This window comes from Lipotes vexillifer, unplaced genomic scaffold (genome assembly GCF_000442215.2).
Source record: "Lipotes vexillifer unplaced genomic scaffold, Lipotes_vexillifer_v1.1 scaffold105, whole genome shotgun sequence".
In the NCBI taxonomy this organism is placed as follows: Eukaryota; Metazoa; Chordata; class Mammalia; order Artiodactyla; family Lipotidae; genus Lipotes; species Lipotes vexillifer.
The window spans coordinates 551,409-676,604 of record NW_006778881.1 but is presented as its reverse complement, the minus strand read 5'-3'; the positions used below and the strand labels follow the sequence as shown (position 1 = coordinate 676,604).

At 38.4% G+C, this 125,196-nt stretch overlaps 1 protein-coding gene and 1 non-coding gene across 3 annotated transcripts; both read right to left on the bottom strand.

Annotated features, from left to right (window-relative positions):
* Positions 1 to 253: 253 nt before the first annotated feature.
* TRNAG-UCC (transfer RNA glycine (anticodon UCC)) lies at positions 254 to 326 on the bottom strand. Its single transcript has one exon. It is a non-coding gene; the product is annotated as a tRNA-Gly (tRNA).
* Positions 327 to 16,565: 16,239 nt separating this feature from the next.
* On the bottom strand, positions 16,566 to 82,001 carry DARS1 (aspartyl-tRNA synthetase 1). Of its 2 annotated transcripts, XM_007452020.1 has the most exons (16): positions 81,868 to 82,001; positions 79,802 to 79,859; positions 75,918 to 76,010; positions 63,630 to 63,732; positions 46,735 to 46,837; positions 43,016 to 43,096; positions 41,955 to 42,014; positions 40,324 to 40,435; positions 39,069 to 39,203; positions 36,797 to 36,944; positions 23,461 to 23,607; positions 22,095 to 22,137; positions 20,629 to 20,709; positions 19,120 to 19,231; positions 18,860 to 18,931; positions 16,566 to 16,928 (listed from the first exon to the last, which is right to left on the bottom strand). In XM_007452020.1, the coding sequence occupies exons 1-16, from the start codon at positions 81,931 to 81,933 to the stop codon at positions 16,837 to 16,839; spliced, it is 1,506 nt and encodes a 501-aa protein (XP_007452082.1). In that variant the 5' UTR covers positions 81,934 to 82,001; the 3' UTR covers positions 16,566 to 16,836. The 2 variants fall into 2 exon arrangements, with proteins under 2 accessions (XP_007452082.1, XP_007452083.1); XM_007452021.1 differs by lacking the exon at positions 79,802 to 79,859 and having other exon boundaries at positions 16,837 to 16,928; positions 81,868 to 81,934.
* Positions 82,002 to 125,196: the final 43,195 nt, after the last annotated feature.

The window sequence follows — 125,196 nt, the reverse complement described above, 5'->3', positions numbered from 1 at the left end:
AGGAATGAAGAGTAATAGGAATTTTAGAGGAAAATTAAGTGCAAATCCATGTGGTCTTGATAGTAAGAAAATATAGTTTTCTTTGGGTTGAATACCCTGCAGTATAGTCAGTTGGCTAGATCAATATTTATTTATTTATTTTTTATCTACCTACCTACCTATTTATTTATTTATTTATTGGCCAAAACATCTATCTATCTATCTATCTATCTATCTATCTATTGGCTGAACCACAGAGCATGCTGGATCTTAGTTCCCTGACCAGGGATTGAACCCGTGACCCCTGCAGTGGAAGAGTAGAGTCCTAACCACTGGACCACCAGGGAATTCCTGATAGATCAATGTTTATTATTATTATTTTATTGGAGTATAGTTGCTTTACAATGTTGTATTAGTTTCTGCTGTACAATGTAGTGAATCAGCTACATGTATACATATATCCCTTCTTTTTTGGATTTCCTTCCTATTTAGGTCACCACAGAGCATTGAGTAGAGTTCTCTGTGCTATACAGCAGATTCTCATTAGTTATCTATTTTACACATAGTAGTATATATATGTCAATCCCAATCTCCCAATTCATCCCACCCCCCTTTTCCCCCTTGGTGTCCATATGTTTGTTCTCTATGTCTGTCTCTATTTCTGCTTTGCAAATAGGTTCATCTGTACCATTTTTGTGCATTCCACATATGTGTGTTAATATATGATATTTGTTTTTCTCTTTCTGACTTACTTCACTTTGTATGACAGTCTCTAGGTCCATCCACATCTCTACAAATGACCCAATTTCGTTCCTTTCTACAGCTGAGTAATATTCCATTGTGTATATGTACCACACCTTCTTTATCCATTCATCTGTTGATGGACATTTAGGTTGTTGCTATTTCCTGGCTATGGCAAATACTGCTGCAGTGAAAATTGGGGTACATGTCTTTTTGAATTATGGTTTTCTCAGGGTATATGCCCAGTAGTGGGATTGCAGGGTCATATGGTAGTTCTATTTTTAGTTTTTTAAGGAACCTCCATACTGTTCTCCATAGTGGCTGTACCAATTCACATTCCCACCAGCAGTGCAAGAGTGTTCCCTTTTCTCCACACCCTCTCCAGCATTTATTGTTTCTAGATTTTTTGGTGATGGTCACTCTGACCGGTGTGAGGTGATACCTCATTGTAGTTTTGATTTGCATTTGCTAATAATTAGTGATGTTGAGCATCTTTTCATGTGCCTCTTGGCCATCTGTATGTCTTCTTTGGAAAAATGTCTACTTAGGTCTTCTGCCCATTTTTTGGTTGGGTGGTTAGCTTTTTGATATTGAGCTACATGAGATATTTGTATATTTTGGAGATTAATCCTTTGTCAGTTGCTTCATTTGCAAATATTTTCTCCCATTCTGAGGGTTGTCTTTTCCTCTTGTTTATGGTTTCCTTTGCTGTGCAGAAGCTTTTAAGTTTAATTAGGTCCCATTCGTTTATTTTTGTTTTTATTTTCATTACTCTAGGAGGTGGATCAAAAAAGAACTTGCTGTGATTTATGTCAAAGAGTGTTCTGCCTATGTTTTCCTCTAAGAGTTCTATAGTGTCTGGTCTTACATTTAGGTCTTTCATCCATTTTGAGTTTATTTCTGTGTGTGAGGTTAGGGAGTGTTCTAATTTCATTCTTTTACATGTTGCTGTCCAGTTTTTCCAGTACCATTTATCGAAGAGGCTGTCTTTTCTCCATTGTATACTCTTGCCTCCTTGGTCATAGATTAGATGACCATAGGTGCATGGGTTTATCTCTGGGCTTTCTGTCCTGTACCATTGATCTATATTTCTGTCTTTGTGCCAGTACCATACTGTCTTGATTACTGTAGCTTTGTAGTATAGTCTGAAGTCAGGGAGCCTGATTCCTCCAGCTCCATTTTTCTTTCTCAAGATTGCTTTGGCTATTCGGGGTCTTTTGTGTTTCCATACAAATTGTGAAATTTTTTGTTCTAATTCTGTGAAAAATGTCATTGGTAATTTGACAGGGATTGCATTGAATCTGTAGATTGCTTTGGGTAGTATAGTCATTTTCACAATATTGATTCTTCCAAGCCAAAAACATGGTATATCTCTCCATCTGTTTGTGTCATCTTTGATTTCTTTCATCAGTATCTTATAGTTTTCTGAGTACAGGTCTTTTGCCTCCTTAGGTAGGTTTATTCCTAGGTATTTTATTCATTTTGTTGGAATGGTAATTGGGATTGTTTCCTTAATTTCTCTTTCTGATCTTTCGTTGTTAGTGTATAGAAATGCAAGAGATTTCTGTGCATTAATTTTGTATCCTGCTACTTTACCAAATTCATTGATTAGCTCCAGTAATTTTCTGGTGGCATCTTTAGGATTTTCTATGTATAGTATCATGTCATCTGCAAACAGTGACAGTTTTACTTCTTCTTTTCCAATTTGTATTATTTTATTTCTTTTTCTTCTCTGATTGCCATGGCTAGGACTTCCAAAACTATGTTGAATAAGAGTGGTGAAAGTGGACATCCTTGTCTTGTTCCTGATCTTCGAGGAAATGCTTTCAGTTTTTCAGTACTGAGAATGATGTTTGCTGTGGGTCCATTGTATATGGCCTTTATTATGTTAGGTAGTTTCCCTCTATGCCCACTTTCTGGAGAGTTTTTTAATCATAAATTAATTAATCATAAATTAATCATAAATTAATCATAAATTTTTTCAAAAGCTTTTTCTGACTCTATTGAGGTGATCATGTGGCTTATTCTTCATCTTGTTAATATAGTGTATCACATTGATTGATTTGCATATATTGAAGAATCCTTGCATCCCTGGGGTAAATCCCACTTGATCATGGTGTGTGATCCTTTTAATGTGCTATTGGGTACTGTTTGCTAGTATTTTATTGAGGATTTTTGCATCTATGTTCATCAGTGATATTGGGCTGTAATTTTCTTTTTTGTGTGATATCTTTGCCAGGTTTTGGTACCAGGGTGATGGTGGTCTTGTAGAGAGAGTTTGGGAGTGTTCCACCATCTGCCATTTTTTGGAAGAGTTTGAGAAGGATAGGTGTTAGCTCTTTGCTAAATGTTTGATAGAATTCACCTGTGAAGCCATCTGGTCCTGGACATTTGTTGGAAGGTTTTTAATTACAGTTTCAATTTCATTACTTGTGATTGATTTGTTTACATTTTGTATTTCCTTCCTGGTTCAGTCTTGGAAGTTTGTACCTTTCCAAGAATTTGTTCTTCCAGGTTGTCCATTTTATTGGCATATAGTTGCTTGTAGTAGTCTCTTATCATCCTCTGTAATTCTGTGGTGTCAGTTGTAATTTCTCCTTTTTCATTTCTTTTTTGTTGTTGTTGTTGTTGTTTTTTGCGGTACGCAGGCCTCTCACTGTTGTGGCCTCTTCCGTTGTGGAGCACAGGCTCCAGACGTGCAGGCTCAGCAGCCATGGCTCACGGGCCCAGCCGCTCCGTGGCATGTGGGATCTTCCTGGACTGGGGCACGAACCCGTGTCCCCTGCATCGGCAGGCAGACTCTCAACCACTGCGCCACCAGGGAAGCCCCTTTTTCATTTCTAATTGTATTGATTTGAGTTCTTTCCCTTTTTTTCTTGATGAGTCTGGCTAATGGTTTATCAATTTTGTTTATGTTCTCAACCAACTTTTAGTTTTATTGATCTTTGCTATTGTTTCTTTCATTTCTTTTTCATTTATTTCTGCTCTGATATTTATGATTTCTTTCCTTCTACTAAATTTGGGTTTTCTTTGTTCTTCTTTATCTAGTTGCTTTAGATGTAAGGTTAGATTGTTTATTTGAGATTTTTCTTGTTTCTTGAGGTGAGACTGAATTGCTATAAACTTCCTTCTTAGAACTGCTGTTGCTGTGTCCCATAGGTTTTGGGTCGTCATGATTTCATTGTCACTTGTTTCTATGTATTTTTTTAATTTCCTCTTTGATTTCTTCAGTGATCTCTTGGTTATTTAGCAGTGCACTGTTTAGCCTCCATGTATTTGTGTTTTTTACAGTTTTTTTCCTGTAACTGATTTCTAATCTCATAGCATTGTGGTCGGAAAAGATGCTTGATGAGATTTCAATTTTCTTAAATTTACTGAGGCTTGATTTGTGACACAAGATGTGATCTATCCTGGAGAATGTTCCATGTGCACTTGAGAAGAAAGTGTATTCTTCTGCTTTCGGATGGAATGTCCTATAAGTATTAGTTAAGTCTATCTGGTCTAGTGTGTCATTTAAAGCTTGTGTTTCCTTATTAATTTTCTGTCTGGATGATCTGTCCTTTGGTGTAAGTGAGTGGGGTGTTAAAAGTCCCCTACTATTATTGTGTTACTGTTGGTTTCCCCTTTTATGGCTGTTAGCATTTGCCTTATATATTGAGGTGTTCCTATGTTGGGTGCATAAATATTTATAATTGTTATATCTTCTTGGATTGATCCCTTGATCATTATGTAGTGTCCTTCCTTGTCTATTATAACAGTCTTTATTTTAAAGTCTATTTCATTTGATAATGAGTATTGCTACTCAAGCTTTCTTTTGATTTCCCTTTGCATGGAATATCTTTTTCCATCCCCTCACTTTCAGTCTGTATGTGTCCCTAGGTCTGAAGTGGGTCTCTTATAGACAGCATATATATGGGTCTTGTTTTTGTATCCATTCAGCCAGTCTGTGTCTTTTTGGTTGGAGCATTTAATCCATTCACATTTAAGGTAATTATTGATATGCATGTTCCTCTTACCATTTTCTTAATTGTTTTGGGCTTGTTGTTGTAGGTCTTTTTCTTCTCTTGTATTTCCTGCCTAGAGAAGTTCCTTAGCATTTATTGTAAAGCTGGTTTGGTGATGCTGAATTCTCTTAACTTTTGCTTGTCAGTAAAGCTTTTGATTTCTCCATCAAATGTGAATGAGATCCTTGCTGGGTAGATTAATCTTGGTTATAGGTTTTTCCCTTTCAACACTTTAAATATATCCTTCCACTCCCTTCTGGCCTGCAGAGTTTCTGCTGAAAAATCAGCTGATAATCTCATGTGGATTCCCTTGTATGTTGGTTTTTTTGCTTTTCCCTTGCTGCTTTTAATATTTTTTCTTTGAATTTAATTTTTGTTACTTTGATTAATGTCTTGGCGTGTTCCTCCTTGGTTTTATCCTGTATGGGACTCTGTGCTTCCTGGACTTGGGTGGCTATTTCCTTTCCCATGTTAGGGAAGTTTCGACTATAATCTCTTCAAATATTTTCTCAGACCCTTTCTCTTTCTCTTTTTCTTCTGGGATCCCTATCATTCGAGTGTTGGTGTGTTTAATGTTGTCCCAGAAGTCTCTGAGACTGTTGTTTCTTTTTTTCCTTCTTTATTCTGCTCCTTGGCAGTTATTTCTACCATTCTATCTTCCAGCTCACTTATTCTTTCTTGTCTCAGTTATTCTGCTATTGATTCCTTCTAGTGTATTTTTCATTTCAGATATTGTGTTGGTCATCACTATTCGTTTGTTCTTTAGTTCTTCTAGGTCCTTGTTAAACATTTCTTATATTTTCTTGATCCATGCCTCCATTCTATTTCTGAGATGTTGGATAATCTTTACTCTCATTACTCTGAATTCTTTTTCAGGTAGGTTGCCTATTTCCTCTTCATTTATTTGGTCTTGTAGGTTTTTACCTTGCTCTGTCATAACATATTTTTTTGTCGTCTCATTTTCTTTTGATGGGTGGGGCTGGGCTCCTGTCTTGCTGGTTGTTTGGCCTGAGACGTCCAGCACTGGAATTAGCAGGAAGTTGGGTGGAGCCAGGTCTTGGTGCTGAATGGAGGACCTCTGGGAGAACTCACTCCTATTATTATTCCCTGGGGCCTGAAGTTCTCTGAGTCCAGTGGCTTGGACTCCGCACTCCCACCATAGGAGCCCAGGCACGACTCCTGGCCTGGGAGTGAATATCCTGCAAGCCATGTGGCATGGAAAGAAAAGGAGGGGGTGGTGTGCAGAACAATAACTAAGAATAAAAAATAAAATAAAATTAGAGAAATTTTAAAGATTTAGTAGAAAAAATAAAAAATATGAATGAAACAACAACATGGTAAAACAGGACTACAACAGCAAAAAAAAAAAAAAAACTTTTGACAAAATCCAACATCCATTTATGATAAAAACACTTAATGAAGTGGGTAGAGGGAATATACCTCAACATAATGCTATGTATGACAAACTTACAGCCAACATCATATTCAGTGGTGAAAAAAGCATTTCCTCTAAGATCAGGAACAAGCCAAGGTTGCCCACTTTCACCAATTTTATTCAACATAGTACTGGAAGCCCTAGCCATAGCAATCAGATAAGAAAAAGAAATAAAAGGAATTCAAATTAGAAAGACAGAAGTAAAACGGTCACTGTGTGCAGATGACACGATATTATATACAGAAAATCCTAAAGACACCACCAAAAAAACTATTAGAATTGAATTCAGTAAAGCTGCGGAATACAAAATTAATATACCGATATCTGTTGTATTTTTACACACTAACAATTAAGTATCAGAAAGAGAAATTAAGAAAACAATTCTACCTATAATTGCATAAAAAAAGAATACCCAGGAATAAATCTAACCAAGGAGGTAAAAGACCTGTACTTAGAACACTAAAAGAAACTGATGAAAGAAACTGAACAAAGGGAAAAGTATACTGTGCTCATGGACTGGAAGAATTAATATTGTTAAAATGACTAAACTTCTCAAGGAAATCCACAGAATCAATGCGAGCCCTAGCAAAAGACCAATGGTATTTTTCACAGAACTAGAACAAATAATTCTAAAATGTGTATGGAAACAGAAAATACCTGAATAGCCAAAAGAATCTTAAGAGGTGGAGTTATCATGCATCCTGATTTCAAACTATACTACAAAGCTACATCATCAAAACAGTATGGCATTGGCACAAAAACAGATACGTAGATCAATGGAATGAACAGAGAAGTCAGAAATAAATCCACACTTACATGGTCAATTAATTTATAACAAAGGAGGCCAGAACATACAATGGGGAAAAGACAGCCTCTTCAATAAATCGTGGTCGGAAAACTAGACAGCTACATCCAAAAGAATCAAACTGGACTACTTTCTCACACCATATGCAAAAATAAACTCAAAATGGATTAAAGACTTAAATGCAAGACCTGAATCCATAACTCCTAGAAGAAAACATAGGCAGTCTGCTCTTTTACAGTGACCTTAGCAATATTTTTTTGATATGTCTCCTCAGGCAAGGGAAAGAAAAATAAACAGATGGGACGACATCAAACTAAAAAGTGTTGCACAGAATAGGAAACTATTGACAAAATGGAAATGCCATCTACTGAATGGGAGAAGATGTTTGCAAATAATTTATCTGATAAGGGGTTAATATCTAAAATATACCAAGAACTCATACAACTCAATATCAAAAAAACAAACCCAATTAAAAAATAGGCAGAGGATCTGAATAGACATTTTTCTAAGAAAGATATACAGATGGCCAACAGACACATGGAAAGATGCTCAACATTGCTAATCATCAGGGAAATACAAATCAAAACCACAATGAGATATCACCTCATACCTGTCAGATGACTACTATTAAAAAGACAACAAATAACAAGTGTTGGTGAGGATGTGGAGGAAAGGGAACCCTTGTGTACTGTTAGTAGGAATGTAAACTAATATACCCACTATGGAAAGTATGGAGGATCCTCAAAAAATTAAAAATAGAACTACCACATGATCCAGCAATTCTACTCCTGAGTATTTTTCCAAAGAAAATAAAAACACCAATTTGAAGAGATATATGTACCTCTTTGTTCACTGCAGCATTATTTGTAATAAGGAAGATATGGAGGCAACCTGCATCCATCAATAGATGAATGGCTAAAGAGGATTTGGTATATATACAAAATGGAATACTACTCAGCCAGAAAAAGGAATAAAATCTTGCCCTTCGTGATGAGTACCTAGAAGATATTATGCTAAGTGAAATAAGTGAGAGAAAGACAAATGCCATATGATTTGCCACTTATATGTGGCATCTAAAAAGCAAAACAAATGAACAAACAAAACAGAAACAGACTCATAGAACAAACTGGTGGTTGCCAGAGGGAAGAGGGTGGGGAGATGAGTGAAACAGGTGAGGGAGATTAAGAGGTACAAACTTCCCGTTGTAAAGTAAGTCATGGGGATGAAATGTACAGCATCGGGATATAGTCAATAATATTATAATAACTTTTTATGGTGACAGATGGTAACTAGACATATCTTGGTGATCATTTTGTAATGTATAAAAATATCAAGTCAGGGCTTCCCTGGTGGCACAGTGGTTGAGAGTCCGCCTGCCGATGCAGGGGAAACGGGTTCGTGCCCCGGTCTGGGAAGATCCCACATGCCGCGGAGCGGCTGCGCCCGTGAGCCATGGCCGCTGAGCCTGCGCGTCCGGAGCCTGTGCTCCGCAATGGGAGAGGCCACAAGAGTGAGAGGCCCGCGGACTACAAAAAAAAAAAAAAAAAAAAAAAATATCAAGTCAGTACATTGTACATCTGAATCTAGTATTATAAGTCAATTATTAATTAAAAAGTTAAAAATTAAAATTTTAATTAAAAAAGAAGGCTGACCCATGGGCAAGAAAACTGTAATGGTCTAAATACTTCCAGATATGTCAATTATATCTCAATAAAGCTGGTAGACAATGAAAACAAACAAAAAACCCCAAACCTTCCAGAGCTTACAGGAGCTTCTGTGCTGAAAAATATTCCTATCTTATCCATCTATACAGTAATGTACTGTATATAACAGTCACTTAAAGGAAAAATATTTTTTAAAAGTCTTAAATATGTTTCAGCTTGAGTTAACAAATTTTGACTTCAGAGAGTACTGTTACCATAAATAAGTTAAAGAGAAAAAGAAAAAAATCTGAAATGCAGGAAGTCATGCAATACAAGAGATGGGTCTATGACAAAAGCCTCATTACAAATTTGACTCTACTCTAGCAGAACCCTTTGTGCTCCATGCAACAGCTAGACAGAACTTCCTGTGGAGCCTGCTACACTCAGCCACTGCAAATGTCAACTGGTAACAACTTAGTACAAAAACTACTGTGCTAGGAGATAGCATCTACTCATTGTTTAAGCATTATTTTCTTCTTTCATATTATAGTTAACCTTCCTCAAGATGGTCCAATGAGTTTACATGTGATAACTCCTTCTATGTGAACACGTGTCAAGAAGAGACAAAAACAAAATTAGACATAGGCAAAAATATTCTGTAGTGCAATGTAATAAAAAACTGAAAGACACAAATGATGGCATAATTGTCACGAAAGAATGTATGAACAAAAATAGACATAAATGAGATAAAAACTAATTAGAAACTCTAGACGTGAAAAATATAGTCATTGAAATAAAAAAATACAACAAATGAGGTTAATTTTAGACAAGGCATATTTGAAGAATAATTAAATACATCAGAAGACAGGACCAAGGAATTCATCCATACACAGAATAGAGACAAAGATGAAAAATATGAGACAATAGAATGGTTAGAGACCCAAATTTAGCTGTTTCAAAAAAAAAAAAAAATTGGAGAAAATGGTGAAGAAGCAGTATTTGAAGAGAGACTTGCTGAGAATTTTCTGTAATTGAAAACAGATATGGGTCCTAGACAAAAGGCACACTGAATACTGAACAAGATGAATAACTGTCAAACAGATCATAAGGAATTAGTAGAATATCAAAGATAAAGAGGCAACTTAGATGCTACCAAGGAAAGAGGCCAGATTATCTACAAAGGAAAAACAACTATATGGTACTGACAGCAAACTGTTTGTAGGCAACAAGAGGATTTAATGGTGTGAAAAAAAACCAAAAAACTTAAAGCAGAAAGAAGAAAAATGATACAAGAGCAGAAATTAACTAAAATACAAAAAATAGAGAGGATCAATAGAATCATGTTAAAAATGTCAGCTGAAGAGATTCTAACAATAGATAAATGTCTAATAAGACAATAATTTTAAAAAGAGAGAAAAGGCACAAAAAGATGAGATTAATTTTTTAAAAAACCATGAGAATACTATGAACATTTTCCATTAAATATAAAACTCTCTCTTGGGAATTCCCTGGAGGTCAAGTGGTTAGGGCTCCGTGCTTCCACTGCAGGGGGCCTGGGTTCCATTCCTGGTTGGGAGAACTAAGATCCTGCAAGCCGTGTGGCCTGGCCAAAAAACAAAACAAAACAAAAACAACTCTCTTAAACTATTTCAAAAATCAGAGACTGATATGCCATAGATATCCAAACTGAAAGAGAACAACATGAAAATGAACACAGATATAAACATAGATATAAAATCTTTAAATATAAAATTAGCAACTATTAAGTGGACTGTAAATGTTAAGAATGTATATTATAATTATTAGAGCAGTCACTGAAAAAAAAATGGAAATAAATTTACTTAAAATGCCAACAGGAAAACTAAAGTGAAATTCTAAAAACTATTGAAATAGTCATTTTAAAAAAGACAGGAAAGGAAAAATAGATTAAAAAAAAAAACAAGAGGCAAGGAGGAAACAAAAAATGGTAGATACAAATCTAACGATATAAATACATTAAACCTTTTGGGATAAACTCTCCAATTAAAATGTAGATTGTTAGAATGGATAAACAAGATCCAACTATATGCTGTCTATAAGAAACCCATTAAATATAAAGACAGAGGTGGGCTGAAGGTAAATTATGGAAAAAGATGTACCATGTAAACAATAACCACAGGAAGATGGGAATGGCTATATTAATATCAGATAACACAGATTTCAGGAGAGAGCATTACTGGAGTTATAAAGTGGCATTTCATTAGATAAAAGGGCCAATTAATCAGGAAGACATAACAATCATATAAGTGTATATTCCTAATAACAAAGCTTCAAAATACATGAATCAAACATTTAGAGTTACAGGGAGAAATAAGACAATTCCAAAATCATGTCTGATTTCAGCAATTGAAAGAATGAGACAAAAAACCCAGTAATACTTTTTATAAACACTCTATCACTACACTCAACAAGGACAGAATACACATTCTTTCCAAAAGCACATGGTTAGATTTACAAAGAGGTATGATGAACTAGTACACAGAACTAGTACACTGAAAACTAAAAAAAAATATTACAAAAGGAAATTAAAGAAGACCTAAAAAAAATGCAATGTTTTATATTCATGGACTCAATACTGTTAAGATGGCAATTTTCCCCAAACTGATCTATAGAGTCAGTGCCATCCAAATCAAAACCTCAGCAGGCTTCTCTGAAGAAATTGATGATACAAAAATTTAAATGGAAAGGCACAGGACTTAGAATAGTTAAAATAATCCTGAAAAAGAAACAAGGCTGGTGGACTTAAACTCTCTGATTTCAAGATTTATTTAAAACTGCAAAAATCAAGACACTGTGGTTTTGGTGCAAGAAGACACATAGATCAATGAAATAGAACAGAGTTTAGAAATAGACCCATATTTATATGGTTAACTCTTTTCCACAAAGCTGCCAAGTTAATTCAACAGGGAAAGGATAGTCTTTTCAACAAATGGTCTGGTTCAACTAAATATCTACATGAAGGGGTAGGGGGGAAGAACCTTAACCCTTACAAATACTGTAGACAAAAATTAACTGGAAATGGAAAGCAGATGTAAACGTTAGAGCTCAAATTACTAAAATTATAGAAGAAAACATAACAAAAAATACATGTGACATTGGGTTAGTTAGAGATTTCTTAAATAGACCACAGGAGCACAACTATAAAATCAAAAACTTCTGCTCTTTGAAAGGAAACTAAGGAAAAAAAGAAAAGGCAAGCTTCAGACTGGGAGAAGCTAGTTGCCAAACATATCTGACAAAGCACTTATATTCAGAATATATAAAGAGCCCTTATCAAGTAGAAGACAATCAACCCAGTAAAAGAAACGAGCAAAAGATATGAAGACACTTCATCAAAGAAGATATACAAATGGCCAATAAGGACATGAAAAGATGCTCAACATCATTAATCACAAGGGAAATGAAAATTAAAGCCACAATGAAATACTGCTATACAACCACTAGAATAGCTTAAGTTAAAAAGACTGACATTTCTGGGACTTCCCTGGTGGCACAGTGGTTAAGAATCCACCTGCCAATGCAGGGACATGGGTTTGATCCCTGGTCCAGGAAGATCCCACATGCCACAGAGCAACTAAGCCTGTGTGCCACAACTACTGAGCCTGTGAGCCACAACTACTGAGCCTGCACGCTGCTACTGAAGCTCACGCAATCTAGCGCCCGCATGCTGCAACTACTGAAGCCTGTGTGCCTAGAGCCCATGCTGCACAACAAGAAAAGCCACCACAATGAGAAGCCTGTACACCACAACAAAGAGTAGCCCCTGCTCGCCACAACTAGAGAGAGCCCGCTCACAGCAGTGAAGACCCAATGCAGCCAAAAAAAAAAAAAGACTGACATTTCTAAGTGTTGGTGATGATGTGGAGCAGCTTAAACTCTCATTCACTACTGGCAGAAATGTAAGATGCTACAGCTACTGTGGAAAATGTATGGCAGTATCTTATATAGCTAAGTATACCTTCTTATAGTTCGCAGAAATTTCACTCCTAGGTATCTACTTAATAGAAGTGAAAACAGGCCTGCACAAAGACTTGCAAGCAAATGTTCATACCACCATTATTCACTACAGAATAAAAACTGGATGCTACTTATATGTATATCAACTGGTAAACAGATAAGCAAATTATGGCATATCCATCCTATGGAATACTACTGATCAATAAAAAGAAGTACACTATTAATATATGCAACAACATGGATGAATCTCAAAAACATCATGCTTAAAGAAAGAAGTCAAACACAAAAGACTATATATTGTTCCATTTATATGTAACTCTAGAAAAGATCTTTGTTGCCAGAGGTGGGAACTATAAAGATGCACTGTGGAGCTTTCTAGGGCAATGGAAATGTTCTGTAGTTTGATTAAGGTGGAGGTTACCTGACTATATAAAATTACCAAAATACATCAAACTACACACTTAAGATGAATGAATTTTATTCTATATATTAGCAAGTCGAATTCAGTAGTACATACACAAAATAAGACATCATAATCAAGTAGTATTTATTCCAGAAAAATATCAGGAATTTGTATTACTATCATCTGTCATATTCAAAACTAAAGAAAAAAAATTGCAGCAAATACAGAAAAAGTATTTGACAAACTCAAGACTCATTTTTTTTTTTTTTTTTGTGGTACGCAGGCCTCTCACTGCTGTGGCCTCTCCCATTGCGAAGCACAGGCCCCGGACGTGCAGGCCCAGCAGCCACGGCTCATGGGCCCAGCCGCTCCGCGGCATGCGGGATCCTCCCGGACTGGGGCACGAACCCACGTCCCCTGCATCGGCAGGTGGACTCTCAACCACTGCGCCACCAGGGAAGCCCTCAAGACTCATTCTTAACAGAAACTCATTAACCTGATAAAGGGCACCATACACTGCAATGAAGAGTAGCCCTCGCTTGCTGCAACTAGAGAAAGCCCATGTGCAGCAACAAGACCCAACACAGCCAAAGAAAAAAAATAAATTAATAAAAGAACATGGATCCCAGCTTCAATTTAAAAAAAAAAATTAATTCAGAAACAAGAAAAGCACACCCACATCACTGCTTTTATTCAACATTCTACTGAAGGGCTTAACTAATACAATAAGTAAATACGACACAAGAATTAGACAGGAAGAGGTAAAACTGTCTTTATTTGCCAGACACTATTCTATGTGCCAGGTGTTGTTCTAAGAGTTTCATGCTTTTTAATTCCCACAGTAGTTCCATGAGATAGGATTATGAAAATAAGGAAAGTTGAGGATAAGCAAGTAACCCAAGGTTACATAGCTAGTAAACAGCAAAATCAGGATCTTAACCCTAACCCTAATCCAAGTAGTATAGCCACAGAATCCATATTTTACTACTATGCTATCTTTCCTCGCATCTGGTTGTCTACTTTGAAAATACAAGACACTCAATAGAAACTATAGAACTAATAAGAGTTCAGGAATGTTGCTGCATAAAAAAAGTAACAAATAAAAACTGATAACCGATAGTGTTCTTATGCCTAACAATTTAAAAAAGAGAAAAAGAAGGTCCCATTTCCAATAGAAAAAAAAGGTAAGGTCTTCTAGCATAAACGAAAAATTAAAAAGTAATTTATTTAATTTAATTAAGTAATTTATTTTTGGCTGTGCAGCGCAGCTTGTGGGATTTTAGTTCCCTGACCAGGGATCAAATCCGGGCCCTGGGCAGTGAGAGCATGGAGTCCTAACCACTGGACTGCCAGGGAATTCCCAATTAAAAAGTAATTTTTAAAGATATTAAAGAACATCACAATTAAAGAAAAAATACCAAAAAAGGAAGGAATATACCATGTTCACTCATTAGTAGACTGAACAGATGAAAATTCCAAGTCTTTTCAAATTATTTATAAATTCAAGGTAACTCCATCAAAATCCCAGAATACACATATCAAATAAATCTGCAAAATAATACTAGACAATGTTTATAGAAACAAATATTTAATTAAAATATAAAAACATGGAAAAGAGTTTTAAAAAACCCACTGAATTGATATAGTAGTTACCACTAGGTAGGAAGGAATAGGATCAGGGTGGGTAAATAGGAAACCTTAACTGTATCCACTACTTTTTCTCTAAAAAAGAAAATAAATTATCTGTAGCAAATATGACAATATTAAGATTTGATAAAGCCTGGTGGCAAGTATAGGGGTGTTCTTTTTATCATGCTCTAATCTGGTTGACATGTTTGAAATACTTTATAAAAAAAACAATTACATACAAAGATTACATCATTCTAAGATGTTATAAACCATTTATTTTGAAAGAAGCTATAATTCTATGAACTTGAGAAGAATAGCTCTAGGGCTGTTATTATTATACTATTTTGGGGCTTGGGGATTATGCAATACAGAAAAAAATAGGTATAGTTCATTTTATTCTTGGTGTAGCTTAAATGTATTTAACACTTCTGGGGTGCCTACCAAACTCAAAATACTTTGGTAGGTTATGAAAGAAAGATATAAAAATTAAGTCTCTACTCTCAAAGAGCTCATAATCTAGATGGTGAAATAAATTAACTTTAAAAAATAATGGGCAGGGCTGCTCTGGTGGCACAGTGGTTGACACTCTGCCTGCCAATGCAGGGGACACGGGTTCGAGCCCTGGTCTGGGAACATCCCACATGCCGCAGAGCAACTAGGCCCGTGAGCCACAATTACTGAGCCTGCGCGTCTGGAGCCTGTGCTCTGCAACAAGAGAGGCCGCGATAGTGAGCGGCCCGCGCACCGCGATGAAGAGTGGCCTCCGCTTGCCGCAACTAGAGAAAGCCCTCGCACAGAAACGAAGACCCAACACAGCCATAAATAAATAAATTTTAAAAATAAAAAAAAAATGGGCAGATATTTATGATCCAAGGGTAATGTTCTACCTTTCTTACTTTTCTACCCTCTTACTTTTTTCTGTATTATTTTTCCTTTTTCTGTAGGAAATATCTGCATTACATTATTTTGTTCCTCACCATTATGTGTGGTTCACCATAAAATTAACATCAGCATCAACATATTTAAAAATCTAGAGGAAAAGTGTTTCTAACTGTAATTCTTAAACAGAAATTTCATTTTGGGAGGGAAGTGGGAGTGCATTTTAGTGACATTCACGAAATGCCAGTACCAGTTAAAAACAAAAACAGAAAATTCTGCAATATATATATTTTTTAATTTGTTTTTGTGGTACGCGGGCCTCTCACTGTTGTGGCCTCTCCCGTTGCGGAGCACAGGCTCCGGACGCGCAGGCTCAGCGGCCATGGCTCACAGGCCTAGCTGCTCTGTGGCATGTGGGATCCTCCCGGACCGGGGCACAAACCTGTGTCCTCTGCATTGGCAGGCGGACTCTCAACCACTGCACCACCAGGGAAGCCCCTCTGCAATATTTTTTAATCTATGTGAAATAAACTATTAAAGCAACCCAAGCTTTCAGCTTTAAGAACTGTATCCTTACACCCATCTGAATTTACCTCTTGATTAATACATGTTATGCATATATCAGTTTTCATTTGCTTTTAAGCATTTACATAAACGGGATGTCTATTTTTTTTCTTTTCCCAAATTATAAATGCCAAGAACCAGTTATAAAATCACATTGCCATGAAGTTACACAGAAACAACTATAATTAGCTTTAAAATTTTATTGAAATTCAGGTTTAGATTATTTAACAATATATTATACTGTATATTTTCTAACCAGTATTCTCACCTGCTTTACATGATTTCTAAGCACAATTTTTAAGAATTGATATTTTCTGCCTAATTCCATGATATGCCAATTATACATTCATTAAAATCTCAGATACTCCCCTAAAATTGTTCTTACCTCAACGTCAGAATTTAAAAAAATAAGACCAAATACTGAAAATGTAAGACATTAATATTGTAGCTACTGAAATATAGAAAAGAAAATTTACACAATATTAACTTTAAAATTGCTGTTAACATTTATTGTAGTAATGTAATATATGAACGTTTAACATAACAATATGAATTTTTCATTAAAATGTTCAACCATTTCCTACTGAAGCATGTCCAAAGTTATAAAAATCTTCTCTTTTAAAGTAACCTATACTGAATTAGTCCAAAGGTAATTGTGGCACTTTGGATAAGACATTTATTTTATTGCATATTTTAAGTACCTAAGGTACAGCCTGATTAATAGCAGGTACTGGAAAGAATAAAAAGCAACAGTTTCCTTAAGGAGTAAGTCGTTTGGGATCACGGGGAAACATTGAGGTCTGACGAACATTGTGCAAGCCCAAAAACAGCATAGTCACTCGTTCCAACCCTGGAAAAAACAAAATAATCATTAATTCATTTTCTGAAAATCTCCCAGGGTCTTACCTATTGAAAACTACCAAAATAATATCACTGATCAACAAAATGCTTTTCCTTGTTAGGAAGAAAAATGACTTCTATTATTTTGAGTTTAAAATGGAATATTTTGGGTTTGATTCAGAAACAGATGATGCTGTATGTGGGAAGAACTAAATGAGATATTCTTAAGCTGTATGGAGTCTGTGAAATGTGAACTACAAAAATCTATGTAAATATCCAAAATTTATCATCTAAACAAACAAAGAATATATATATATTTTAAACAAACAAAAAATATTTTATAAGCCTATTATTATGTTTTCAAATGAGGCCAGATTTTAATTATGTAGTCCAGGCCATCAGTGTAAGACGAAAGTCATAAACTGGTTCACAGAAATTTGATTTAATGGAAGTTACCAGAAATTTATTATAATTCAATACACATGAAACATGATGGTTCCTAGCATAAAAGACTCTATAATACATTATTGTACTAAATGTTTTGAATGTAGAAGAGTCTGATTTTGACATGTGACTTAAATACTATATTACTGACAAGAATTAAGAACAAGTATCACCTAAGAAACACAGCAAAACTAGCAAATGAAACTTTTTGTGTGCAATATGATATATCTAGTTCACTGAATTGTAGCAAACTAATACATCCCACAAAGAAGGCAAGGTCAAAGAATACTTTTTATATATCAACAACTTTTAAGTTTAATACATTAAACATCTAAAAGTAATATAAATAAAAGAATTAATATTTTTATTTCTATTCCTTACTCAAAAACATCTGCAGACGTAAATTTGAACCTTGTATTATAGTAACCTAACACTAATGAAAAAAAAAGAAATCACCATATCCCATTTTCCACTCAAATATTAATTAACAAAAATAGGTAGTATTTTGATAACCATTCAAGTGTCTTTCTTCACAAGCACGATGAAAATTTACATAGTCAGTTACAAAAGTTTGTAAAATATCATGCAAAATGCACATCACTCAATATTCTAAGAGAAAATAGCCATAAATTTCCCATTGAAATTTAAACTATGTATATATTCAATGTAGCATTGTTTGTAATAACAAAAGGCTGGTAATACCCTACTTGTCTATCAATAGGAAGCTGGTTAACAAGATTACCATGCACCCTTTCAATGGATTCTATGTAGTGATTAAAAATGAATGAAGAAGCTCAAGTATTGATAAGGAACAACTTACAAAATATAGTAAGTGAAAAATGCAAGGTATTGAATGGTTTATATAGTATACTACAATTTGTATAAAAAATGTATTTTAAAAAGTGCATGTAGCTTTGCATATTGAAGATTATCTTTGCAAAGGCAAAGAGGAAACTAGAAACAATAGTTTTCTGTAGGGAGGTGAATGTACACTCTTCTATATGCTTTGAATTTGAAATTTTTGTAAGTATATTACCTGTTTACCAAAAACCCCAAAACAAACAACAGAAAACTTAAGAGTTTTTGATACGGACATCCAAAAGTTAAGTAAGTTAAATATTTACTCATTTTCAATCACAAAGCAGCATCTTACATATACTCTAGAAGTGGTTCTAAAAGCCAATGAAACGTTACATTTCAACAAAAACATTTAGCAGCAGTCTGATCTAACCTGAGGGAGAGCTTTAATCTGGGCTAACCTGAATGAACTCATGGGTACAGAAAGAAAACAGGATACTCAAAATCAAATTTTCATTTAGTCGTAACTCACTTAAAAAAATTCTTATAATTCAAATTTGTATTACACTTAGCACTTATGAACTTATTTGTAAGTAATAACAATATACAGAATTTACTTTTTGGAGTCTAATGCTGAAGAAACACTTTGACAAATGAAATCTGGGTTGGAAATATTGTCATAATACAAAGAAATATTACCAATGCCTCCACCAGCATGAGGAGGGGCTCCAAAGCGGAAGGAATCAATGTATGCCTTAATTTTCTCCAAATCTACAAAACAAACATAAAAAAAACCCCACATAATTTATCATCTTATTTAGCTTAAAAAAATTGCAAAAGCAATTACTGTACAATAAAGATTAAAACAAATGACTGTTTCTGAAAAGTCTTTAAAGGATTTTAAAATTTATTGTTTTCAGAATATACATGGTCCTCCTCAATATATTTAAGTTGTTTACCAATTCCATGATGTAAGGCTCTCTCTGTTAGCAGCTGAGGATCATGTATTCTTTGAGCTCCTGACAGTATTTCTTCTCCTCTCATGAACATATCATAAGAGTTGGACAGTTTCTGCAGGAAAAACAAACAAAAAAATACCACTCAAGTGGCTATCACCCTATCACACATATGTGGGAAAACACCCTTTGTTGCATGAAGAGCAAGTCCATTTTTTCCTACAATTAATGATGGAACCTGCTCCAATAAACATGATTTGTTTCTCTAAAACAGGATTAAACTAGTGAGGGTTGAATAATAAGTTCTTCCTTGCCTCTCTCAGATTTTATGTTCCCCTTCTCCCACACCTTCCAACAGCAAATCAGAACATTATATCTTCTTTTAAGAAGTAGTGCTGATTCTTATTTCACTTTATCATCTGAAATTTAAGTGTGATATGATTTTAAGATCACTTTTGGAACTTCAAATTATCAACAGGTGTCAGTCTTTTTAACTTTTAAAATGCCATTATTTTAAGGAAAGTAAATTGAACATCAATTTACCATAGCTCAAACTATTCCTTATCAGGTTTTATCTTCTTTCCTTGTCTTTCAATAAACCAATGGTTCTCAAAGTGTGATTCCTGGACTGGTAGCTTCAGTATTACCTTATCAGAAATACCAATTATCAAGCCCCACCCCAGACCAACTAATCAGAAAGTCTGGTGATGGGGCCCACCAATCTGTGGTTTAAAAGCCCTCCAAGTGATTCTGATGCCCACTAAAGTTGGGGAACCAGTGCAGAGGAAAAACAATGAAAAGCCACAAGATATTATTTAGATTAACTACCAGGATAGAATATGAATTCTTAGTTCAAGGTAAATAATAAAATGATTTGGTAAAGTCTTCAAATCTATTAATACTATTTGTTGTTTATATAGTGTTACTTCCTCATATATCTTTAAAAATGACATGAGGAACTTCCCTGGTGGCGCCGTGGTTAAGAATCCGCTTGCCAATGCAGGGGACATGGGTTCGAGCCCTGGTCCGGGAATATCCCACATGCCGCGGAGCAACTAAGCCTGTGTGCCACAACTACTGAGCACCTGTGCCACAACTACTGAAGCCCGTGCTCCTAGAGCCCGTGTTCCGCAACAAGAGAAGCCACCACAATGAGAAGCCCACGCGGCGCCACAAAGAGTAACCCCTGCTCGCTACAACTAGAGAAAAGCCCGCACACAGCAAAGAACACCCAACACAGCCCCCCACACACACAAAAAAAAAAATTAAAAAAAGAAACACATGAAAATTATTTTTAACACAGGTTCTGGGGACTAATTTGCTAGAATATTCAAATTTCACAGTATCATTTTGACCTGACTGACAGAAACTAGTAGCAATACGTATAAAAACGTGTCCATCAAAACTGCAAGTTACTAATGAAAACCATTATTCCCATTGTACAACTTGACACAGTGACAATAAAGTTTTCCCTCTTCCCCCAAACAAGTTATTTAAAATCAAATTACTTACAGGATTTCTTGGGTCAGGCATGGTATAGAAAGGTCTCACAGCCAATGGATATTTATCAAGAATATAAAAATCTGTATCATACTATAAAAATAATAAATATGATTAAAACAGATTTTTAAGAAGTTTAATGAAAGTAAAAAGAAGGCTACCATTTCAAACTGTCTTTTTTTATACATAAGTTTTGTTCTTCAAAATTACTGTAATTACACTCTATATACAATAATTATTCTGCTTCTTTCAAGTAACACCTGTATCCTACAGTATTTTGCCATGATGTTATAAATTCTTCCAATATACAAGTATTTTTAGGAGTTGTTGACTATTCGATCATAGTTCAAATATGCATTTTTCGTTTTCTTTTTTTGGACATGTAATATCCTTACAATTTCTCCTCCACTGAAAATTATGCTGTGATAAACTTCTTTGATTTTCATTTTTTTGCATTGCAATTCTAGCTCATTTAGTTTTTCAGATGCATTTTATAACTATTTTTGTTAAATTATCCCAAATCTCATTGGATTTTACAAAAACTACATTAAATCTATAAATTATTTTAGGAAAAACTGATGTCTTTTACTATATTCATCTTAAAAAAAACTTGATTATTCCCCTCAATAATTTAAATTTTCATTTAGATATATAATTATTTTAGATACTAATCTGGTAGTTTTCTTAGATGAAAACTACAATTGAAATAAATAACATTAACATGAAATTATGATACTTTTGTTAGAAAGAATATGTGACCTACATTTAGTTAAAAAGAAACCAGTCACGTTTCAACTGTTTTGATGTTAAACATTTTTCCTAAAACTGGAGCACAGAGGGAATGTCAACAGAACTGACAAATTAGAAATGGCCCTACTGAAACATCATTTTAAAGGTATAAACTCAGTACTATGCAGTTTCACTAACAGGCTAGTTCCCCAGTCAGTTGAACAGTTTTGAGTGCAACCAGCAGGAGGAGCTCAAGGACTGTTTTTATTCAATTACACAATTTTCTTAATTTCTTTAAAGATCACACGAAGTTTAGCTTTTCTCTTCTTTGGAATTTTAGAAAATGAGATAGGAAAGTAGCTTTCATGTAAGAGGCATAAAGGAAATTCATTCACCCTCTAGTCCCATGAATTAGCAAGGGTAGTCAGGGAAGACCATTTCTAAATAATTTAAAATCATCTTGAGGTCCTCTTTAATCTGACAATCAGACCTAGACATCACTTTTAGTGGTACCTCAGTACAACTTATACAAAAATCAAATACTGAGCTAATCATACCATTTGGGCAAAGCCTGTCTGAGTACTTTTTATTTTTCTAAGAATTAAAAAAAATATATTATCCCCCTTGGTTTTTATTTATTCTGGAATATTACCATTCTAAGAAGATTAGCCCCCCTTGCAACCATTCTCTAGTTCCAGGGTATGTTTCAAATTTATAAAAAGAAATCCAGCATGTACAAGAGTTGTTACCTTTTCCTTTACCAAACGACCCAACAGTTTTTCATTTGGTGTACTGAAAAAGAAACAGGAAATCAGATGTTTGAAGATCAAACAGCAACTTAAAAGAGTTTTAAGTTAATAAGGAACCTCTTCTATTTGAAGTTCTCAAAGGATAAAAAATTTAGCCAAAATACATAGTTGTCTATTCTGCTCCTTTTTAAAAAGGCAACTACTACTGGAAACCAGTTATGAGTGCACCTGGTACAGTTAGTAGGTGCTGCTCAATAATATTTAAATAAATAGAATTTAGCAATTCACTGATTCACAAATAGCATGGATGAAGTCGTTTCCTTCAATTACAGATAATGAAAGTTTACTATACCAACATGGGCTTCTCTTGCCATTAAATGGTTCTACCTCAAAATGGTCTCTCCTTTCTTACTCTTTATCAAAGATTTATAAAACAAAAATCAGTATTCCCAAGTAAAATGTAACAGTGTATATATATAAACCAATTACATTTCTATAGCCAGGACTTTGCTACTTTAAGTTCTATCCTATTTAAGAAAAATTTCCAAAATATTTACAAAAATATTATACAACTTAAAGTAATTATAGAATTCATGGTTTTCCTTAAAATGTCATCTAGCAATGTACAGGATGATTAAAACAATATATATACATATGTGTATACACAAACACATATATATTTGTTAAACAAATAAAGGTAAATGAAGGGTTTTGGGTGAAATATGTTTTTAAAAAAACCATAAAACAAATAATAACCCTCTCTTCCTTCCTATATTGATATGAATTATTGTGTTGGCTTAAATATTTTAACTTAAGAACCCTTGAATAAAACATAAGTAGACAGAAATCTCTAATCTTTATTAAACTATATAATTAATTTCAAAATTATAAATTGTTTCATCTGAATTTAGATAATATAATACAGTTATATCAAAGATCAGTGACTTGTATAACTTTTAGAGATCTTTAAAAGTTTCATACCCTAATCCTGTATGGGGACAGATTTAGGCTGTTGTCTATACCCTCTAACACCACTGATTTAGAAAGAGAGTTCACATATTAGATGATAAAATCACAGGCAAAAGGCCCTATATTTTCTTTAAAGCATTACAAATATGAAGCAGGGGGAAAAATGCACAAAAATGGTGTTTATAAACAAAAATACTGAAGCTTAGGCAAATCACATTAAACATAACATTTTATTTCAGATCACACATTGAACAAAACAAGCATCATACTATATACCAAAATTAATAAAATTGAAGTTTATCAACTGGGTGAAAAAACCATCATTCATCAATATATTTATTCTTTTGTATCTTAAATCTAATTACTAAAGTTTTAAAAATCACAAAGACAAACAAACCTTAGATCTTCTTCATCTCCCATTTCAATTCCGGCTTCCCTAAGCATAGCTAATGCTTCACAATACTCTAGTCTTAAAGTTGGCTCCAAAAATTTGAATGGCTCACATGGGAACTGTTTATTCACCGTCTGAATTTCAGTTTGAAACCTATTTGTACAATGATTAAGAGTTAATAAAAATGTGTGAAATAAATGTTTTTCCCACATGAGGTCACTGTGGCAATACATAAATATAAAAAAAATTTTTAACCAATACTGGTGAAATAAGGAACATACAGCTTTTTTTCTTCCACACACTTGATACACATTTTTTTCTTAAACAAAGGAGCAACATTTTTAACATTTCATTGGAGTTATTATATGTGCAGTGATAAGGAAAGGACAACTTGAACAGGCTCTGGGGTAGAAACATGCCCTTTCCAGATGAACCTGCTCATTGCCACAGATCTCCTAGCTGTCCCGGGAGCCTGTACTGAAGCAGGCAGTTGACATGGACCCAAGAGCCTACATACTATTAGTTCCATGGTTCCACTGATAACAATTTTGAATTCAGAGACAACTCAAAAGGAAATGCTTTTAGAGCAAAGCTCTTTCATATAAAATCAGCCTCAGTATAGAAATTGCCTCAGGGACTTTTAGGCTCTTCAGTAGTAGAAACGGCAGCTAAGAAAAAATATCTGGTAGGTATTGAATATCTGTTTATGTCACATAAAATCATTCTTTGAAACAGTGTATGCACCAGAAAAAAACTGTTATCAAGAAATTAAGTTAAATAAGGAAATTTAAATACTTAAAAAATATTTAACACCATTTCTCAATCTCATTTGTCATCACAGTGGCATTAAAGGATAAAAAACTTTTATAATTCATATCAGCTCACATTGTTAGAAACATAAAATGCCCATTTTATGAGGCATTAAAAAATCTGACTTTTTAATACTTTAATAACACTTGTTATCATCAAGGAAGACCAAATTAATGAACACTTATCTTCCCCCATTCCCATTATACCATAAGTTTGTTTAGGAGAGTGCCTATTTCTTTCTCATTTTAATAATCACTATATGTTTTATTGTCTACCTTCTAAACAGGAGGCACAAGACAAATGTTTACTGTACTAAACTGCTGCTGTGGAAGATGCTAAGATTAAAAAGGTATATTTTTACTAAAGTATTTATGGATGAAATGATAACTGAGGTTTGCTTCATAATAAGAGGGCAGGGGGGAAATGGGTAAAACAAAATTGGCCATGGATTGACAATGGTTGAATTGGGTGATGAGTATATGGGGTTTCATTAGGCTAGTCTATCTACTTTTGTAAGAGATTTAGAATTTTCCATGATTAACAGAATTGAAAAAAGTACGTTTATATTCTATGAAAAGAGTAGAAATAAAAACACTACTACTTCCTGATTAGTCTTAAAGTTTTAATGGAAGTAATAAACTTTAGCCATTGAGTTATTCAAATCTTGATATAAGTAGGGTTAAGATGACCCCAATAATTAATTTTTAAATTGCTTTGCTTTGGATATTAACCCCTATTCATGTTAATCAATGGTAATACAAAAATATGAATATCAATATTTTAACACATTATTGACCGGAGATGTATTAATACGTCTTCTGTTACCCGAATGTCATTAATACGTCTTTTGTTACCTGAATGTCAACCTATCAATACATTTTTAGAGAGTGATACAATTAACATCACTGTGCGAAGTTGTTAGAGCTTAAAATTGATCAAGGACAGCTTATGATTGTCATTATCATTCACATTTTGCTCCATTAGGTTTTTGTTCCAACCTTGTGTATATTATAAATGCAAGTTTATTACCATAAAATTTTCAAAAATGATACAACACGAAATTTTGAGTGAAGAAGAATTTTTCAGTGAATTTTATGCGGATACTTTTTCTGACTGTCCGAGCGACATATATACTAGTGTCTCAGAAGACGACAGTTCTTCAGAATGTAGTTCTGATTTAGACAATGTGAATATCAGACCAAAAAAAAGACAAAAAACCTTAGTGATTGATTCTGATAAGGAAAGTGAAAATGAAACTCAAGGTGCTAGAGAATGTTCCTTTGCTTCTACAGAAGAGTGGATTGAAGACAACATTTCACGAAAATTATAACATCTTACAGATGTGTTAGATGTAACTATTAATGTAACAACCCACAAAGTGTTAGTGAAATAACAGAATTAATTTTTGGTAACAACTTTTCCAAGCTGGTTGCTTCTCAAACAAACTTGTATTGTACACAGAATGAAAAATATAAAAAGTATGATAAGGCTTTAAAATGGACAGATGTAACCAATAGTGACAAGATGAAGTTTCTTGGATTAATAATTTTGATGGGACAAATAAGAAAGTCACACTGGAAAGAATATTGGTTGACTGATCCCTTACTTGAAACACCTATCTTTTCAAAGATTATGACAAGAAGAAGGTTCGAACAAATAATGACATTTCTTCACTTTAACAATAACTCGGAAACTCTACTTCCTGAAGACAGAATTTCAAAAGTTAAAACTTTTTTGGATTATTTTCTACCAAAATTTCAATTGATCTATATACCCAAACAAAAGCTATCACTTGAGGAGGCAATGATAAAGTGGATAGGATGACTCAGATTCAAAACCTATAATCACGGAAAACTTACAAAATATGGAACTTTGGTCAGGATGGTTAGCAAAAGTGAAACTGGATATATATGCAACCTTGCAATTTACATGGGTGAAGGAAAGAAACTGCAAGAAACTATTATCAGTCCTACAATCACCTTGGTTCATGGCACCATATTTATTTTACCAAGACAATTATTAAAACAGTGTGTCCACATCTGAAATATTGTTGAAATATAAAACCAGAGTTTGTGGGATAATAAGAGAGAATCATGGTCTACCAAACCAATTAAAGGAGAAATCTAAAAATCTACAGGGGGAGAAATGACATTCTTACAGACGGGAGAAGTGATTCTTCTTACGGAAAGACAAGAGGCTAGTCCACACAGTGACAACTATTCATGATGCCTCCAGAGCATCTACAGGAAAGGAAGACAGGAGGACTGGCCACCACATAACTAAGCCCATCTGAATATTAGAGTATAATAAATATATTAAAGGAGTTGATCGGGCTTCCCTGGATGGCGCAGTGGTTGAGAGTCTGCCTGCTGATGCAGGGGACACGGGTTCGTGCCCTGGTCTGGGAGGATCCTACATGCCGCGAAGCGGCTGGGCCCGTGAGCCATGGCCTCTGAGCCTGCGCTTCCGGAGCCTGTGCTCCGCAGCGGGAGAGGCCACAACAGTGAGAGGCCCGCGTACCGCAAAAAAAAAAAAAAAAAAAGGAGTTGATCAATCCGGTCAGTATCTGGCAAACTTCAATATCCTCTGGAAAACTCAAAAATGGTATAAGAAAGTGGGTTTCTATTTGAGTAATTGTGGTTTACTCAATGCATTTAAAATTAACTGTAGCATTAATGCACAGAATAAAATGACTTACAAGCAATTTTTGTTAGCAGTAGCTAGAGAATGGGTAAGTGACCATTCTAGTGAATGTAGTGGTAGTCCTGCACCTGGTCTTTCTTGTGGCATTTCTAAAAGAGCCCCCCACAAAGATCCACCTTGTTGACTATCAGGTAAAAGCACATATTCTAGAGGAAATAATACCCACAGGACTAAAAAAAAACATGCTGCCAGAAAGTGTAGAGCCTGCTCTTCCAGGGGAAAGTGCAGTGAAACACAGTATATTTGTAATAGATGTTCTGTTCCCCTGCATAGAGTTGACTGCTATACTGCCTATCACACTCTAATGAAATATTAGAATGCTTTAGTAAGACATGTACAAATAAATAAATAAATACAGTTTCCAATAAATACATTAAGTTTCAAATAAATACATTAAGTTTCCAATAAATACATTAAGTGCAGGGCTTCCCTGGTGGCAGAGTGGTTAAGAATCTGCCTACCAATGCAGGGGACACAGGTTTGAGCCTTGGTCTGGGAAGATCCCACATGCTGTGGAGCAACTAAGCCCATGTGCCACAACTACTGAGCCTGCAAGCCACAGCTACTGAAGCCCGCACGCCTAGAGCCCATGCTCCGCAACAAGAGAAGCCACCGCAGTGAGAAGCCTGTGCACCGCAACGAAGAGTGGCCCCCGCTTGCTGCAACTAGAGGAAGCCCGCACACAGCAACAAAGACCCAACTCAGCCAAAAATAAACAAATAAATAAATTTATTAAAAAAATACATTAAGTGCAAAAAAAGTTGATATTTACTCAAATGTGGGTGTTTCAATATTCACTTAAATAACAAATTGCTGGCCACAGGCGTTCGTTTCTGCAAAAATCCCCGAGTCAATGATATGTTAAAATACATTTGTATATTCTCCTGTGAGAGATAAGTACTAATGATAAACAGGAGAGGGATAGGACAAAAGCCAGAAAACCCAGTTTACAACTGACATAGAAACTTAAAATTCCTAAATGCTATATAGAAGACAGAAAGAAGACTTTTATTTCCAAGTTGCCATGTTAAGTCTACTGAGAAAGCCCAGTGATAATGGTGTCTGAATCTCTAATTTGTAAGCAGAGATTTGATTTTAATCCCAAGGGCCCAATTCATGCTTGGTCTGCTGTTACAAAAACCAAAGTGGAAATTTCATATTCCAATATTAAGTAGCGAAGATGTCAATACCTAAAATAAATGAGTTTCACAAACCTCCTTGAATTATAAATGTAAAAAGAAAATGAGAAAAGCTCTATTCCTTCATTATAGTTTCAAAAGATATTTTGTTTTATAGGGAAACATCTGTCGTTCTGTTGACTATCTGAATGAAAAGTTGCTTAAAATAAACTCTACTGAAATGTTTCAGAGAACAAAGGTTAAAAGAAAAGGCTGGGAGGACTGGCGAAGATCGTAGAGTAGGAAGACCTTGAATTCACCTCCTCCCATGGGCACACCAAAATAACTATTTACAGAACAACTATCGATGAGAACAACCAGAAGACTAGCAGAAGAGATCTTCTACAACCAAAGATATAAAGAAGGAACCACAAAGAGACGGGTAGGAAGGGCAGAGATGTGGCATAGTCAACAACCATACCCCCAACGTAGGCAACCAACAAATGGGAGGATAATCACAACTGCAGAAAATCCCCCCAAGGAGTGAGAGGTCTGAGTCCTATATCAGGTTCCCCAGGCTGGGGATCCTGCACCAGGAAGACAAGCCCGCTAGAATGTCTGGCTTTGAAGGCCAGTGGGGCTTGCATTTGGGAGAACTGAAGTCCCACAGGAAACAGAAAATCCACTTAAAGGGTGCATGTAAAATCTCACATGCTCTGAGACCTGGGGCAAAAGTGGTAATCTGAAAGAAGACAGGGTCAGACCCACTTGCTGATCTTGGAGAGCCTCCTAAACAAGCAGAAGGCAAACTGGGACTCACCCTGGGGACACAGATGTTAGCAGCAGCCTTTTTTGGGAGCTCATTCTATGGTGAGGACACTGGTGCTGGCAAGAGCCATTTTGGAATCCTCCCTCTAGCCTGTTAGCGCATGGACCAGGCCCGGCCACCAGCCAGTCAGCACTAGTCCTGTGAAGCCCCAGGCCAAGCAGCCAATCACACAAGGATAAAGCCCCATCTACCAGCAGGCCAGTAGTAGCTGTAGACACCTTTCCTCCCAAGCCCCCAGCCACCCTAGGATCTGGCCCTGCCCACAAGAGGGCCCAGGATTGGACCCTGCCAAATAGTGGGCCAGCACCAGTCCTGGGACCTGTGCTGCCCACCAGTAACCAGCAGGCTCTGCACTAGGCAGCGCTTGGCAACCAACTGGGCCTACCAGCATGCCCACAGAAGTCAGCCCTGCCATAACAGAAGGGCCTACACAGCTCATACCACAGGCACCCCCTAGAGCATATTGCTCTGGTGAACAGAGGTGAGTGTGTTGCTGGGCTCTATACGATGTCTCCTACATAGGGCCACTTCTCCAAGATCAGGAAACATAATCGACCTACCTAATACACAGAAATAAAAACAGAGAATCAGGCAAAATAAGGTGACACTGGAATATTTTCAAAACAAAGGAACAAGATAAAACCCCAGAAGAAGAGCTAAGTGAAGTGGAGATAAGCAATTTACCCAATAAAGAGTTCAAGGTAGGGAATTCCCTGGTGGTGGTCCAATGGTTAGGACTTGGTGCTTTGACTGCAGGGGCCTGGGTTCAATCCCTGGTTGGGGAGCTAAGATCTCAAAAGCCATGCAGTGTGACCAAAAAAAAAAAAAAAAAATCAAGGTAATGGTCATAAAGATGCTCAATTCACTTGAGAGAAGAATGGATAATAAACACAATGAGAAGTTTAACAGAGTTATTAAATATAAAGAAGAACCAAACAGAGATGAAGAATATAGTAACAAATAAATACACTAGAAGGAATCAACAGTAGATTAGATGATACAGAGGAACAATTTAGTGAACTGGAAGACAAAGTAGTCTAAACCACTCAAGTTGAACAGAAAAAAAGAAAGAATTTAAAAAAATGAGGACAGTTTAAGTGACCTCTGGGACAACATCAAGCAGACTAACATTCACATTATAGGGGTCTCAGGAGAAAAAGTGGCAGAGAATGCATTTGAAGACAGAATAGCAGAAAACTTCCCTAACCTTGGAAAGAAAACAGATATCCAGGTCCATGAAGTACAGAGAGTCCCAAATAAGATCAAACCAAAGAGGTCCACACCAAGTCACAGTGTAATTAGGCAAAAATTAAAGATAGAGAATATTAAAAGCAGCAAGGGAAAAGTAACTAGATACATACAAAGCAACTCCTATAAAACTGTCAGCTGACTTTTCAGCAGAAACTTTGCAGGCCAGAAGGGAATGAAACCATATATTTAAAGTAATTGAAGTTAATAAACCTACAATCAAGAATACTCTATCTGGCAAGGGAGGCAATTATTCAAATTTAAAGGAAAGATAAAGTGTTTTACAGACAAGCAAAAACTAAAGAGTTCAGCACTACGAAACTGGCTTTGTAAGAAATGTTAAAGGGACTTCTCAAATGTGGAAAGAAAGGCCACAACTAGGAATTCTCTGGCGGTCCAGTGGTTAAGACTCCACACTTCCACTGTGGGGGCCCGGGTTCAATCCCTGGTCAGGGAAGTAAGGTACCGCAAGCTGCACAGAGCAGCCAAAAACAATCAAAAGGCCACAACTAGAAATAGGAAAATTATAAAGAAAAATTCTCATTGGTAAAGGCAAATATATGGTAAAGGTAGTAGATCAACCACATATAAGGCTAGGAGGAAGGTTAAAAGACAAAAGTAGTAGAATCATCTATATCCACAATAAGTAGTTAAGAAATACACAAAATAAAAAGACATAAAATATGATGTCAAAAACATTAAATGTGGGGGAGGAGAGTAAAAACACAGGGTTGTTGAAATGCATTTGAACTTGAGAGATCATCAACTTAAAATAATAATGTATGTACATAGGTTGCTATATATAAACCTCATGGTAACCATAAGCCAAAAATCTATAACAGATAACACACACACAAAAGAGGAAGGAATTCATATTAACACTAAAGATAGTCATCAAATCACAGGGAAGAAGAAAGCAAAAAGAAGAAAGAACAAAATAGAAATACAAAAACAACCTGAAAGCAAGTCACAAAAAGGCAGTAAGAACGTACCTATCAATAATTACTTTGAATGTAAATGGACTAAATGCTCCAATCAAAAGACAGAGTGGCTGAATGGATAAAAAAAACAAAACCCACCAATATGCTGCTTCCAAGACTCACTTCACATCTAAAGATACACTCAGACTGAAAGTGGGGGGATGGAAAAAAGTACTCCATGCAAATGGAAATGAGAAGGACACTACATAATGATAAAGGGATAAATCCAACAAGAAGATCTAACAATTATAAATATATATGCATCCAACACAGGAGCACCTAAATACATAAAGTATTAACAAACATAAGGGAGAAATTGACAATAACACAAAACAGTAGGGGACTTTAACACCCCACTTACATGACTAGACAGATCACCCAGACAGAAAATCAGTAAGGAAACACTGGCCTTAAATGACACATTAGACCAAATGGACTTAATAATAGATGTATATATATATGTATGTATATATATATATATATATATATATAGAACATTCCATCCAAAAGTAGCAGAATGCACATTATTTTCAAGTACACATGGAACATTCTCCAGGATAGATCACATGGTAGGCCACAAAACAAGTCTCAGTAAATTTAAGATTAAATTCCTATCAAGCATTTTTTCCAACCACATGCAATGAGACTAGAAATCAACTACAAGAAAAAAACCTGCAAAACCCACTAATACAAAGAGGCTAAACAATATGGTTCTCAAAAACCAATGGGTTACAGAAGATATGAAAGAGGAAATAAAAAAATACCTGGCGACAAATGAAAATGAAAACACATCAATCCAAAATCTACAGAATGCAGCCAAAGTAGTTCTAAGAGGGAAGTTTATAGCAATACAAACCTACCTCAGGAAATAAGAAAAATCTCAAACAAGCTAAACTTACACATGAAGAAATTAGAAACAAGCAAAACCCAAGGTTACTATATGGAAAAAAGTAATAATGATCAGAGTGAAAAATAAATGAATTAGAGACTTAAAAAAAAAAGGAAAGATCAATGAAATTAAGATATGGTTCTTTGAAAAGACAAAATTGATAAAACTTTAGCCAGACTCATCAAGAAAAAAAGGGAACCCAAATCAATATCATCAGAAATGAAAAAGAAGTTACAATCGACACCACAGAAATACAAAGGATCATAAGAGATTACTATGAATAGCTATATGCCAATAAAATGAACAACCTAGAAGAAATGAACAAACTCCTAGAGATCCTATAAAATCTCCTATAAAATCTCCCAAGACTGAATCAGGAAGAAACAGAAAACATGAATGGACCAACTGACTATGATGATATTGAATCAGTAATAAAGAAAAACTCCCAACAAACAAAAGTCCAAGACCAGATGGCTTCACAGGTGAATTCTATCAAACATTTAAAGAAGAATTAACACATATATTTCTCAACCTATTCAAAAAAAAATTCCAGAGGAAGAAACACTTCCGAACTCATTATATAAGGCCAGCATCACACTGACACCAAAACCAGACAAAAAAAGAAAAACATACGCCCATATCCCTGATAAACATAGATGAAAAAATCCTTAAAAACTAGCTAACTGAAGCCAACAATACCTGAAAAGGATCATACATCACGATCAAGTGGGATTTATCCCAGGAATGCAAAGACAGTTCAACACCCACAAATCAATCAATGTCATACACCACTCCAACAAACTGAGGAATAAAAATCATATTATCATCTCAACAGATACAGAAAACCTTGTGACAAAATTCAATATCCATTTATGATAAAAACTTTCAACAAAGTGCATAGAGAGGGAATATACCTCAACATAAGGCCATAATGACAAGCCCAAAGCTAATATCATATTCAGTGGTGAAAAGCTAAAAGTATTTTCTCCAAGATCAGGAACAAGATAAAGGTGCCCACTCTTGCCACTTTAATTCAACACAGAATTGGAAGTCCTAGCCACAGCAATCAGACAAGAAAAAGATATAAAAGGAATCCAAATTGGAAAGACAGAAGTAAAACTCACTGGTTCAGATGACATGATACTATACATAGGAAATCCTAAAGATGCCTCCAGAAAACTATTAGAACTCACCAACGAATTCAGTAAAGTTGCAGGGTACAAAATTAATACACAGAAGTCTGTTGTGTTTCTATACAATAATATTTAACTATCAGAAAGAGGAATTAAGAAAACAATCCCATTTACAATTGCATTACAAAGATTAAAACATCTAGGAATAAATCTAACCAAGGAGGTAAAAGACCTTTACTCAGAACACTATAAGACACTGATGAGAGAAAGTGAAGATGATACAAACAAATGGAAAGATATACCATGTTCATGGATTGGAGGAATTAATACTGTTAAAATGACCATACTACTCTAGGCAATCTACAGATTCAATGTGATCCCTAGCAAAATAAAAGTGGCATTTTTTCCACAGAACTAGAACAAATAACTCTAAAAGTTGCATGGAAACAGAAAAGACCTGAATAGCCAAAACAACCTTGAATGAAGAACAAAGCTGGAGGTATCATGCTTCCTGACTCAAACTATACTACAAAGCTACCATCATCAAAACAGTATGGTACTGGTACAAAAACAGACACACAGATCAATGGAAGACAACAGAGAGCTCAGAAATTAACCCACACTTATATGGTCAATTAATCTACAACAAAGGAGGCAAGCATATACAATGGTGAAAAGACAGCCTCTTCAATAAATGGTGGTGGGAAAACTGGATAGCTACTTGTCAAAAGAATCAAACTGGAGTTTTTCATACCATATACAAAAATAAACTCAAAATGCACTGAAGACCTAAATGTAAGACCTGAAGCCATAAAAGTCCTAGAAGAGGGCTTCCCTGGTGGCGCAGTGGTTTAGAGTCCACCTGCTGATGCAGGGGACACGGGTTCGTGCCCCAGTCTGGGAAGATCCCACATGCCGCAGAGTGGCTGGGCCTGTGAGCCATGGCCGCTGAGCTTGTGCGTCTGGAGCCTGTGCTCTGCAGCGTGAGAGGCCACAGCGGTGAGAGGCCCACGTACCACAAAAAAAAAAAAAAGTCCTAGAAGGAAACATAGGCAGTACGTTCAATGACATTGGCCTTAGCAATATTTTTTTGGATCTGTCTCCTCAGGCAAGGTAAACAAAAGCAAAAATAAACAAATGGGACTACATTAAACTAAAAAGCTTTTGCACAGTGAAGGAAACTATTAACAAAATGGAAATGCTGCCTACTGAATGGGAGAAGATATTTGCAAATGATATATCTGATAAGGGGTTGATATCCAAAATATACAAATTACTCATACAACTCAACATCAAAAAACCAAAAAACCCAATTTAAACATGGGCAGAGCATCTGAGTAGACATTTTTTCAAAGAAGACACACAGATGGGCAACAGACACATGGAAAGATGCTCAATGTTGCTAATCATCAGGGAAATACAAATTGAAACCGCAATGAGATATCACCTCACACCTGTCAGAATGACTATTATCAAAAAGACAACAATAATAAGTTTTGGTGAGAATGTGGAGGAAAGGGAACCCTTGTGTACTGTTGGTAGGAATGTAAATTGATACAACCATTATAGAGAACAGTATAGAGGTTACTCAAAAAATTAGAAATAGGTACAATCCAGCAGTTCCAATTCTGGATATTTTTCTGAAGAAATAGAAACACCAATTCAAAAATATATATACACCCCTATGTTTATTCCAGCATTATGATTACAATAGCCAAGATATGGAAGCAACCTAAGTGTCCATTGACAGATGAATAAAGAAGACGTAGTGTATATATACACAGTGGAATATTACTTAGCCATAAAAGGAATGAAATCTTGTCATCTGCAACAACATGGATGAACCTAGAGGGTATTATGCTAAACGAAGTAAGTCAGACAGAGAAAGAAAAATACCATATGATTTCATTTATATGGGGAGTCTAAAAAACAAAAGAAATTAAGAAACATAACAAAACAGAAACAGACACCACAGAGAACTAGCAGACCACAGTGGAAGAAGGGGGTTTGGGGGATGACTGGAATAGGTAAGGGGAATTAAGAAGAATAAATTTCCAGTTCCAAAAAAAAAGTCATGGGGATAAAATCTACAGCATGAGGAATATAGTCAATTATATTGTAAAAGCTTTGTATGGTGACAGATGGTAACTAGACATATCATGGCGATCATTTTGTAATGTACAGAAATATGCGTTGTGCACTGGAACTAACGTAGTGATGTAGGTCAATTACACCTCAATTTTAAAAAATGCATCAAAATGTTAATGATGGTTATCTCTGGGGGGTGGGATTATGGGTGACTGTTAATCTTTACTTTATGCTTTTATTTCTAGCTGTCTGCAATAAATATGTATTGCTTGTATTAATAAAATCAGAAAGAAAACAATAAATGTCATTAGGGAAAAAAAAGGCTGTCTACAATTAACTATTCATCAAAGGTACAACGCAATGAATAGAATGCCTGGAAAATACTGGTGCTATGCTATAGTATTTTTATAAGATCAATGATTAATTTCTATGTTCTTGAAATTACTCATTAGACTTGCAATGGCATAAAAAAGTTTCAAAATATTTTTGAACTCTTTAAGTATTAATGAAGCATATCCAAAAATATCAACTAATAGTTAAATCAGTGGTCTTCAAATAGAAATTTCAAATACAGTCCTTTGTCAGCTATCAAAGTGCTAGATAAATCTGTTATATCCAACTTAATACTTGCAGTACTGTCACAAGTATGGCAAAAAGAAAAGAAAAGACTCTCTTGATCCTAGTTAACTTGCTTTCCATCTTTTTTTCTTATTTTCTCTGTTGTAAACATTATCACAAGTAAACAACTTTCAATGTCCTTTTGAGCAAGAAACTATCTGCCAGTTTAGAGGGTGTACCTGAAGTGAACATTTTACACAATTCAATTTTCTGAACACCCAGAACATGCCTAATAATTTTCTATAAATGTGTCAATTCACCAGGCCCAAATAAGCTGAAAGTCCCTTCAGTATACTAGTTTCTAATCTCTACTGAGCACTCATTGTAAATATTAATTGATCTAAGAATTAACATTCCTGACACAGGCTTAATTTACACAGGTTCAGTAAAGATTAGAAACTGAAAGACTAAAGGGACTCTTGACCTCTGAGTTAAGTAGTAATATTATCATCACTTAAAACAGCAGAGGAAACTGAGGCACAGAGTTAACTTGCACAACGCCCACACAGATAATAGCAGAGTTGGGATTTGATCCCACAACCTGGATCTAGCTGAATCCAAGCTCTGAACCCCACACTACCTCCCAAATAATAAACTGCTATAAAAGTAACATATGTTCTATTTCTGAGAAATTCAGGATGTCAATATAGAGGAAAAAACAAATATAGTTAGACAATTCACGATCTGGTAAACTTCTCCACGAAGATTAGGTTAACTAGCAGTAGTCCCAATTGACTAGGATTCAGAAGTTACTATTTCGAGGGTGGATTTTTCCACTAATTAACTGATCAACCAACTGGCAAGTCTTTTTTTTCCTCTTCCCAATAAAAACTTAGTTTACATATTTCAGAAATGCTTTATTTTGAAGAACTTAAACTGATTTGAAAATTATACCCATCTAAGGTTATAAAATATATATTTTTTACCTTTCTTGAAGTCCTCTGAATATTTGTACTAAAGTGTCAGCAATTTCTTCCACAACTTCATGGTAATGGTAATTAAAAGCCATTTCAATATCCAAACCAACAAATTCAGTTAGATGTCTATGGGTATTAGAGTCTTCAGCTCTGAATACTGTAACATTAATAAAAGAAATGCATAGTACATGTTGTTTTAAATTTTGGAGAAATTGGGATTCAAATATCAAATCCTATTTACTAGTACTCCAATGGCACTATTTTCATTATCATTATAGGGTTGGAAAAATCTTTGATAAGACATCTGTTTCAGCATTCTCATGGACGGCAAGATCATTACAAATTCCTACAGTCAAGTAAAAGCTGTAACAAATGTAAATTAATAAATGAGCCTCGTGAAAATCCCAAGGGAATGCAAGATCCTGAAGTGCCTTCTCAATAATTAAAATAGATTCAATATAGTGAGTTCTCAATTTTATTAAAACTGGACTCAAGCTAAATGAAATCTGTGCAAATGAAGTAACATTATACACACTCCAGCCATTACCTCAGTCCAGTTCTTATTATCCTCACTGCACTTTCTTCCTTTCCAGTCTTCCTAACTCTAGCTCTGCTCCATTTTTCATACCACTGCAAGACTGATATCCCTATAACACATCCTTGCTCAGTAACTTACAACGGTTCCCAAATGACTATTGTAGTAAGACATAAAATGACAAAATGTCTAAAACCTTTATGCTTTCATAATTTAGTCCTACCCTGTATTTCCCATTTCTTAATATTAACTAGTCTTATTTTTATTTTCTCCCATGCACTTTACTCATCCTGCTTCCTCTGACTAGAATGTCATCTCCATTGTCTATATCTCCCACTCTGTCCTTAGAACCTACTTCAGTATGAATTCTCTTTTATGGTGACTCTAGCAAATTCCATCTTCTCCCTTTTTTTTACACTATCTACACTATATAATTAACGCCAATCTGCTGATTGTACAGCACAATCTGATTTTTTGCTGTGAAAATCACTTGATTACTCCCTGTGAGTGCTCTATGTATGCATGTCTCATTCTGTCTTGGAAGCAGGGACAATGTTTATTCCCTTGTCACTCAAAGCATGGTCTGTCTGCAAATCAGCAGCATCAGCAGTACCTGGAAGCTTGTGAGAAATGCAGAATCTCAAGCCTCACCACAGACCTATGGGTCAGAATCTGCATTTTAACAAGGTCCCCAGGTGATTCATGTGCACATTAACATTTGAGAAGTGCTGGTTGATTCTTCTTTTATGTACATGGAACCTAGAGCAAGGCTGTATATGCAGCAGGTGTTCAACATATAATTGTTTAATGAATTCAGAAAATTAAGAAACTTAATGATCTCAGCTTCTCTATCAGCAGGCATTTACTTTTTAAGCTATCAAAAAACTTACATATATAAAGTAATTTGGTAAGTTTTAAAGAATGAAGTAAAGCTAGTTTTTGCTTATAATTAGCTTCATAAAAGAGTTTGCCGGACTTCCTTGGTGGCGCAGTGGTTGAGAATCCGCCTGCCAATACAGGGGACATGGGTTCAAGTCCTAGTCTGGGAAAGTCCCACATGCCACGGAGCAACTAAGCCCGTGTGCCACAACTACTGAGCCTGCACTCTAGAGCCCGCGAGCCACAACTACTGAAGCCCACGCACCTACAGCCTGTGCTCTACAACAAAAGAAGCCACCGCAATGAGAAGCCCATGCACTGCAATGAAGAGTAGCCCCCTTTTGCCCCAACTAGAGAAAGCCCTCAGGTAGCAACAAAGACCCAATGCAGCCAGTAAATAAATAAATAAATAAATAAATAAATAAATTTAAAAAAAGAATTTGCCACATGATTATGTGTCCATGCTTAACTTGTAACAACTATATCTTAAAAAACATGTTAATATAATCTATTAAATATCAGACATTTGTAGTAATTTCTAATGGACTTTAGCATATTATCAATACTAAGAACAGTATAAACAGTAACAGTAGAACAGCTTTGCAATAAAATTGGTAATGAAATAAACAGTGGCACATTTATAAACTTACAACAGTAGTAAAGGAGCTATCAAGGACAAAAAAATATATTATTTAGAATGTCTACCTAAGCACCTTGTCATTTTTACCTCAAAGTCTAGTGTTTATGTAGTCAGCATATAAAAGGATTTAAGCTTTCAAAATGTTTTTATGTAAAATGTGTTTCTAAAACCATTACTATGGTACAATTAATGAATTTTGAGAAAACCGAAACTGCCAAAAACCTTACCTGGTCCAATACAGAAAACCTTCTCAAAATCAGCACAAATACACATTTGCTTGTACAGCTGTGGAGACTGAGCCAGGTATGCATTATTTTTAAAATATGACACAGTAAATACATTGGCTCCTCCTTCACTGGCAGCTGAAATGCAAACACGTTGTAATTAACTGTAAGCTTATAAACGCAAACTTCCAGTAAAAAGTTTATACTTCTGATTCAAGTACTTCACTAAAACAAAACAAAACAAAACAAAACTGGAAAATCAAGAATTGCAGGGGCTTCCCTGGTGGCGCGGTGGTTAAGAGTCCGCCTGCCGATGTGGGGTACATGGGTTCGTGCCCCGGTCCGGGAAGATCCCACGTGCCGCAGAGCGGCTGGGCCCGTGAGCCATGGCCACTGAGCCTGCGCATCCAGAGCCTGTGCTCCTCAATGGGAGAGGCCAAAGCAGTGAGAGGCCCGCGTACCACAAAAAAAACACAAAAAAAACCCCAAAAAAAACAACAATAAAAAAAAAGAATTGCAGAGAAACCATAATCTATATATGTCTTATACCTGATTCTAAACAGTTTATATTTAGGACAGACTTACTTCTTTGGCTATATCTCCAGTTTACTTCTTTGGATATATATGCTCTCTTTCTGCATCAATTTCAAATCTATTAAAGCTACTCCGGAGTTGTAAATAAATTTTTTTAAAGGAAAAAAGATATGATATTCTTAATAATTTTCTAATTATCAATAATGCAATGTTCAATTTTTAATTTATAATTAAATTATAACATAATTTTTCTTGTTATTTAAGTAACTCTAAAAAGGTTAAATGGTTAAGAATGATTAATATAAGTTTCTCATGTAAGAATGAGAATTAATGAGATTTTCCCATCTGTAGTATTTAGTAATTTTACAATGTAGTTTATACAAAAAACAACTACAATACCAATTAGAAAGAAACCTACATAACGAAAGCAGTTTCTGGTGTACCTTACATTAATAAAAATACTGCTTTGTGTGTTATTGCCTCATTTTATAATCATTATCACATAATGACTCCTGAAATAAGGGGATTTAGTATTATTGGTGTTAGTGATGTGTGATTGCTGCTATATAGCATAGTCTTCAAAATAGTCTCATGGCAATAAACCTCAAGGGACACTTGGGAGTCTCAAATTAAAAAACCAAAACCAAAACGAAAACCTAATATGAATCAACTTGGGGGAAAGCAATTTATTTTAAAAAACTAAGAGAAATATCTTAAAGCATACCTGAGATGATTTTAGGAGTCTGGATCTCCACAAAACCCTTGTTAATTAAAGTTTCTCGGAAAAGGTGGCAGATGCCAGACTGGAAACGGAAGACTGCCTGACTAGTTGATGTCTATAAGACAATTAAAAACCCTAATTAAATCAATTTGACACATTAACTGAGATGGAGTATTTTCTAATCAGGCCACCTGCCTGGAAAGTTCATAGAGAAAACAATTCACTATATGAGAGAAAAGTTAGGTTACATGACAATCAATATAAGGATATATATATCTTGGAATTTTTCATATTATAGAAGGAGAATGCAAATTTTGCCCTTTATTTCCAACCTCTCCAACTCTTGACTTTGCTAAACTGAGAGTCTATTAAAAAAACTGGTTTGGGGTTAAATTAGATAGTAGTTTAGACATAATCTAAGGTGTGTAAAAGATTTCAAGTTACTTATGTATAGAATGCTTCCCAAAATGTAAAGTCACAGTAGGGGTTAAAAAGGTGAATGGTTACAAGGGCCAGACAAATAACAAATGGAATGAATGAATGGTACTTCCTGGGTGGTGCAGGGCACGGTAGAGAACAGAATGCTCAGTATAGAGTACTAGCTAATTTTGCTACATGGGCCCAGTATTGATGGGTTCACCTCCAACTTTTTAAGAAAAGCCATCTAGATTTAATGCGAAAACCCTCTGTTTTTCAATGATGGCAATGAATTTAAATTAAAAAAAAATGTGGGTCAAAGAAAAATACTCTTCAGGCCAAATTCTAGAGGCACAACCAATAACTTGTGTGAACAAATAGCAAATACAGTAGGATGTCTAAGTACTGTGGCCAAAATTATGAAAAACCTGAGGTTTTTAGGCAGTACCAAAAGGACTTGATTACTGCTAGCCTTTTCTATATACTATAAATTAAAATGGAAAAGGTAAAAGCAGACAAAAAGCAAATAAGCAGGTGAAACATGAGCGTACAATAAGGGCAGAAAGGTTGGAAAAAACTCTTAATGGGACAAAGCATTTAAGTTTTAGGTAGATTATTTAAGTAAAGGAGGATGATATGGTCAAACATTAAGAAAGAGAGATGACATTGGTTTTACTACAATGATGAAACCACTGAACTCTTTCACTTGTTACCAACCAGAAAGGGAAACAGAAGACCTATGAGATTACCATATAAACCACCAGGGCCAACTACTTCTTTGTTATTATTATTAACTCTGTGCTCAGATCAAATTCAAAGAGTTGAGGCATTAACTACTAATATCCACCTGGTCGTTCTAAAATGTACACATAACTTCTTTCACAATTTTGCAGTGATATTAATGGTTATGTTTTCACTTGCTGACTACCTTGTTTGAAACAGGTACTACCTGGAAGCAAGACCATTTATTAGCTTCATGTTCCTTTGTCATTTTCACATGAAGCAAGTCAGTATCTTGTGAACTATTACTCAAATGTCCTTGTTGCCTACTATTCTTTTTAGGGGAAGGGTCAGTCAGAAAGGTTAATTACTTCTTGTATTATCATATTACATACAGACAAATGCCGATTTTTTCTATAAACCTGAGTCAGGTATGGTATCCTTGCTCACCTTGATGTCAGCACAATCATGTCACTAAATAAACAAATGAGGCATACCCTAAGATCAATGACTCTGTTGTCTAATCTTGTATCTTGGTTAACAGTAGCTCTTCCTTCCTAAAAAAAAGATGAAAAAACATTTTACTAATTTTTTTAAGGACACAAACAACACTTGCAGAAGCCATGTTAATTTTTAAGTAAGAATAGGTGTGTTCATGTTATACCCCCAAATCAAAGATCCAAGATACAAAAAGTGGAGCCAGAGAGAAGTTATTGTTAAAAGGAAGAGCTGGAAAGAAGAGAAATGAGAATGAATTGAGGTTAATGCTTTTTTTCCACCTCCTGCCCCCAAACCCCTTGACTCATTATTGGGATATCAGAATAATTAACAACCGTCACCTTCATTGATCCCTGGATTTTACCTGCTAGTTGAAGAGTGAAGGAACAGATAAAAGCTGACATAGAACAGTGGTTCTCAAAGTATGTTCAGGGCACCAGTGAAGGTATCCGATACACTTTCAGGGAGTCTGTTAAGTCAAACTTATTTTTCATAATAATACCTTTTCACTCTCATTTTTTCCTGACTATACTGAGAAATTTTCCAAAGGCTTCATGATGTGTGCTATCACAACAGAATGAATGTAGAGGGAGATGAAAATCTAATTGTTGTGTACTGAGCCAGTTATTACCAACAATGTAGACATGTGACACAATGTCACCCTTGACATTAAATTATTTTTTGTTTTTGAAAATACTTTTCATAAAATGTTACTGCTGTTTTTATTATTTATATAGGAATACACAGACACATAATCTAATTATATTATTTTTAATAATGTCATAAATATTAAAAATTTTGTTTTAACTTCTAATACTGTAAATATTGATAGGTATACCTACAAAAACAAAAGATTGTGGGGTCAATTATTTTTAAGAATGTAAAGGAATCCTGAGACCAAAAAGTTTGAGAATTGTTAATGTAAGAGTACGTTTAAATAAAAATGAAGCTCAAATCAATTCATAGGTACCCTTCCTACAAAAGTAGCACATCAAGTTTTCAATGTTTTGCAAACTAAACATACAGAGGAAACACATTATTTCAAAAGTGTAATTTTCACCTCTTCTCCTTCCACCTCAGGACGAACGGCATCGTCCAGCTGCAGGGGCAGGCGGGGTTCAGCTGAACTGATCACATAAATCTGAAAGTGAGAGATTACCAAAAATATCAAGAAACACACAAAACCTGTTATCTTTTGTTTAAAAAAAATCTACAGTTGACTTAACATGAGAAACAATGTTTGCATACATCTTTAACTGAAACTGCTTGCTAAAATCAAAGATGGTACTTTTTTTTCACCTATAAAATGGGGATAATAATATTTCTTGTGGGTTGCTGGAATAGTCAAATGAGATAACATAGGTACAAATACTTTGTAAACTCTAAGGTGCATACCAATGTCTTTTTTTTTTTTTTTTTTTTTTTTTTTTTTTTTTTTTTTTTTTTTTTTTTTTTTTTTTGAGGTACGCAGGCCTCTCACTGTTGTGGCCTCTCCCGTTGCGGAGCACAGGCTCCGGACGCACAGGCTCAGCGGCCATGGCTCACGGGCCCAGCCGCTCCGCGGCACGTGGGATCTTCCCGGACCGGGTCACGAACCCGTGTCCCCTGCATCGGCAGGCGGACTCTCAACCACTGCGCCACCAGGGAAGCCCACCAATGTCTTAAATAAGAAATAACTGGAGTCGAGGGGTCTGGCTTAAGGCCTCTCTTTGTCACATAAAAGCTGTTGTTAGGCAAATCACTTTACCTAGCTCTTCAATAGTCTTCTGTAAAATAAGGTCTGCGGTAAGAATCAAATGGAATAATGAATAAGAAAACACTTTGCTCGTTTGAGAGAGCCATTAACAAATAAGTTATTATAATTGTTAACAGCATCTGCCATTTCTACCACTAGGACCAAAGTCAGCTCAATTCTGCTGTACCTCTCTTTCCTTTCCTCATTCGTTTTCTAAATATCCCTCACTGCTTTCTTTCATCAAGTATGTTATAGCTCATTTCCTGCAGCTCTCCTGGTTGGGAGCTGCTGTAGAAAGTGTTCCTTTATGGTGTTAAAATCCCTAACTCACACTAACTGCACATTTTAGTGCTAAAAAGCGAAAGAGACCTTATTTAGTTAATTCCGGAAAGGAAATTATTCTTCCAGTTGGTAAATCACATTTAGCATTCAGCTCAGACACTTGAAGAAAAGGTATCAGAAGGATACTCCAGTCCTCTTCGTAGCATTAAAATAGAATTATTTGTCACCACCCCCTATACCCAAGTTGTCATGCTTCCCTTGGGTGAGTTAACAGAAACTTGATCTCCAATGCAAAGTTGAAGAACTGGACAGCTACCTCTTTCATTTTTCTAACTACTGGAAATTCATCATCTCCTTCATTAGGTCGTGAGCGCTTTCATCCCCAGAACTTCACATAGTGCTTGGCACAAAGTATACACTCAGTGACTGCTGGCTGAATAAATAAATGATAAAAGAGAGTCACTTCTTATTATAAAATTCTATTTAGTATACAATATTTTATGCTTTGTGAGATACTTTATAATTATTTTTATTCAGGCAAAATTTGTGGGTAAGCTCTTTAGGCTTTATATTTAACATTTATTAAGGTTGAACCAAACACTAGATAATTAGAATATTTTAAAAATACATTTACTTGGGCTTCCCTGGTGGCGCAGTGGTTGAGAATCTGCCTGCTAATGCAGGGGACATGGGTTCGAGCCCGGGTCTGGGAGGATCCCACATGCCACGGAGCAACTAGGCCCATGAGCCACAACTACTGAGCCTGTGTGTCTGGAGCCTGTGCTCTGCAACAAGAGAGGCTGCGATAGTGAGAGGCCCACGCACCGTGATGAAGAGTGGCCCCCGCTTGCCACAACTAGAGAAAGCCCTCGCACAGAAACGAAGACCCAACACAGCAAAAATAAATAAATTAATTAATAAAGTCCTACCTCCAACATCTAAAAAAAAAAACAATACATTTACTTGCTTTACTCACTAAAATCTTATTTATTCAAGTGCTGAAAAACATGTTATTCGAAGATAGGGTTTTTTGTTTTTTTTTTTTTTTTTTTTTTTTTTTGGTCAGCACACGTTTAGGTCAGTTTGCCTTTACTAGGTTGCAGACTTCATGGTGGGGTTAGTTTGAAATAAGACTTACACAAAGAACAAAGTAATTTGGCAAGTTAGGTCGGTAAAAAATACAAGATTTTCTAAGTCTTGAAGAGTTCCAAGACAGTCAATTTCAATTAAATACAACCTTACTCCCAAATTACTGTGTATGGATGAATCTGTTTTTCTGCATCTGTCTGTCTGTTCTATCCCATATACGTGTGCGTGCTCACGTGCGTTCCTACACACACACACATACACACACACACAGGGGTAAAGGTGGGAAAGGACTACTCTGTTAAGAGAAATTCAATGATGAATATTGTAGATATAAACTAGACCTGGATCTGAGACTGCAGGTTCAAAATTGCAGGATTATTTCAATAGTATTAAATACATGTGAGTTCACTTATAAGATTTTTTTTTTCTTTTCTTTTTTTTTTTTTCCTTGCGTTATGCGGGCCTCTCACTGTCGTGGCCTCTCCCATTTGCGGAGCACAGGCTCCGGACGCGCAGGCTCAGCGGCCATGGCTCACGGGCCCAGCCGCTCCGCGGCATGTGGGATCTTCCCGAAACGGGGCACGAACCCGCGTCTCCTGCATCGGCAGGCGGACTCTCAAGCACTGCGCCACCAGGGAAGCCCCACTTATAAGATTTTAAAGGTCAATGATGGTGAGCATTTTTAGTTTTTATGTCTAAGAAAATGATGTGGGATAAATCTTGTATGAAAAATTTATTGCTGGAATGTAAGTCCAATATAGTATTGTCTCTTGACTTCTTTATACTGTAAAATATTAGAAATACAATGATTATAAGGAAATATAATGATTAAGAGTATACCTAATCAACCTTCAGAAGTACATCATTAAAAGAAAGTTCACAGCAAAATAGGTTCATAATAGTGAATAAAGCTTTTTAGATGTGTTTTATACTTTTCTGTATGTGACTATGGTAGATGTACCATGTCAACAAGCCTGGGCAAGCCTGCTGGATGAGGAGAGGCCACGGGGAAATGTCCCAGAAATATCAGTGATCCCAGGCAAAGTCATGTGGTGCAGATGAGCCATCCCAGATAGGCTGACCCTCATTCCCAAATTGCACAGAATCATGAGCAAATAAATGTTTTTGTTGTTTTAAGTCGCTAAGTATTGAGGTGGTTTGTTATATAACAAAAGCTGAGTCAGTAATCAATTTATAAATCTCAATATTTTACATCAACTCTAATTATTAAGAACATATAGGGATTTCCCTGGTGGTACAGTGATTAAGAATCCTCCTGCCAATGCAGGGGACACGGGTTCGAGCCGTGGTCCCGGAAGATCCCACATGCCGCGGAGCATCTAAGCCCGTGTGCCACAACTACTGAGCCTGCGCTCTAGAGCCCGCAAATCACAACTACTGAGCCCACGTGCCACAACTACTGAAGCCTGCACTCCTAGACTAGAGCCTGTGCTCCACAACAAGAGAAGCCCCCGCAATGAGAAGCCCGTGTACCACAACGAAGAACAGCCCCTGCTCACCGCAACTAGAGAAAGCCTGCACACAGCAACGAAGACCCAATGCAGCCAAAAATTAATTAATTAAAAAAAAAGAACATATAGAGTTGATGTGACTAGTGATAAGAACTAGTTCATCTATTTCTGTATACAATTTTATATTTTGAAAAAAATTACCTTTTGAACATGTAACTCTACATCTTGCTGTGTACAGCTTCCAATTTTCTGATTCACTTTTCTCACAACACCTTCCACATCTATGATGCTCTCTTTGTTAATGCTGTCGAAAGAAAAAAATGTCCAACTTTAATCATCTCATCAGAGGTGTCAGAATTCATTTGGTGTTGCAACAGTAAAGCTGAATATATTAAACTCTTCTTTAACATAGTAAGCCACTTGAGATAAAGCCAGTCTCTTTAACCTATTTACAATAAGCTACTATGTAGCACACCTTGTGAGATTTCTTGAGGAGATGATTTTCCAGATTCCATAATTTAGTTCCCATATATAAAATACTCTAGACATCAGAGGTAACAGGACCAGCACTGAACTGTGAAAAAGTCTTTCAATTATTTTTTTATTTTATTTTATTTTTATTTTAATATTTATTTGTTTTATTTGGCTGCGCCGGGTCTTAGTTGCAGCAGCAGGACCTTCGTTGCCATGTGTGGGATCTTAGTTGTGGCATGTAGACTCTTAGTTGCATCATGCATGAGGGATCTAGTTCCCTGACCAGGGAATGAGCCCAGGCCCCCTGCATTGGGAGCTTGGAGTCTTAACTGCTGGACCACCAGGGAAGTCCTCAACTATTTATTAAAGAACATTTCCCTGCCTATAGTTGAAATTTACTAAGATCAGCATTTCCTATAAGGAGAAACACTGGCTTCAGTAAATGCAATTACTGGTATGTAATGGAATTAAATAATAGAAGGTCAACTGAAAAGATTTCAAGGTAATAAGAGGACATTAGGGTGCTGCAATTAAATCCTCATTGCCTATAGTTTCTGAGTACACACTGTCATTGGATTTGTGACAGATAGCCTATTGGATTGTGTAATTCTAGTTAAGAATATCTATATGAAGCTTAATATATACTAAGAATAAAATAAATGCATTTCCTGACCAGTCTAATTCTATAACAAACTTGAATTTTGAACACCAGACCCTCAAATTCTGAGATAATTCATTAGTTGTGTCATAGTACATTTGTGGAAAAGGATAAGATTTAACTTTCAGATCTTGGAGAGTGATGTCGGTACGATGGCAGCTCAATTGGCCAAAGGCAATTCCCCATGTAAAACTATTAATTAAAACTTGCAGGGGCTTCCCTGGTGGCACAGTGGTTAAGAATCCACCTGCCAATGCAGGGGACACAGGTTGGAGCCCTGGTCCAGGAAGTCCCACATGCCGCGGAGCAACTAAGCCCGTGTGCCACAAATACTGAGCCTGCGTGCCACGACTAATGAAGCTCATGCGCCTAGAGCCTGGGCTCTGCAACAAGAGAAGCCACCGCAATGAGAAGCCCGCGCACCTCAACGAAGACCCAACGCAGCCATAAATAAACAAACAAACAAATAAATAAATTTATTAAAAAAAAAACTCTCAGGTGGTAACTGGAGCTGTAGAAGTTGAGTTGAAAAGAGAAGGAAGGAAGAAAAATGCCAGAGTGACAACTGGGAGAGAGTGGATTTCCTGCGGCAGCTGGCATAACAGAAAGGGCAAAAATGGATTAGGAAAATCTGTCCTGGACTCTCTGTTTACCTGCTGTCATAAGCCCCAGTTAACTTTTGTGTTATGGTCTCATGGCTCAAGTCCCTACTTAAAATCCTGCAAGATGGATGACCAGAATCTAAACAAAGCAAAGCAACAACAAGATATAACTTTCCTAAGAAAAAGTCTATTCATTCTGATAAAGAACTGGGTCCTTAGTAGTTGTGGTGCGATTTGACAGGATTCCAGAAATCTAACAATACTTATTTTACACAGGAGAACACTACAATCCATTTCAAGAAACATTCGGGTTGGAAAAGAATCATAATGAAGATAATAGGTGAAAAATGGTGAACTAAGACCTATTGTTTACTATCTTCAGAAATGCTGAAGATCATGACAGAACTCTAGGTGGGAGAGAAGAGACTTAAAAAAAACAAACAAACTAAATGAATGGCATTAGAGGTCCAAGGAAGTAACATGTTTCAAAAAGGAGAGAATACTTAAATATATAAACTATAGGGTTAATAGACAGACATTAACTTCATATATAGGCTTAATAATGATAGCTATAGATAGTTAATATATCAACTATAGGGTTGAGCAGCTTAGCTATAGATAGTTAATATATCAACTACAGGGTTGAGCAGCTATCTACAAACTTTTTTTTTTTTTTGCGGTATGCGGGCCTCTCACTGTTGTGGCCTCTCCCATTGCGGAGCACAGGCTCCGGACACGCAGGCTCAGCGGCCATGGCTCACGAGCCCAGCCGCTCCGCGGCATGTGGGATCTTCCTGGACTGGGGCACGAACCCGTGCCCCCTGCATCGGCAGGCGGACTCTCAACAACTGCGCCACCAGGGAAGCCCTACAAACATTTTTGATCATTTGATTTACTTTACCAGTAAAAAAAAAATGGGGAGTATGTACCTCAATATGTATATATTTTATTTATTTTAAAATTATATACATGTAATACTAAATGTAAATATTAGCTTTAGGCAAATATAAACTTGGGGAGAGATTCATAATTAGCAATAATGATCCATAATTAGCAATAGCAAATCCATACTTCACACAGTTTTCCTGATAATTTCTATCTAGCTAGGGGAGTACTGAAATCTTGTCAGATCTGATTGGATTATCATTAAAACACCACCACCACCACCACCACCACTACCACCACTTCACAATATGGCTGATACAAAGATCCCACACTGTGTCAGTGTTAACATTTTCTTGTTGCGCGTATGTTTTAAGTTTTATCTTCATTCTATAGTCTCTTGATAGAAATCCTTTGTCCATTTTCTGAGGATCAGTCTGTTATTTTAATAAATATAAATAAATGTAATCCCCCCAAACCAGTTAGCCAGGCACAGTAAACTTCAATTGGCTACAATATGCTGAAAGTGAACCAGAGGGTTGGGATACCAGTGTTAGCTCCTTTGTGTTACTGGAATCCTGCAGTCTTCCTTCAGAGGCCTCACATGCTACAGGTGACACGTGACCTTCTGAGATGCAATCCAAGTGATAGGCCCAGTGTTTATCTATAAATTAACTATTAGAAAAACTCAATTTTTTTCTTACACTTTTAGATCAGAAAGAAAGGAAGGAAAGGAAAGAAACAAGTTTAATTATTTTCTTTCCTTCAGTGGGTAATCTTGAGCAAACCACACTTTGGAGAACACTGGGATAGGGCATAAGAATCACAATGACTGAGAAAAGGCTGTTGGTGTGGGTAGCTGATTTATAGGTGAAAAGGAATTTAACAGTATGGGACTCTAGTCAAAGAGGTCACCATCTTGCATACAAATGGTGGAGAAACAGATCTGGGAAAGAAGTACTTCATCTATTTTTTTGTCACTGGGTCCCAGTGGGAGGTTCTGACTCTGACAAGTCCTCTTGGAGAACAAAGAATAATCACCCCCAATTCACACTACCCCTCACCAGTGAGGGATGGAAAATGGCAAGGCTTGCTCTTATATATTTAAGTTATTTTTTAAACAGCGTTTTCTAAACATTATTTCAAAAACTTATTTTTTATTGTAAAAGAATATACTTTTTTATTGTTAACAATTCCAATGTTAAATAACGTGTAAATTTAAAATTTTAAGTTCCCCATCATATACCCAACCCCTTCTTCCTATAATCACTGTTTACTATACTCCTCCACATTTTTTCTCATTTGCAAAAAATATGGAATGCATCATAAATTTTGTGTCATTCTTCATTAGTTTTGTTCATGTTCTCCGTATTTAAGGTTGAAGAAGCAGCTTTATTTTTACAGCTCAAATGAAATTGATCTTAACAGATACAAATACCTAAAGTATTATTATTCCCATGTCACTCTGGCAATTTCCTTTTATGTTCCAGTTCCTGTGTGAAGGTAGGTGCTACTAACAATTTATAGTTGAAAAAACTGAGATTCTGAAAGGTCAGGTAATTAGCCCAAGATCACACAGCTAGTAAGATCATGTACTGACTACTGCACTAGACAGTTCTGTTACAGACTCACAAATTAGCACCAAATTTTAAATACTCCAGAATGCAACATCAGCTCACTTTGAAATAATGCATTCTCATTTTTAGAAGCTCATGAGCTGCCAGATTCCTTTATAGCTTATGTAAAAGAAACTGAAAATAACAGGCCCTTCACAAATAGTTTTCAAAATGCCCAAGAATCATACTGCCTTCTCCAGTAACGCTGATGTATCTTGATGTTCTGTTGTTGCCAGCCTCAACATATATACATCAGAATCTTTGTATAAAAGAGAATAAAGTTATTACTTAAAGTTATATTTAGCTTAGAAGAATAATCCCATAAACTAGGAACTTTTTTTTTTTTTTTAAACTAGGAATTTTTGACACCAGATTTTAGACCTACTTAGGCCTCTCACTGTTGTGGCCTCTCACGTTGCGGAGCACAGGCTCCAGACGCGCAGGCTCAGCGGCCATGGCTCACGGGCCTGGCCGCTCCGCAGCATGTGGGATCTTCCCGGATCGGGACACGAACCCATGTCCCCTGCATCGGCAGGCGGACTCTCAACCACTGCGCCACCAGGGAAGCCCTAGACCTACTTTTTCTTTTCTTTCTTTTTTTTTTTTTGCGGTACACGGGCCTCTCACTGTTGTGGCCTCTCCCGTTGCGGAGCACAGGCTCCGCGGCCATGGCTCACGGGCCCAGCTGCTCCGTGGCACGTGGGATCTTCCCGGACCGGGGCATGAACCCGTGTCCCCTGCATCGGCAGGCGGACTCTCAACCACTGCACCACCAGGGAAGCCCCCTAGACCTACTTTTAAAGCACATATTTATCAAAGTTTTCAATACAAATGTTGAACTGGACAGGGCCAATATAGTTCTGTTTCTGATCCAACAGATAAGTACCTCATTCCAACGAAGAGGTATAAACTATCTAGGTACAGTTGTTCAAAGAGCCGCAATCCAGAACACTATATTAACCTCGCCTATGTTCACCAACTTATCCACATGATGCTCAAGGGGTACCCAAATGCCCACCACCCTCTGGGCCTCAACTGTGGATGATATATACATATACTTCCATCATAGGACCTGTAACATGCCTCTGCATGTTTGTTTGTTTATTTTTGTCCTGTCCCCAAATTAAGTTCCTTATGTGATATACAGAGTCACTGAATACCCGAGCCTAGCAGAGTGTCTAGACTGGAGCAGGTGCTAATAAAAGTTTTCTAAATCAATGAAACTTCTTCTGAGTATTATTTTGATATTTACAGTTCTAAAAATTAACGTATAAACTGAAAATTTAACCTACCAAGTAAGTAAAATAGTTATTTTCAGGTGAAAGATCTAGAAAGGAAAGAAAATAAACTTGTATGTAGCTAGGTGACTCATTAGAGAATGAGAAACATACTTGTGACTCACAAGCTACCAATAAATAACCTAACCACAATGACTAATATGAAGAAAAAGAAAAGAAAATACATACGTATACAAATATTACAGCCTGAGTAAGCCTTTTATTCAGAATCCGAACATCGCTATGCTAGGGGTGGGAGGTGTTACATAAGCATGAATAGCAAAATTCAGTTTTTAACACCTGCTCTTCAAATGAACTGTAGCCTTTTACAACACTTTAATTTTAAACTTAACAACCTGTGTTTACATTCACTACAGTGAATACAGTTTACATTCACTATAGTCCTTAATAGCAGTCAATACAAAAAGGCCTACAGGGCCACCTTTAAAAAAACTTGTCTTGGGCTTCCCTGGTGGCGCAGTGGTTGAGAGTCCGCCTGCCGATGCAGGGGACACGGGTTCGTGCCCGAGTCCGGGAAGATCCCACATGCAGCGGAGCGAGTAGGCCCGTGAGCCATGGCCGCTGAGCCTGTGCGTCCGGAGCCTGTGCTCCACAACGGGAGAGGCCACAACAGCAAGAGGCCCGCGTACCGCAAAAAAAAAAAAACCCACTTGTCTTTTCAAGGCTCAACCATAACTAACACAAACTACTCTGCTCATTATTTTTAAATGGCACTAAATAAACAATGATTTTAAAAGGAAAAAAGGGATGACTTCTTGCCTCAGCTCAAACACCAGCTATTAAACATTAGAACATTAATGTCAACATAAGATGGGGATCCAGAAACACTGGCCTGGATAGGTATCCCATCTTCCTGCTTCCAGACAAATTTCATTTAAAGACCTCAAACCATTTCAGATACACAATTAAGAATCCGTTCTTAAAGATCTCTAGGGAATGAGATGTGCCAACCTTCCCCATGTAACTCATTTAGTTGTTTCATTTCTGTATGCATTTAACCATAAGAAAATTGATCTTTCCAACAAACTGATTAAAATAATGTGTTGAAGAGTCCTGTGGCACTTAAATCCAATTAGTGAGTCAACTTTTCGGATTAGTATTTTGATGAATTGGATATTCCTAGGAAAGATAATTTGGGGAAAACTGACCCCATATTAAGCTTTAATGTAGCTCTTAAGGAAAATACTAAAAAGCTAGAAAGTGCTAGTGGTACAATCTAGTCAGTAAGGGAAAGATAAACACCTCAGATTTAATATCTAAAGTAAATGCTAAGATAGTTATCTATTTAAGATATTAAAAGTGACCTCATAGTTTGCCTCTTAAATGATTAGGGAACCCCAGCTGGAACTATCTGATTTGATATTTTTAATAGTGGAGTCCTTGCTTTTTTCCACCTGGTATATGGCCAGAGGGAATAGAGTTAAATGTAGGGCCTCATGGAATTAACATATAAATACCATTATTTCTCCCACTTTTTTGTGTAGGAGTTCACGTTTTAAATGTCCAGCCTCTTTGGGTTGCCCTTCAAGACGGAAATACCTTGAGAATAAATAAACAGTCCTTAGGCACTCCCCTAGCACTAAAGATAATTACAAGCATTTAATATAAAAAAAGATCTAAGACAGTATGAAAATTAAATGAGGATTAGAAATGGCCTTTTCCTCATGAACGTATTTCTAGCTGTGCTGTTTTCTAAACCAAAGATTCTAGCAGGATGGTTAGTTGGCTTACTAACTAAACTGCTAGCCTCCCAAAGTGAATGTGTTACTAAGTATTCATTTGAATCATCTCACGTTTCACTGATCCTCAAATATCTAAAGTAAGCTAAAAGCATCTATAAGTAAGAATTTTTGCTTTATTTAATAAGTAATAGAAGCCACTAGTATTTATATGTTGCTGTTCATATGCTGGTTTTTTTTTTTTTTTTTTTTTTTTTTCTTTGCGGTACGCGGGCCTCTCACTGTTGTGGCCTTTCCCGCTGCGGAGCACAGGCTCCGGACGCGCAGGCTCAGCGGCCATGGCTCACGGGCCCCGCCGCTCCGCGGCATGTGGGATCCTCCCGGACCAGGGCACGAACCCGCGTCCCCTGCATCGGCAGGCGGACTGTCAACCACTGTGCCACCAGGGAAGCCCCCATATGCTGTTTTTAATCATAATAGAAGGCTGATAATATATTAAGCAATGAAACTCACAGAATTTTCCAAACTTTTATTTTCTTATTATAATTATACTCAGAAACTAAGGGATAAAGAGGAATGAGATCCTGAAGAGTTCAGTGAAGCAATGAAAAGAGGTGGCCTATAAACCTCTATTTTCATTACAAAAGTAGAATATATTCTACTGGGCCCAGCTGAGGAATAAAAATTAACTGTTCTGCCACAAATACACAATACACTCTTTAAGCTTGGTGTTAGATTATGGGATCAAGTGTATATGGGGCAGGGAGTTAGTAGGGCATCTGCAGGGCGAAAGAAACAAAGAGACAGAGAACAGTGGATAAGGATGCAGTGAGAGTAGTTGTAGGAATGGAACTGGCATTGTGTGAGGTCAAAAGGGGACAGAAAAAACTAGGAGAAAATGGGGAGATTGATAAAAAAAATACAAGCCTTGATGAGGTCCAACAGAAGATTAGGAGGCATTAGAGGTAGAAAGGTGGAAATTATGGTTAAAGAGAAAGGCTACTGGAGTTTAAAACGAAATTCTAAGGGGCAAAATCCAAGCTGTGGCCACAGGAGTGAACTGTCAAAGTGAAGCAATGGTGAAGACAGGGGAGGAAAAGTAAGGAATTTTAAGGCCAACTTGTTCCATATAGTCACTTGAGAACATTTAGAATGAGAGGATGACTCAGAAGAGGAGGAGCAGAATCCTATCAGCCAGAAAAATAAAATGGTTTCAGTAAAACAACCTATTTCAATCTTTGGGCTTTTCATGAACTCAAAAGGTTGGAACTTCTCTCCAATTTACTCAACATAGTAAGCAAGTTTAGGAGATACTACAGCTGTCTATCCAAATCCCTCCCCCCTTCTTCATTGCTAACAGAACCCCACCCCTGTTCAGTATCCACACTTTCCCTGGCCAAGTGCTCTAAGGGAAGCTGAGCCCATCCAGCTCCAGAGAGTGAACTGTGTTCAGTCCCAGCCCATCCTGGGAATTTACTCCAGATTGATGGTGTCTTTTCCACAGAGTTTCTCAAACTAGAAACTCTGAAGTCATTTTCCACCTCTTTCTTTTCCTCACCTCCACACATAAGCAGTCAGCAAACAGATAAGACTCTTATATTTGGACCCACTGATGCAATGTCCCCAAGTTAAATACTGTCCCCAAGTTATTGAGAACGAAAACTGGTGAAAAATGCAATGATGCACAAGCATCATTCTCTCTTTTAAGAGTATAGTTTTGCTTTAACACTTGTTTTGAAAATGTGAATTAATTCCAACACAATTGATATATTAGGTATCAATCTGAGCATCATGAGAATTTTGTGTTTGCCTATACCAGATTTCACCTGTGAGAAACACTAGGTCAATGCAGACAACTGTACTCAGGTGAACTTAGCCACACAGGAATACATAAAACACACACACCTCAAACATCTACCTGCGTTACAAGCCACACCCACCCCCAGCTGGTGGTCCAACTTTCCTTCCAATTTCAGACAGCCTTCCTTGTACCACTTGATAATAATTTCCAAGCTGCAACTCTTCTGATACACTTCCACTCAGAAACAGTATGCCTTTGTAAAGATAAAGTGAGAGATTTATTGTATTCATGTATTTCTCCACCATTCAATATGTATAAAACTATTGTATGTTTTTAATAAAATTAGGTTCTTTTTATAAAACTATGTCACTGATGAAGGTTGTTTTTGTTTTTGGCTGCACCGTGTGGCACGCGGGATCTTAGTTCCCCCACCAGGGATCAAACCCATGTCACCTGAATTGGGAGTGCAGAGTCTTAACCACTGGACCGCCAGGTAAGTCCCTGAACTTTTTGACTGTTGTGCTATTTACCTATTTTCTGCACAAACCTTAAGGTTTTTATTTCATACTTTTGCATAGCACTGTATTTTTTTAGGAATGCATTTATTACAATAACAGAACTGACTGAATATTAGCACCACTCTACAAAAAGTTAACCCAAAAGGACACCCATACCTCAAAGTCTAAGATCTCCTCCTTTGCTGACAACAGAGCAATTCTAGCAGACTGAAGTTTAGTCTGTACAAGTGTGTTACAAAGAGCGTGATATGTTAAGGAACAGCATCAGTTATCCATACAGCCAAGCTCTTTCATTTCCTTCCTGAGTCCAGAATCTTGGTAAAGGATAAATTCCTATTTTAAATTCTGAGTGTGGTCTTATTTCCACATCACTTGCATATACCACACAGCTGCTTTGTTGAGTGACTTTGTGTTTTACTTCTCACAGCAAGAGCGATAAGAATATGTATAAGATGCACTGTGTGGCAGTGCTGATGATGGTAAGGAAAAGGCAACAGATTAAGCAAAAGAAGATGTAAACTTGCCTAGTGAGTTTTAGGTTTCATATTTATAATTATAGCTATCAAATATTTTTATATTAAAATTATTCAAGAAAAATAACTGTTTGCAAACATGAAACTCTCTACTTTCTAACTACCTTCCCCCCACCCCACTGTTTTTATTGCATGCTTTTTAACAATGGGGTGATTCCTTAGGAAGGCAACTACTGCTTTATGCTAGAGGAGACAAGCTCATTAGCATTACTGATGGTTAGAAAAACATTTAATTCCTTCTTTGGAACTGTTTTTAGCATCAATTTCTGACAACACAAAAATCTTTTTTTATTACTTTATTATCAGCTATACTTTTTAAAACCAAAATTATTATTTTTCACCAGTTTTCGTTCTCAATAACTTGGGGACAGTATTTAAAAGTCATTATCACCCTCAAGAAAAAAAATAGCTATCTACTCCTTGAGGATATATACCAGAATAAACTGCACACTCTAGAAAAGATACTTCTGAGGCAAAAAGCAACAGGGTTTCCCTTTCCCAGTCACCAATGTATTTCAATGACATTAAGGTTGTATTCTAAGTGAGCTATATATAATGTGGAGGGCTTTGAACTAATATCCTTATATAATCTTAGAGAGGCAGGATGACACAGAAGCATGAGCCTAGAGTTAGAGACCTTAGTATTTTAAGTATCAACGTTCTTATCTATAAAAAATGAATAGACAAGAAAAAAAAAAAAAGACAAAATGGTATCCACACCTCACAGTACTGCTATGAGGACCAAGGGGGAAAATGCAAGTATGGCACTCCACAGCTCCATACTTAGTATACAGTAATACTTAGCTATTATTGCTGCTACTGTTAACAATCAAATCTGTTATTTCCCCTGTACATGAGATAGGGAAGCTACTGGTGACCACTGCACTGAACCTTTACAGGGGTGCACCCCATAAATATAAAAATTCATGGTGGATACTGGAAAGCTTGGCAAGATAAAGTAAGGGCAATCATCATACTAAATTTTAATTGTAGATTAAGTTTCTTAAATATTAAAAATAATTATTTCACATGCAATAAAATTCCAAGAGTAGGTGTGTATGGGGGAGCTTCTTTCCATGGCCTTTCATTTAAAAAATACAAGGCACCTGCTACAGGGGTCACTGAAGAGTACCCCATCATAATTTATATAATCTACTCAATATACACAAGATAATGATGGAAGGTTAGCAGCATACGCTTTGTATGAATAGTGGTTTTTACCTTTTATTTTACATTGTTTTAGGCACCACAGTTTTAAGCCCCTCAAAGTGCTTTTTTATACTAGATTGTCACAATAAAGGCCTAAAATATGTAAGAAATCCTATTCTATACTGATATGTGCTGACTGTTATTATTAATAGTACAGATAAACTTGAGTTGGTGAAAGCTAGGTGATGACCAAAATTATAATTTTAGGCAGTCAACAGCTCATATATTTCAAAATGATTTCCATTTGATTCTTATTTACCCCCTTCTCCTCTCCCCCTCAAAAATGAATAATGGTGAAAAAGACATATTCTAAGCTTTTCTTTCTCATATTTACATATTCTAATAGCAACAAAAACTATTAAAATTTAAACACTTACAGAAACTTGAGTATTAAAGGTTTTCAGCAAAACTGGCAACAAATTTATTAGCTTTCTGGTTGTCAGAAATAATCTGTTGAATCTTACTGTACTCAATGAGAAATGTGCTCCATAGATCTACATAGCTACCCATATTCAAATGAATAATTTTAAAATCCTGGGCAAGGTATAATAAAAGATTAGTTGAAAAGAGGACAGGATATAAAGTTGCTACATACTAGTTTTTCAAGTAACGTACCAATATAAAATACTTTGATGATAAAAACTAACAATTCATTGAGGCAAAGAACTCAAAATGCCCAAACATGAGAAACCATATATTTGCCAGTTAAATCAAAACAGCACCCATAAAACATCAATTGTGTAAATATTTTTTGAAATAATAAACCACCTTTCCACAATAAAAAATCTGTATTCCAATTCCGAGACAGGCACAAACTTGGTTTATATGTCAAGTAACTTCTTTCAATTACAGTGAATTAGTGCCACACCTAATCTCAGACTTTAATGTTTCCCAGGCAAGTAGAAATAAAAATGTTCAAAGAAGGGTCTTAGCTGTAAAGAATGAAGAAAGACTAACATACAGTAAACAATTTATGAAGTCATGTGCCTAGTCAGTGAGGAGCCAAGTCTCTGGGCCACTCTTACACTCCATTGCCCATTGGCATGTTGTAGAAATTAAAGGTTTAAATCATCCTAGTAGTTCTATGATGACTTATTTTGTGAACTCAGTTTTCTTCACCAAAACCCCAAGAATGTTAAGTTCAAAATAAGCTTGGTAAGAATTAAGCACAACTAAATATGGCATAGATCAGTGGCCTCTCTCGGCAATACCAGGGACCCTCAGTAAACACTTAAATTAGTTTTATCATGTTACTTAAATACCTACAAGTATAAAACTAGTAGAAATAAATGCCTTATGGTTATAGCCCTTAACTTGAAATCAAAGTGAATTTTTACAGTCTTTTTTTTTTTCTGGGCCATGCTGCTCAGCTTGTGGGATCTTAGTTCCCAGACCAGGGAATGAACCTGGGCCCATGGCAGTGAAAGTGTGGAGTCCTAACCAATGGACAGCCAGGGAACTCTCCTCAAAGCGAATTTTTAAAGAAAATTGAAACAAATATTAAAAACAACAAAATTCAAATTAACAATATTAATTTAAGGTTTGTAAAACTAAATTGCTGACATTTGGTTTACTGTATAAAGCTGTAGCCTCATATCCAGTTCTAGATTTAATTTTCTGTATTTTTATTTTAATACTAGTAATATGAAGAATGCTTGTTCATAATTCCATAAAACATTAACTTTGAAGTTGACTCAGGATAATTTGGCCTCATAATTAACCAAAGTTCTGCAAAGAGCAACCAAGAGTGACAATTTAAATATCAGTTGACAATTTTATAAAACTATCTTATTCCAGTGAAAGTTAATAATGTAGTATTGTTAATTGAAATTTTAATCAAATGGGTATCTAATCTGATAAATACTAGAACTGGAAATAGAAACATTTTTCCTTATATGGAAACTATTGTACTATTAGTTATATGCTGCCCCTATACAGATGAAAATAGGATTCAATAAATATGCTTGAGTGGCACAGGCTTTTAAAGTTCATAATACTTCTTAACTACCAAGTACCACCTAGTAACCCAACTTGTCAGCATGTCACTATTCAAACTACAGTGAAATCTTCATTTGTACAGAACATGGATATCATCGGTTTCAGTTGGCATGAACACAATTTACACAGCAGTTCTCTACTGTAAGTTAGCCTATAAAATGATATGGCATAGTATCCTTATGTAACTTTAAGATAATCACCAAAATGTACACTAAAATTTAAAAAAATATAGAAAACTTCCAATCTCCCAAGAACACATTTGTGGACCCCAGAGAAATGAAAAGAGAAACCAGTCAGTGAGGATCATGAAGAACATGGGCTTAATAAGCTAAGTGACAAAGAATGAGGATTTAATGAATAAAACTAAAGCCTTTAAAATAAGAAGGAAAATTAGAAAAGAGGTCATTGTAGACATGGAGAGACTGTCCAATATGAAGTATATTGAGAAATAGTGGGAAATAACAGGGGGAACCAGCAGGTAGAATTAATATTGAACATGGCTGGAAATAGAAAGCCATTAAAGATTTTATTTAAAAATAGCACTTAGAAAGAAACTTCTGGCAAGTATGGACTATTTTTTTTTTTTTTTTTTTTTTTTTGCGGTACACGGGTCTCTCACTGTTGTGGCCTCTCCCGTTGTGGAGCACAGGCTCCGGATGCACAGGCTCAGCGTCCATGGCTCACGGGCCTAGCCGCTCTGTGGCATGTGGGATCTTCCCGGACCGCGGCACGAACCCGTGTCCCGTGCATCGGCAGGTGGACTCTCAACCACTGCGCCACCAGGGAAGCCCAAGTATGGACTTTTTAAGAAAAGGATTTTGAAGGATGAAGAAAAAAATCAACACATCTTTTTCCTAAAAGTTCTGAAAGTTCTTTAGAATTTATATTACAATTTCACTTGATTATTATTTATAAATAGAGCAGGTAATTTTCAAAGTAAAATTTTTCTGTTCTTGATTTTCTTCTTTAAAAATTGGTACTTTGAATATAAGATCATACTACTACCTTTCTATCAGAAAGGATATGTGCTTTAGACTTGTTACCAAGGAAGATCAGGATTTCTGAACTACCTTAGAAGTACAGCAAAATCACATAAAGACAAGCTGACTGACACACCAGGAGCAACAAATCATGTTCCTAAGAAAATTATCTTATCAACCAGCCACAAAAATTAAAAACTCATCATTTTTCACCATAGGGAGTCATGAGAATTTTCCTTTTTCACAAGGTAGAAAAACTATTAACACATTTATTGTTAATAACTCAGGATAGATACCTTAACATATGAGTAGTGCCAAAAGTTAAATAATTGTAACTTAAGTTCCACATGTTAAACCTATTGTATAAAATTGGGTCCATTTGCCTGTATATAACCAGTCAAAGGCTTTATAATATGCAACAGCTCTATTATGAAACCATCTTTTCCCACACATTACTAATTATATAAAGTCCAGTTTTTTAAATGGACTAAAAATAGCTACATGTTCTTTGCTTTAAAAAAGAAATCAAAGTCACAACTTAATTGTTAAACCTGATTTAAGATTAAAATCAGATCTCAGGAATCCCCTGGCAGTCCAGTGGTTAGGACTCGGCTCTTTCACTGCCAGGGCCTGGGTTCAATCCCTCGCTGGGGAGCTAAGATCACGCAAGCCAAGTGACGCAGCCAAAAACAAAAACAAAACAAAGAGATTAAAATCAGATCTAGATCTTGATTGAGTTCCATCCACTTCAAGATTATGAAGTCCAGATTAAATTATCTAAATTCTTCCCTTATTCTAAAAAAAAGATCATGCATACACTATCACTTTTAGATGAAAGCCTGTCTTTAACATATATTATAAGGGCATTAGTGAACTAAGTTCTGTGTGCAAGTATCTTTTCCAGCTGGTAAACTTTGGTTGACATCTGATATGGTCAATTGCTGTCAGTCAAGTCCCAGGAGTTTCTGAGAAGATCCAAAATAAGAAATAACTATTTGTGGACTCCTTTAACGTGTCTGCCTCTAGAGATATCAAATGAATTGACTGTTCTCTTGATAGTAGAATGCCTCTTAGTGATTAAGGGTAAATGGGATTTCCAAAAGACTTTCAGATGATAATCCTTTAAGAATGTAATACGGAGGTTATAATGCAGTTTAACAAAAAAATATATTCTATATGAAACTATCAGCTTCATATATTAGTTTTCAGAATCAATATAATATATAAAAGACAGAAGCCATAAAGCTTGTTGACTCGAAGTTGACTTTTCCCCAGTATTTTCCAGTATGTTAAATATAATTTAGCATATATGTCTGTGGTTTTCAGGGGCTCTCTGTGTAGACAAAGTTTATTTCTAGGGACCACATTTACTATGTCCCACCTCATAGGATACAGATTGACCTGAAAAGGCTAGGTGACAAATGCACCCCACAAGCATATACCCTTAAGGACTAGGTATTAAAACAGCAAACCTAATCACCAAATGATACAGGTAGAAGAGATGAAAGTGACAGTCTCTGGGCAGCAGGACTGGGAGATAGGGAGAGGTAGGGCTAGTGGTACTGAGACCTCTGAGCACATCAGTAAATTGATGTAATTAATGGCACCGGAGTCTTTCAACCAGAAGGCAGGTATTGCTATGATACAATAAAACTAAATTGGATAAATAAATCTGTTAACCAAAACCAGTTGCTAAGCATCCATTATGTGTAAACCACTGTGCTGAGGGAGTCAGGGAAGGCCCAACCATAAATTAAGATATTAAATTAGATGAGTTTTTAGTCTCCTTCTAGTTCTAAAATTGATAATTCTATCTATATTAACTCATCTTTGAAAGCATATATATATATAAATAACAGAGATAAAAATCAATAGGAAATAGGGAGGGTGGGAGGGAGATGCAAGAGGGAGGAGATACAGGGATATATGTATACGTATAGCTGATTCACTTTGTGACACAGCAGAAACTAACACACCATTGTAAAGCAATTATACTCCAATAAAGATGTTAAAAAAAATCAATAGAAAAAATGTAACATTTACTCGACTGAATTTCTTTTAAAAAATATTTATGCCTATGAAGTACTCTACTACTTAAAATTGTCCATTTTTCTGAGTCTTCTCTGATCATTATCATGGAAATAAAATTTCAATTAAATTGAGAAAAACATGCAAACAAAACTAGCCACATCACCAACTCTTATTACCTTAGAGCTCCAGCAGGCACAACCACTACACTATCTCTGTATCTTGCCCCTTGTAAACTGAACAAAACAATGAGCTTCTATAGGAACCCTGAGCCAGACAATAATACTTTCGTGGGGGAGAAAAAGCAAACTTTACTTTTTTTTTTTAAACCTTTTTGGTGTCAAAGTTAAAAGCTGTAACATGTTAGCGCGTTTGTTTTACTTCTTCAGGATGGAATCATTTGCAAAATCACATTCTTTTATTTTAAACACTTCTATTATTTAGTTAGAAAACTTGTTGCTTAATATGCAAATCTCAAACTAGGGGAGGGAGGGAGGAAATGAAGCTCAACAAACACAACAAAATAAAGTTGCTTTGCAGTGTTGACGCTGCCAGGCTTTTTGTAACTCTACTTGAAAGTAAATGTGACTTGTCTGTAGAGAGTGCTGCTTCAGCAGTTCCAAATGAATTTCAAGCCTGTGCTCCATATTTTCTCTTTTATAACTTTAATGTATTCAGCAACACTGAACTGACAATTTAAATAACTACATTTTTAAACAAAGGAAGCGTTGATGTTAATGCATGAAAATGGTCCAAAGCCCTGGGAGCCCCGGTTCCCACCACTGTTTATTCTGACAACAGGATATAATTGCTTACTTACTTGGCAGCAAATTTAACCATCTGCTTGCTTGCGTGGTCTCCCACGGCTGCAAGAGCCTGGACATTAAACTGCTGCTGACGTAGGACTAAGAAGCACTGCTTCCCTGAAGAAGACAGAAAGTACGTAAGGGTATTAAGGACATGCTACTTCAGGTTTTACAAAGAAGAAAAATGCTTCTCTACTTTATAATTGGGCCCAAATTTACTATCCCCAACAGGGATATACACATAGGTATCTGGCTTTGACAGCCAAAATTCCCATGCTCAGTTGACAAGCTTTAAAGAAACCCAAGTTTCTCCTATGCTTTTAAAATGCTTGTTATGAGGATGTAGGCAAAGCACCAACTTCAAAAAATATTATCAGCCAAGAAAATTATTTTGTCATTGTGTGGACTTATTAAACAAATTTCAAGTAACTTCAGATCACTTTCAACATTCATTCAATAGCTAGGATATTCTACAGGCAAAGGTACTATGCTAACCATCATAAGAGCCTCAATGATGCAACCATAAAAGTACTAGTAAGTGCTTAGTCACAAGAACATAAACATTCTACGGGGGTGGTTCATTTTATTTCCTACCAAAGTACATTTCAAAGAGCATTTAGAATAACAGGCTAGCTTATTTCCTGTTCTATTTTTCTCATTTTTCCTTTATCGTTTTCCTAATTCTTCATCCTTTATAATAGTTCCACTTTTTTTTTTACTCCAAGTAGTTTTTTTTTTTTTTAATTTAAAAAAATTTTTTGTTTTTGGCTGCATTGGGTCTTCATTGCTGCACAGGGGCTTTCTCTAGTTGCAGCAAGCACGGACTACTCTTCGTTGCGGTGCGCGGCCTTCTCATTGTGGTGGCTTCTCTTGTTGTGCAGCACGGGCTCTAGGCACGTGGGCTTCGGTAGTTGTGGCACACGGGCTCAGTAGTTGTGGCTCGTGGGCTCTAGAGCGCAGGCTCAGTAGTTGTGGCACACAGGCTTAGTTGCTCCGCAGCATGTGGGATCTTCCCAGACCAGGGCTCGAACCCGTGTCCCCTGCACCGGCAGGTGGATTCTGAACCACTGCACCACCAGGGAAGCCCTACTCCAAGTAGTTTACTTTCTCTATAAAAGATCATTCTCTTTATGCCCTATAACTAGTTTTATTTCTACATAATACTGGGCCTCTTGACTCCCCCTCCTTTCATAAGCAACTGTCATTCCTTATTCTTAACCTTTTGAAAAATAATATTCATAACAGATCCAGTCACTCACCATCTTTGTGACAGGTCTTTTCTCCAAAGTACATCCTTTTTAAAAGTCTCTGATCACGTTTTAGGAAACTACTTCCTCATAAAACAAGTTAAATCTTTTCCAGACCACTTTTTTCATCAGATTGTCTTTCAAAACGTCAAAAGGTTTATTTATTTATTTATTTATTATTATTTTTTTTTGTTTGCACTACGCGGGCCTCTCACTGTTGTGGCCTCTCCCGCTGCGGAGCACAGGCTCTGGACGCGCAGGCTCAGCGGCCATGGCTCACGGGCCCAGCTGCTCCGCGGTATGTGGGATCTCCCCGGACCGGGGCACGAACCCGTGTCCCCTGCATCGGCAGGCGGACTCTCAACCACTGCGCCACCAGGGAAGCCCAAAACGTCAAAAGGTTTTGTTGTTTAAACTGAGAATTATTATTATTATTATTATTTTTTCTTGCGTTATGCGGGCCTCTCACTGTTGTGGCCTCTCCCATTTGCGGAGCACAGGCTCCGGACGCGCAGGCTCAGCGGCCATGGCTCACGGGCCCAGCCGCTCCGCGGCATGTGGGATCCTCCCGAAACGGGGCACGAACCCGCGTCTCCTGCACCGGCAGGCGGACTCTCAAGCACTGCGCCACCAGGGAAGCCCTAAACTGAGAATTATTTTTACACTGAGAATTAGCTTTGCCTCCTCTGGTCCCACCAAAAAAAAGCAAAAATGTAAGCAAACTTATAGTTAATACTTTCAACATACAGTTTTGAAATGCAAATCTGAGAGCAACTGTGAGGTTAAAAAAAGGTTGCAGAGTGCCAAGACAGACACAATCTATGGACTTCCGAGTCATATATGATTGACATATTTTTACCACTAAATGGATTTTATTTTCCCTTTCCTTTGGAGTATGATCCAGTCGCTAAGTAAAATCTTAAAAAAGAAAGTTACATGAACTGAACAAGTTCAAAGGGATTTTAAGATGCTGAATGGATAGAGAAATCTGCAAATGAATCAAGTGACATTATCCCAAGAACTACTGAAACCACAGCCAGATATTAGCCCACTTAGAACAGAATGTTAGCATGAAATGGAAGGTAACGTGCATGATTTAGTAAGTACTTTAGCTGCTCTAATAGTGCAGACAGAGGAAGCACTGACCTGGCTGCACTACAAAGCAATCTTGTGATGAACTCCAGTGCTACACAAAGACCTTGAGAGAGAATGGAGGGCTCTATAGTACTTATAAAGGGTGAGCACAGTAAAATATCTTTAGGTCAGCACTAAGGGGTGACATTTAGTGTAAGGGTTTGGTAAAGAGTAAAATCTTTTTAATCAAAAGACATAGGATCATATCCTATCATTTCCTATGAAGGGGCCTATTGGAAAATATTAAACTAATTATGTCTCAGTTCTTCATCTGCAAAATGGGAGAAAATAACAGTATATTACTTATGGGATTTTCTTGAGTTTTCATTTATAATCTTGAATATTATATAAGTAATAAATTTAGAGTTGTGACAGATACCCAATTAATGTTAACTGTTATTAATTAATATTAATCGTTATTACTATTACTAATAGTACCACTGCCACTGCCACCTACTTATCTGAAGACTGATGACCATTTCTGTTTCACAGCTGAATTACTATGTCCAAAAATTATGGTGGGTGCTGGGAACACAAAGTAAATATTTGTGACACTCATGATAGACTATTACGTGAAAACAGTGATAAAGCCATACAAAGAGTACAATCATAACTTTGTGTAAGAAAGATATTAAAATTGACTGTGTAAGAAAAAACCATCAAAATGTGAAGTTGATGGTATAGGAAGAAAAACACCAAAATGTGGCTACTAATGGATGGGGAAATCACAGGGAATTATTCTGTTCTTCATATTTTCTGAACATTCTACAATAACCATGTACTACTTTCCGAATCAGAAAAAACTATTTTTTAAGAGAACAATACAATCAAAGAGGTAGGTACAAAAGAAACGTAAGGGTTGAAAGAAAATCATGGCCATGTTCCAGATTCAACACAAGCAGTGAGTAGAACCTGGGAAGTTCAAGAGGCTAAACATAGGAGCAAATGCACTCCTAAGATCTGACATGCCTGCTAGGGAAAAGAAGTCATGAAATCAATGGTGATGGGTAAAGTAAAGAATGTTCACTGTTCTCTTTTAATGTTTAATGTGTTTATTGTATGTAATTCTAAAAATTAAACCTTATTTTTTAAAAAAGCTAATAGATGGGAGGAAAAGGGTGGAGAGGTGAGACCTCAGCATATTATATTATAAACCTACAGTAAGTAAAAATGTACAGAAACAGCCAGATTAATGCAGCATAAGAAAGAAGTGAGAACAGACCCTATTAGAGTAAAGAGATTCTAATTCTAGATGGCATTCAGGAGATAAACTACAAAACTGAGTAAAAACTGGAACTGAATATCAAACCGTACAATAGAAAAGGGGAGGACTTTCTAAGTTTCAAAATTATAGAACGTCTGTAGAGCAAAAAAACCACTCTGGAAAAAATATATATAATTGCTGAATGACACATAACCTATATGAGTTAATATCTTTAATACATAAAGATCTTAAAGATGTATGAGTAAAGAACACTGAGATCCCAATAGATAAATGGGTAATGGACTAGAACAAATACTCTAAAAGAAAAAGAAAAAGAAAAAAACCTAGTAAGTAAACATAAGGAGAAAAATATTACTGGAAACGAAAGTAATGCAAGTTGAAGCAAACAATGATGATGACACATTATACCGCTCATACTAGTAAAGATTTAAAAATATACAATACCATACAATGCTTGGGAGAATTAAGTGAAAACCGTTCCTTCGTAACTTGTTGATAACAAGGTAAACTTGTACAATGCTTTCAGAGATCAATTTGGCAGTGGGCATTAAAAATGGGCTTAAAATGTTCTCTGATTCAAGAAATACATTTCTTAGAATATATGTTAAGGAAATTAAGTATGGAAAGTCTTAGTGACAAAGATGTTCATAAAAGCACTATTTAAATAAAAGAACTGAGGTTCTATTATGTAGTCTTCACTACTGCAACAGATCTACATGTGACTCTAATGCTATGGTCCCAAGTTTTCTGTGTTCAAAGCACTTCTAAATACTAGAATCTTGAGATTTCCCTGGTGGCACAGTGATTAAGAATCCGCCTGCCAATGCAGGGGACATGGGTCTGAGCCCTAGTCTGGGAAGATGCCGTGGAGCAACTAAGCCCGTATGCCACAACTACTGAGCCTGTGCTCTAGAGCCCGTGCACCTAGAGCTGGTGCTCCGCAACAAGAGAAGCCACCGCAGTGAGTAGCCCCCGCTCACCACAACTAGAGAAAGCCTGTGCGCAGCAATGAAGATCCAACACAGCCAAAAATAAATAAATTTATTCAGAATAAATAAATAAATACTAGAACCTCGATGGTACACTCAGAAGGATTTTTAAAAGACTGAAAAAATCAGTACTGGTTTCCTGGTAAACAGAGCTGTCCACTCAGACTACCTCTTATCAAGTATTTTTGACACCAAGTTCTTGAAAGGTGTTAGTAAACAAAATTGTTCTTTCTTTGTCTCTGGTCGGTGATACACTGCAATGCATGATCTGCTTGGTTCAATGTCTTGCAAGGCATTTTCTTACAGACATTGGTGAGTGATAACAAGGGGCAATGTGTGTGTGTGTGTGTGTGTGTGTGTGTGTGTGTGTGAGTGTGTGTGAGATCCCTTTTATGTAAATTTAAAAAACAAAGGATATGCTCATATTTGTAAATGCACTTTTTTCCTGAAAGAATACACAAGAAACAACAGTGGCTATTTTGGGGGGAAACAGATTGTGATCTGACAGACGAGCTAGATTTGTGAGACTTCTATTTGTCCTCTTTTTTTTTAAATTGAAGCATAGTTGATTTACAACACTGTATTAATTTCAGGTGTACAGCAAACTGATTCAGTTATATGTATATATTTTCAGATTATTTTCCATTACAGGTTATATACAAGATATTGACTATTGTTTCCTGTGCTATACAGTAAATTCTTGTTGTTTATCTATTTTATATATAGTAGTGTGTATCTGTTAATCCCATGCTCCTAATTTATCCCTCCTCTCATTTCCCCTTTAGTAACTGTAAAGTTTGTTTTCTATGTCTGTGAGTCTGTTTCTGTTTCATAAATAAATTCATTTGTATTATTTTTAAGATTCCACATATAAGTGATATAATATCTGCCTTTCTCTGTCTGACTTCACTTAGTATGATAACCTCTAGGCCCATCCATGTTGCTGCAAATGGCAATACTTTATTCTTTTTTTATGGCTGAGTACTATTTCATTGTGTGTGTGTGTGTGTGTGTGTGTGTGTGTGTATGTATTGAGATATATATATATATATATATATATATATGTATTGGCACGTCTTCTTTATCCATTCATCTGCTGATGGACACTTACATTGCTTCCATGTCTTGGCTACTGTAAACAGTACTGCTATGAACATTGGGGTGCATGTATCTTTACGAATTAGTTTTCATCTTTTCTGGATATATGTCCAGGAGTGGGATTGCTGGATCATACTGTAGCTCTATTTTTCATTTTATATCTTTCTATACTATAGGAAGCTAATTTTTACTATAGCTATATATTGTTTTTTATTCTAAGAAGCAATTATGTAATTTCTCAGTTTAGCAAAGAGTTCTCATTGCTTAAGTTAGTAAAGGAACTTTATAAGACACATTAATCAACTGCTACGTATTATTCATCTTTCTTCATGGAACTCCCCAATCAGGAGAAAGTTTATAGAAAAGAAATGAAACTCAATGTTCAAAACAGCTGAATGAATTCACTGCTTTTAGGTATTTTAAATTTAAATCCTTAGCAGTTAAAAATTTGTGTTGCATTTTGAGTCAAGTTTTTAAAGAGGCAGTTTATTTCTTAAATTTACGCAAGAGGTCTGTTTTAGAAAAATGTAAAGTTGGAAACCTTCCTTTACAGCACCAGGTGCAATCTTTATTTCTAATCTGAAGAACAAACATGGTAGGTTGCCAGGACAAAAAAGTTTACTCTCATCTCCATTCTGGTGATGGCTCAGTAAGGCAGTAATCCTTGGTGGGAGAACTAGTTATCAAAGATGTGAGGCAATCTTATGTTTTTATCTCTTCCTACTGTCTTTTAGCTTGCCAAGCTCCTGAATTTATTATTTAGATAATGTACCTTCACTTCCTAATAACATTTTCCTTCAAGATTAACATTTTCCTTCATCGCTTATGTTAATCAGTTATGGAATAAACAGCAAAGACCTAAATGTTTTAAAGTAGTTTCCATTTGTTATTTTCCCTGAAATATTCTTGTATGGCTATAAGTTGATGTTCTGACCTTTGGTATTAAAAATCCTAAACTATCTAACTACCTAAATAAAGTAGCTATTTTGGAAGTATATGTTAAGTTTTTAGGAAGAATAATATTGAAATAGAATTATCTTGTTCCAATGACTTCCATGTAGTATGTATAAAATTTGAAAGGAACCGTAGATATTTCAATTACTTTTTCAATATGCTCATAAGCTTTCACAATCGAAAGAAACTAATGTTAAGTGTATCATTAAGAGTTAAAAATTTCTCCTTGCTCCTATATAAAACTCTTGATTTTATGGGTGTGAAGCATAAACCTATTGTAAGAAATCTGATTTTTAATCTTTAAGAATGTGTAAAACACTGCCCTTAATTTGAGGAGAAATATACAGATATTTGTTATATAAACAGACTAGGTTTTGTTTTTTTTGCTTAACAGGATTCTAGTTGTCATACTTTTGACACTATGATTTTGACACTTTCATTTCCTTATTCATGGTTTTTTCAGAACTTTGCTTTACTTGAAATTGCCAGCATAGGTTGTCTGTCCAAGTCCAGTTTTAATGTGATACTACTTCTGGAGTTAGAACACAAGAATGATTCCAAATAAGTCATATTTATTGGTATAATTTTTTCCATGTAAGGAAGAAGGGAGTAGCAGCAATCAGGGTTCTGCAAATTCAAAGATTTTATTCATTTTTTCAGATAATCTTCTTTGGCAGAAATAAAACACATTGACAATCATTACTGGCAAGAATGTGGAGAAAGTGGTACTGTCACATACTTGTGGGAGTATCACTGAGTATAGCTTTTTTGGAGGGTAATCTGGTATTGGAAAATTTTAATATGCGTATGCCTACCCTTCAACCCAGCAATTTCACTTCTAGATGTCTATCCTAGAGAAATACTGCCTTATGTAGATCTATAACTAATATCATGGAAGTATCTCCAAGAAACACTGTTAATTGAAAATAAAAAAAGTTGCAGGATAACATGTAAAAATACGGTATCATCTACATAAAATAAGACAAAACATACAAAACAAAAAACATGTATTTGTGTGTGTGTGTGTGTGTGTGTGTGTGTGCACATATGTGCATTAAAAAGAAAGATTTTTGGAAAGACAATGAACAAATTATTAAGAATTAATAGAAAAGGCTGGGGCAAAAGATAGGCAGTAGAGAAGAAAAAGGAATATAATTTCTGTACTCTGAAAAATTCACGTGAAAATACTTTGTATTTCTTGGGTAACTTACAACTTAAACACACATACACATTCATACAAACTTAAAAACAAAGTAGGATTTTCCAAGTAAAAATTATGAAAACCAGATTAATGCAAAATTCCAAAAAAACATATTATTGAAACTTAGCTAAAAGAATACTACCCACACCTTTACCAAATTCAGTTTATTCTAAGAATCCAAAAATGGTTCAATGTTAATAAATCCATTATTGTAAACCAATAGAATTACATACAGTTGATTATTGCTATTTGTGGTAGTTATGTTTTATAAAGTCACCAGAACAATAAATTAGCAAATATTGAGCCATTGCTCCTAGGGGAAATATAGGGTGAGGTTTCTGTGAATGTCTGGTTACAATATTTTCATCAGTCCATCAATACACAAATTTGTTCTGTATGTATTTCTGTTTAAAGACACCTTATTTAAAATATATATAGTTGATTCATTAACATAGAACTCACAGCCAACAGCACTATAACTCATGCTTGGACAAAACTTAGCTAACAACTAGTATTTTCTCCATAATGCATATTATGACTCTCTTGCATTTAGGAACACCAGAAAACACTTCAGCACTATGCTTGGGGGCCATTTTAAACAGTCAAATCACCAACAAAAAGCACAAGGCTGTGAAGAACGTAGCATTAAATAGACTGTGAAAAGGACACTTGTTTATGAGAGCTGATACAAGGCAGAGCTTCATTGTTTTTAACCTCAGCTGAAAATGTGTGCACTGGGAGACTCAAATTTCTTACCACTCTGCTCATGCGAATGTCTGGCATGTCTGTGAATGACAGTGAAATCACTGCAAGTACTGACTTTGGGGTTACAAATACATGTTAGCAAGTAGGTGAATTTGCAAATATACAATCCGTGAATAATGAAGATCAACTGTATTGTAAATTTTTTATTATGTGGAAAATTTCAAACGAACACAAAAGCAAAGAGAATAGTATAATGAATCTCTGTATAAATATATTCAGCACAGTATTTTGAGGGAAATAATTTCTGGAAAAGCTCTGATAAAATTTAATACCTACTTCTGATAACAGAAAACTTGGACTAGAAGAAAACTTCTTTTGACCTAGTTTTTAAACTTTGGCATTGTTTTGTAATGACATTTTATGCAGAACACCTAAAGTCAAAATAACTCAGCACAGTATTTTGAGGGAAATAATTTCTGGAAAAGCTCTGATAAAATTTAATACCTACTTCTGATAACAGAAAACTTGGACTAGAAGAAAACTTCTTTTGACCTAGTTTTTAAACTTTGGCATTGTTTTGTAATGACATTTTATGCAGAACACCTAAAGTCATGAAATAACTCAGCACGAATTTATATCTCCACTGTTTAAAAAATTCTTCATTGTGAGAATTCCTGCAATACTGGAGAATCCACTGAATATTGCAGAGAAACAAGAAATAAGATAAACATTTGAAAGAAAAGGACAAAATGATCATTATTTGTAAATGATATCAACACCTACCTACAATCCTCACGTACCTCAACAGTTATCAATTCATGGCTATTCTTGTTTCAGCTTTGCTCCAATCCACTCATTCCTCAACTTCTGCCCCAATCCACTTAGCCCTCAATTCCTGTACTATTTTGAAGCAAACCCCTGCAAACCCTCTATTATTTCATCCATACATAATTCAGTAAGGATCCCTAAGAAAGAAGATCTTTTTAAAAATAATGTTACAACAGTACTATTATTTCAACTGAAAAAAAAAATTTTTAAACACCAAATATCCAGTCAATGTTCAAATATCCAAGTCTCAGTGTCTTTTTTTTTTTTTTTTTACTGTAGATTTAAATTAGGATCCAAATAAGTGATTGGTTGAGAGACATCTTAAATCTGTTTTAATCCATAGGTACCCCCTTCCCTTTCAATTTACTTCTTGAAGAGACCAGGTCGTTTTTGCCCAGTAGTTTACTACTAGACTGTGCTGATTGCACCTCCATTGTCATTTAACATGTTCCTTTGTCTTGTAAGTTGCTGGTTATTGCTAAAGGCTTAATGAGATTCAGGAACAATTTTTTGGGCAAGACGACTTCATTGGGTAGTGTTGTGTTCTTTCATAAATAGACATCAAATATTTCTGGTTGTCTCTCTATTATGTCATTAACAATCACCGATGATCAATGTCTAAATAATTCACTGGGGGCAAAATGATGATGTTTCAATATTCTTCATTTTATTAGCTGGACACTTCTCTAAAGAGACACTTCCCCGTATCTACCATTTGGTTAGCCAGTGATATACAATTCATACAGAAATGATACTTCCAGTTTAGTATTTACCAGATTTGAAAATAATGACCTTGTTCCATTGATGACCAACTAGGTTTTCTGTCTGTTTGCCTTAGCATTATCATAAACTTACGGATTTAAACATATCTGATGTGTTTCAACGCACTGCAGTTGTCCTTACTCATATTCAAACTGTTCCATTTTTTGGATGAGTGTGAAGGGAAGTATTTTTGGTTCAGGCTTACATGTAGCGTGCGTTCTATCTTTTAATTTGCTAAATAACTATGTTTAGGAAACAAGGTGCCAGTTTGGAGAGAACGAAGGTTCCTAATCCAATGGGGGAAAGACAAGTAAATGAAGGATTACAGTACAATGTGATTATCTATTGCTCAAATAAATGGCCCAACTTTTCAGGAAGGCAAATCAACAGTTTTTAAAAAGTTAAAATTCTACTAGCATTCTTCTCAAAGTCCAACAGTATTCATCTATTTGGGGGAGGATACTGGAAGAACAGATAAACTCTTTTTTTTTTTTTGCCACACCATGTGGCCTGTGGGATCTTAGTTCCCCGACCAGGGATTGAACCTGGGCCCTTGGCAGTGAAAGTGCAGAGTCCTGGGACTTCCCCAGTGGTCCAGTGGTTAAGACTCTGTGCTCCCAATGCAGAGGGCCCAGGTTCAATCCCTGGTCAGGGAACTAGATCCCACATGCTGCAACTAAAAGATCCCACATGGCAACAAAGATCCCATGTGCTGCAACTAAGAACTGGCACAGCATGCATGCATGCATGAAAAAAGAAAGAAAGAAAGAAAAGGAAGAAAAGAAAGAAAGGAAGGAAGGAAGGAAAGAAAGAAAGAAAGGAAAGAAAGAAAGGATAGAAAGAAAGAAAGAAAGAGAAGAAAGAAAGAGAAGAAAAAAGTAAAAGTGCAGAGTCCTAACCACTGGACTGCCAGGGAACTCCCGATAAACTCTTAATAGTAGTGATCCTGAGAGAGTAAGATATATATGTATAAACTGTTGGAATTTAAAAAATAATGGGCCTGTATTATAATTCTATAATAAATATGTTAAAACACAAAGTAAGAAATGCTGTACCACAGAATGTATTAAATAGTACAGAAGTAATTAACTCTGCTAGGGAGACAGAAGGTGTCCTAAAAAGCTTCTGAATTCTTTTCATATTCCACCAATTACTATGAGAATTTGGGCAAGGAGCTTTATCATTCTGAGCCTTAGTCTCCTCATTTATAAAGTGGAATAACAGTGCCTATTCTGCCTACTTCACAAATTTGTGGGGATGATCAAGTGTGAAAAACTGTGTGAAAAGTATAAAGTTATAAACCAATATAAGTGTCAATAATACTTTCAGACAATTTGGAACACTAGGCTAGGACAATTTTCCATAAGGAACTGAGGTTTGCCTAAACTCCCTAATATTTCTTCTTTGCAGTTAATGCTAAATTCTTAGTACTGTCCAAGAGAACTTTCTACAATGACAAAAATATTTTGTGGGCTTCTCTGGTGGCACAGTGGTTGAGGGTCCGCCTGCCGATGCAGGGGACATGGGTTCGTGCCCCGGTCCAGGAGGATCCCACATGCCGCGGAGCGGCTGGGCCTGTGAGCCATGGCCGCTGGGCCTGCGCGTCTGGAGCCTGTGCTCCGCAATGGGAGAGGCCACAGCAGTGAGAGGCCTGCATACCACCAAAAAAAAAAAATTTTTTATTTGTCCTGTCTGTCCAATACGGGAGCCACCAGCACTCAAAATACAGCTGGTGACTGAGCTATAGAATTTTAATTTAAATTTAAATAGCTAAATGTAGCCAGTGAGTACTAAACAACCCAGTCTTAGCCTTATCTTTCTTCTCTCTCCCTATCTAAATATTACAAATGTAAGAATATTAACAAATGAAAAACTTCTCAAAAACACTCTTTACTTCAAAAAATTAAACTTTTGAGAGGTGCTAGAAAAGTACCTTAGAGTCTTAGATTTCATCTGAGTTTTAAGGCTAAATTGTTTTTAAGGATGTTTTATAAGAACCTAAAATTAACTAATCATGGACTAATAGTTTATAGTGATTTAAGAAGGAAAACAGGTGTTTTTGTTTTGTTTTTAAAGATTTACTTTGATCTGTGAGAAATTTGCAAAACAAAAAAATTCAATGATTACCAAAAAAGCTGTAATCATTTAATCAATCTTACCTTTAGCTCTGCTTGTATGAACCCTTGCACGCACCCAAACAACTTCATCAGCTCTTTGTACTGTCAAGTCACTAATTCGAACCAAAACTCGATCTGCAGCAAATAAATGAAACAATCTTGTAATTCAGAATTTACAAAGAGATCAAGATCAAAATTATTTTGATTTGATAGCTAGCATAGTACTTGGTATTATCTTAAAGGATTCTCAATATCTAGCAACACTTTTTTCTTTTGCTTTTCTTTTTAATTGGTTTATAACATTGGTTTATAACATCACATAAGTTTCATGTTTATAACATTGTATTTCAACATCTACATACACTACAGCATGCTCACCACCAAAAGTTTACTTTCCATCCATTACAATACTGTTGACCCTGTTACCCATTTCACCCTCCCCCCATGCTCCTTCCCCTCTGGTAATGACTACTCTGCTCTTTATCTATGTGTTTGTTGTTTGGTTTAGTTTGTTCATTTATTTATTTACTTACTTACTTTTACATTCCAAATATGAGTGAAATCATACAGTATTTATCTTTCTCTATCTGACTTATTTCACTTAGCATTATACCCTTAAGGTCCATCCATGTTGTTGTGAATGGCAAGGTTTCATTTTTTTTTTATGGCTGAGTAGTACTCCATTAAATATATAGACCACATCTTCTATATCTATTAATCTGTTGATAGGCACCTAGGTTGTTTTTATATTTTGGCTATTGTAAATAATGCTGCAGTGAACATAAGGGTACACATATATTTTCAAATTAGTGTTTTCATATTCTTCAGATAAATACCCAGAAGTGGAACTGCTGGATCATATGGTAGTTCAATTCTTAATTTTCTGAGGAACCTCCATACTATTTTCCATAGTGGCTCCACCAATTTACCTTCCTACTCACACTGTATGAGGGTTAACACCTTCTCTCACCTTCCATATGTAGTCTGCCTCAAGTTTTATGAATTGTACATCTTAAATATATCTCTAAAATCTATCCAATTCTCTTTCATCTTCACTGCCACCATTCCAAAGCAAAGTACTATTATTATATCTTGCCTAAACTATAGCAAAAGCCTTCTAACTGGCAATCCCCTGACCCCCTAATTCAGTCTACTTTGGAGTCAAAGAGATAATTCCAAAATGCAAATCTCCTGAACACTTCAATGACTTATAAAGCCAAATACAGCCTGTGCTGAACTGCCTGTGCCTAAGTGGACGTGGTATTTTTGCTTGCCTGCCATAGTGTGTAAGTCAGCTAGCCACATGGGGGAATTCTCTGGCAGGCCTGGACAGTCATAGTACCCCGTTCCCAGGACACACTGACTCACCCAGAGAAGGGCATGTTACTCAAACTGAGCTAATCAAGGTCCTTCTCTGGTACTTAATATACAGATAATGGGAATGAATCTGTCTTCCCTGGGGTCGCTGAGCTGAGATGGTGTAAGCCAGGGCTGCAGCCACCATCTTTCCTACTACCTGAATTTGCAGGATGAGTGAATGAGGTCAACAGCCTAATGAATGCAAAGCCAAGAAGTAGACAGAAAGCCCCACAGATAATGCTCAAACCTCTAAATCCTATCATGCCTTATGCCACCTCACACTTTGTTTCCTACAGGTACGTGAACCAATAAATTCCCCTTCTGGCTATCGGTGAACCCCAACAATTATGCCCCCCAATGCTACTAACAAAGTACTACATCTATCTAGCATCCCCCAAACAGGAAAACTGTGAAAAAACTATGATGTGAAGATAGTGATACAAGGCAATCATGATCCAGAAATGATCCAGAAATGATTCTATTATTGTTCTAAATATGCAATAATTTGAATATTAAAGAAAAAGATCTAAGTATTAATTTAAAATATTTTAATAGAAATGATACTACAACATCATGAATGATACAAGACCACTATTCTTAAGGGTTATGGTGCCTAATTGTAACCAAATTTGTCAGTATGACATGTAGTAAATCCTAGTTACTATAATACTAAAAATACCTTTGTGGGGGATATTATAATGAAATCAAATTATATTTTACCTACTTTGTCTAAATGTATTTATAATTTGTCTCTTGAAGATGTAGCTTAGAGAGATCCTGATTTACAGAATACCATAGATCTCATCGCCAAAAGCAAAGAGAATGAATGAGAAATTTTGAAGCATTAGGCATCACAAGAGGATTTCTGCAAAACTCTGTCCATGGACCTTATGAGTTAAGCCAACTTCCACGTCTGCTGTGTGAACTCAGACAAAACGAAGTGTGAAAGAGAAAAGACAGACAAAGCAATTTTAAAAGACAGATCTGAAAATGCCAAGATTGAAAAAGCAAATGACTTACTAGGCAATCAAAACTCAAAACCAAACAAAATAGAATAACCTAAGTCTAAAAGAATAGACTTATAAATAAGCATCACGATTATGGTAATTTTAATAGTACTTTGGAAAAGAAAGAGTAATGGCACTTCTTTCATGTGTCATTCCAATTAATTAGCATAGGGGTTCTCAACCTTTAACATATCCACACATACCTGAGGCGCATGTCACACTCCCACCAGTATGACTGACCGAGGCAAAGATCAGTGGCAGTAGGGTTTCAGTTTGAAAAACTACTACCTCCTCCACGGTTAAGTCACTGGTATTAGAATGAAAGAATGTGGAGAAATGGAAGCAGACAGGAAAGAAAACTTTATGTTGAACAATGTATTATGATTTTAACAGAGGTAAAACCAAGCATAGAATTTTACTGTTATTTAATGTAATCAGATTATGTAGGTAGTTTATCCTCCTCTTGGTGGGGAGAGCTTGTAACTAGAAGCTCTGGATTTGCTAGCTAAATAGGAATAGTAATCATGGCAAAGGGTGACTGGGGCTTATGTAAGAGACAAATTCCAATAAGATTTTTTTGCATTAGAGATCAAGGAAGTCCAGTTCAGGAAGACAGTTAAGCCGAAAAAGAGTCTCATATGACCCCTCCTGCTTGTTCTGGCAGGGGTAGTCCTCTCCTATACTATATTGCTTGTATCCCATTTTATACTCAATTACTTTACTTCACTATCTTTATCTTTCGAAATGGTTTATTCTTAGCAACCTATTTTGCCCTTTCACTGCACACTTTTCCAACAAAGTTGGGAAGGAAAAGTGGTTTTGTGATCACGCAATAAATTAAATCCAAAAATAACAATTAAATTTGACTTGGGGTATATTATTTTCAAAGCATAAAATTCACAGGCAGGCATCTAAATTAGAAGTACTTAGTGCTTCCAATGGGCCAGAGCTTAAAGGTCTGCAGTTGTACCAAAGTTTGAAAGACATAATTTGGGATGTCTAACAAAAGAAAAATGATTGTTAAATAGTTGAGTAGGATAACTTTGTTGAAATCGCATATATAAAATAGAAACAAAAGGAAGACAAATGTTTACAAATAGAAAACCTACAGGTCTGAGAGAAACAATTAACAAGTCAATTTCAAAGAAATATAATAAAGTCAAGGAGGAAAGTAAAGGAGGTAGCTTCACAAAGCATGCAAAAAAGGTTGCATATGATGAAGGCAGCTACTATTTAACTATCTTTTATCTCCTAGGCCAGAGTCAAATCTTTTACATGACTACCTAGGAATACCTTTGTAATATAATTTACCATTTAAAATACACTAAAAATAAATAAATAAATAAAATAAAATAAAATATACTGATTTAACATATTTTCTTCCTTATCGAGATCAGGGACCCTAAATTGACAATGTCTGTGCAGGGTTATGGCATATGCTTGCCATTTAAACTTTTCAGAACTATGCCTTCAGTTACGTCAACCTTACTCAAAACTTCATAAAGAACTTTCCTGGAATTAAAAAGAAAAAAACACTTTTTTTATCACATAACTACTAACCTGGTTTTTCTTGTGATTGTATCATTGAAGATACTCCATATCTTTCTTTTGCATAATCCTACAAGAAACATTTTTACATTATGACTTTTTATTTAAACACTAATAGCATAGTAAACACAGAAATACAAATAACAGAAATAGATGAATTCATTTAAACTTTCAGGACCATCTTATCAATTCATAGTAGTAGTTTTAAAGTGTGGAAATCTGTCATAGCATTTACATATGCACTCCACAGACCCAGCTTCTGGTTAATTTGTTTTGAAGATCACCACTCCTGGATCGATATACCATACAAAATAGCACTCTCAAATAAAATTTACACACATGTACAACACATCTCAACTACTTTTTTCAAAAAGGAGATTATAAACTACTTCAAAGCAGAGCTATAAATTTCCTCTGTGAAGGGAGAAGGATGAGGTACCACAGTTTTATTAACTTCCTATTACAGGAAGAGATGTTCAAAGAGAACAAACATTTAGGGGTAAGCTTTCTGAGTACCAGATGCCCAGTTTTTAGAAATGAGAGATGCTGGATATAAGCTAACTACAACTTTCCTTTTGTAAAACATCATCAAAAAAATTCACCAGCTTCCTGTTTCTAAAAACCATCTTCATGATATCAGGTTGTAAGTGGTTCAACACTGACAGTATGACACCAAAATTCTTGTTACAGATTTTAAGTCAGGAACAGGAAAAAGGAGACCTAGAGTCCAGACTGTTATTAACAAACTGTACTTATTAAATTGGTAAGTGGCCTTTTATTTTAATCTCACTTTATCTAGAAAATGATCTCTTAAGATCCTTCTAGCTATAAAGTTACATAACTCTGCCACAATGTCTACCTTATACATAGACCTACACTATCTGCAAAGGTGGTTTATGTAACTAATTAGATCAAGAATACACAAAAATGGTTTCCTTAAAATTTACAAGGTAACTTAGGATGTGGATGAAACAGTTAGTTTCTGTCACTACAGCTATTTGTTGGAATCCTCTCCTTTAGATTTGGAGGATATTAGATTTTGTGTTTACACCAAAACAAACCAGACAACATGTTAAGGTGTTTAATGAACAGTTTTTTCATTTTTTTTTGCGAAATAAAAAAAATACACCTTAAAGACGAAGATAACTCCAGCCCTAACAGAAAGATACAGTCACACAGTGTAGCAGGAGGGCAGCATAAATAGGTTACAGCACGTGAACAGAAAAAAGGGGGTCGCTTATTAGTACTGTTCATATTTCAGCACCCCTTATTCCAACTAATGTTCTTAAAATGACCTTACGCACTTTATCACAAATTCATATTTCCTCAAAAGAAAAATAAGGAGCCAGGTAGGGATCCCAATTTCACTAAGAGCACACATAATTTGTAGAATGGTTTCAAACTTCCATTTCCGAAAAGCACTGAAGGACCACAGGGTATTATGAATTACATAGATGACTTTGGGTCACATCATCTCAAAGACTTCAAATGCATTCTCTGCAAACTTCCCTACCTGCCTTACTTGGGTTACTTAGGGGAAGAAAGAAAATAAAAATGACAAGTGTTCTTTAAAGCTGTCACATGGAAAATGGTCATTAAACATGCTGGCAGATCGTTTTACGAAGTACTGTCATTACTTGAAAAACATTAGGAACACGAGGGCAGAGCAAAAATCGATTACTAGTGGACATTAAAAATTTCCGGGTAAGAGATGGATTACGCGAAGGACGTGCCTAACCCAGGGAGGTTAAATGTCACCCCGCCGCTCCTACTTTCGGGGCAGTTGGTACTTCACGGCGCCACCCCGATCCCCCAGTCCCGGGACACGCTTCCTGCAGGCCAGGTCTCCCAGGCGCCCCAGTGAGAAATGCGATCCGGAGTGGGTCTGGCCACGCTGCTCGGACAAGGGCCCTGGAGGCCCGGTGAGGGCTCTGGGCGCCCGGATCCCAGGCTCGCGGCCTGCACGCAAAGTGCCGACAGGGATCCAGAGGCTAGGGCCCCGCTCACCATACTCCCTCCCTCAGCGCGGTCCGGCCCAGGGGTCTGTCCTCCCAGGCCCAAGGAAGGAGGAAACCCACTTCCGCCGCGTCCATGATCTCCCGCGGCTTCTCCTGACTCTTGCGGCAGGCGCTGGCGCTGGGCATCTGGGCAACTGGACTACGCAGCGAACGCCGCACTCCCTCGCAGGCTTCCGTAGGGCAGGCCAAAGGGGATTCTCCCTCCCGTAGAGTCAAAACCCTCCCTGCCCTCCCGTTACAGCACACGCACAAGGAATCCTCGTGGAGGGTCGGCTCCGGAAAGATCGCGAGAACCGCAGTTCTCTCGAGATCCCGGAGTGCTGTAAAGCGGACGGCTGCGCGCCGACCTCTCTTCTTTCCCCGCCCCTACGGGCGTTTGCCTGGAGTTAGAGGGAATCCCCGGGAATTATAGTCTCGCGGGATTGACTCTGAGAGAACGGGTCCCAGTGTACCAGCAGGCGCGCCCTTGCGCGCCTTCACTTTTCAGCCCTGTCACACCTGCGAAGTCTACTGTGTTGTCTTTCAGCCCTATTATTTACTCCTCCGCGCTTTAAGAGCGGTCTGTTCACTAAAACATCCACCCATGCTCAGAACTCGACTTTTCCTCCCTTGAACTTCTCTGCCTTCAAGACTCCCCAGTGACAGTGTAGCTGCCTGGACTCATGGCGGACCTCGTCGCAAAAAGCTGCTATGTACTGGGACACAGGAGTGCTGAGTTATAGGCAGTTGGCTTGCTAAGGTAGGTTTGGGTACTGGTACCCAAGTGATAGTGAGGTGTAAACACAATGGCGGAAACCCACACATAATTGCTCTGATTGCCTGGACTTGTTGCACTGTTAGAGGCGATGCAAAATGTTGGTTGCCCAATGGATGAATCTCCCCAAGTTAGGCTTAAAAAAAAAATTGCCATCCATGAGCCTCTTATTGCAACTGAAAGTAATTTGGGGGCTTGGTTAAATACTATTTCCTCTGCTATGCTTCTTTGCACTTTGTCAAGTTTTAACTGTACTAGTAGTCTTAGCCTGGCACAAAGTGGCACAGTTTATACTTGTTCAGGAGTGCAGATAGAGCCTAGTGCAAATGAAAGGGCTCTGGAGGCTACTGCATTCAGGTCCTGGGATACAGTAGTGAGAAGACAGGCATGGTCCCTGCACTCGTGTAGCTTATCATCTAATTGCAGGTATGAAGTAGAGGTACCAAGTGCTATGAAAGTTTCTTTTAGGGCTTTCACCTCAGGCTTCTCTGAGGAAGTGACACTTCATTTAAACTCTAAAGTAGGAGTAGGGGTCAGCCAAATGAAGAGGGGCCTAAAGAATATTTAAGCCAGAGGGAGTTAGGGAGAGAAAGGCCATGGCTCAGTTTTGGATGTAGTGCACATGAGATGCCCTTGAGACCTTCAAAGGGAGAATATCCAGGTGACCTCTGGCTTTGTGGGATCTGGAGCATAGAAGAGAGGTCTGGGTTCCAGATAAAGATGGGCAAGACACTGGCAGGTAGGTGGTAGTTGAAGCCCTGGACTAGGAAAGAGAATGTTCTAAGAAGAGAGTGTTAACATTGTCAACTGCTGCCTAGACCTCAAGTAAGATGATGACTGAAAAATAGTTGTTCGATTTAGCAACATAGAGGTCATTGGTGTTCTTAGTAAACACTTCATGGTGAAGTGATGGGATCAGAATGGGCTAAAGAGTGAAAGTGAAGAAATAAAAGTAAAAGGATTATAGCAAACCTTTATATAGTGCTTACTGTGTGCCAAGCACTGTTGTCGGTGTTTGACATATATCAATACTAACTCATTTAATGCTTACACCAGAGAGATGATATTATAATCTTTTTGCATATGGGGAAATTGAGGCAGAGGGAGGTGAAGTAACTTGCCCATGGTCGCAGAGCCATTAAACAATGTGTTTCAAATCAAGTAGTGTGGTGCCAGGATCCATGTTCTTAACCACTATACCTCACTGCTTTTCCTCTCTTCAGGAGATAAAGAGAAGATTGGATGAGAGGGGAAGGAAAAATATAGGTTGTAGCTAATGGGGAATAAGTCAAGTGAAGCTTTTTGAAAGAGAAGACTTGAGTGCATTTAAAAACTAATGGGGGGGGGGCGGGGCTTCCCTGGGGCCGCAGGGGTTAAAAGTCCGCCCCCCAATGCAGGAGATGCGGGGTTGGGCCCCGGTCCGGGAGGATCCCACATGCCGCGGAGCGCCTGGGCCCGTGAGCCATGGCCGCTGAGCCTGTGCGTCGGGAGCCTGTGCTCCACAACGGGAGAGGCCACAACAGTGAGAGGCCCGCGTACCGCAAAAAACAAAACAAAACAAACGAAACAAAACAACTAATGGGGGGACTTCCCTGGAGGTGCGGTGGTTAAGACCTCTCCTTCCAATGCAGGTGGTGCGGGTTCAATCCCTGGTCAGGGAGATAGGATCCCACATGCCTCGGGGCCAAAAAAAACAAAAACAAAAAACAAAACGTAAAACAGAAGCAATATCGTAACAAATTCAATAAAGACTTTAAAAATGGTCCACATCAAAAAAAAATCTTAAAAAACTAATGGGAAGGATTCATGAAAAAGTAGATGAATATGTGAGAGAGAAGGATTGAGAGATGGTGTAAGTTTTTTTTTATAAGGGAGAGATAGGATTCAAAACATAGGAGGTGGGACAAGGGGAGGAGGGATGCTTCCTCTATCACAACTGGAGGTGAGCATAGGATATTGTAGATACTTGTTTTTAGGAAAATGAGAGAACTCCCATGTGATGACTTCTGTTTTCCCTGGAGGAGGCTAAGTTATGAATGTTGGGGTTAGGGGTTTGAGGGGAGGGAGAAAAGGGAGGTTGGTGATTTGAGGAGAACGGGAAAGGTTAGAATCATCCTGGAGGTTGTTTGGTATTTGGTATTATTTCTGGGCATTTTAAGGACCGATTTAGGAAGAACGCATGAACTGGTAGTGGAACTGAGACTTCTGAAGTAGCACGTGGCCGGTATGGTACAGTCCCAAAGAGGCAGACAGTTACTTCAGTCCGTGTGGGGATTTTGGTGCTGACACTGCTCAGCAGAAGGGAGCCCAGAACAGATCTGGCCCGAGTAGCCATACAAATGCCATACATATCCCAGGCAAATGAGAAGGAAATTTTTACCTGTAGGGTTTTTTTTGTTTTTTTTTGTTTTTTTTGATATGCGGGCCTCTCACTGTTGTGGCCTCTCCCGTTGTGGAGCGCGGACTCAGCAGCCATGGCTCACGGGCCCAGCCGCTCCACGGCATGTGGGATCTTCCCAGACCGGGGCACGAACCCATGTCCCCTGCATCGGCAGGCGGACTCCCAACCACTGCGCCACCAGGGAAGCCCCCTGTAGGTTTTTGAAAGACCAACATTGGGCATATCATTTATTCTTAAATCAGGATGGAGGAAAGGACAGAGATGCAAATAGTTGAATGTGGCTATGCAGTTAGATAGGTGGCCCTGAAATTTGAGGAGTGAAGTTAAAAGAAAAGGAGTAAATTTTATTCCCCTTTTAATTGATCAATGATTATTTATAAGCATCTACTTTGTGCCAACCATTATGCCAGGTTCTGGCAATAAAAAGATAAATTAGGATCCTGGTTCTCAATAATACGTATTCCACTTAGTCAGACAGTGTGTAACTAATGATAAAGAAATGTGAAAATCATTGTAATATTGGTAAGTATGTGCATTCCCAGAAAGAGCCCTAAGACTCACTTTGACTGGGCCAGTTAAGGGCACATGTCCACTACTGACCTAATCCTTATGGTCAGGGAAATGGAATGTTCTGATTGGTTTAGCCTAGGTAGAATTTCCCGTGGAGCTTGGGACAGAGTCAGCTTTACTGGAATCGTGTGGAAACCACTGTCAGAAGCTATGGGACAGGGAAATGGATCCTGGAAAGGCAACTACAAATGTCCACTGCAAAGGCCAAGAATATCTGGGCTTTGGGCAGATAAGCAGACTCTAAGGGAGAGCCTCCTCTTATCTGGTCAGGATTGCTTAGACATGCTGTGTTAGTTACTAACAGACTGATGCCCAAATCTCAGTAACTTAAAACAAAACCTATTTATTGCTCATGTTATGTCTGTAGTAGGTTAGCAAAGGGGCTGTGCTCCTGTAGTCACTTAGGGATCTAGGTTGATAGATGCTCCATCTTGACACATGCTTCCGTGATCACAGAGGCAGGTAAAAGAGAACCTAGCTCTTAAAGTGGCTGCCTGAAAGTGACATATTTCACATTCTACTCCTATTTCATTGGCCACCCAAGTCACATGGCCATTGTTGAGTTCAACAGGGCAGGATAATTTACTCATTCCTCAGGGAGCAACACTGAGTCTTTGTGATCAAGGAAACATTCTATCATACTCATGAGATTCCAACGTAGAATGTGGTTTATGAAGCTGTTCCATCTTGGGATTTTTTTTAAAGCTTTTATTCCCTCCATTAGGTATAGTCCTAATATATGAACTGATGGTCAGAAATTTGAGTAAAAATCCCATATAGTGTCCCTTAGCTAGAGTTGGAATCTTAACTTTCCATCTTTCCATTGCCCGTGAAGCCTCTATGTGAGGATCCTTACCTTGATCCCCTTACCTTGATTATTCTTATTTAGGACATAGCCCTGGGACAATACTCTTGCTTCTGGCTCTCCTTCCTGATGGTGATGGGAGCGAAAAATTTGCCAGATCAGTGGCCACATACCATGAGGTCTTGTGAATCTGCTCTAGTGAAGGTACAACTGCAACTAAAGCTACGACTTGGTTGAATTTGCAGTAGTCAACTGTCAACCTCCTGGATTGGTCTGCTTTTTGCCAGAGCCAGACTGGTGAAAACAGGAATATGATGGGGACTGTCAGCTATCAGGTCTTCAAGGGTTGCACTCAGAGACTTCCATTCCCCCTGGGGATGTGATACTCTTTATGATTTACTGTCCTAGCTGGGGACAGGGGAAGCAGACTGAAGAGTTTTCCTGTTAGCTTTCTGCAATATGATAGCCTTAACCCACAGGCCAAGGAGGTGTGAGGGAACAGTTCTGCCTTGTCACCTGACCTCCTTGCAGGTATCCAAATAAGCCACATAGGCAAGGGCTGACTTGAAGTGCAGCTAATCTGTCTTGGACAAACACCTTGTGATCCTCCTATAACAGAAGGGGATGAGAAGCCATCTCCCACTGGCTTCCCTGTGTCCTCTGGGAGGCTGTCTGATCAAGTATGGGACTTTCAGCCACACAGTGTAAAACTCCATAGCTGAAGTCCAGCCTCCTCAGCAACAGGGTGTCCCATGAGTCACGTTGCAATCATCTGGTCCCTTTTGTTTCAGTGTTATCCTTTTTTGGTGTGTAGGACAAGGATCAAGCTGGGGTGGCACCTTTGGCTATTCTTTTTACTGTAAGTAAGTAGCAAACTGTTTAAATATAAAAGTGGTTGTCATACCTTTACTGAGCAAATCAGTCAGGGTTTGAACTTGGCCTTGCTTGTCTTGTGTGTTCCTGTGTTGTCAGGAACCAGAGCGGGCTTCTGCCAGCTACCAAATGTGTCCATTCCAAACTATGCACTTAGGGACCAGGAAAATGACCATGGGACCCATGGACCCATTCTAGGTGTTGCTGTTTAAAGGTTTCAAGCACCATTGTGATTCCTAATCCTTTGTATGTGATGCTTTTTCCCCTGGGAAAAAGAAGTTTGCAAGATATCTGCTATGTAAATGAAACCACTGGTCCTTTGCTTTGTTTCTAATTCTCTGGAATTTCACAATGTATACCATCCTGTGGGTCTAAATTCAACATTGTGCTGGACACTCAGCAGGCTTTTCAATCTGAACAGTCATTTAGTTCCGGGGCATTTTCTTGAAAAGTTTCTTTGATGATTCTCTCCCTTTCATTTCCTCTCTACTCTCTTTCTTGACTTCTTATTATTCAAATTATTGACCTTTTTGAGCTGGTCATCTTATTTTCTTATCATTTTTCTCCATTTTCCATCTCCTTGCCTTTTTGAACTGCTTTTGGGGAGCTTTCTTCAGTTTTATCGTCTAATCTTTCAGTTGAGATTTTCTCATTTCTGCCATCATGTATATAATTTTCCCAAGAACCATTTTGTTCTCTGAAATTGTTTTAAAAGAATAGAATCCTGATCTTTTTACATGGATGCAATATCTCATCTTTCTTAGCATATTAATAAGGTGATTTTGGGGGGTAAGTTTTAAAGTATTCTCTCTGCATAGCCCATTTCTTACAAATTGCCTTTTGTTTGTTTTTGGTCTCTATCTTCCATGTTAGAGACCCAGGTTAGCTGTCTGGTGAATCCTTACTTATTTAAATTTGTATGTCCTGTATATTGTGATGTTTTAACATCCATCCATTCATTCACTCATTTGTTTATGGGTGAACCTTTGATTGTCAGCTCATGTTAAAAGTGGGGACTAAAAAGCTAATTAGAAGCTCTGAGCATTTGACTGGGGTTTGCCAATTTCAGGTTTTACTGTGTAATGATCTGGTTGGGCCATTTGATCGGCAACCCTAGGTGTCAGTATCTTTAGATCTTTCCCCCTCGCTGGTCAGATTGTTCAGGATAAAACTCTTCTAATCTCCTGCCTGAAGAGTAAAGGTCTGCCAATGTTCTGGGAATATTCAGCATTCGACATGCATGTGGTCACTGAATCCCCCTAGTTTTGGTGCAGCACCCAGTTCCTAAAGTCCAAGGACCTACTCTTTCACCCTCTCTAGAGAATACAACATGTCAGAGTGGAAGAGAACTGTTGCCGAAAGAGTGGAGTAAGGAGGGATACAGGAATCATACTCCTCATGTAGTTTTCCTTATTGTACCTTCTCCTCCCCACTTCCATTTGCAGAGGTAGTTGGTGCTGCTTGTCCTGAGTCTTCTGAGGTTTCTTTGATATAAATTAGGTTGATTCTCAGCTATCCTGACTACTACCTTAGGATTCAGCTTTTCACATCTGCAAAGTTGGTTACCACTGCTCTGTCTGCTCTCCAGCTTCCTGAATTTTGGGGGCATGGTTTCCCCTTCTGTTTTCCCATCCTTTTGATTCTACTTTCTGTAGGACTAGGGGCAGAAGAACTGGATCTGCCATCTTAGCACAGAAGTCATTTTTCACATTTTATTTTATAAACTCAATGCATATAAGACTTTTAGCCGATGACTAATGTTCATTCGTTCTCTCAACAAATAGTTATTGAGTGCCAACTATGTGCTAGGCATTAGTCTAGGCATTTGGGATATATCAGGGAACAAAGTAATATAAAGATTCCAGGTTTTGTAGATCTTACCTTTTAGAGGGGAGAGGCAGACAATAAAAAATAATTATAAAAAGTAAGTTCTATAACATGTTAGAAAGTGATAATAAGAAAGAAGGAGGAGCTTGCCTGGTGGCACAGTGGTTAAGAATCTCCCTGCCAATGCAGTGGACATGGGTTTGAGCCCTGACCCGGGAAGATACCACATGCTGTGGAGCAACTAAGCCCGTGTGTCACAACTACTGAGCCTAGAGCCCATGAGCCACAAATACTGAGCCTGCGTGCCACAACTACTGAAACCCGCGTGCCTAGAGCCCGTGCTCCACAATGAGAAGCCTGCGCACCACAACGAAGAGCAGCCCCTGCTCGCCGCAACTAGAGAAAGCCTGTGCGCAGCAACGAAGACCTAACACAGCCAAAAATAAATAAATAAAAAATAAATTTAAAAAAAGAGAAAGAAAAAGTAGAGAAGGTAAGGGAAATGGGAGTGCTGAGGGGTGGGAGGATGGGGTGGGTTGCAATATTAAATATGGTGGTCAGGGTAGGCTTCATTGAGAAAGTGACATTTGAAGATTTGAAGGCAATGAGAGATGTGGCCATGAACATATCTGGGGAAAGAGCATTCTAAGCACGGAAACAGCCAGTGGGATTTAAGGAAAGAGGAACAATGCCAGTGTTCTATACAACAGAGTAATGTCTTCAGGGCCTCTGAAGTGTGGCCTAAATGACTCCAGTTTGCTAAGCTGTTTTTAAAAATTGTGATTAAAAAACGACATAATGTAAAATATACCCTCTAAACCTTTTGAAAGTGTACTGTTCAGTAGTGTTAACTATATTCACATTGTTGCATAATGGATCTGTAGAACTTTTTCATCTTGTAAAACTGAAACTCTATGCTCATCAAAAAACAACTCACCATTTCGCCCTCCCCAATTCCCTGGAAACCATCATGCTAGTCTCTGTTTTCATGATTTTAACTATTAATATTTTAGGTGTTTCATATAAGTGGAATCATGCAACATTTGTCCTTTTGTGAATTGCCAAGCTTTTTGAGTTCTTGTATTGCAAATATATTCTGGCTCCAGCCTTGCTGTCCTTCTTTCTGCTATTACTTCTCTCATGACTACATGTAATTCACATCTTAGCACCCCTCTTTCCCAGCTGAATCAGATAGGATGCCTTTAGCTGCAAGGAAGAGAAACCTGACTCAGGCTGTTTCCAACGCTAAGGGACATATTGCTCATATAGTACAGAGTTTAGAGGAAGGGAGAGCTCAGGTTTGGTTGATCCAGCCATTCAGCAATGTCATCAAGGACTGAGCAGTTCTTTCTTTTTCTCAGTTCTGCAGGTCTCATCCTTAGCCTGGTGGCAGGATGGCTGCAGCTAATTCAGGCATCACATCCAGTCATGACAGCATCGGATTTTGTACTCTCTTAAACACAGAAACCTTTCCTCAAAATCCCTGCATGAAACTTTCCTTCACATCTAATTGGCCAAAATTAGATTACATGCCTGAACCAGTTACTGGGATGGATTGGGAGTGTTGCCTCCGTGGAAGCACATGGATAGATGGGAGAGAGATGGATACTAAACAAAATCAGATTCTGTTAGAAAGGAGGAAGGGGAGAATGCATGCTGAGTAGACAGCTGTCATATTGTGACAGAGTAAGAAATATATATTTGATCTTCATCTTTGGTTCCTGGCACAGAACTACTAATATCCTTGGAATTTCCTGAGTGATAGAGGTGATAGGAGTGTCTTTTGTTATTCATAGCAAGCCCCTTTCAACCACACCTGAGTGTATGTTAATGAGGTGATTGGTGGCTGAAAGCCCCTAGGTAGTTCCGGGATGGGGGCTGGTTGCCAGGGGAACCAACAAGGTGATTAGAGGGTTGGAACTTCCAGCTTCACTTTCACCCCCCATCCCGGACCTCTGGGGAGGGGAGAGGGTCTGGGGATTGAGTTAATCACCAACTGCCAGTGATTTAATCAATCATGCCTACTAATGGAAGCTCCATAAAAATCCTAAATGAAGGGGTCTGGATAGCTTCAGGGTTGGTGAACACATCCATGTGCCAGGAGGGTGGTGCAACCCAACTCCACGGGCACAGAAGCACCTGTGCTCAGGATCCTTCTGGACCTTTGCCCTATGTACTACTTGATCCGGTTCTGTTCAGTTGGATCCTTTATAATATCTTCTGTAATAAAACAGTAATAGTGAGTAAAATGCTTCCCTGAGTTTTGTGAGCCATTACAGCAAATTATCAGAACTGGGGAGGGGGTGGGCTTCCCTGGTGGCGCAGTGGTTAGGAATTCGCCTGCCAGTGCAGGGGACATGGGTTCAAGCCCTCGTCTGGGAAGATCCCACATGCTGCAGAGCAGCTAAGCCTGTGCGCCACAGGTACTGAGCCTGCGCTCTAGAGCCCGAGAGGCACAACTTCTGAGCCCACGTGCCACAACTACTGAAGCCCACATGCCTAGAGCCCGTGCTCCACAAGAAGAGAAGCCACCGCAGTGAGAAGCCCACGCACCGCAATGAAGAGTAGCCCCTACTCACCGCAACTAGAGGTAAAAAAAAAGCCTACATGCAGCAACAAAGACCAATGCAGCCAAAATAATAATAAATTTAAAAATATATAAAATGTGAAGGGTAATTTCTAAAACAAAAACTGAAGAGGGGGTCATAGGAACGACTGATTTGTAGCCATGAGACAGAAGTGTGGGTAACCTGGGAACCCACTACTGACAACTGGTATCTGAAGTAGGGGGCAGCCTTGTGGAACTGAGCCCTTAACTTGTGCTAACTCCAGATAGTGTCAGAATTGAATTGAATTGCAGGACACCCAAATGGTGTCTTCAGGAAGTTGCTTGGTATGGCAAATCCATACATTTGGTGTCAGAAGTGTTGTGAGTAGGAACAGATCATAGTAGTAATAGTACAGGCAATAGTGTCCACTACACCAGCTGTGTGATTTGAGGAAAGTCATTTAACATCTCTAATTCTCAGTTTTCTCCAGAAAATGAGGATAATGGTATTTCTCTCACATGAGGTTTTACTTCTTCTTTTCCAATTTGTATTCCTTTTATTTCTTTTTCTTCTCTGATTGCCGTGGCTAGGACTTCCAAAGCTATATTGAATAATAGTGGTAAGAGTGGACATCCTTGTCTTGTTCCTGATCTGAGAGGAAATGGTTTCAGTTTTTCACCATTGAGAATGATGTTGGCTGTGGGTTTGTCATATATGGCCTTTATTATGTTGAGGTAGGTTCCCTCTATGCCTACTTTCTGGAGAGCTTTTATCATAAATGGGTGTTGAATTTTGTCAAAAGCTTTTTCAGCATCTATTGAGATTTCAGCATCTATTGAGATTATCATATGGTTTTTACCCTTCAATTTGTTAATATGGTGTATCACATTGATTGCTTTGCATATATTGAAGAATCCTTGCATTCCTGGGGTAAACCCCACTTGATCATGGTATATGATCCTTTTAATGTGCTGCTGGATTCTGTTTGCTAGTATTTTGTTAAGGATTTTTTTTTTTTTTCTTCTGTGGTACATGGGCCTCTCACTGTTGTGGCCTCTCCCGTTGCAGAGCACAGGCTCCGGATGCGCAGGCTCAGCGGCCATGGCTCACGGGCTCAGCAGCCCCACGGCATATGGGATCTTCCCGGACCGGGGCACGAACCCGTGTCCCCTGCATCGGCAGGCGGACTCCCAACCATTGCACCACCAGGGAAGCCCTTGTTAAGGATTTTTGCCTCTATGTTCATCAGTGATATTGGCCTGTAGTTTTCTTTCTTTGTGACATCTTTGTCTGGTTTTGGTATCAGGGTGATGGTGGCTTCGTAGAATGAGTTTGGGAGTGTTCCTCCCTCTGCTATATTTTGGAAGAGTTTGAGAAGGATAGGTGTTAGCTCTTCTGTAAATGCTTGATGGAATTTGCCTGTGAAGCCATCTGGTCCTGGGCTTTCGTTTGTTGGAATATTTTAAATCACAGTTTCAATTTCAGTGCTTGTGATTGGTCTGTTTATATTTTCTATTTCTTCCTGGTTCAGTCTTGGAAGGTTGTGCTTTTCTAAGAATTTGTCCATTTCCTCCAGGTTGTCCATTTTATTGGCATATATTTGCTTGTAGTAATCCCTCATGATTTTTTTTATTTCTGCAGTGTCAGTTGTTACTTCTCCTTTTTCATTTCTGATTCTATTGATTTGAGTCTTCTCCCTTTTTTTCTTGATGAGTCTGGCTAATGGTTTATCAATTTTGTTTATCTTCTCAAAGAACCAGCTTTTAGCACAGGCTCCGGACGCACAGGCCCAGTGGCCATGGCTCACAGGCCCAGCCGCTCCGCGGCATGTGGGATCTTCCCGGACCAGGGCTCAAACCTGCATCCCCTGCATCAGCAGACGGACTCTCAACCATTATGCCACCAGGGAAGCCCCCCTTTATTTTCTTGATGAGTCTGGCTAATGGTTTGTCAATTTTGTTTACCTTCTCAAAGAACAAGCTTTTAGTTTTATTGATCTTTGTTATTGTTTCCTTCATTTCTTTTTCATTTAATTCTGATCTGCTTTTTATGATTTCTTTCCTTTTACTGACTTTGGGTATTTTTGTTCTTCTTTCTTTAATTGCTTTAGGTGTAAGGTTAGGTCGTTTATTTGAGATGTTTCTTGTTTCTTGAGGTAGGGTTGTATTGCTATAAACTTCCCTCTTAGAACTGCTTTTGCTGCATCCCATTGGTTTTGACAATGTTTTCATTGTCATTTGTTTTTAGGTATTTTTTGATTTCCTCTTTGGTTTCTTCAGTGATCTCTTGGTTATTTAGTAATGTATTATTTAGCCTCCATGTGTTTGTATTTTTTACAGGTTTTTTTCCTGTAATTGATATCTAGTCTCATAGCCTTGTAGTTAGAAAAGATACTTAATATGATTTCAATTTTCTTAAATTTACCAAGGCTTGATTTGTGACCCAAGATATGGTCTATCCTGGAGAATGTTCCATGAGCACTTGAGAAGAAAGTGTATTCTGTTGTTTTTGGATGGAATATCCTATAAATGTCAATTAAGTACACCTTGTTTCATGTGTCATTTAAAGCTTGTGTTTCCTTATTTATTTTCATTTTGGATGATCTGTCCATTAGTGAAAGTGGGGTGTTAAAGTTCCCTACTATTATTGTGTTGCTGTCGATTTCCCCTTTTATGGCTGTTAGCATTTGCCTTATGCATTGAGGTGCTCCTATGTTGGGTGCATAAATATTTACAGTTGTTATATCTTCTTCTTGGATTGATTGCTTGATCATTATGTAGTGTTCTTCTTTGTCTCTTGTAATAGTCTTTAATTTGAAGTCTATTTTGTCTGATATGAGAATTGCTACTCCAGCTTTCTTTTGATTTCCATTTGCATGGAATATCTTTTTCTATCCCTTCACTTTCAGTCTGTATGTGTCCCTAGGTCTGAAGTGGGTCTCTTGTAGACAGCATATATATGGGTCTTGTTTTTGTATCCATTCAGCCAGTCTGTGTCTTTTGGTTGGAGCATTTAATCCATTTACATTAAGGTAATTATTGATATGTGTGTTCCTGTTACCATTTTCTTAATTGTTTTGGGTGTGTTTTTGTAGGCCTTTTCCTTCTCTTGTGTTTCCTGCCTAGAGAAGTTCCTTTAGCGTTTGTTGTAAACTGGTTTGGTGGTGCTGAATTCTCTCAGCTTTTGCTTGTCTGTAAAGATTTTAATTTCTCCGTCAAATCTGAATGAGATCCTTGCTGGGTAGAGTAATCTTGTTTGTAGGTTTTTCCCTTTTATCACTTTAAATATGTCCTGCCACTCCCTTCTGGCTTGCATAGTTTCTGCTGAAAGGTCAGCTGTTAACCTTATGGGGATTCCCTTTATGTTATTTGTTGTTTTTCCCTTGCTGCTTTTAATATATTTTCTTTGTATTTAATTTTTGATAGTTTGATTAATATGTGTCTCGGCGTGTTTCTCTTTGGGTTTATCCTGTATGGGACTCTCTGTACTTCCTGGACTTGATTGACTATTTCCATTCCCATGTTAGGGAAGTTTTTGACTATAATCTCTTCACGTATTTTCTCAGGCCCTTTCTTGTTCTCTTTTTCTTCTGGGACCCCTATAATTTGAATGTTGGTGTGTTTAATGTTGTCCCAGAGGTCTCTGAGACTGTCCTCAATTCTTTTCATTCTTTTTTCTTCATTCTGCTCCCTGGCAGTTATTTCGACCATTTTATCTTCCAGCTCACTTATCCTTTCTTCTGCCTCAGTTATTCTGCTATTGATTCCTTCTAGAGTATTTTAATTTCAGGTATTGTGTTGTTCATCACTGTTTGTTTGCTCTTTAGTTCTGTTAGATCCTTGTTAAATGTTTCTTGTATTTTCTCTTTTCTGTTTCCGAGATTTTGGATCATCTTTACTATGATTACTCTGAATTCTTTTTCAGGTAGTTTGCCTATTTCATCTTCATATATTTTGGTCTTGAAGGTTTTTACCTTGCTGCTTCCTCTGTAACATATTTTTTTGTCGTTTCATTGTTCTTTTTTTTTTTTTATGGGTGGGGCTGTATTCCTGTCTTACTGGTTGTTTGGTCTGAGGTGTCCAGCACTGGAGTTTGCAGGCAGTTGGTTAGAGCCAGGTCTTAGTGCTGAAATTAGGACCTCTGGGAGGCCTCAGTCCAATTAATATTCCCTGGGGTCTGAGGTTCTCTGCTAGTCCAGTGGTTGGGACTCAGAGCTCCCACCACAGGAGCTCAGGCCCGACCTCTGGCCTGGGAACCAAGACCCTGCAAGCCGGTCGCCGGGGGTTCCTCCCGTCCTCTTAGGTGTCTGTGGTCCCCCACCGGTGCCTGGTGCCTGGTAGGTGCCCTAGTTGTGTGGAGACACGAATTCCATGTCCTCCTAGTCTGCTGTCTTCTAAAGTTTTGTTTTTTAAGCCACCCAGTTTGTGGTACTTTGTTTTGTCAGCCCAAGCTAACTAATATACCTGGGAACTTGTTAGATATGTAAAGTCTGTGGCCCTATCTCAGACCTTCTAACATCAGAAACTCTGAGGGTGGAGGTCAACACTCTGTGTTTTTTTTTTTTTTAGATGTTGGGGGTAGGAGTTTATTAATTAATTAATTAATTTTTGCTGTGTTGGGTCTTTGTTTCTGTGCGAGGGCTTTCTCTAGTTGTGGCAAGCAGGGTCCACTCTGCATCGCAGTGCGTGGGCCTCTCACTATCGCGGCCTCTCTTGTTGCGGAGCACAGGCTCCAGACGCGCAGGCTCAGTAGTTGTGGCTCACGGGCCTAGTTGTTCCATGGCATGTGAGATCTTCCCAGGCCAGGACTCGAACCCGTGTCCCCTGCACTAGCAGGCAGATTCTCAACCACTGCGCCACCAGGGAAGCCCTGAATCTCCTTTTAAATGGTTGGGTTTGGAAAAAGATGCTAGCCAAGCTTATTGGAATTATTTGTAGAGTGAGGACCTGAGGACTCCCTTGAGTAAAGGTGAATACTCCCACCCCCAGTTTGGCTGCTTGAAACCCTTTTTTTTTCTTACTTACTGGTTTATGATTATGATGTGAAAAACAGATGGTGCCAAGTTCTTTGGAGTTTATGCAAATAATACATAGCACACATTGTTATGTTGCTCTTCATCCTCTATGAAGGCCCATTGTCATCAATTTTATATCCTGTTCCCATGAGAACTTTACCTTTTTCTCTTCTTTGCATTCTGTTCTTGATGGATTGTCTAGTTTCTCACTTAGACAACTTATCCCTTTTCCCTGACGACCCATTTAAAACTACCTTCTATTAAAAAAAATTTTTTTTTTCCATTGAGGCATCTAGATACACATTTCCCTTGTTTTTCATTTGTCTTCTGAGATGATTCCAATTGTTTTACGGTATGCAGCTGTCACTAGATACTAATGATATTTTCACTGGGTGAATTGCATTTCCCCACCTTGTTTCTGTATATTTCATTGTCTTCTGTATTTTATGTGAGTTGTAAATACATTGGGTAGAAACAACTCAATAAATGACAAACAGTAAAATGAATAATAAAAAGTTATAGTCCCATATAAAGAGAATGAGTGGGAGCCCTTTCCCAAATAGAAGTAAGCCAGGGATATCAGTATGTTCTGAAAATGCTGGCTAGCTGCTACTTTGCCTTAAAATATTCTTTCAGTCGCAAACTTTTTTTTTCTGTACGCTGGCCTCTCACTGTTGTGGCCTCTCGCATTGCGGAGCACAGACTCCGGACGCGCAGGCTCAGCAGCCACAGCTCACGGGCCCAGCCGCTCCGCGGCATGTGGGATCTTCCCAGACTGGGGCACGAACCCGTGTCCCCTGCATCGGCAGGCGTTCTCTCAACCACTGCGCCACCAGGGAAGCCCCGCAAACTTATTTTTGTAATCTTCCCCTGAAATACACAATTCACTTTCCCTTCTATTTTCCTTTTTAATCACTCTAGGAAACATAGCCATTCATTTATTGTCTGGGCCCCAAATCTTGCTGCCATTCCTTATTGCTTTCTCTTCTCCCCAGCACTGAAATATCTACCAAAATCTTTCTGCTGTTGCCTTTCCACATTATCCATTATCAAATTATCTCAAAGACCAGACTTTGTACAATTGTGGGGAACTGGAGAGTTCAGGGTAAATAATAATTCATTTGGCTAGATTATCTCCAATCTATTTTGTAATTCCATGTTTGACTGTAGCGATATCCAGAAATTCTATAAAGGCCTTAAACTCCCTCCCTGCAATAAAGTGAAATGTAAAATACAAAGCAAATATAAAGTATATTGCACTTTGAAAAGAACTGTACATGAGATAGGAGGTGGGGAAACAATCAAATTCTCAGTAATAGCAATTATAGAATTTTCGTGGGCCTCTTGCTCTTTGGTCCTGTTCATTATTCAGGTGCCCTTGCTTTCTGCTTTGTTCACTTTAACATAATACAGTTTTTCACTATAAGTTCACTATTGTCACTATTCAGGGAGCATGTGGTTTTGTCATCTACCTCTTCTTTAAGTAAAATATTTTTTCTTTTAAAAATGTTCTTCACTGATAATTATGTTTTCTAGCCTAATGTCCTTTATCTATTCTCATTAATGTTTCTGAATATGACTTTAGACCCAAAGGAACTTTAAGTAGCTTATAAACAAGTTATGCTAAATTAAAACACTTAACTCCATTTACTTCTCCTTTCAATGGGTAGCTCTGATCCAAACTCAGACTGGTCTTCCTAATTGAGTCACTCAATCCAAACATTGTTAAGAAAATCTAGTTCCTGTTCCCTGAGCTGTGGTAGGTCCTGTTTCTGAAGATGGCAGCAACAATATCTCTCATCCCATATGTTCTTTTGCAGTGTGACTGTGCTACTTACTCCCTTATGAAGAAGTAGAGGTTATTTTCACTCCCTATGATTCTAGACTGGCCAGTGATTTATTCTGACCAATAGGATACAGCAGAAATGATGCTGTGCAACCTCCAAGGCTGGGCCTTAAGAAATCTGCAGGTTCTACCTTGATGTCTTGGAATGTTCTTTCTTGGAACCAGCTGCCATGCTGTGAGGAAGCCCAAGAAGCCATGAGACGAGGCTTCCTGGAGGAAAACCAAAGACATTGACCAAAAACCCTCGCTGAGTTCCCAGTTGGGATGTGAATGAGGCCATTTTGGACATTCCAGACATCTCAGGACCCTAGCCAACACTCTGAACTAGAACTGCCTGATCAACCCATAGAAACATGAGAAATAAAAAATTGTTGCTTTTTTAAACCACTGTATTTTTGGGTGGTTTGTAATGCAGCAGTACCTAACTGGACCGCTGGGGCTCTAACCACCTTGTTTTGAGGCCTTGCACCAAGTTCATTTGCTTACCTCACCACCTTCAGACCTTTGCAAGAAGTATAACTTACTTTCTGGGTCTTCATAATCTCCTTTTGGCTCTATGCACAAAATAGTTCACCCTTCATTGATTATGAAAATGGCCAAATGATAATCATAATAGTCATAGCACTTTTTGAATACTTATCATGTGCCAGGAACTGTCTTAAGTATAATATACTTATTAATATATTTAACCTCCAGACAACTTTTTGATCTGGGTGCTATTATTATCTCCATTTTACAGATGGGAAAAGCAAGACACAGAGAGGTGAAGTAAGTTGTACAAAGTCCAACAGCAAGTGATGGAATCACCAGCAGAACCCAAGCATCAGATTCCAGAGCCACATACTTAGCCACTGTGATATACTGCCTCCCACAAATGATGCCTCAAGCTCATCAGGTTATCCCTAAAGTGACTTAGGTGAGTGGAGTTTCTTTCACTTATGTTACTTGATCCTTGTACTTTAATTAAGAAAGTCCATTCAGGCTTTGATTGTCTCACTCACTTATACTAGACTCTGGGCTGTGCCCCATGCTGCCACTTGCACTTGGAAAAGCATAATGTTAGAAAAGTCTAAATGCTTCACTATTTCTACATTCGCAATTCAGGGTAGGATAGCCTATTTGCTCAGTTTTCACAGGTTCCTCATCCCCATGTGGCCACCAGAGAGGGCAGCAGAGTGACAGGCAGGCAGCGACCCTGAGGAGATGGCAGAGAAGCAGAGCTGGCAGGGAGGACCTAGGCGGTGCCGGCGTGGGGCGGAGCTCTTTACAGTCGGATGGGGAGAGCCACATGGGAGTGCAGCACAGAGTCCTCCAGCACCCTTCAGAGTGAAGGAGGCCAGGGGCAGCCAAAGCCGTGCCAGCCAGACTTAAAAGTGGGAGGAAGCTTCTGAGTTTCTTACGTGACTGCAGCCTTAGGATGAGCTCCCGGTGCCACTTTCCAACTGGACGACTGCCTTCAGGTTCCTCCTAGGCAGCCATTCTAGAGATGGCGCTGTGAGGAAGGGGTGTGGTTTTGCTTCAAGTAGCCTTAAAGTCCTTCTCCTCCCTGTCTGCCTGATAACTGCCTCAAGAACTCTGAGGGAAATAAAAAAGCTGATTATAAAATTGGGTAGGCCTGTGATCTCATGCCATATTCAGAGGAAGGCCTTTGGAGACACAGTTTCTGGAGCCAGAGCCTCATCTCTGCTGCTTAATTGATGTGTGGCTTTGGGAAAGTTTGCTTTCTTCTCTGAGCATCAATGTCCTTAGCTGTAGAATTGGATTAGTGATATTTACCTTGTGTGGTTGTTGTGAGGAATAAATAAGTCCCATAGGCAAAGTTCTTGGCTTCATGTATACCAAGCAACCATCAGGGTACCTATTATTTCCATACACTGTATATACGGATGTCTAGATAACCATGAACTACCATGCGACCTTAGAATGGAGTATAAGCTGCAAAGATTGGAGCTGGTGTTTCATGCTCTGCTATACAGTGCTCACTCAGGAAAAAGACAACTGCCACAATTTATTTTAGAAAAGTGGTTACGAAATGTATGGTTATGAAACTAACTTCTATAAGTTTAAAAAGTATCTCAGTCTCGATCACATGTTCTTAATCTAAGGTTTCCTGGTCTCCAAGAGTCCATGACCCCCTTGAAATGGTATGCAACATTTTTTGTGTCTACATGTATGTGCACTTCTGGGGGGGAAATGATTCATAATTATCAACAGACTCTCAGAAGGGTCCATGCTTAGACAAAAGACTAAAAAACTCTAATATAGAAACAGCCTTTTAAATCTTTTCTTCTACTGAAAGTAACTTGGAGGCTTTCCCTGACTTAAGACAAAGCAGGCACAGCTCTGGAAAGCACTGGAAATGGATCCCGTCTTTCAGCCAGTCTCTTTTCCCCAGTGTGTCCCTAACAGAGTGGGAGGCTGGCTGCTCCTGCTGCCACAGGTAATGCCGTAAAGACAGGACCATGTGGATGAAGAGGTGTTACCTTCTCTAATTAGAGCTGACAAAGACCAAAGGCTAACCTCAGCTGCACCTTCTGTCTCTGGGAAGTCATTTATGGAGTAGACCTATAATGAGGATTTGCTACCTGAAATGTAATTCTCAAGATGACGAATATCTAAATTACGTCCCCAGACACATACCTGACGCAAAGCCCTAAGGGCTGATGCCCACGAGGGGTGTGTGTGGTATTCTTCATTCAGTGGGGATTAATAAATCCCTGATATCACTCAGAATCTCAGAAGGGGCAGGTGTCCAAGAGGCCCTTTTGGTTTCTGCAATGAGGCCTGACAGCCCGGGCACTGGGCTCTGTAATTTATGCCTCCGGCACAGAATCCACACAAAGCAGAGATGGCCACATCAGCATTTTGGGATTTAAGGCCAGCTTCTCTTATCTGCAGACCCTTTCCCCTAAAATGTAAGGATGATTCTGCTAGTTGATAACACTTTTTTTTAATACAGAAAGTGTCAACATTTTACGTTTTACGTGTCAACATTTTAAGTTTAATGTTTGCTCGTTTCTTGTAATATGTCCTAATTTTCAAAAAAAATTTTATTGGAGTTGACTTACAATGTTGTGTTAGTTTCAGGGGTACAGCAAAGTGATTCAGTTATATATATATATGTATATGTATATGGCTGAATATATATATATTCTTTTTCAGATTCTTTTCTATTATAGGTTATTACAAGATATTGAGTATAGTTCCCTGATTCTACTTTAGTTTTTAAAGAAAATGAGTGTTGGTGTATAAAGTAAATGAAAATACAGTCCTGGGGGAGGGGATTTAAAGTAATTTAAGAGTTCAATGGATGATGACTAATTTTGCAATTGTTATTATTACATCTCTTTAATTAACAGATAATCCATGGATTATGGAGTATGCAACATACTATGTTAGGGAAACATTTTTTGATCTGTGTAAATAAGTTGAGATAAATAGTGGGTGCACCCGTTCCTAGTGTGTCCGGGGAATATATGAAACTCTGGCACAGGATGAATGTCTGTTGGTGTCAGTGTGACAATAACAAAACAAAGCTGGCACTGGGGTCAGGAAGTCTTTGGTGGGCAGGGAGCTACTGTCTGCAACCAGAGCCCAGTACGGCTGTGTGTTCTGATGCCCATCAACCAGGAAAGGGAATCTAAGGTTTCCAAATGATTTTCCCCTTTCACAAAGCTGTTGTAGAATAAAATACAAATCCTTCCTGAATGTTCCTAGCTTTCCTTCCTTTAGGAAGTTTTCGGTCAATGGGAAACAAAGCCTTATTCAAAGGATTAAAGCCATAGTCATTCTATTGTTTACAGCTTCAATAATGTGGCTTTCCTTCCATGGACAAAATTTTCAATTCACAAATCATCTAAAAACAGGAAATTTGGGGGAAACACGTGCTTATGATAACAAGAGATCTATCGTATGGTATAGAAGTTTACGCAAAGAGGCATCCGATTTTATTTAAGATTTTTTTTTTTTTACTGTGCTGTACTTCTGTATGCATTCGAGGAAGATTATTCCTTAAAAGAAAAAGCCATATGGTTTATAACATGAAACTACTCAGTTCCCGCCCCTGCAGGAGAGCGGGAGCGGTGGGGAAGAGGGGAAGCAGATTCTGACTGTTATTTCCAAGGCTACACAGCAGGCAGTCTTGTAGAGGCAACAGGCATCTTCAGTACCCTCTTCTCCCTGCTGTCCTTAGTCCTCTGCTTCCCCTCTCACCCCAGCCAAGTCCTGGGTCCTTTCCAAGCGGATGGAGGGAGAAGGGCTGGCAACATTGGTTAGCAGGGTTGGAGAGAATGTGGCAGGCAGCTGTGAGCTCTGGCTGTGGGTGGTAGTCACAGGGAGCCACAGAACATTGCAGAGGCAGTGGAAACCATCACTACTTTTGCAAGCAGGGGGATAGCAGGGCTGTTGGGGGCCTAGGATGGAGCAGCAGCACGCAGCTTGGGCAAACTCATTCTGGAAAGCTATTCTAGCTGCTTCTAAATAAACTACCATGAGAATTCGTATTTTATCTAGATTCTTTATTTTGGTGACAGTCTTTTACACTTTTTATCTGTACACAGTAGATCCTTCTGAATAATTTTTAGTGTCTGGAATTCCCCAACGTCATGATTTTTCCTCAGTTCCCCATCTCCTACCATTCCCTTTAACTTTCATCCATACTCCCAGGGAAAATACCACTTCTCCCTCAATGAAGGATGACAGAACCTATTTACTTCATAACATTTTCTTCTGTGCTCTTGCTATATGCAAGGTGCGGTCTGGATTCCAGCAGCAGTAGCAGCAGCAGCTAGCTTGGTAGAAATGCAGACTCTTAGGCCCTACCCTATGACTACTGAGTCAGAGTCTGCATTTAAGGGGATCTTTAGTGATTTGCATGCAAATTAAAATTTGGGAAGGGCTGGTCTGTATCACACTACAGACCTGACTCTTAATTCATGCCACCAAGGCCTGAAGGATCCTACGTTCTCTAGCCCGCCTGCTCCTCCAGTCTCCTCCCACTTTACTGATCATTCACTAGTTCTGGCCTCCGAGCTTTGGCACCCACTGTCCCCTCTGCCTGGAGTGCTCTTGTCCCCTCTTAGTATGTGGTTAACTCCTTTATTTCATTGCCGTGTCAGCTTAAATGTTACTTCCTTAGAGGAGGCTTCCCCAGCTATTCTATATGAAGTACCACCCTCAACCCAGCCACTCTCTATCCCATTACCCTGTTTTATATTTTTATTGGCACTTATTGTTACCTGGAATCATTTTATTAATTCATGTTTGGGTCTGTTTTGTTGAGGGCTGTATTTTCAGTGCCCAAAACAACACCTGGCCCATCAAAGGTGTTCAGTAAATATTTACTTATTTTGTTTTAATTTATTTTTTTTAAATCTTATTTTTTGGCTGTGCCACATGCCTTGCGGGATCTTACTTTCCCGACCAGGGATCGAACCGGGGCCCTGGCAGTGGAAGTGCCAAGTCCTAACCAGTGGACTGCCACGGAATTCCCCTAAATATTTATTAATGAATAAAGTTTTGGGGATCATGAACAGTGAGCACCTATGCCCGGACAATTCTAAGGTAAGAGGAGGAAGCCTCTGAACCAACTCAACGGCTATGTTTTTGAGTTCCAGATCACTGGTTCTCAAATCTGGTCCCCGGACCAGCCGTATCAGCATCCCCCTGGGAACTTGATAGAAAGACAGATTCTAAGGTCCCACCCCAGACATTGAATCAGAAACCCTGATTCAGCAACTTACAATTAAATTGTTAAATCCAGCAATCTGTCTTAACAAGGCCTCCAGGTGATTCTGATGCACCGCCCCAGAAAATACTAACATCTTACCTGTATAGAGAACCTGCAATGTTCAAAGCCCTTTCACATATATCACCATATTTCTGGACTTCAATAAAGCCCTGAGAAGTAGACAAGGCTGGTGTCGTTGCCATTTTATAGATATTATAGGTGAGGAAACTGAGCCCTAAGAAATGATTCCATTTGCCTATGGTTTTATCAGAATCATCTGGGGAACTTGTTAAAATTGCAGATACCTGGGCTCTACCCCAGACCTACTGAATGAGAATCACTGGGGCTGAGTCTCTGAAATCCCGAATTAAAAAAAGAATAAAACTTCCTAGGAGAATCTGAAACTCTGAATAGTTTGATAACCGATTATGCTAGAGAATAGAGGAATGGGAGTTAGAATACATAGCCCCTCATTTCTAATGTGCTGCTGTTATAGAGTCTTGAGAAGAGTAATTACAAATGGTTAGTCTTTAGTGAAAATAGTTAAACCAAAGTCTCAATAATTATGTCACTTTTATTAGACCCTAACTCTATTTGCTACCCTTATAAGCTAGGGAGAATCAAATCCAATGACAATGGGCTGTTTTTGGTATATGATTTAGTTGTGATTATTATGGAATTAGCTAAATGGACCATTAATTAAGGTTTGGTGGGTTTTTTTAGTTTGAGATGCAGGAATTAAAACATAATTCTTTTCTGCTGAGGGTGTTGTAAGGTATATGACGTATTTGGTGTACTCCTGCAGTCCTTTACCAACTGCTCTGCTTCCTTTCCTTTCCTTACATCTTCTAATTAAGAAGAAAATTTTAGAAAAAGAACAGCTTTCAAGCCCAAACCTACAGCTGTTTAAGCAATCTTTTTCAACCTCAGACATCATTTATTTACCTGGCTAGCCTAGAAAAGATGAACTTCTCCAAATTGTCAGGTAACTCCCAAATCTTTCTCTCCTGCCCAACCAACTCCACAAACTCCAGACTCCTAAATTCAACTGCATGTGGAATAATTCTGTTCTGAATGTCCTGCAGACTCCTCAGACTTGGAGTGTCCAAAACCAAATTCATTACCACGTCACCCATTCTTCCTCCTGGACACAGTCTATGTCCCAAGCCAAAAATCTAAGCATTGCCTCTGGATCCTCCTTGAAGGAAGGGAACATGTCTTATTAACATTTGAATCACTACCTTGTGGCACAGAACCTGATCAGTCAGACAAACAAACATACGTTCAATGAATACCTGGCTAGATTTCTGGATTCCAAACATGGCTGAGGGTAAGAGGAACTGAAATGTTTTGAGCAACTATTATGTGTAAAGAACTTTTAACACCCATTATTTATCTAGTTTTTAAAGATAATACTTTGAAGTGAATGTTATTCTAATTATGTACATGTTGAAACTCAAGTCTCTAAGCAATTAAATTACTTGCTTGAGGTCTCAGTTAGTAAATGATAGTGCTTGGAGTTGAATTCAGGCTTTTCTAACTCCAAACTCTGTGTTCTTCTACCTATCCCATGTGGTCCCTAGAGTTACACTAGCATAAGCCATAGGTTTTAGAATGACTTCTCACTCTTTGTTTGCAAAATATTAAAACATTTATCTCTGAAGAGTAGTGGTGATATCATGTGTGGTAGGTAGTCTCCAAAGACGGTCCCCAATGAGCCCTGCCTTCTGGTATTCATGCCCTTTTATAATCCACCTCCCATGTATCTAGGCTGGTCCTATGTAGCCAATAACGTGTAGCAGAAGTTGGTTTATAAGAAGCCTCACAATGTCCACCTGAAATATTTGTTCGGGGGAGAAGCCAGCTGCCATGTAAGAGATCTGACTCCCTGGAACCACCAGGTTGTGAGAAGCCCAGCCTGTCCTCATGGAGAGAAAGAGATGTTTGACCAGCCCCAGCTTTCCCTGCCATCTCAGTTCAGGTACCAGATGTGTGAGTAAGGAAGCCTTCTTAGGTGTCCGACCCCGGTCACCATCTGATGGCAACAGCACCAAACACCCCAAGTGGGACCTGCCTAGAGGAGCCAAGTGTTGTTCTCTCTCACGGAACCATGACAGATAAATAGTACATTGTTCTTTGAAGCCACTCAGTTTTGTGGTGGTTTGTTAGGCAGCGATAGGAAACTAGAGCACCGTGACCTTTTTTTTTTTTTTAAAGAAAATAACAATATTTATAAGCATGGCTTTTTAAGCTTTTTTGTTGTTGTTATTTTTCCTTTATAGACTACACTCTGTAATATAATTAGAGTTCTAGGTCAGTTCTTAACAAGGTTTATGACCTTGAGCAAGTCTCTTTATAGTAATGTCACAGAGCTTCACGTGCCTCAGGTCTAAAATGAAGGGTTGGACTAGTTAATCACTAAAGTCCATTCTAGTTTCAAAACTGTATCATTCCCTTCAGTCTGTCAGAGAACAATCGAATCTTCATCTGACGAGTTTTTAACTTGCAGTAAAATTTTATAGGCATAAGAATTTTCAGCAAAGCAGTGAAGGCCAGGGAAGTACTGACTCAGCACAATGCCATCTGTTAGCAGGAAAAAAAAAAGTCAGGAGCTACTATAAATCTCCTTTCAATGCTTCTCCGCGAAGCAAAATTCAAAATTATGATTATCTGTGACAAAAGACTTGAAAGCGAATTCTTTCAACACCTCCCCCCCACCCCCCGCCCCACCCGAGCTGAGAAATCTGTTACTCAAGTCTGCGAGTGACTTCAGGACCTTTGGCAGAATACTCAATGTTGCAGAGTTGAATCAGTCTCTGGAAGATCATCCCTGCGCACAAATGCTAAGTTTAGGGCCAGTGAACGAGGTGATTCCTAGAGGAAATAAACTCTCGCCTGAGAACAACAGCTGAAGTAAAATCCCATAAGCCCGGAAAACAGCCACACAATCACAGTAACAGGTGGTTGGTTTCAAAACACATTTCAAGGTCCGACTCTCTCGGCACCTGCTCTAGAACCACAGACGGCGGTGTAACTCTGTCTGGGTCTGAGTTAGTCAGCCCTGCCATGCTAGGAGGAAGATTAACTACCTTTATTAGTTGAGCTGAGTCATGGTAGTTTAGATGACTGCCTCTCTGTGGTAGTAGGTCTTCTATTCCCTGCCAGAAAGGCAGAGGGAATGAGAGAATTTGGGAACCAGAAGGGAACTTGGAGATTAAGTAGTTCAACCCCCTTGATAGCTGAGCAAAGTGAAGCCAAGACAGTGAAGTAGAAACTAGCTCAAGGTCACATGACCTGTGGAAGCAGAACATCCCTACCCCAACCCCTCCGCCCCAAGTTTTGTTATGAAAAATTTCAAACACACAGCAAAGTTGGAAGAATTTTTACAGGGAATACCCATATACCTGTTACGTAGATTCTACCTTTACTATTTTATTAAGCTTGTTTATCATGTATCTCTTCATCTATCCATCCCTCTATCATCCTACCTTATTTTTTGGATGCATTTTAAAGTCAACTGCAGACAGCTATACTCTTCCCTTAAATCAGCATTATGCTTTATCATTATTTGTCTAATTATTTGATACCCCAATTTTATACACATTATGGAACCAGAAAAAATTACCAAAAAAATCACTGGACACAATAAATGTAAATTAGCATCAACTAGCCTGAAAGGGAACCCAGCTTCTTAACTCCAAGGCCCTTGAGGATTCTTATTAGGAGCAAATTCAGAGAAGGCAAAAATATTGGTCAATGCACAGCACTGCTTATGCTGTTCCCTTTACCTGGAATCCCTATCTTTCCCCTTCCTGTTGAAATCCTCCCCATTTTCCCGAGAATGATCTCAGACGTCTACAAGTTAACACAGCCTACCGTTGGACATGTATTCCTATTTTAGGGAAAAAAGTTATTCAAATCTGAAATGCCATCTCCTTCCCAAAGCCTTTCCTGAACTCTGAGTTTTAATCTTTCTAATTTGAATGCTCACAGGCCTTCCTTGGCACTTTCCCTACCTCATTCTACCCTGTTACAATTTAATGTGTATTTGTTCATCTATCACTACTACTGCCACTGCTACTGCTACCACTATTACCACTACTACTCTTGTGGTTAATTCCTCTTTGTAAGGGACTGTACCTTAAGACATTTCTGTATCTTCTGCAGTTCCTTGCATAGAGTCATCACTGAATGTTAAGTAACTTCAAATTTCAAATCAACAAAATTATGTTTGGGCAGCTTTGTGAAACTCAGCTCTTGAGGACCTCCTGTATCAGAGCCACCTGAGAGACTTGTTTAATGTGAAGGTTTCTGGACCTCCTACCCTCAGAAATGCTGATTCAGTAGGTTCGGAGTGGGGTCCAGGAAGCTACAACTTCAGCAAGTGCCTCCCAATGATTTCAGTGTGGGCAGCACAAAGATCGTACTTGGAGAAATCTGCTCACAGGTCCAAATAACCAATCTTATTTTATGTCAGGCCTGTAATCATTTTAAAACCAGTAAACCAAATCTGCCTATCCCTTTGATAGATCCCAGATAAAGGTGTGGCAAAGAAGGTGCCTGCCACGGTGGGGTGTGACAGTCAAGCATCACCCCTCACCACATCATGTGCTGCCAGTCACCACTTCTGCTGTTGCCACTCACCCCCAAGTTTCCTTTTGTCACTTCCCTTAGCCATCACCAACTGCCACTACCCCTTGGGCCGCTCCCCCTCCAAGGCTGAGTCAGATCCATTGTGGAGCCCTTGAGGAAGCACATGGGGAAGCACATTTTGGAAGGACAGGTTGAGGATGTTCTCATTCTACATTCACATCCCAACTCTGGGAGCAAATGAACACGTACTTCTGACCCTGGCTTCTTGAGGAGCTCTGCAGACCTGGTTAGAAAGTTGGGCCCGTGGTTTGAATTTCCTTCTGCCTCTGATTTTACAATGAGTGGAAACTGAAGTTGAGTAACAGATCTCTTGCCCAAGCATTGAGGGCCACCACAAAGCATAGAGCAGTGGGACAGGAGCTGGATTAGATGTGGTTGCTTCCCTCCTTCAGGCCAAGTGTTTCTCTGTAAGGAATGTCATATGCAGTCATTTCCACTGTCAGGTCTTACAGAGTGTTTTTCACGTGTGCCGAAAGTACTACTAAGATAAACTGTTGACCAGAGAGTTGTTTCATAAAGCATAACCTGAAGCTTTGAGTTGAATATTCTTGAAGTCAATTTCCCTAAGACATTCACAACATTGTCATTTTTAGTTCAACATATTTCTCTATTGTGGTGGTTCCCAAACAGGCATCAGATTCACCTGGAGGGCTGGACCTCACTCACAGAGTTTCTGATTCTCTAGGTCTGGGGAGGAACTGAGAATTTGAATTTCTAACAAGTTGCAGGATGATGCTGAGGCTGCCATCCTGAGACCAGGCTTTGAGAAGCACTGCTCTGAGAGAAAACAAAATGGTCCTAAGGATTAGACCTCTTGCCGATCTGCCTGCCCGCCTTCTTGTATCACAGTGGCTTATAGCAGTGATTCTCAGCCCTAGCCGTCCATTACAATTACCTGTGAAAACTTTAAAACATAGGGTCTGGGTAGGATGACCAAATGAATCCACAGCTCTGGCATGGGGCCTGGGTATTTTTGAAAAAGATCCCGAGGTTACCATGATGGAAATCCAGGGTTGAGAACCACAGGCATGTAGCAAACTCTGTCTCTATTCTGTGTTCACATATGATTCTCTTTTGACATATATTTATTGACCACCCTGTATATACCATAGAAAATGATAAAGTGTCAGAGAAATGGTCCCTGACCTCAAGCAGAGATAGATCACATACCCAGACATTTAAACAAAAAACTGGTGTGTGGCGAGTGCCAATTAGAAGAATAAACCATTACCGAAAACGGAAGGCTGGATGATTCAAGGTAAATCAGTGCTGCAGTGGAGCCTCACATTGTTTGTGATAAGTTATGTATACCTTTGCCACCCAGGAAACATATCCCTTTGGTGGGGGAAATTGCTCATTTACTGGTTCATTGAGGATGCTCCATCTGATTCACCATGGTAGGCGTGATTGAACCATGGAAATGATGGAACATTAAATCAATAGCTGGTCAGCTGGCAACTATTCCTTTGCTAAGTATGCTATTAAGATTCCCTTTCAGAAACCCTGTGCTCAACAGAGGTGAATCTTTTCAGTGGAAAAATAAAACATACATTGTTTAGAAACTAATTCAATATTCCTTAAATATGTAAAATAATCCGAATTTATTTGTGAATCAAAAGATAAGTACCTTAAAAATATGTATGTACTCACATCCACTGGAATACAAAATAATTCAGTGATTCAGTTACAGCTGACCCACAAAGGGGAAAGTTTCTAGAAAGGAGAAAGTATCCTCCTTAGGTGTTACTTATGTATTAAAAGCATTGTTTAATTCATTGTGCTATTTAATTTGGTGATATCTTTTTTGAGATTTTTTGTGTGTGTGGAGGAGTTTTTCCAAGAATAAGAGATCCCAATGACGACAAAAGAAAATTGTTTTCAAGAAAAGGAAATACTTTTTAAGCTGTTACGTTTATTTCCATTTGAAAATAGTGGAGGCAGATTTTAGGCGTTGTGGGAGAACCTGAATATGACCAAGTAACTTGCTCTCAAGGAAGCTTATAACCTAGTAGAAGGGAAAGATAAGTACCTATTTGAAGCAAAATATGATACATGCCTTTAGAGAAGAATAAATTTGAATGAGGCTTCAAAGAGCTGGAAGCAAAGGAGGTCAAGGTTCAAAGAGCCTAAGATAAGGCGTACAACTGGGGCCGTGGTGCAGTGCATTATTTCATGGTCAGTTTTCAAAGGCCAGCTGTTCACAGTCAGATGAAGACAGAAGATGGGGGTAGATGCAATCAATGTGAAAATCAGGGCGCCCTCCCTTATTTTCCAGGCAGTGTAGTTTCGAGATCAATAAGTTTTACAATCTCATTTTAGGAAGCAAAATGAAAATGAATCTGATGCATTCTTTTTAGTTCACTTCTTACTAATAAAATCCAATTTAAAGGATTTTATATGTTGGCTATGTGGCCACTAATATTTGGTAAACATATTTAGCCTCATTAGTGATTAAAAAGATGAAAATTTGAACAGTAATACAATAACTGTTTTTGGCTTATCAAATTGATAAAGATTTTAAATGGCTCCCAAGTGTTGGGGAGGATGGCAGGAACAGGCCTTTTCCACTTGCTTTTTGTGCCCCGAACTGACCCTGTATACTTTCTTGCCTCCCTGCCATTGCTCATGCCTTTCACACTGTCTGAGGACCTTTCCTTAATCTCTGAGGTTTCACACGTTGAAGACTCAGTTTTGTAAGCCGCCTTACGTGGTGTTACAATGATGTTCTCCTACATCACTCAGACGGAGGATTTATTCCCTTCTCTGTACCCTCATGGCAATTTGGTTATCTTGCTATAGGTGGCCCTTCTTACCCTCTGTCCTGTATTAGAATGATCTGAATATAAATTTTATTTTCCCCATTAGATTTCGAACAGCTTGAGGACAGGGTCCAGTCTTCTTCAGATTTATATCCCCTATAGTTATAAAGCATGGTGGGTATGGTTGTTGAATGAATGACTAAGTGAGTGAGTGAATGCAGAAGTGCACTTGGAGCTGATTCTAATGATCTCCATTTCTAAGAAGAAAATTTTAGAAAAAGAACAGCTTTCAAGCCCAAACCTACAGCTGTTTAAGCAGTCTTTTTCAACCTCAGACATCATTTATTTACCTGGCTAGCCTAGAAAAGATGAACTTCTCCAAATTGTCAGGCATGGGATGAACTTGGCAAGTGCAAAAGATGCTCTTTGGTGCCTCCCTTTTTGTGGCAGGGGGCTGATATCTTCCATCTGAGCCACGTTGATGAGAATAGTAAAGACCAGGACTGAAGGGAAAGGTCTGAGAGGGGAGTCAAGGATGAAGAAGCAAACTGCAATCTCCCACCCATCCTCACACATATGCCCCTGCCCCCCATTTAGTGGAAGAAGGGGAATCGATGAAGACCTTTGCAAAGGAAAGTAAGCACTTCTGATCAGTTATCAGTTCCTTTACCATCCCCAATAACATCTGTTTTAATCAGCAGGTCTTAAAGACAGCACATTTGCAACAAAATGAAATGATGAGGATTATCCAGATAATTGAGGGGAAAAATAAAAATAAAATATTTTCAGTGGGAGAAAAATGAATTTGAGTTTTAGTGATGCACATTTATTTATACATTCCTAGACTCAATAGATAGCATAAATGCCATTCATATTGATGGTGAAAATGCCTTGACACTGTCAGTGAGGAAGTTAATAAGCTGAGCAGCTGAACTACTGTTCAAAATAGTCAAAATTAAATCTTGCTGAGGCATTTTCTGTCCCCACCTGGTACAACCCATACCTACATGTTATATTGTATTAATACTTACCAATACACCTGCTGGCTTTTGTGGGCCTTCAGGAAATGCCTTTACTTCCTGAAGAATGCAACAAACTACAACCCAAAACACCACTGCAGTCAGCTGACACCAAACTGTGAACTGTGGTTCCCTTTGTGTCAAGGATTAGGTACTTGGGTGATTAGTATTTGCTGGCTATGCTACAGCCAAGTTCACAAAAGAAATTCTTATATAAAAAAATCTATTTTAAAAAATTATTTTATTTATTTATTTGGTTGCACTGGGTCTTAGTTGTGGCAGGCGGGCTCCTTAGTTGCAGCAGGCGGGCTCCTTAGTTGTGGCTCACTGGCTCCTTAGTTGTGGCTTGCTGGCTCCTTAGTTGTGGCATGTGAACTCTTAGTTGCGGCATGCATGTGGGATCTAGCTCCCTGACCAGGGATCGAACCCTGGCCCCCTGCAGTGGGAGCATGGAGTCTTAACCACTGCACCACCAGGGAAGTCCCAAAAAATTCTTATAAATATGGAGAATCCATGTAGTATGGATTCTACCGTATAGGTATGTATGAATCCATGCATGTGTATATGTATGTATTTATAGTTTTGGGGGCGACCATTATTCTTTTTTTTCAACTTCCTGGTGTGGAAAAATTAAGCCTCACTGAATTATTTTTATCAGTAAACAACAACAAAAACTACCTTTCACCAAACAAAGGTCCTCTCCCTCTGCCAAGTAGCAGTGATTTACAGACCTAACGTGTGAGCAAATGGGAAATACTATATTTCCAGACTTGGGTAATGAATAACCTCTGAGGGCTTGAACTTTTCTCTGTTCCCACAGACTGCATCCACAGAGCAGTGCTCTTGCCCTGAAAGGAAGGATTTGCCCGGTTTGGAAGGAAGTGGAATAAATAGAACTGGAAGTGGCAAGGTCATCTTTAATATCCTATGAACTGCCTCTTAACAAGCTTCACAATTGCTTTGTTTCTTCCTCCTGCAGTGCTATAAACAGGCAAAGTCGAAGCAAACTCTTAGAGCACGCACGGTGTGCGGAGGAAGCTCCCAGAGCCGTGAGGAAGGGGAGGCTGCAGGCTGCACGGGGCCCATCCCACACGCTAGGGTTACAATTGTATTATGGTGTGGTGGCCAGAAGGGAAAACTGCTTGTTTATAAAGGAAGGGGTTATATTGTCCTAAATTCCTGTGTATAAAATATAGGACAAACAAGTTACAGTGGGAATATTTGATTGGAGTATATGGAATGTATGGCATATTTGCCTTTCATTTGGCATTTCCCTACTAACTTTAAGTATCACATGGTAGTTGCATAAATACAAACATGTTATTTTAAAAATCCCTCTCTGGAGGACCCTGTTCAGTTGGCATTCCAAACACAGTGCAAGCTCTTTACTGGCATCCTGCTTCACAGAGAAATTTTTCTTCTTTTCCAACCTCCTTCAGGCACATGCATACCTCTATCTCGGCTGTTTCCCAGCACTTCTTTTTGAATGTCTGCCTCCTGAGGGGAGGGGAGAAAATCTAGGAGGTATGGAAAAGGCCCTAACAAGGTTGGGATGCCAGAGGGTTCCAACCCTGCTTGGGTTCCAGACAGGACTGGAATTTCAGTGAACTGGCTTTCAGTAATTCTTAGATAGTCCAATATATGTCATCTTGGAAGACCAATTATGTGGGCAGCACTGCCATTATCAGAACAGAACAGAATGATTCAGACTGGGCTTCGAGTCTAAGAGAGGGAGCCTCACATGGCTTAAATACAGCTGGTCAAAGGGAGCATGAACCAACCCAAAGCGAGCTGGTACTTTGTAAATTGTTACTTACCCCTCTGTGTGGACTCTCCACATTTGGCAAAGTTGTCCAGGAAAACCTCTTCCCTCGTATTTTGAAAGTGCCGTAGAGCTATGAACAGTTGTAATTTCAGAAAAGTGTGATTAAAGGGATATAAGAAAGATACAGTAAAAGTCTCTAAGGGGTAGAAAGAGAAACCCAAAGGGCAGTCTCTGTCTAATCTGAATTTTGACTTCTTCTTCACAATTCCAAGATCAGATGAGTTATTGGCATTGCATATAATGTGTCAGAGCTGAGTTGTTGTGAAAACTGCTAGATGGAGCTAGAGCTGTTGCGTGGCCAAATACTTTGATCTGTGGATAGCACTGAATATCTAGAGATCCTGATCTCTGGTAGGGTTCTTAAATTAAGTGTCTGGGGAGAAGACATTGAGGCACTAGTCCAGAAATTCTAACAGCTGTGCTCTACTAAAATGCTATGCTAGAATGGACCTGACCAGGCTAATCATCCTCTCAAGTGCCTCCTGCACTGTAATGGCTAGGAGACATTTCCTCCTCGCCTGTAGGGGGGTGGGGTGGGGGATGAGCTCTTTGTCCTCTGACCACCTGGAACAGCATGGCTGATTTGCTTTGTCTAGCAAATAAGAATCCTCACAACATATTCAACTGTGAGGTTGGGTGCATGCACGTGCACACACACACACACGCCTGCTCACATTCACTTTGTACTTTCACCTTTTTCACCTTTTCTAAAATATGAAAGTGGTGAATCCAGATTGAAACTCGCCACGCTCTTCAGTAAGACATTCCCTTTCCTCCCAGGACAGCAGAACCTCATCCAAATGTGTTAGTTGTGCAGTTGTGCTGTTATTTCTTTCCAGATGACAGAATAGCCACACATATTATGATGATGAAACCCAGTTTTATTTTTCCTTTTCCCTTGTAGGTCTTTTCCCTTGTAGGTCCCTTGTAGGTCTGTCTGACACCATTTACTCTTTGGACAGAAAGTCCCGCAAGTCTGAACTATGAGATTGTGTGAGTCCTGCTCCCTGTTCATTAAGACTGCCCCCTCTGAAATGGAATTGATGAGTTTTCAGTGGCCATTTGTAGCATTTGAGATCCATAGGTATCAGGGTTTGATGCGTGGCCCTCATCTCCGTGGGCTCCTGTGCAATGATTCTCATCTGTCTTGGTTAGAAAGTGAATTAATCTTGACCTTGGCCCCTGGGGTGTGGTTCTCTGTCCTCTCACACATCTTCAACTCACTTCTTTATCAGAAGCACTTCTTCTTTCAGGCCCAGGCTCCCCTAATTTCAATCAAATCTAACCTTTTGTCTTTCAATTACATTGCTCTGATCTTAAACAAAACCTATATTTCTAGTATTATATATTATATTTCTAGAAAGTTCTCATTCTGAGTTATAATTTAATTATATGGATCATTAAAGCTTTGAAGGATGCTAAAGGGCAGAAAGGAATTAACAAAATGAAAGTTATTATTAGGAATTACAAATCACTTAGCATTTCAACATCACACGTCGGATGTGGGCATTTTGTTGAAAGAGACAGTGACAGTGCAGAAGACCTACAATAGAAACATGCTTCCAACTTGAATTCTATTGTTACAGCACACATAGGAGATTATCAATTATATTTTATATTAATAAGGTAATAGATTTAGAAATATTACTAGCAGAAAACTTGATGTATTAGTCAGAACTACACCACCTCCGGCCAACCACTCAACTGGATTTATTTCATCCATACTTTCTTTGGATGTAAATGAAATTGGTGTTTCACAATGAAAGTAGAATTGCTGGATATTCTTGTTTATGCCTTTGGTGGGCTGAAGACTTAAACCACAGTGATAGCACTGTTGGTTAGGAAGGTAATGAAAACTCCAGGCAGTTTAGGATCACTCTTATTAGCAAGCATTAGCTAAAAGCTAGATTTAGGAAGAAATTATTTTAAGAATGTTAAAATTAGGAAGTTAAATTGAATACTTATCCAAGTATTAAAAATATTCGAATCATGCCATGCCGCAGAAGGTTAATAGTGAAACATTGTATGACTACACTAATATTTCTACCAAATTTCATTGGGTTTACATATTCAAATTTTGTGCCTTGAAAATACTGCGTGTTTGAAATCAGGGAGAGAAAAAATGTTTCAGGTACACAGAAAGTAGACAAGGCTGGAAAATCACAGATAAGTGGTTAGTTATTCACGCCGGGTTTAAAGCTGTCAGGTTCTGCTGACAGGCCATTCAGAGCAAATGAGAGAAAGAGAAGTTTCTAATACGAACATTTACCACTGCTGCGCCACCCCCCAGCCATTCCCACTCAGTGTGCCCTCATTTGATAGGCCCCCTTCATCCAGGCCACTGCAGGGAGGGGTGCTGAACAGTGAGGAGAGCACACTCACCACTCTCTGGCCTTCACGCTGGCCATCAGTTCCATTTGATATGGCTGTAAATTGATATGGCTATATTTTTGAAAACAATGGGGATTATGGAGATGGTTCATGCTGAGTTGCAAGCCGTTGGCAGTGTTTTCCAAGGAATGACCAAGTTCTGTGATAACATATCCACAGAGAGGAAAGAATATGGATAGATGTAACAACATAGAAAAACACCCTCAGCTTGTCCTGTTGATTTTGTACCATCCAGGCATGTAAGGGGGAGAAAGAAGATAAACTGTGGTGGTGGGAAAACATGCAGACAGGGAGAAGTAGAGAAAGAAAAGAATTTGGGAGGTGCCAGTAAAAAAGAGTAGAAGAGGGAAGCAAAACCAAACACCAAAGAGTAAGTGGAATTGCTGTCAGAAGAGATTTTCCTTTGAATAAAACACTGAGGTACCTTCTAAGTATAAAAGAAATAAGAAAAGAGAAACGAACAAACAAAAACATATTGAGAGGTGCAGTTATCCAAAAACAGAGGCGGAAGGTGGAAAGAGGCAAAGTGTATAAAGACTGTAGCGAGTAACTTTTAATGTAGTAGAAGGTTTATTTTATTTCTTATGACTTATCCTTTAAAAAAGATACCTGCTTTATCAGTTCAGTGACCAAGGAGCTAATTATAGATAGCTACCTCAGAGAAGACTTGAAGTAAAGGGCCTCTTCCCTTTTAGAACTTAACTGGTCTAATCACATTATTTAAAGATTTTGCTCCAGAGTGCATAAATTCCCCTAAATTCCAAATTCTGTTAAGCTACTTCGAGGAACTGAGAGTTATATTTTTATGTAATCCACACACCAGAGTAATTTGTGGAGCCCTGGAAGGGAAATGTGAGTTCTGATGGTATCTCAGCTTGAAACACATGAAGCAGAACCTGAGGTCACACTCATAACCTATCAGGAATTAGAGGAAATGATTCCCCTTGAAAGACCCTAATGCATGTCAAGACTGGAGGAGATAGGTCCCTCTCCGGAGCGGGGAGAAAGGGAGAATAAAGATGGAGAGATGACCAAGAGAGAAAACAGTTACATGCATTGTGCCTGGGGAAGTGATTATCCTGTTGTGTCCTAAATTCTGAATCTGGATGTCATTGATATCCTGTTCAGGCTTCCTCTGAATCCATTAAACCATTGAAGCCTCTGCTCAGTTCCTGCATCAAGCTCACAGTATAGGTTAATATGCGTTTTCATTGGATTGGGATCTCTGTGGCTACCAAGGCCGAAAAGAGCAAGCTGAGGGAAGGTGAGACTGACTTCAGGCTGACTCTAACCCCTGGAGAGCACTGCGCTGCATCTGCCACATAGACCTTCCCAGGAAATTCTTCATCAGCAGCAAGTGCTTGCTTTTGGTTATTACTTTGAAGAGCACAGGCTGGGTTTAGAACTAGTTGTCCCTCCTCTTCTTCCTTAAATTCTGTGCATACCTCTCTGATCACTTCTCATGGCTTATTAGAAGGTGGTTACTCAAGTACTTAATTGAGTATGGCTTCTGGAGATAGACCACCTGTGTTCACATCCAGGTCCACCCTGTACTAGATGTGTGACCTTGTGCAAGTTACTTAACCTCTCTGAGCCTCAGTTTCCACATATACAGAATGGAGACAGTCATAATATCTACCTCCTAGAATTGTTGGAATCAATAAATTAGTAGTATAACATTTTTTAGAACACTGTCTAAAATGTTAGCCATTGATATTATTATAAATCTATTTTTTCTACTAGAATATAAGGTCCTAAAAGGCAGGGCAAATTTGTATATCCAACCCCTAGCATAATAGAATATTCAGTGTTTATAGAATGTTACAGGGTAGCTTAGGTAGATTTGGTTTTAGAGATATGATCCATATTTACTATTCATTCACTTAGTCACTCAACAAATGTTTCTTGAACTTCTACTAAGTGCCAGGGATCTTGCTAAGTGTTGGGTGAACCAGAGCGGGGAAGGTCTCTTCCCTTGGGGAGTTTAGTGGTCGAAACTATCATAAAAGAATAAACACAGGGCTTCCCTGGTGGCGCAGTGGTTGAGAGTCTGCCTGCTGATGCAGGGGACACAGGTTCGTGCCCCAGTCCGGGAAGATCCCACATGCCGCGGAGCGGCTGGGCCTGTGAGCCATGGCCGCTGAGCCTGCGCGTCCGGAGCCTGTGCTCTGCAACGGGAGAGGCCACAACAGTGAGGGGCCCGCGTACCGCCCAAAAAAAAAAAAAAAAAAAGAATAAACACAAAAATAAATTTATAAATTTGTCTTAAGTGCTTTGAAGGAAAGGACTAGAGAGCTATGAAGGAGAAAAACCTTTTGTTGTCTTCAAGTCCCTGATCTGCAATACAGTGGGAAAAATACCAGAAGATGGAAAAATATGTGTATATAGTGTTAATAAATATGGGTGATCAAGGTAGAGACATCTGTGTAACTGATCTTTTGCTGGTTCTTCTTATGCTTTATCTTAATCAACACATAATGCTCTCTGATGTCCACGCCTGGTTAGCTCATTTGGTTAGCTAATGAGGTCAAGGTCAGAGGCCAGCATGGGTCAGTGAGCTTTTCTCCTTTCTGTGGCCAGATTGCACTCTTAACCTTAGTCATCTTTCAAAAGTGTGTATTTGGTCACAGGAAGGCTGTGTCAAGAGAATGTGGGTAGAGGAGTCCTAAAACTGCCTCAAATGCAAGCCTCACCGATAGTAGGTCTCTTGGCATTTTCTTATACTACCGATAGCATGCTGTATTTTATTGTTCTCTGACACTAGAGAGGGTCTAGTCCCATTATTGACAGATGTAGCCAATAATTTCTACAACATTTTTCCCAGAAAACTGCCCTTTCAAAATAAGCAAACCACTTTTAAACATCACTTCTACTGGATGGGTTCTGTAGACTAGAGCAGTGCTTCTCTACTGGTCATAAGTATCACCTGGGTTATTAATAAAATGCAGATTCTGGTGCAGTCGGTCTGGGTGGCACTTGAGATTCTGCACTTCTGTCAAGCTCTTAGGTGATGCTGTTGCTGCTGATCCATGGATCACACTGCGAAGAGCATGGGGCTAAACAGGCATGAATCAAAGCTAAGTCTAGATTTTTAAAGTACAGCAAATACTAAACACAGTGAGCTTGACCACTGGTACAATTTGTTGGAACTGTTTACTGTTGAAGGCACTTCATTGTTTACAGATAAGCTCTCCCCAAACAATGTTTCCTTTCAGCTTTTTTTTTTTTTTCCCAGTGTGTTCTAATTTCCTGGGGCGGGGGGGTGGGGTTAAATATAAGACAGAATTCAAAATTCTTCGTTTTAGACAATATATTTATATAAATATGCAAACCTCAAAGGGCTGGAGCTAGGGCTAATTCCATGTTATGCAACATAAAATGCCTTTGAAACACACACAAAGCCTTTTATTTTATGGAGGAGACTTTAGATCCATCTTCAACTTACTCCACCATATGTGACAAGTGTAGTGAAAATCTTTTGTGTCTTCTGTATTTATTTTTGGTAATAAAAGGAGACAGCTCCTTTTCCCCACTGCCCAGAAGAGGCCTATTCCCCTGCTGACATCTCAGAATTCCCATTGATACTAAGATGATCGTGAGCACGGGACTGCCAAAGAAACTGCTTCTCTGAGGAAATTTCCATGGGTGTGAAATCATGGGAATCAAAATTAATGGGAAAGTCCCTTGAAACTTGTGAAAATTGCCAGGATTCTTATAGGAAAAGAGCCTAGAAATACCATGATTATCTCCTTTACCATTTGGTGAGATGCATTTCTGTTACCTTTGGAGAAAACGGTCAAGATCTGCTCAGTGCCAGATGCTTCGTTTGTTTTTCTTCAGATGCTTTGGGTGGATATACATTTGTAAAATTTGAATGTTTACACCTTAGATTATTTAATCCAGCCTCAGTGTTGAACAGGCAAGGACACCAAGTACAGAGGAACTAAATGACCTTTCTAAGGTGTTACATCCAAGCTAGAGGCGGAGCCCAAGTCTCCTGGTCCTTTTGTTTGCGCCTCCCTGCCTTGGTGTCTTCAGATAGTCCCAAGGGCAGAAACTCTAGGGCCCAAGGCCCTAGGCACACTGATTTGAAGAAAATAGTCCCAAGGACACACTGATTTGAAGAAAAGTTTAGGATTTGCACATACCCTGGTTCCTCAGTTTATTTAAGCAGTCAACCAATAAATATTCAATTAGCTTCTACTCTGTGCCCAGGACTGCTTTGCACAATGTAAAGCAATTTAATATTTATTTATTTGCTCAGATTTTCTGTCACTAAACTACTCTGAGGTGAGTTCAGCACTGTGAGTTGCTGAGTTAACTCTTGGAACCCACTCGAGAGCTGTTGATTATAACAAACTACGGCAAATTTGAAACCTCCATCACTTTTTACTCCTTCTTCTCATATCCCCCACATAAATCAGTGGCTAAGATTCTTTCCCAAGTGCCTCTTACATCACTTCTTTCCTTTCTTCATCTACTTGTCTTGAAGGCCCTGTTACACAACTGCCACCTCTAGCCTGTGGTTGAGGCTTGGGCCCGAGGCCCCTCCTCCCAGAGCTCCTTCATACCCCTGACATCCCTATTCTTTTTTTCTTCAAAACATGCTTATCCTATATTTGTTCTCCTGAATTTGCTAGATAACTGAAGCTAGTTTACTCCATCACCCTGGTTTCCTTCTTACAGTCTTTGACTTAGATTCTTCCAAACTTCTACCCAGTGACCTTGATTGCCTCATTTTCTCCCTCCTGTTTGTCCTGTACATAGCTACTAAATCCAGGTTTCTAAAGTGTGGTCATCTGTATGAGTGACTGTATTGCCTGGAACCATACCTGAAACACTGCAGGCAAGTAATAAGTGTCTCCCTCTTCTTTTTCTGGAGAAAGAAGTACTTCATAATTCTTTATATTTCCATGTATGTAAAATGGGGAGAATAATAGTACCAATAACTTCATAGGGCTGTTGTAAAAATTTAGCTATTATTATTACTAAGAAAAATTCCAAGCTATGAATAGTTAATTTTATTGTCTTCTATCAATTGGTATCATTTCATGTATGCTAGTTTCATTTTTTTCAAACCAAATAATAAATAACTGGAGGGAAAGACAATGTTTTGCCTTTTGGAACTCCCCTCACCCCCCACTCAGTTGCTTGGCATGGATTTGTGATCCTCGTGGGTGTCAGCAGTAGCATTCAGTGGCTTCATACCCATGCAGGCTACTGGCCGGGGTCCATGCTCAGTGCTGGGGCATCTGTTCTGATGGGTCAGTGCTTGTGCCACATCAGTTGACAAATAGTTGCACATTATCCCTGCTTGATTAACTTATGGTAGCTGAAGTTTGACGTGATCCAACTGAAAAAGTTAAAATATATTAAAGACATACAGGCTTTTGCTCTCTCCCTTCCACCCCCATAGTATGAATTCTGTATTAAAAGTAAGTTGTAGGGCTTCTCTGGTGGCGCAGTGGTCCCCCCCCCCCCTGCCGATGCAGGGGATACGGGTTCGTGTCCCGGTCCAGGAAGATTCCACATGCCACGGAGTGGCTGGGCCCGTGAGCCATGGCCTCTGAGCCTGTGCATCTGGAGCCTGTGCTCCGCCACGGGAGAGGCCCCAACATTGAGAGGCCCGTGTACTGCAAAAAAAGTATGAAAAAAAAAAAAAAAAAAAAAAAAAGTAAGTTGTAACTGTATAGGTTGAATCCCTCTCATGACTGGTCTTAGCAAAATATTATGGGGAAGGGAGTGGGAATAATAAGAGAAACACAAACAGGAGGGTGCAGGTGCAAGGTACATCTGGACCCCCACACTGTCATTAACCAGTGTGCTGAGATTTAGGACAAGTGCCTGCCTCCACTCCTGGCCTGGGAAGGCGCTGTGGGAGGGACCCACACTTGGGAACCCTAGCTGAACAACAGGCATTTCACACAGTAGTATTAAAAAAAGCCGGAAAGGTTAGCGTTACCTTCATGCATTTCTCCCTCAGCAACTAAGAGTTGGTATTAAATAGCTAATGGGATGCACTTTGTCCATCTTACACTGTTGAAGAAAAATAAATTCATATCTTCGAATGTTCTTCCTTTGGAGGAGACCCCTTCCAGCTTTTACATGCAATTGCGCCTAAGCGTGACTTACAATTTCTCTTCCCCATTCACCACCGAATTTTGGATCGGGGAATAGAGGCAGTGGATTAAACGTTAACTCTCTTCAGACTGTAGCACAGGGGAGCGTTGGCAAATCCCAAGGACTCAGCACTGACTTCAGCCTCTGAAGTTTGGAGAGTTTGGCAGACAGCAGACAAAAGCTCCCTTCGTCTCGTAAATTGAGTGCCATGGCAACAGCAGCCTCAAGAACTTGAGAGAGAGGGGTGGGGGCGTGGGGAGATGGTTGAGAAAGAGATAAGAAAAGAGGACCAAATAGGCCTGGGATTTTTATATGCGACGCTTAACTTGGGAGAGAAGGAAGCGAGTGGTGAGGAATGCCCAAGACCGCCGCTGGAGTGATGTCATGCCAGCCAAAAGGCAAACGAGAGCCTGGCCGCCAGCTGAAAGGAACAAAGGCGGTCGGTGGGCGGATGTGGCGGAGGGAGGGAGGGAGACAACTCGCCCACGCTCGAGAAGCGCTTCAGCCTGCGAGTGACAGGCGTGGAGTTCTGGCATCAGGAGGGGACGCATCCCAGCCCACAAAGGCTGTGGGCCAAAGAATGGCCTGGCGCGTAATTTAATGCAAGCCCCGTGACTACACTGGAGTTGTAGTCTTTTGTGTTCGGTACAACAATGGAGAAGGAGAAATCAAGCCACAGGCTCGCGGCGCAGACGGGCTAGTGCGGATGTGTCTCGGCCCTGGCGGCAACGTGTGCTGCCGTTCTGGCCGTTGCCCGGCAACCGGACGCCGCCCGCCTGTGCCTGCGGAGCCCATTGAAAGACCCGGCAGCCGGGTGAAAGGGAGAGACGCGCTGTTCACAGGCCAGGCTTGTGGAAGAGGAAACAAGGGGCAGGGAGCTGGGGCAGGGATTGCGTGGGAGAAGGCCTCACACCATACGAGGGGGAACACTGGGAGCCTGCTTCTTTTTTTTTTTTTTTTTTCGTTGCGGAGCACAGGCTCCGGACGCGCAGGCTCAGCAGCCATGGCTCACCAGCCCAGCCGCTCCGTGGCATGTGGGATCCTCCCAGACCCGGGCACGAACCCGTGACCCCTGCATCGTCAGGCGGACTCTCAACCACTGCGCCACCAGGAAAGCCCTGGGAGCCTGCTTTTTTTTTTTTTGCAGTACACGGGCCTCTCACTGTTGTGGCCTCTCCCATTGCGGAGCACAGGCTCCGGACGCGCAGGCCCAGCGACCATGGCTCACGGGCCCAGCCGCACCGCGGCATGCGGGATCTTCCCGGACTGGGGCACGAACCCGCGTCCCCTGCATTGGCAGGCGGACTCCTAACCACTGAGCCACCAGGGAAGCCCGGGAGCCTGCTTTTTGAGGGGCCGGAGTTAGTACCCTGCCTTGCCCCAGCATATGGACCGCGTGAACAAATATAGCTCTTCCTCCACCTTGGAGTTCACAGCTTTCCTAGCCCAGATGTTGCATTAAATTGTCTGCCTATTGTGTAAAGCATGTAGACAATCCCAAACAAACAAAAACAAACAGTGGCCAGCTGAAATCCATTTGTTAGGCCGGAATATTTTCCAAAGTAGGACCATGCACCTGGTGGGTAAATAGACGCTCACTATTAAAAAGTGTTTGCTAAATGCAGTGTGGTATCCTGGATTGCATTGTGAAACATTAGTGGAAGAACTAGTGATTAAAAGGCTGTGGTTTATTTAATAGTAATGTAACAATGTTAATTTCTTAGATCTGACCAGGAGTCAGCAAACTTTTCTGTAAAAGATCAGAAAGTGAAACTTTGAGCTTTGAGGGTTCTCTGGTCTCCTGTTGCAACCAGTCAACTCTGCCCTAATAGTGGTAAAGGTCTATAAACAATATGTACAAGAATGGGCGTGGCTGTGTTCCAATAAAATTTTATTTATGGACACTAAATTTTGAATTTCATATACTTTTCATGTGTCATGGAATGTTATTCTTCTTTTGATTTTTTTCAACCATTTAAAAATATAAAAACTCTTCTTTGCTTGCAGGCCCTACAAAAACAGGCAGCAGGCTGGATTTGGCCAGCAGGCTGCTACGGTTTGTCATCCCCTGGTTTAGACAAATGGACCAAGGTTATGAAAGATGTTAACATTAGGAAAAATTGATGGAGGGTATATGAGAATTCTCTGGAGTTTCTTGGAAACTTTTCTATAAATCTAAGACTATTCCAAAATAAAAAGTTTATTTGGGCTTCCCTGGTGGCGCAGTGGTTGAGAGTCCGCCTGCCGATGCAGGG

Coding starts and splice junctions, on each gene's coding strand:
- DARS1 (XM_007452020.1), bottom strand. CDS start 81,933: ATGCCCAGCGCCAGCGCCTGCCGCAAGAGTCAGGAGAAGCCGCGGGAG. Junction 39,204..40,323: donor GACTCCTAAAATCATCTCAG/GTATGCTTTAAG, acceptor TTTGCATTTCAG/CTGCCAGTGAAGGAGGAGCC. Junction 19,232..20,628: donor TGCCTGACCCAAGAAATCCT/GTAAGTAATTTG, acceptor TTTTTCCTGCAG/AAACTGTCCAACTCTTATGA.